The following is a 144,179-nucleotide window of genomic DNA, read 5'->3' on the forward strand; positions in this document are numbered from 1 at the left end:
TCTGTATCCATTTATCTGTCAGCGGGAGCTTGGGTTGCTTTCACGTTCTGGCTGTCATGCTTTTTTAAAAAAGAAACGAAATTTTGTTTGGATCAACTGATAAGATAAATACCTCACATAGACTTACTGTTCTGTGCTTTCTTGCTCTCATCAATAAAATGAGAATAGGGGTGCCTGGGTGGCTCAGTCAGTTAAGGGTCTCTTCATTTTTGCTCAGGTAGATCTCACCATTGTGGGATTGAGCCCCGCGTGGGGCTCTGCACCGAGTGGGGAATCTGCTTGGGATTCTCTCTACCCCTACCCCCCTCTCTTTCTCAAAATAAATAAACACTAAAAAAAAAAAGAATGGGGGGCCCCTGGGTGGCTCAGTCGGTAAGCATCTGACTTCAGCTCAGGTCACACACTCACTTTCATGAGTTCAAGCCCTGCATCAGGCTCTGTGCTGACAGCTCAAAGTCTGGAGCCTGCTCTGAATTCTGGGTCTCCCTCTCTCTTTCTGCCCCTCCCCTGCTTGCATTCTGTCTCTCTCTCTCAAAAATAAGTAAAGATTAAAAAAATTTAAAAAAAAGAATGAGAATAAGAGTGCCTTCCTCATAGAGATTAGGACTGAAGAGGGCTGGCTGAGTTAATACATGTAAAGCAGTGGAACAGAACCAGGCACACAGTAATCACTTAGTAAATGGTAACTATTATTACCATTATGATGACTGTGATTGAGAATCTACTTTAAATGTATTTGTTCTTTTCCCGGTCTACTAGTCTCATGGGACCTTGAGAGTCCAATGCACACCTTCTCTTTGTCATCACAAATCCGTTCATGAGGCTGGGGCATATCATGGTTACATATCAATATAATGACTAGCCATTTATAATGGTGTCTTGAAGAACATCAAATGACAAAGAAATGTGTTCATAATATGAATAGGAAGCTTAGTGGTGGATTAAAAGTTATACAAACAGCATAAGGTCATTCAAAAATACATTAAGTCTATACAAAGATGTTTTATAAAAGTATGTCCATTTTTGGGGCGCCTGGGTGGCTCAGTCAGTTAAGCGTCTGACTTCAGGTCAGGTCATGATCTCACAGTTGGTGGGTTCGAGCCCCATGTCAGGCTCTGTACTGACAGCTCACAGCCTGGAGCCTGCTTTGGTTTCTGTGTCTCCCTCTCTCTCTTCCCCTCTCCCACTAGTTCTCTCTCTCTCAAAACTAAACATTAAAAAGTTTTTTTTAAATAAAAATAAAAATAAATAAATAAATAAAAGTATGTCCATTTTTTCTTTCAAACACCAGAAGAACAGTGGTCCTTGCTTTCTCACCTGGGCTAATGCAATCCTCTCCTGATTTTCTCTGACCCCTCTCTGCCCTCCATTCATTCTCCATTCAGAGACCAGAATATTTCAAATACCTAAATCCAATCCCAACTCAGGGCCATAGCCTGTAAGGTCACGGTCTGCCTTTCAAGGTCTGGCCCCTCAGTACTGCTCAGCCTTCACCACTGGTTCCTTTTCCCCTCACTCAGCAATCTTCTGCCACATCAGCCTGGTCTCTGCCTTGGGGGGTCTCTGCCTGGAATGCATCATCCGCACCTCATCTGCCCATAGCTAGCAGCCCCTTGTCAGTCAGGTCATGGCTCAAATGTCCCCTCCTGGGGGAGGCCTTCCTCACTTCCAGACCACAGCTGTCACCCAGTCCATCACTATCACGGCACACCGATTGTCTGCACAGGATTGTGCATCCCTGAAAGTTTTCTTCTTTGTCCAGTCTGTGGACTGTGAGTTCCATGACAGCAGGGACCTTCTCTGGTTCACTGGTGTGTCCCCGGAATGGTGTGTGGAACAAGGCACAGACACAGTGGGTGCTCGCTGTGTGTGCTGGAGGAGGGAGAGGGGGAGCGACAAAGACCACACCACACACAGCAGTAGAATCTCTGAGACACAGAATTAGGCTACATGTGATTTCGGGGGGCCTTGCTTGTATTTTCTCACCTTTCCTACAATATGTGGAAAAGGTGTTTGTGTAACGTAACTCTTTTTGTATCCGGCAATCAGAAGGAGGTAGTTTGCACGAATAAGGGCTTCTGTGGCATAATGAAACCAGCGCAAGAATAAAATTTGGAGGAAATCATGCAAAGAGGGCTCACCCACATGCTTGGTTCCCTTGCTTGGTATCTATGTCTCCTCTCACATCCTCAGCCTCCTTGAGGCACAAACGGGGACTTCTCCCTCATTCCAGGGCTCAGAACATCAGCAGGTGCCATGTCAACAGTTACTCGTTCTTGCAGAAATCTGAACCGAGCATCATCAAGGAGCAAGACACAGAGCCAGGCACTGACTCTGTCCGGGGGGACGACATCCCTGCCGTCATTCGACAAAGAGGCATCGAGCGTGAGGATGAAGACTCGTTCGGGGCATTTTGATTTCTGGCGAGTATAATACAAAGCAACACCGCCAGGAAATGGCTCTGGCCAAAAAGGTCGGGAGTCATTTGAGAAGACCCTTATGGGATGAGTTAAATTTCAATACTGGAGATGTTCCCTGATAGACAATTTTATCTAGCCAGATTCAGAGGGAGATCGGAGAATCATTTTCCTCTGGTCATACTCAGCACATTCTGAATACGGAGAATGGTGGGTATGAAGGTGTTTTAGGGAAAGGACTAGAGGCAGAAGGAGAGAAGTGACACATTCAGTCATCAGAGGAAGAACAGAAGTGTCTGTTCCCTCATCACGATGGCCCCGGCGCCTTATCAGGAATCCAATCTGAACTCCCATCTGTAAGATTTTAATAAATCTGCCACAGCAGTGTATATGAGTGTGCATATGTGTGTATACATTCACACACACACACACACACACACACATTGACTTGGTGCCCTTGTACTAAGTAGGAAGATGAACTCGGAAAGTAAGGGTAAAACATTTAATATTTAATACACACATTAATCTTGAGTAATTAATACACACATTAAGCGTATTGAGTCATAATACACACATTAATCTTGAGTAATGTGTGTATTAAATATTAAACAACACCAAGCAATTACAGAGGTGGAACCTATTCTGATTTTTAGGATAATAACTCAGTAACTGTAAGACGTAAAGGCAGAGGACAAACCACAGCCCTGAGCCAGGAGGCAACTTGCAGTGTAAGTGAGGCTGCCTCAAGAACTGCATAATAACTCCAGGAAAGCAGGAAGAAGATGGCTTATAAACAGAAAAAGTTAAAGTTATCAAAGTTACCACCACCTCTTGCATTTTTAAATTTGCGTGAAGAGTCAGAGTCTCTTTGGCTCGTGTTGTAGGATTGGCAATTCCAGAATTCACGGTGAGAAGATGTGGGGGTGCGTGAGTGTGGAGGTAACGGGAGTGGGAGTGTGGAGATAATAGAGGTGAGTGTGGGGGAAGTGGATGTGGAGACAACAGGGGTGAGTGTGGAGATAATAAGGGCGGTGTAAGACACAGACCAGACTTCCTCTCTTGTGCCTCACTTCTATGGCCAGCACCATGACTCCATCCCCCAAGAGACAAAGAATCTTTGGGATTATTGCCTCAGGAGAGAAAATCAATGCCTTTTTCATTAATCTCCCTCGCTCTTCTTTATCAAAGCAGTCCTTCTGGAGGAACCTAAGTGCCTTGCTACCAGGACAAGATTGACCTGGGTAACAACTATGTGCAAATAGATAAATACATGTACAGAAAATCAACCCTGATAAGCTGTGTTAGGCATGACAGTGTCTGCTTTTAGTTCTGGATTTTCGTGCAGCCATCTGAGATCAGCACATGACAGTATTTTCCTAGCACGGGTCAGATACTCACTCAGGAACAAGATAAAGCTGGGATGAGGACCCAAGCACTCAGAGGCCCGCTGGGAGCGAGCGTTCACAGGACAGAGGGTGGAAAGCCCCTGCCCCGCCCATGGGCAGTATCATCTCTGAGAATAGAGAGGCCTTGGAAGAGCATCCACGTCTGAATGGAATTAAAACCACTGGCTGAAGGTATTGTGAGGGGAAAGACATGCCTGTACCCTTTGCCCACGGCAAGAAAGGAAAGGGGTCCTGGCCACAGACTGACCTGTAGCTTTAGCTTTAGGAATGTGGATTTCACACACCTCAGAGGAGCAAATGTTACTGCAACATGGAATTGAGAGAGTTTTTAAATGACTACAAATCAAGACACAAGGGAAGTTCTAAAAGTGAAATTGTCATAGCCCCTGCTGCTGGGGTGTGGCTCTTGTGAAGGCTCCATGGGAAAATCTTCTGTCCCCTTCTGCCCCTTTCACTCCTCTTGGGGACATGCCGGGCTGATGGGTGAGCTTGGGAGGAGGAGCTGGGGATTCCCCGCCTGCACAAGGCTGGTGTCTGCTGCACAGGAACAGGGCCTGACGGAGGGGTGTGCATTTGCCCAGCTGTGCGGACAGCTGGGGGTGGGATGCCATCGGGGTCCCCCATACTTCAGCTGTGTTTTCTTAGAGTATCAGCATTAATAAAGCCAACATTACTGTTCCATCTGGCCCCTCTGTCCATCCTGTTCTGAATTTGGGTGGAGAGCAGAGGGATCCTAAATCATACCAATTATGAAACAATGGATGGCCAGTGTTTCTATGGAAACAGAAAGCAAGTTAGTGGACGCCAGGGGTCGGGGGCAGGGAGAAAGGAATGCGGAGTACTACATGGACTGAATAGTGTTCCCCCAAAATTCGTAGATGGAAGCTAACTCCCGGTGTGACTATATTTGAAGATTAGGACTGGGATGGGGGTAACTAAGATTAAATGGGGCCATGAGAGCGGGACCCTGATACAATAGGATTAGGGCCCTCCTATGAAGAGATACCAGGAAGCTTGCTCTCTTTCTCTCTGAGCGTGCACAAACAGGTCACATGAGCACACAGGGAGAAAAAAGTATGCACAAACAGGTCACATGAGCACACAGGCAGTGCCTACAAGCCCAGAGAAGAAACCTCAGAATGAAATCTACTTTGCCAGCACCTTGATCTTGGGACTTCTCAGTCTCCAGAACTGTGAGAAATAAATTTCTATTTTTTTTTAATTTTTTTAATGTTTTTTATTTATTTTGAGACAGAGAGAGAGCATGAGCAGGGAAGAGGCAGAGAGAGGGAGACACAGAATCCCAAGCGGGCTCCAGGCTCTGAGCTGTCAGCACAGAGACCAATTGGGGGCTCGAACCCACGGACTGTGAGATCATGACCTGAGCCAAAGTCGGACGCTCAACCAACTGAACCACCCAGGCACCCCCATAAATTTGTATTTTTAAGCCACTCGGTCTGTGGTATTTTGTTAGGACAGCCCAAGCTGTGAGTGACCACCAATGGGTACAGGGGTTTCTTTTCAGGGTAATAAAAATATTCAAAAACTGTGGTGACGTACGCACAGCTCTGTGAATATACCAAAAACCATCAAACTGTGCATTCTAAATGGGAGAATTATATATGGTATGTAAATTGTAGCAATAAAGCTGTTTTTTTAAGCAGTGATAACATTAAAAAATTTTTTAATGTTTATTTATGTTTGAGAGAGAGAGAGAGAGCATGAGCAGGGGAGGGACAGAGAGAGGTGGAGACAGAATCTGAAGCAGGTTCAGGCTCTGAGCTATCAGCACAGAGCCCGACACGAGGCTCGAACCCACAAGCTGTGAGATCATGACTTGAGCTGAAGTTGGATGTTTAACGAACTGAGCCGCCCGAGAGCAGTGATAACATTTTATGCACAGATTTCTTCTAGAACTTACAAATAGTGAAACAGAGTTAAAGTCCACACATGGCAGATTCCACCTGTAAAATGTCAAGTGATAGGAGTAGGCACACCAGATAGTAGGCTTGGGGATGCAAGTGACAATGACTTAAAAACAATGACACTGTATCTCGATTACTGAGAAGTCCAGATGCAGGGCTCTTCCAGGATTGGTTCATTCTGAGTCTCAACACTGTCACCAAGAACCAAAGCTTTCACCACACTGCAGCCTTCAGTATGTGGGTCCATCCTCTTATGTCCCAAGCATCATGCTTCACACAGCCATGTGCTGAGGTACAAAAGTGAGTGCTTTTTCTAACATATCACTTTTTAAGAGCAAGAAAAGCCTTCCCCAGGAGGCCCCCAGGAAATGGCCTCTTATGTGACACTGGCCAGGACAGAGTCACATGACCACTCCTAAATCAATGGGGGAAGGTGTTAGGTCACATGACTAGCTTAGACCAAGGAGCCAGGGAGTCCCTTCCCTGAGCACATGGGCTCTGTAAGCAGGAAAGCAAGGGTGAGGAATGGACTTAGGGATGCAACCAGTGATGTCTGCTAGTGAGCCGAATGATCCCTAAGGGTCTTTGCAGCTCAAATATCTGGTCACTATGTGAAACACCAACATGTAACCCCAGCTAAATAGTGCCCCTTGTTTCTAACATGCACACGTCATAACATTTGCCTCTTTGTTCTTTTACATCAGCTCAGATCTTCCACCAAGAATCTCACGATTCATTCAAGAGCCCAACCCAGGACAGGTATTCAGAGCCATGCTAAAAAAGTACGTACCCAAAGCCACTACATTAGTTAGGATAACCTAGGGTGTGCTATGGTAACAAATTAATCCTGAACTATTAGTAGCTTCATATAACAAGGATTTATTTCTTCCTCATTTGCACATCCCACGTGCTGTAGTCACTCAGCAATCCGGGCTGCCAGACGATCTGCGTCTCATGATGCCACCATAGTAACATTGCTTCAGAGTCTGACGTGACATGGAGCATTCACACCTGCTCATTAAGTGCCTTCTGGTTCAAAGAGACACTTGTTCCTTCTGCTCATAACCCATTGGCCAAAACTACTCATATGGTCCTAACATCACCGTTAAACATCTGGCAAATCTTCTCACGTGCCCAGGAAGTAGAGAAAAATCGAGTTTGATGAACACATCTAGTCTCTATCACAGACACTTTCCTTCTCAAATCATCAGAACCTGGACTCTTTCTCCAAACACTTCTATCTTCTAGTTCTACACTGACATCTACCATCTGAATTATCAATTAATAATTTTGCATTTATACCTGAGGACTTATGCATTATTTTTTTAAGCCAAAAAAAAATTTTTTTAAAGCACTCCCTCAGTTTTATTTGTTTATTCCTTTCTAAGTCATGAACATACTATGTAAGAAGATGACCAAAATAAATGAACATAAACTAAAGGCTGGGTATCCATGAACAGAGTCTAGGACTGTAATCAAATAATTTTATATTAAATATATAAATTATCATATGCAGTTACAAATACAGTCATTATTTGGCTCTACTGAAATAAAGCACAAAGTGGAAAGTCCATATAAAATATTATAATTCATGTTAATTCTAGGCAAACTGACACCAACTCTCCAACACCAAGTGGGTGTCTTGCAACACAATTTTGATACTAACTACCTGCAGTTAATATCACACTAACACAGGTTTAAAGGCTCCATGCTCCACAAGACTGCCCTCACTTCAGATGCCAGCCACAAGGTGGGTTCCCAGGCCACATGCATTTCTGATTACAGTTTAGCATATAGGGTGCAACTCAAAAACAGCCAAATGAAGGGACGCATAGGGCAAGGTCTGGGGGCAGGAAGACAGACAAGACAGGACAGGGCACAGAACTTCCATGCCTTCTCCTCATGGAATGTAGCCACGCCACTTTCCCAGGACACCAACATGTTCACCAACTGGGAAGCTCTACTGAATCTCAATGTCCAGAGTCTTTATAGGGGGCTTCATTATTATACGTGATTGATTAAATCATTGGCCACATGACTGAGCTCAATCTTCAGTTCCCTTCCCGTCCAGTGGAGGACAGGCTGGCCCAAAGTTCCAACTCTTAAGTGGTGGGTTTTTCGGGTGACCAGATCCTGTCCTGAAGCTACCTTGGGACCCACCAGGAACTGTCTCCTTAGCATAACAAAGACACTCCTGTCACTCTGGAAGTTCCCAGGGGTTTGAAGCTCTATGCCACGAAGTGGGGACAAAAACCAGATGTATTCTTTATTATACCTTGCAAACAAATCATGTTTTCAGTATTTCTTTTCATGCTCTATTAATCCTACAGTATTTCTGATCAGTGATGATAATGGCCGTTTTCCTAATAGGATAATAGACCTAAACTAATATCATCAGGAAGGATCTTAGAGATTCCCCTTTTAACAGATAAGGAAAGTAAGACTCATAGAAGTCATACTGTTTGCCTAAAGCCAAGCTAGTTGGTAAAAGAATTGGAATTAAATCCTAATCTTCTGTTTGGCCTTCATACTTTATAGAAAACCACAGTATCTCTCTCTCTTCCTCTCTCTCTTTTTTTAATGTTTATTTTTGAGAGAGAGAGTATGAGCAGGGGAGGGGCAGAGAGAGAGGGAGACACAGAATCCAAAGCAGGCTCCAGGCTCTGAGCTGTCAGCACAGAGCCGGACACGGGGCTTGAACCCACGAACTGTGAGATCATGACATGAGCCAAAAGTCGGACGCTTAACTGACTGAGCCACTCAGGTGCCCCCAAAACTACAGTGTCTCTTAATGCCATGTGGCTAATACATATTTTTGGAGAGGCCCAACGCCTCCAATCCAGAGTTCCCTACAAACCTACCCCACAGCCAAAGGTAAATTGCTCTTGGTCACAGCTGGTACCAGCCCTAACTGGCTTCTACTTCCTGATGCTCCAGCAGCCAAGTCTGTCCCCTACTTCTATCCTGGTCCTTTCACAGAAGCAGAGAGATGACAGACAGAAGAAACCAGTTCCCCCTACATACCTCAGAATGACCAGAGCAGGCTTAGAGCCAGCCTAAGCAAGGGTAGTATGATTACTATGCTATCAGAACCCACTCCAACACCATCATCTGCATTCTGAAACCTAAGACCTTTAAGGTAAGCAAATCCTTTCATTTTATGATGAGGGATATGTTCCAAAATTTCAAAACCCAGCAGAGAGAATACATTTATGCAAACTCTCTCTAGAGTGTGATTGAATGCTATCTGATTATGAGTTTTGCTTTACATTTCATTTTAAAGCCAGAGAGCATTAACAACCACAAAGACACTGATTATATTAAGTGCATCCTGAAATTATACCCTAAGCTGAGCACAGCAACACTGAATGTGCTTGTATTTCATTTCTAATCCCTTGCCACTGCTTATGATGGAGATGTTGATGGGGGTGAAGTACACTATGGGAGTAGAAGCAGGAAATGTATATCAACTACAAATTGACTAGTAAAATCTTGAACTGTCTAATAATGAAAAAGCATTGCCCAATTGCCCCGTAATCAAGAATCATTGCCCAATTGCTTAATAATCAAGAATAATCAAGAATCCTCATGAATTGTTGCCTTCTTCCCTGGAAGACCAATGAATAGAGACAGATATGAGCTACTAACATGAAAGTAAAACTCAAAATTATTAAAGAAAACTTTTTAAATGTTTATTTATTTTTGAGAGACAGAGCACAAGTGGGAGAGGGGCAGAGAGAGAGGGAGACACAAAATCCAAAGCAGCTCCAGGCTCTGAGCTGTCAGCACAAGAGCCCGATGTAGGGCTCAAACTCACAGACTGTGAGATCATGACCTGAGCCAAAGTCAGAGGCTTAACCAACTGAGCCACCCAGGCACACCAAAACTCAAAATTATTTAAAAATTCACTCATCTAAACATATGTTTGTTAAAAGCATAAACATACCATGTTTATTCATCTGGGTCCCTTATGAAGAGAAATCTTCTCTACTTTTTATACATCCCTTCCCCTCTAAGGAATAATTGAAACAAGCTGTTTTTTTCTAGATAATTCTTTCTCCCTCTTCCCCCAACCTCTAATCAAACAATTGCCTCAAAGATCATAATTTTTTTTAAGATTTTATTTATTTTTTCAAATTATTTTTAAACATTTACTCATTTTTGAGAGACAGAGACAGAGCACAAGCAGGGAAGAGCAGAGAGAATGGGAGACACAGAATCTGAAACAGGCTCCACACTCTGAGCTATCAGCACAGAGCCCAACGCGGGGCTCAAACTCACAAACTGTGAGATCATGACCTGAGCCGAAGTCGGACGCTTAACCAACTGAGCCACCCAGGCGCCCCTAAAGATTTTATTTTTTTAAGTAATCTCCACAGGCTATGTGGGGCTCAAACTCACAACCCTGAGATCAAGGGTTGCACGTTCCACTACCTGAGCCAGACAGGTGCCCCTCAAAGATCACAATTTTTAAGACCCCTGAAGAAGGATGAACTGTATTAAAACATGATCCCTTTAAGCCAATGGATCGATGAATCAGGCAGTGGTTCTCCAAGGCTGGCCAGTGAACAACTATCAGACCTTTTCATCAGAATTGCCTGGGAAGCTGTGTGACAATGAGATTCTGAGAGCTTATTATATGAATGTGTAAATGTGCTATGCTCCTGCTGTAGGCACTTAGTTTGATCTCTAATACATCAAAGTTGTTATTAAAAAACAGTTGTCCTTCAAGTTATGCATAGTTCATTTCATCAAAAGTAACTTGTTTTTTAAAACTTCTGCATTTTTTTCTCAAAACAGTAAAGTCGTGTATCACTTGATCATTATTAAATGGAAAGACCATAAAAAGAAACATTTATTAATTATCTGTAATATGGCTAAACTCTGCACCAAGAGGAAAATTCATAACTTTTGATGATGTTAGTCTTTAATTCCCAAACGAATGCCTTGATTCATTGCCAAATAAATATTAAAGAATGTTAGTAAATCAAAAGAGTGATTATTTTAAAATGCTAATACTGGGAGTGGAAATAAAAGAGCAAAGACAAGTGTAATTTATCTCCCTTTTTATGTGCTATAACATTCTCTAATTTGGACAAATAGCTCTTTATATTCAATAAAACCACTAGGCTATGAGTCATAAGAACAGAGCAGCTACATAATTTGCAGGGCCATGGGAAAAATAAAAATGCAGAGCCCTTGTTCAAAAAGCAGGCAAACCAAAAAGATCTTTCCTGTCTTTCATGATCTCTTTCTTGACCCGTCATAATGGGTTTTATTTGTTTTCAGTCATGAGGATGGTCACTGTTCAACTGTTGACTCCCATAGGAACACTGGGGTGAAGGCGCCCAAGCTCTCATGGGGCCAAGGTTGGGAATGAGGGGCTGTCTCAGTGAGGTGGGAGGTGAGAGTGAACCAGGGCTCTAAGCCCCAGTGTCCCATAGGACTACTCTAACAAGACACAAATTCAATGATAAAAGCTATTAAGAATTTCAGAACGACAATGGCAGAGCATTGAACCCCAAGCACAGATTCTCTTCCTGAGCACGGGGCTCAATGTAACATCTACGAGGTTAGCCCCACAAAAGCATTGGGGTTATAGGGATATGCTACATGGACATCCAGAAAGGACACCCAGAAAATTGTCAGAATAAAAGCTGGAAGACGCTGTTACTTATTTTAAAACACACACACACACACACACACACACACACACACATAATTAGTCATTCTTTTAGAAACAAAACCCAACCTTTTTGATCAGGGGTGGGCAAACTTTCTCCAAAAAGGGGCAGATGATAAGTATTTTAGGCTTTGGAGGGCACACTATCTTGGTTGCAAGTACTCATCTCTGCTTTTACAGCTCCCATATGGCCATAGACAATATATAAACAGTTAGGTACAATGGTGTTCCAAGAAATAGTCATTATGGACACTGAAATTTGAATTTTATAGGATTTTCATGTCATGAAATATTATTTTTCTTTTGACTTTTTCCCCAACCATTTAAAAATGTAAAAACCATTATTAGCTCACAAACAGCAGATGTCTAGCTGGATTTGGACTGTGGGGAGTGGCTTGCCAACCCCTGCTTTGCAACAAAGTAGATTCAGTATGGATGATTAAAGAAGCCTATACTAACTCCGTCAAATCTACAAGGGTGCCATTTCGATAGTGTGATCAAGAGAAGTAACATTTATGAGTATTCAGAAGAGAGTGAGACTTCAAGTTAGGAAACTTGGATTATAGGCCTGGTCCTGTTCCACACCAGCTGGATGCTAGGGACTGAATAATGTCTTCCAAAATCTAAATGTTGACGCCTTGACCCTCAATGTGACTACATTTGGAGTTAGGGCCTGTGAGGAGGTAATTACAGTTCAATGAGGTCATAAGAGTGGGGCCCTGATCTGATAGGATTCGTACACTTGTAGGAAGAGACACCAGAGTTCACTCCCTCTGACTTGTGAGGCCACAGTGAGAAGGCGCCTGTCAACAAGCCAGGAAGAGGGCTCCTACCAGGAACCGCATAGCCAAACCTTGATCTTGGACTCCCTGGCCTCCAGAACTGTGCAAACATAAATTTCTGTCGTTGAAGTCTGTGTGTCGGCATTAGGAGAGACTAATATGTGAGGCAACCTCAGTTTCCTCACCTATAAAATGAGGGGGGAAAAATGATCAGATAAATTCCAAAGGCTTTTCTAGCCCTAAACATTCTAAGATATGAAAAAGTCTTTTAAAAAGTCTTTTAAGGGACGCCTGGGTGGCTCGGTCGGTTGGGCGTCTGACCTCGGCTCAGGTCATGATCTCGCAGCCTGTGAGTTCGAGCCCCGTGTCAGGCTTGGTGCTGACAGCTCAGAGCCTGGAGCCTGGTTCGGATTCTGTGTCTCCCTCTCTGTCTGTCTCTCCCCTGCTCACACTCTATCTCTCTCTCAAAAATAAAGATTTAAAAAAATTTAAGTCTTTTAAAACTTTTTTTTTTTTTTAAGTACTCATTTCATCCATCCTTTCCAAGAAAAATACCTGAGGGTTAAGCCCAGGGCAAGGTCCTATGTTTCCACCTGCAAAAAGCAAACCCAAGACCTCTTCTTGTTCATCAGAAAGTTTTCCCTCCTTAAATCGTATTCATTTGGTACACATTGTATGTGAAGGGGGTAGGGAGGTGTGTGAACCACAGCTTTAGTAGGCAGTGCTTTTGAAAGATGGAGTTTATCTAAGAATTTGCATTCAGTCCCTTCAGAGTCAGTGAACTTTAATTAAACAACACCAACAAAAGCACACAAGCAGTGTGGCTGACACCATAAAATTGTGCTTCTCTTTTTCCTTTCTGTCGGCAAACCTCTAACATAGAGTCAAGAAAAATCATCATAATCTACAGACGCCCTCCTACCAATCTTTAATTAGCCACTTTTGTTCTCTCTGCTTTCTCAATCCAGTTAGTTGATAAGTTTAACTGACATCAGAAGTATCTGGGAAATTTGCTTAAAATATAGATTCCAAGGTCCCATCCCAGACTTTATGTAAATTGTGATCTTCAGAGATGGAGCCCCCAGATCTGTATTTTTTATTAGCCCCCATTATGATCTTGATATAGCCAGCCCAGTTCAGGTTCCCCGGCCAACGTTTGGAAAGTGGCACCAAATCACAAAGGTCCAGTGTTCAGTGACCAGGACCCTAAGGCCACACTGGCTTTCTTGTACACTAAAATCCTGGGTCACAAAAACATAATGACCAAAGGTCGTTCACCCAGTATTTACTAATGACCCACAGTAGGATCAGAACTATGATAGCCAGGCACTTCCAGCCCCTTGTAGGGAATCCTGGTTCTACCCAGAGATCTCAGACATGATGAGACATAGGCAGAATTGTGGCTCTTCACCTTGATTTTCTCATCAATGAAGTAGAGATTATAAATAGATGTGTACCCCATTCCTGCATGCATCCCCCGAGGGGTGAGGCCTGCCACCCCACCACCTTGCAGGTGATGGCCCTGCTCTGAAGAGGTTGTTGCCAGGGGTCGAGGAGAAAGGCTGTGTGGTGGGCAGGTCACAGAGGGCAGTGGCAGATGAGCACAGCCGGTCAGTGGATTGAGGTCCCAGAGCAAAATGAGTTAACTCTCACAGGCCCTGTGGGGAAATGAAAGCCAGATGCAGAATTGTCTCAATAGTCCTGAGCAACAGATGGATGTTCCTGCATCACACAGCCCCCAGCTGTGCAGTGGACATGCTCAGCACCTCCCCGGGAACCCGCAGAGGCAGCCAGGCAGGGGAGACAGATGTATTCACGCGCGCACCAAAGTTTGACTTTGTTCAGTCCAACAGGAAAGAAGTGACTTTTGGGTGTGATAAATGGCGGCAGGGGCATCACATGACCAGCCCCATCGCCCACTACCTGACATCATGCTGCTGGCCCAACGAAGGAGCAGACGATAGGCCACAGGGCAAGGGCTCCACAACGACCTTAGCACTAACCAGCCTCCTTTCTTTGAGGTTTCTCAAGATCTCCATCCACAACCATGAGACAGCAGCTACACCTGAAGTCTGTCACTGGCTGTACCTTACCTGCAATAGTGTCCCCGCTTCAGACACCAGGGAAGACCTCACGGTCTATGGGGAAAGGTCAGGCCAGGTCAAGGTCAGGTCTCACCTAAGACCACAAGGGAGGTGCAGCAGGGCCAGGCCAGCCCAGCTGAGGACACAGTAGGCACGCCTGTTAGGGCAAAGAGTAAGCCGAGCTCAGCTGTAAGTCTGCAGGTGCAGGAGGATGGGAATGCGGCCAACAGCTGACGCTGTGAAGCCCCTGAGCCCTCTTGGGCCCACCAGGAAAATGTATCGCATTTGAAAGGGCTCAGGGCCTAGAGTCACCCCTGGGGGACATGCCACACTGGAGAGTCCTAGGGGTTCTCCAGAGCATGACACGAAGCTGCATTTCCCAACGTTGTAATCCCCTCCACAACACCCTGGTCATCCGTGCTCTTCTGGAACACTTCCTGCCCCGACGCAGACGGTCTCAGCGGTTGTGAGACATTTTAACCAGGAGAAAGTCCTTGGTTTGTCTGAGCTGCAGTCTGTCTCCCCATGACTGCCCTACACTGCATACCAGCACAACGTGTGTGTGGGGGGGGGGGGGGGCGGGGGGGGCACCTGTAACGTGTGCATGAGCACGCCCCCTGACCAGCAGTCTCACTTGTAGGAATCGGTTCTACAGACACAAGCACAATGTGCAAAACAGAACAGTGAACGATTTTCACGGGGAACTTTCACGCTCTCCTGCTGAACAAGCAGAACCTTCCGTCTTGCTCTCCTGCTGTCCAAGATTGCCCCTCGGGCGTGCCGCAGAAAGGAGCCCTCCCCGAACTCCCCAGGACAACGGACTCAACAGCCTCGAAGGGTCTTCCCTTATATGCTCTCCATCTGAGATGCTCTGGCCTCACTGTCTTCTCGACCTCATTTCTTTCTCCTCCTCTCAGGATAAGCCGAGGGCTCCATGGAGAGGAGACGAAGGTAAAGTTGAATTCCACATGCTCCCTGAGCTGTCCGAGGCCACCTCTTCTGGCTAGGCTGGAAGGGGACAGTCGGGAGAAGGGAGGGAATCCACGTGTCCCCACACAGACTCTGCTCATGGGACGCCCAGCGCGACCACCCCTCCCGCAGTCACCAAGTGCACAGCTGTGGTGGAGGGTCCGCTGTGAGGAGCAGCAGGAGCGGCCACAGGCCCCACAGCCAGGCCGTGAGCACAGAGGCCCCCGCATCTGCAGGCCCAGGACAGAGCAGCCGCCCAGGCCCGGGAAGCGGGGAGGCAGAACGGCCTTGGGAGCAGCAGCACAGGCCCCTGGGGGTCCTAAAGGGCTGCAGGGGCGGCGTGACCCTCCACAGGGGCTGCACGATGGGACTGCAAGAGGGGCAGAGACGCCAGCAGGTGGTTGGCCAGATGGGAGCCTCATGTCACCTTCACAGAGGGAGGCGACAGGAGCAGCTGAGGGGGAAGCCAGGTCTCAGCGCGGAGTCGAGGCCAAGGAGGGAAGATGGGGGAGAAAGGGATCCCAGGAGGGGGAGCTCCCCTCACCCACGCGACCACGGAAGCCATCCTCCGGCTGCCCCACCAGCCACGACAAAGGGAGAGACTAGAGCAGCCCAGGGGCAGCTCCCAGGGCTCTTCTGCTCACAGCGCCCCCCCTCCCAGTCTGGCCCTTCCCTAGATGGAGGGTGGGGGGTTGGGGGGGGCCCTGACATCACCCATCCGGGCCCTGCTGGTGACAGGCCAGCAGCACCGGCTCCTCCTCCAGGAAGGTCAAAGCCAGCCCTGGGCAAAGGGGTCACGGGACAACCGTGGGCTTGAGGGCTGGGCGAGTGTCTAAGGCTGCGGGGGAGCACACAGGCCAGGGAGGTGACTGCAGAGGGTGGCCGGGGCTGACATCCGGGGACAGACTTCCGACGACCTTGGACCTTGCAGCAGGAGCCAGAGCAGCACGCAGTAGCAGCCAGGCTTTGGACAACGCCCCCAGAGCCACACGGTTTTGCTTACTGTGTGTGGGTCCACGAAGGAACCGAGGCCAAAGGGCCTCCGAATATAACATCCTCTAGTGTCCCACAGCCCAGCAGTGACCACGCAGTGGATTCTGTGATGTCGCCATGCTGCAGCCTGAGGCCCCGGTCTCCAGGTCCCCGGAGAGCAGGTGCCAGGGCACTGCCCTGCTAGGCTGTCCCTGCTTTGCCTCCCTGGGCTGCCAGCAGGAAGTACCGTCCACACTTCCTCTCCTCCTCCTCTCCTCCTTCCCCAGGGCACCTGACCACAGACATTCAGGCCACAAGCAAGGCCTTCTGTCCCCTCAGGATGGTCAGAGACGGGGTGCAGATGCATCTAAATTGCCAGCAAACAGAACTGGGAAGAATCACGCAGACCCAGCGGTTCCAGAGGTCTGTGCTCTGGAGAAGTGCTCACCTGTGTTCCAGGAGATGAGCAGGGAATACTCGCAGGAAAGTGTTTGCAGCAGCAAGCACCAGGAGTGCCAAACGTGCCCAAACAGGAGGAAGTGTGGACGCACACACAGCGGGACACAGACCAGAGTGACCGTGAGCACACTCCGCACAGGAGCGAGGCTGCACCCCACATACCGTTGAGCGAAGAAGCAAGTGGTGGAAGAAGACACGCAGAACAGCTCAAAGCCAAGACTGAAAATGTCTGAGGGCACATGTTTGGAACAACAGTAGAGAAACGAGGGCATGGAAACCACAGAAGGCAGGAGTGTGGATGTCTGCAGGGTAGGAGGAGGGAGACGTGATCAGGGAGGCTTCCACAGGGTTGACACATGACAAAAACCCACTCACCCCCTTCCAGTAAGATTCAAAATTCCAAGTGACAAGGTCACAAGACGACATCCACTGTGCAGTGCTATGAGGAGGAGAGGTCATGCCCATCAAGTGCTTGGCACAAATAGGTGCCCTACAGTGATGCTAATATTATTACTGTTATATTAGTGCAATTGTTCCTGTTTTCAAAGGGTTTATGATCTAGGAAAGAACCCTGAAAATATACACTAAATGATTAATGAGATGATAGAGGTGCTGTTTTCATGTTTCAGTGAAGAGAGTGGGAAGCCTTTTGGGTGGGACTCAGGGAATGAGCCCGATTCTGTTAAAAGGAAAGACAAGAAATGTAATTGCAGTCAGGAGGAAATGAGTATCATACATTTGTGGAGAAGCTTATAGCAGAAAACTAAGAAATTTCATTTCAAAGATACTTTTCGAATAACAACACAAAATGAAGTACTCTGCAGGAGGCGCCTGGGTGGCTCATTCGGTTAAGGGTCCGACTTCGGCTCAGGTCATGATCTCGTGGTCCGTGAGTTTGAGCCCTGCATCCGGCTCTGTGCTGACCGGTCGGAGCCTGGAGCCTGCTTGGGATTCTAGGTCTCCCTCTCTCTCTGACCCTCTCCCATTCATGCTCTATCTCTCTCTGTCTCAAAAATAAATAAACATTAAAAAAAAAATTTTTTTTTTAATGAAGTACTTTGGAAGATGAGTTTGCTGTCATTTTTCTCTCGCAAATATGTTATACCAGAAACAGGATAAGCAAATACCAGGTGACCACGTAGTCCATGCAAGGCGGGATGGGATGACGCAGTAAGGAGGGAATGTACCTGGGCTTGCAACCGGCATTCCCACTGACAAGTCATTCCAGCCATGTGAGTTCTGTTTCTTCAGCTGTGAAACTGGGACCAGCCAGTACCTGTCTCCTGGGGTAGTTACAAAGGTCAAATACAACCGTGCCTCAGCTGCTGTTCGGCACCCCACAGAAGAAACTCTGCTCCTAGGGAACCTAACCCAACACATCTATGCAAAGTGCCTCATTAGTAGAAAGCACTCAAGAAACAGAAGCTACCATATTTCAAGTCTAAGAGGCATCAATCATAAGATGCATGCTAAAGACAACATTTGTGTCTGCCACAAAATGTATATGTTGAAACCTCATCCCCAGTTTGTGATAATTGCATTGGGGCCTTTGGGAGGTGATCAGGTCACAAGGGTGGAGCCCTCGTGAATGGGGTTAGTGCCCTTATAAAAAAGACCCCAGAGAGTCCTTGCCCCTCCTACCATGTGAGGACACAGCGAGCCAGGTCTCACCAGACATGAATGTGCTGGCACTGTGATCTTGTTCCTCCCAGCCTCCAGAACTGTGAGAACTAAATGTTATTTCAGTCAGCCAGTCTATGGCATTCTGTTACAGCAACCTGAATGGCCTAAGACAGTGCATGCTATTAATTAAGAGGTTAGGTGCTTACAAAACTACTGAAAAAGGCTGGAGGAACAGGCCCCAGGCTGGCTTTTCAGGAATAAATCCCAGAACAACACCTGAGAACTGGCCCACCAAGAGAATTGCCACCTCGGCCACAACCAGGAGCTGGGGAATCAGGAAGCTGCTGAGTGACAAAGATCCAGGATCACACGGCTTAGCAGAGATTCAATGATAAGGAAGCCACTGCTACTGTGGCTTTCTCCAGAGAGAAATGCCCTTGGTTCAAAAAACACCAGGAAATCTCCCCAAGAACCAAACCTGCAGAACACAGGCCCTGCTTTCTGCCTGGGATGCCAGCTTATGCTGCATTCACTCCTACCTGCAGATGGCCCACAGGCCCATCTGACTGGAAGCCCAAAATCTCATCATTAACCCTTGCTGCAAACCAGAGGCATGGCTTTTAGCCTCTACAGTGCAGGAAGACAAATGAGAAGGAGGGTAGAATGAGCCCCAATCCCCCACACCCAACCCAGGGAGCTTAGGTAAAGAACCCATCACTGGCCTGTAACCAGCTAGAGCAAACAATGAAAACTGATACCTGTTTTCCCTCTTGGCATAGGGAAGAATCAAATAAAAGGGAACAGCTAACCTGTTTCTTTTCTTCTAGGTGACTTTTGTCCCCAAACAGGAATGTCTCCCACTGTTATCTACCCAGCAATAACACAGATGGCTTTTTGAAGTAGCTGGTTTGCAAAGCAGCTGAGGAAGTGAAATTCCTACATAAAGTAAAAGAACGCTCCTTTCAACTAAAAGAGTTGTCTTTTATGGCTCTCACATCAGATTCATTGAAATTTTTTCCTCCCTGCAAATACACTGCTCCTTCTTAATGATTAAGCAAGCCAACAGAGCCCTAGAAATTTCAGAAATTCTCTGAAATGCTTTACTTCTTGCTTCCCATGGACAATTTCAAGACTGGTGACATTGGTTTCTCCAAGCAGGTGAGGAGACAAAAGTTTCATCTAACCATCATCTGCCCTGCTCACCTCAAAGGTGAAGGGGACAACATCTCACCCTCCCGTTAAGAAGCCTCCACTGGTGGGGGTGCCTGGCTGGCTCAGTGGGTGGAGCATGACCTCAGGGTTGTAAATTCAAGTCCCACATTGGGTATAGAGATTACTTAAAAAAATCTTTCTTGGGTACCTGGGTGGTTCAGTCAGTTGAGCATCCAACTCTTGATTTCAGCTCAGGTCATGATCCCAGGGTGGTGGGATCAAGCCCTGTGTTGGGGTCTGCGCTGAGTGTGGGGCCTGCTTAGTGATTCAGTCTATCTCTCTGCCCCTCTCCCCTGCTCGCTCTTTCTCAAAAAAAAAAAAAAAAATAGATAAATATATAGAAAAAAAATAGAATATTTGGGGGGAAAAAAAGAACCCTCCACTGGGATACACATGGGGAGCACAGGGACAAGGTGACACATCTGTGCCCTTGTCATCAAGTCACCCCTTCGAATGATTCTGGGCAAACTACCATCTTCTCTGGCCTTAATGATTTCACTTCTAAAGTGTGGACTAAGCTACTTTCTCTAGCACCTTCCATGAATATGAGGGCAGGAGATAAAACATCGCCATAGACTGGGGCACCTGGGTGGCTCAGTAGGTTAAGCGTCCGACTTCGGCTCAGGTCATGATCTCGCAGTTTGTGAGTTCGAGCCCCGCGTCGGGCTCTGAGCTGTCAGCTCAGAGCCTGGAGCCTGCTTCGGATTCTGCGTCTCCCTCTCTCTCTGCCCCTCCCCCACTTGTGCTCTGTCTCTATCAGAAATAAATAAATGTAAAAAAAAAAAATTAAAAAACATAGGCATAGACTGCATGGAGTGTAGAGCAATAAGCTAGTCTGGCTGCCCACCCACCCCTGCCCCCATTCATCACCATAGTGAGTCCCTGCTACCTCCTGTGCACTTCTGTGTAAAACCTAGCCTTACTGTTTTTTTCATTCCAACAGAGAAATTCTTACTATGGCCAGACATGCACATTTCCCTCCTTTTTTTCTACCAATGAATGTACTATGAGATGCCAAGAGTGCAGCCCTCAAGCTTCATGGTCAAGAGCTGAGTCTTAATGTCAGAACCAGATATGAATCTTCTGCAACTTACATTAGCTGCTCAATCTCTCCAAGCCTCAGTGTCCTCATCTGCATACTGGATATTGACGATGACAGTAATTCCCATAGGGTGAAGAGTGAATGAGATGATATACGTGCTGCTGGCTGTGGTGTGCCACCCAGATCTCCCCTATGAATGGAGGCAGTTTTCCCCAGCCACCAGATGATAGCCACTATCTGACATACTCCCCAAAATTGCCTTTGGTCCAAGGGAGACCGCGTCCAAAGTTACAGACCATCCAGGGTGTTGGGTAGAAGGTGGAGCTTGCACCCAGTGAATGGTGGATGTGGGAGTATAAAGGTCTGCGTGCTGCTTGCCCCAGCTAGAGACAGCTCTGAAGGATCACCCCAGTCTCAGAATCCCTACTCCCTCTAGGATCAGGTAAGGCCTTTGTCCTGACTGCATTGGAGTTAAATTTCCCCTTCTGGCCAGTCAGGCTTCCTTCCCCATCTCACAGGTGCAGATCCTGAGAGCATGCTCAGCATCAAATCTCAGTCTCAGACACTGTTCCCAAGGAACCTAAGACATGTATGCAAAGTGTCTCATGAATAGGAAGAATTCAGTAAAGGGAAGCTCCATCTGTCATCAAGTCTAAGAGTCATCAATCACAAGAGGCCCATTATTTTATGTACCATTAAGAAAGAAAAGTATCCCAAATGGCAAGTCTAATAATAGGTGACACCCACGTAGATAGAACTCAAACACCAACCAAAGAGTGTTCCTCCCGCAGAATAGGACAGCAAGGCTCAGCCACAGTACTGGATGAAGGAAGGGGGAAAAATCACCCTGACAGTCTGCATTGAGCTCTCTTCAAGCAAAGAATTGAATCTGAAGGACCTCAGGGTGATAGCACCTCTAGGGCACTGGCAGAAGCAGACACATATCCTCTCTAGAAAAACTCAATGTCTTTTCGTGACAACAGTGATCGCAAACCTGTTCAGGTTTCAGAGATGTTAAACAAATTTTTTTTTAACGTTTGTTTATTTTTGAGAGAGATACAGAGACAGTGCAAGCAGGGGAGGGGCAGAGAGAGAGGGAGACACAGAATCCGAAGCAGGCTCCAGACTCTGAGCTGTCAGCACAGAGCTCAACGTGGGGCACGAACTCAGAAGCCACAAGATCATGACCTGAGCTGAAGTCAGACACTTAACTGACTGAGCCACCCAGACGCTCCAGGTTTCAGAGATGTTAAAATAAGCAAGAGAGGTATTTATATTAGAATCAATGAAGTGCAGCACTATTCTGTTCAGAGAGACGTGAGCATGCTCAGCTGTCACTATGCCATGGTGGTCACTCCGAACATTGCCCATGTAGCTCACCACAATCAAAACTGGCCACAGGAAATGACCATGTTTCCTCTGAACCCTGGAGCCAGTAGACCCAAAGCAGAAATCACAGAAATAAAAGCATAACCCACTATGGGCAGAAATAACATATTCCAATGAGACTGATAATGATAGGAAAGAACTCAGAATAGGAAATGGGAAGCCAGGGCCCCAGTCTATTTCTCCTAATTAGCTATTGGAACCAAGATAATTCACTTAACTTTCCTAAGCTCAATTTCCTCACACCTTCTCAACAATGCGAGGGGCACAAAAAAATTAAAAAAGAAAAAAAGAAACTATCCTTCCTACTCAAGTATTATAGTAGATGAACGAGTACTTTGAAGAGTTAGTAATTATTATTAAACGTATATGTATTGAACACTTCCTACATGTTTTAGATCCTGGAGATACAACTTTTTACAAATAAAATCCCTGCTCACATAGAGCTTGCATTCTAGCAGACTCTAGCATCATTAATGTAAATCGTTCTTCCTTCTGTAGCAGGATTTGCCACACTCACAGATCACCAGAGAAGGCTCAGTTCCACACGGGCAAGGCTTTGAACAGGGTACAAGAGGCACAGTATGGTCATTGCCTACTTCCACACATACTATTTAAAAATGTGTAAATCAACTGCACTCTGAGTTCTGATAATGAGACATTAGACATTTATTTGCTTGCAGGTCATGCTGGGAAGATGGGAATTTGGGCAAGGCAGACACATTTGGAGATAAGAGAATACCTCTGATTTGTACATCCAGCCCACATCCATTGTCAAGGGCATTGAATCCTTCCACACTCCTGAGCCCCTCTCTCTGGTCCAGTCCCCTTGGATCAGGCACGATCTACCTTGACTCCAGACCAAAGCAAAGCAAGCGATCACTTTCAGATGACTGCAACAGTAAGTACGGCGGTTAGGGACAGATGTTCCAAAGGTAAACACTTCTGAGTTGGGGTCAGTTCTCTGATTTGTGGTGGCTGCGCAATCTTGGACATGTCCCTGGAGCTCTAAGTCTGGGTCCTTATCTGTTAAGTGGGAATGATAGCAGTTCCTATCTCGTATGGTGTTGCGGGGATTAAGTGAAGTAATGCATGTTAGGTGCACGGTACTCGGACGGAACAAGTGTCCAATGACAGCCGTCATCATTGCTGTTGTTGCTACTGCTGTTATTACCAGCCTCCACTTCCGGTCTAGATGTGTGTCTCAGTGATGTTCCTGACAGTTTCTGGAATGTTCCCATAGCTAGAGAATTTTCGGGGAACTGAAGAGGAGGCCAGAAGTCCTGACACTTTTCATTGCAGCTTCCTGGTAAAAGAACAATCGTTAACACTTCCATGACCCTCTAAGAGATGCCAAATGCGGAGGCCTGCCTGTCCCGTCTGAGCTCTGAGAGGCAGTTAGCTGCTGTCTGCTCACCTGTGCCCCACTCCCTCCATCAATTCCCTCAGGCACCCGGATGATACCCAGTGCTGCTCAACCCCTCTCGTCACACAGACAGTACAGGGGCTGGGCCACAGGCCCTACACTGACAAGTGAGACAGGTAAGGAAGGGTGAGATGGCGGGAGAGCCTCCTGGGAGCAGCTATTCCCTTCATCAGAGACCAGCTCACCAGCTTTTCCTAACTCAGAAAGCCCAATGCTCTGAAATCAAGACTTGCTCTTTCATTTTGACTTTTAATGTGCTTCAATTAAAAGAAGTGGGTCTGGAGCCAGAAAAACATGGCACACTGTTCCTTTTATGTTTATATATTACTCAGAAAACTGACCTCCAAGAAATTTTTTAAAATTTCCAAACTCAATTCTTACCCTGTCAAACAAAGCCACATTTACAAATAATTGTTTTTAAAAATAGATTTTATTTTTTAGAACACTTTTGGTTCACAACAAAATTGAGCGAAGGTAGAGCTCCCATACATCCTGACCCCCACATGCACAGCCTCCCTGTCAACATCCTCCCTAATCATTGTCTTTGATGATCACCTCTAATAAAACAATCTAAAGCTGCAGACCTTTTTTCATGAATCTCCTGGAATAACTTGCCTTGTATATACTAGTCACACTCTAACCTGGCAAAAAATTATGGGAAATGTATCTATTCTTTTTTTTTTTTTTTTAACGTTTATTTTTATTTTTGGGACAGAGAGAGACAGAGCATGAACGGGGGAGGGGCAGAGAGAGGGAGACACAGAATCGGAAACAGGCTCCAGGCTCTGAGCCATCAGCCCAGAGCCTGATGCGGGGCTCGAACTCACAGACAGCGAGATCGTGACCTGGCTGAAGTCGGATGCTTAACCGACTGCGCCACCCAGGCGCCCCTGGAAATGTATCTATTCTTGATAAAACCATGATTCAACAAAGCTATCAGTTTTGCCTCCTTGGCTCCAAATTCCACTTTTTCTCTGAAGAAATCAAACTCTTTACACCTGTAATATTTTTTAGGAGATGGGGCTATTTTCTCAAGTGGGTTGTCCACATATATCTCCTGTAACAGGGAGAAAATTCTTTCTTTTCCTTCCACCTCTTTAAGTCTCAGCATCCATATCAAATTAGATCCCTTTCTCTTTGCGGCCTCAGAGTTGGTTTCTTTCTGCTTCAGGGTTATTACTAGAACCACTAAGTTTGGTACTTCATCTCCAATAGACTGCTACTCGAAACCCATGACCCACAGGCATATGCCCACAAATACTCTTCATGTAGAATAACACCATTTTCCACATGTAGTCTGTGTCTTCACCTATACTGTTAACTTCCCAGTACTTCTCAACTGTTGGTTTCTATTCTCCCAGTGATTGTCCTAAAGTGTGTTTCTTTCAAATTCCCAGCACCAGGCTGGATACACTTGTTGAAGTGTATTCCAGTTGAAGTACAGTTGCTTCAAGGTGCCTTACCCAGGGAAGAGTCCAGAGTCCTTCCAGATTGATAAAAGTAAGACAGGCTGACTTGTTGAGAAGAAAGTCTCTTAAATTCCTTCCTCGAAGGAAGCTGGACTTGCTTCCCTCATGGCATAACTGAGCATTACTGATAACCATCCCAGGGCATGGGGTTACAGCTACCAGTCCTAGGCATGATAGAACATGTTTAACTGAACTATACCTGACTCCTAATTATTCGTTGCCTTAAGTTTCTTCCAGACTATCTTGACTCCCTACATAGACTGGGAGCTCCTGGAGGGGGGGATGCTATCATATTCTTTCTTTCCTTTTTTTTTTCTCTTCCCATTGCTGAGGCATAGCTTCAATAAAATAAAATTCACCAATTTTAAGTGTGTGATTTGGAAAGTTTTAACAAACGTATTCAGTCTTATAACCAACACCACAATAGTGACACAGAATATTTCCATCATCCTAAAAGCTTCTTTGTGCTACTTTATAGTCTCCTCCTCCTGCCAACCCCTAGCAACCACTGATTTATCACTGTTTTACCTTTTCTAGAACTGTATATAAGGGGAATCATATAGTATATATCCTCTTACGTGTGGCTTCTTTCACTTAACATGCTTCTGAGATTCATCCATTGCTGTATCAGTAGTTCACTCCTTTTTATGGCTGAGTAGTATTCTATTGAATGGACAGATAATTTGCCTATCCATTTGCCAGCGGATGGACATTTCAGTTGTTTCCACTTTGGAGCTACTGTGAATAAAGATGCTATGAATATCTGTGAACAAGTCTGAGTGTGGATATGTTTCATCCTTGGTAACACAGAAACACTCTAGGAGTAGTCTAGGAAAAAGACTGCTGGACTGTATGGTAAATGTACATTTAACTTTTAAAAAGAAGAAAAAAACACTCTAAGTTTTCTAAAATGACTGTACAATTATACAGTCCTGCCAGCATTAAACGAGAATTGTAATTGTTCCACATTCTCAGCAACACTTGATATTATCAGTCTTTTAATTTCAGCCATTCTTGGGTGTGTAGTGTTATTTTATTGTGGTTTTAGTTTGCATTTCCCTTAGTAATGACGTTCAGCATCTTTTCATGTGCTTATTTTTCATGTATCTTCCTTTGTCAAGGGTCTACTCAAATCTTTTGTCCATTTTTGGGAGGTTGTTTCAAAAGAGTTCTTTACATAATTCTAGCTATGTCCTTTGTCTGCTACATGTTTTGTGAATGCTTAGTCCCATTCTACAGTTTGCCTTTTCAAGTGCAAACGTTTAATTTGATGAAATCCAACTTAATGGCTTTCTCTGTCTTCTTTTATGTGTCCTATTTAAGAAATCTTTGCCTAACCCGAGGTCACAAATAACTTCTGCTATGTTTCCTTTTAGAAGTTTTATATTTCAGCTCTTATATGTAAGTTTATGATAAACTTCAGGTTGATGTGGTATGAGATAAAAATTGAGGTTCATTACATTTCATATGGATATCATGTTGTTCCAGCATATTTTGGTGAAAGTATTATCCTTTCCTCACTGAATCTCAGTAGGTTATGAAAAATCAACTGGTCACATCTCTGTGCATCTAATTCTGGATTTGCTCTTCTGTTCTACTCATGTCTATCCTTATGCCAATACCACTCTGTCTTAGTTACTGTAACTTCATAATAAATCTTGAAACTGGGTAGTATAAGTCTTCCAACTTTATCCTTTTTCCTTCTAAAATGTTGATTCTTTTAAGTCCACTGCATTTCCATACACACACACACATTTGGTTTTTTTTTTTTTAAGAGAGAGTGAACAGGGGGAGAGTCAGAGAGAGAGGGAGAGAGAATCCCAAGCAGGCTCCATGCTGTCAGCACACAGCCCAATGCAGGGCTCGATCTCACAAACTGTGAGATCATGACCTGGGCTGAAATCAAGAGCTGAATGCTTAATCGACTGAGTCACCCATGAACCCCTTCCGTATAATTTTTAAATCAGTCTTTCAATGAAAGAATGGAAAGAACCCCTTCCATGTAATTTTTAAATCAGTCTTTCAATGAAAGAATGGAAAGAAAGAATGGAAAGAAAGAATGGAGGGAAAGGAAGAAAGAAAGGAAGAATGAGAAAAGGAAAGGAACAAAGAAACAAAGCAGGCCAGCCAGTCTGCTAGCATGCTACAACATAGGTGAACATTCAGGGCATTATGCTAAGTGCAATAAGCCAAACACAAAAGGACAAATATTCCATGATTCTACATAAATGAGATTCCTATAGTAGCAAAGTCAGAGACATAAAGTGAAATGGTGGTTGCCAGAGGCTGGGGGAGGGGAATTAGGGAGCTATTTAATGGTACAAGAATTTTGGTGTGGGAAAATGAAAAAGTTCTGGAGACGTTTGGCGATAATGGTGGCACAGCAATGTAAATGTACTTAATGCCACTGAACTGTATATTTAAAAGTGGTTTGGGGTGACTGGGTGGCTCAGCTGGTTATGTGTCTGACTCATGATTTCGGCTCAGGTCATGATCTCACAGGTTCCTGAGATGGAACCCCACTTTGGGCTTGGCGCTCACAGGGCGAAGCCTACTTGAGGTTCTCTCTCTGCCCCTCTCCTGCTTGCATGTGCATGTGCTCTCTCTCAAATAAACATATAAAATAAAAATGGCTAGAATGGCAAATGTTATGTATACTTTATAATAAAAAATACATTATGCTTTTTCTAAAAAGGGCCTGCTGGGAATTCATTGCACTTGCATTGAATCTATTGTTCAATCTAATGAGAACTGGTATGTTACATTTAGAGTGTTCTGGTTTATGAGCATGGCATCTCTCTTCATTTATTTAAATTTTCTTTAATTTCTCTAAGCAAGATTTATAGTTTTCAGTGTACAGGTCTTACACACATTTTACCTCTCTACATATATTTTATGTTTTTTTATGCTATTTCTAATTTTCATTACTAGCATACAAAAATTATAAGATTTTTGTATATTGACTATTTAGCCTTGCTAAATAAGCTCTAGATTTTTTTTAATAAATTCCTTACAGGACTCTACATAGAGGATTATGTCACCTGTGAATAAATACAACATTACTTCATCTTTTCTAATCTATACACTTTCTTTCTTTTTACTGCATTATTGCACCAATTAGGACCTTGGTACAACATTGAGCAGAAAGGGCAGAGCAGATGCCTTTGTCTCGCTCCCAATCTTAAGAGATTATTCATTCTTTAACCATTAATTATGATGTTAAATCCAGGGTTTTTGTAGATGTCCCTTATCAGGTTGAGGAGGTTCTCCTCTATTTCTAGTTTGCTGACAATGTTTTGTTTTGTTTTTTAAAACCATGAACAGGTACTGAATTTTATCATCTGCTTTTCCTGCATCTAGAGAGGATAATAGGATTTTCCTTTTTTAGTCTGTCAATATAGTGAATTACCTTTATGTTCAATGATGTTCAATATATCATCCTTAAATTCCTGGGATAAAACTCACTTGATCATACATTGTTGCTTTTTTTTTGTTTTGTTTTTTGTTTGAATCCAGTGTTGCTGGATTCATTTGTTTGCAAAACTTTGCCAACTTTTTGTTAAGGTGTCTAAGCTCATGAGATCTGTTGGTCAACAGTTTACCTGTAAGATCTTTGTCTGATTTTGCTATCAGGGGGACAGCTGGGAGTTTCCTTCTTCAATTATCTAGGTTTATGAAGAACTGATATTATTCCTCCTCAGATATTTGGTAGGATTTACCAGTGAAGCCACCTGGGACTGAAGTTTTCTTTGTTGGAAAGTTGGGACTAAAGTTTTCTTTGTTGGAAAGTTTTTAACTGAATTCAATGTAGTTACTGAATAGATATAAGATGATTTCAAATGATGTTTCTTCTCAAGTGGGCCTAAGTGATTTGTATATTTCAAGGAATTTATCCATTTCATCTAAGGTATTGAATTTATTGCATATTATTCATAATACTTTTATCATTTTTTAAGTGTTTATTTTCAGAGAGAGTTCAAGTGGGGGAGAAGTAGAGAGAGAGGGAAGGAGAAAATCCCAAGCAGGCTCTGTGCTGTCAGAGCAAAGCACAACACAGGGCTTGATCTCATAAACCAAACTGTGAGATCATGACCTGAGCGGAGATCAAGAGTCGGACACTTAACCAACTGAGCCACCCAGGTACCCCTTCCTTTTTATCATTTTAAAGTCTATAGAATCTATAGCAACATTTCCATGTTCACTCTTGGTATCAGTAATTTGTGTCTTTTTTTTTTCCTCTTGGCTAGAATCTGGTTAGATCCATCTGTCTAGAGGCTTGTCGATTTTTTTCAACATTTTCTTGAAATCTGCTTTTGGTTTCATTTACTTTCCTTACTGCTTTTCAGTTTTCTAGTTCATTGACATCTGTTCTTTATTGTCTCCTTCCTTCTGTTTAATTTGATCTTTTTCTACTATTTCCGGGTGGAAGTTTAGATCATTAATGTGAGATTTCATCTTTTCTGAGTTAAGCATTTAATGCCATAAATGTCCTTCCCACAAACTTCGATGTTGTTTTTATTCTGATTCAGTTTAAAATACATTCTGATTTGCCTTATAATTTTTGACCCATTAGTTACTTAGAAGTAGGCTGTTTCATTTCTAGATGTTTGAGGATTCTTCAGATATCTGTTATGGATTTCTAGTTTAATTCTGTTGTGGTCATATGTGAGCACACATTTTGTATGATTTCAATCCTTTCAAATGTACTGAGAGTTGTTTTATGGCCCAGAATGTAATCTTGGTCACTATCACAAGTGTGTCTGAAAAGAATATTCTGCTGGTTGTCCAGATGGAGTGTTCTACAAATGTCAGGTCAGGTTGGTTGACAGTGTTGTGCAACTCTTCTCTTCTGCTCTTCACTCATGTGCTGTCTGCCCGTGCTATGAATTACTGAGGGAGGAGAGTCGAAAACTCCACTGTAATTGTGAATTTGCCTGGTTCTCCCTCAGGACTGCCAATCTTTTTTGCACGTATTTTGAAACTCTCTTATGAGGTGCACATATATTTAGGATTGTGACATACTCTTGATGAGCTGAATTCTTTGACATTTTGAAATGTTCCTTTTCATCTCTGGTAGCATTCATTATTCTGAGTCTACTTTGATTGTAATATACTTTCTTTTGATTAGTGTTAGCAGGACACATTTTCCCTATCTTTTTATTTTTAACCTACTTGTATCCTTATATTTAAAATGGGTTTCTTATAGACAACATATAGCTAGGTCTTGCCTTTTTATCTAACCTGACAATCTCTGTCTTTTGAGTATTTAGAATATTTACACTTAATGTTTAATAAGGTCAGTATGAGTGGGTTTAAATCTACCCTCTTGCTATTTGTTTTCTATTTGTCTTATTTTTTCTCTTCTTCTTCCTTGTATCTTCTTTTAGATTGTTTTTAATGATTCTGTTTCCTCCCTACTATGGCTTATTAGCTATTCCTCTGTGTTTTATTTATTTAGCAGCTTCTCTGGGGTTTATTATACATATTTACTTACCACAGTCTGTATTCAAATACTATTATACATGTACAGTGTGAAACCCTTACAACAATATACTTCCAATACCCCCTTCCACACTTGTGCTACTGTTGTCTACAGACAGCTGTGGCTGATTTAAGTATGTGTAACCATGTCCACGATTGGTATTCCCCCCATACCACAACCTACATACAGAGCATACTATATAGGGAAAAGTGAGAAATGGAATAATACATTCCATGCTAACAATGGTATCTCTATTTGGGGAAGAGGCTGACTGCATAGTCACCAATTAATCAGAACAGCCACCAACCAGCTTTAGCTCTGGAGCAGGGTACACTGAAGCCGACAGCTGTGTTAGACATCAGCCCTTATTTGTTGGATCATGGCGGTGCCTAGGAGAGAGTCAGGAAACTCTATGGCAAGAGGGCGAAATGGGAGACAGCAGTTACTTACTAGGCAGTTTAGAAGCATTTCAGTATTTTTACACTGGTCAGCCATTCAGGTGCGTACCAGCTGTATATATACCCTGGAGGTAGGTAATGTGAAGCACCTCCCTATATACACTTCTTTACAGAGTCTTCAATGATGTATTGGCTTATGTGCCAATATTATAGTCAGACAGAATTCTGAAGGTCTAAGAGAGGTTGGTCTCTAAGCCAAGCAAGACATATGAGGCAGAGCAGAAAGAAAATATTCACACGTATGCTACAAATAATAATGGCAGGTACTTAGTACTTAACATCTATCAGACACCAGGTGAAGCAAATCACATTCATTATCTTGAAACCTCTGAGCTACCCTTGAGAGCATACTGTTACTCTCAATCTACAGATGAGGAATAGGAGACATGGAAAGATTAATTCACCCAGGGTCACAGTGAAGAAAGAGGCAGACCTATACTGTATCCATCTGACTCATCACAGTGGTCCCTTTGATAGGGTATTCCTTCCATTATGTGAAGAATTTATTATTTAAAAGTGTTTCATTTATATTAGTGTCAGCAACAGCAAATAAAGCCCATCTCTCTGTATTCCCTAAATCTCCCCTTAATTAGCTTTCTCATTCTAAAAGAGGAATCATGACTTCGAGCTGGAAGAACAACTTGGGTTACCAAAGCACCATGATTATGGGAAACGAGCCTCATAAACACAGTACTCAAGCAACCCAACCCCAAATCCCTTAATTGGTGCCACAAGGTATGATCCTCAGAAGGCAGGACTCTCTGGAGCCTGCAGCCTTCCTTAATTTAATAGTGTCCAGATGTTATGTGCAGCAACTTTTTAAAGTGGAAGTGCCTCCTGCCTTTTATCACTAAACCAAAGAACTAAAAATAAGCTTAGAAGTTTAAATTCTATTTTATGGCAGCATCCTTTCTCTTAGGTGGCCATACTGGTTTTTTGAATGGAAACTGACTCAACTTACTCAGTAAAGATGAATCTAGCATGCAACCCCTTACATCCGACAAATCTTACTTTTTTCTTTCCTAAAAGACAGAAATACAAATCCTGGTCCCAATCTAAATATCCAAAAGCTGTGAGGACTTTCCATTACACCAAATTCCCAAATTTTGTGACCAGAGTAGGAAGTACAATCATTAATGTAACAAATAAGTGAGGTTTAGTTTAGTAATTAACACACCTGCTGGCTCAATTATAACAACTCAAAAGCAAGCTACATAAAATTAGCCTTATAAATATACTCAAACAACTACAAGTAGATTTTGGTGTTTTATACTCAACGCAACAAAGCTTTACATCAGACCTCTTGGACCTTTATGAACTCACTAAACATTAAAAGAAAGCATCCTCAAAGACATGGGTAAAAACCCTACACACACTTTTATAGTATTAATATTTCTGTGATAGAATATATAGGTGATTAGAAAATATTTTTCAAAGCCAATTTAAAACATCTTATGTAAAATTTACCATTTGACAACTAATTTTCACTAAAAGGCCTGAGATTATCCAATCAGCCTTACTCAAAAGTGGCCAATACCTGGAGATCATTGATCTAACTAAATTCTGAGTGATGAGTTAAGTTTCCTATTGAATGTAATCAGTGTCCTGGGCTCTGCACAGCAGCCACCTTGACAACAAGTACATTAAAGCAACCAAGACTGAATATTTGAGAAGCTTCCTTAATTTCTTTCTGCTCACAGATCCCTTCTCTTGAGTTTCAGCATTAGCACTATTATCCTATGATAGATTGAAAAACCATACCCACATCCTCCTCCTCAAGATAAGCAGGAAATGGGAAGCAGCAGACAGGGGATTAAGCAGGTCTGAGTTTTTCCTCAGTTGTTTCCAATTTCCTTATGTTGGCTAAGATTTCTCTAAGAATCTATCATTTAACTATCAAGCAGTCTTAATTTGGGGAGGTGCTGTGAGATTTTGATTTTTATGAGTTCATGTGAAATGTAAAGCTGATTGATGCAATGAACTTTGGTGCACAATTAAAGGGTATCAAGATACAAAGCAAGTTCATTTATGGATCAGCTTGAATTTAACACAATGGCAGGCGGCAAAATGTTCATTTTTTTTGGATTTTATAAAGGAGTTCAGAGAACTTGGTGGATATACAGAGACTGCTATGAAATGGCAGACATTAACATGATGGGAATCCATTAAAAAGTATCCACAGTTAATAAAAGTTTGTATAGGGGTGCCTGGCTGGCTTGGTTAATGGAACATGCAACTCTTGATCTTGGGGTTGTGAGTTCGGGTCCCATGTTGAGTGTAGAGATTACTTAAAAAATAAAAATCAAAAATAAATAAATAAATAAATAAAAGTTTGTATAGTGGTTAAGAGCAGGGGCTCTGGTTCCAGTCTTTGTTGTGTTGTTTGTATGATGTTGGGAAAATAATTAAGCATCTCTATGCCTAAATTTTCTCATCCACAAACATTTATTACTTACATTATTCAAGGAATCATACGAAGCACTTTGGGGATTCAAAGATAAGCATTATGTATTTTACTTTCAAAAAATTTTAAAACCTAGTCGGAGATGGAAGCAGTGCATGAGTAATTATGAGAGAGAAATACTGAAAGAGCACGGACCCTGGGGCAAGACTGCCTAGACTAGAACTCCAGCTCCACCACTGTCTTTGAGAATGAGAGAAAGTTACTGAGTTCCTTCAGCTTCAGTTTCCTCATTTCTAAAATGGTGATAATATCAGTATTTAGTGGTGTGTCAGAGTGTTTTCTGAGAACTAAATATGTTTAACATAAAGAGCTCATCAAAACCACAATGAAATACCACTTCACACCCATTGGAATGGCTATTACCAAAAAACAAAAAACCACCAGAAAATACCAAGTGTTGCCAAAGATGTGGAGAAACTGGATCTCTGGGGCATTGCTGGTCAGAATGTAAAATGCACAGACCCTGTGGAAAACAGTGTAGTGGTTTCGCAAAAAATTAAACAGTTACCTTATGACCCAGCAATTCTAATTCTAGGTACACATTTACAAGAAGTGAAAGCAGGGAGTCAAACAGATCTTTGTACAGCCATGTTCACAGCAGCATTATTCACAGTAGCCAAAAGTTGGAAATAACCCAAACATCCACCAACAGATGAATGACGAACAAATATGGAATATACACGCAATGGAATATTAGTTAGCCTTGAAAGAAATGAAATGCTGATACATGCTACAACATGGATGAACCCTGAAAACACTAAGTAAAATAAGCCAGACACCAAAAAAACAAATATTCTATTATTCCACTTACATGACTTCCCTAGAATAGTCAAATTCCTAGAGACAGAAAGTGGTGTGGTGGTTACCAAGGGCTGGGAGAAGGGGTAAACGGAGAGTTGCTGTTTAATGAGTAGAGATTTTCAGTTTGGGATGATGAAAACATTCTGGAAACGTATGGCAGTGACAGTTGTACAACAACATGAATGTTAATGCCACTGAACTATACACTTGAAAATGGCTAAAATGGTAGAGGAGACTGGGTGGCTTAGTTGGTTAAGCGTCAGACCTTTGATTTTGCCTCAAGTCATGGTCTCACAGTTCATGGGGTCCATTCGCACAGGCTGTCAGAGACTGCTTGGGATTCTCCCTCTGCCTCTCCTCCACTCACACACACACACACACACACACACTCTCTCTCTCTCTTTCCACTTATACACACACACACACACACACACACACACACACACTCTCTCTCTCTCAAAATAAATAAACATAAAAAATTGGCTAAAATGGTCAATTTTATGTTATGTACACCGTGTGTGTGTGTGTGTGCAAAACAGAGTCTGCTACATAGTGAGTGCTCAATAAATGTTAGCTATCCTTAGTGCTTTTAAAAGACTTCAGGAGAGAATACTTTTATAGCCAGTAGATCATAAATGTAGGCAAGAAGGTACTATCAGAAATAGGATTAAATAAACAGGTAAAATGGGTAACAGTTATAGTAATTATTAATATCAGTACTTTATGAATCAAAAATTAGATATTAAATGACAGGGGCTTGCAAATGCTTTTGTCAAAATTTAAGATAATAAATTGACAACCACTGTGGGGGGTTATATTGATAAAAATGTAAAACCTGCTCTCAAGGAGCCATAATCCAGTGAAGGAGTCTGAAACACAGGCAAGCATGGAAAATTAAAACATGCAAGGATCAAACAAAGCCTCTTATCATCTACATCTATATTTTAATGGATAGTTTGCAGTAGTTGATATTATACTTAAAAATCTGTAAAGAACCCTGGTTACATTTTACGTGTCATTCTTGCCCAGAAACCATACTAATCTTCTCTGTATTATTCTCTGTATTATTTCAATTTTAGCATATGTGCTGCTAAAACGAGCACTCTGGTTACATTTTTCCATACTATCCTACTTTTCCCCAATCCCACCACCCCACTTCTCCTTTCCACTTATTTCTCTCTTCTACCAGAAACCCAAGTATGCCTTTCAATCTTACTCTTCGGTTTCTTCCACTCAGCAAAATCAATGAAATCATATTGAAAAACAAAATGATAAATTAAGTTACAATATATAAAATTGCTGGTAATTCAAATGGTTTTGACCCACAAACGGAGCAATTTTACATGGTTCAACATTATAATGCTAAAATCCTTAAGATTTTTAAATCTGAATTTTATATATTTAGAAATTAAGTACAACAGCAGTAGTAAGACTTCAAATTGGCAAGTGAACAGTTGATTTCCAACTTATAAATCTGAGAGTTGTTTCTCATACCTGAAGCCTAACAGCCAATCTGATCTAAATCCAGTCAACCTTTGTGTCATTATCAGTCACTTATTGAAATAATTAAAGTTTCATTTCTATTTGGAACCCACCTTGGAGTCTTTATCCTGGGTATCCAAGAATCACGATGTTGCTATTAGACATGAGATGATTAACATTTAATGCTTAAGTCTCACCTGGGTGATCCATCATAACAACAGAATATACTAAGAAAAAGAAAGGGACGACTGATGCATACAACATGGATTGATCTAAAAACACGTGGAGAAGAAGGTACGTATTGTAGGATTCTGTTTATATGAATTCTAAAAAAGATACATCTAATCAACAGCAACAAGAACCAGTCTGTGGTTGCCTAGAGGGGGGACAGAGAAACTGCCTGGTAAAAGGGGCATATGGTAACTTTTGGGGATGATGGAAATGTTCTCTATCTTGATTAAGGTGATTTTGTTGGCAGGGGTAAAAGTTTGTCAAAAGTCAATGAAACTTACACTTAAAACGGATGTATTTTATTTTATAGAAGCAGTAAACCTCAATAAAAATGATTTACATGAAAGAAAATACAGTGTATTTTAAATTTTAATTAAAATCTAATTTTAATTAACAAGTGAAACATAAGCATCTGATTTTTAAAAATTAATGTATTATGGATAAAGCTAAAATCTTCTTCGACCACCTTCTCAATCCTGGTTTTCACTCCTAACCTCACCCATCTATAACTCCTCCCCCAAATAATCACTATTATGAATTTGGTATGAGTTCTTCTAAACCCTTAAAGATGTATTTACATACATATATGGTCACAGAAAATGTATAGTATTATATTGTACATAAATATAACTTGTATCTATCTTTCTTCAGCTTGTTATTTTCACTCAGCATTATATTTCTGAGATCTATCCATATTAATCTAGATAAAGTTTATTTCTTTTAGGTCCAATATAGTAATCACACGACTATTCCATATTTTATTTAACCAGGCTATTTCCCTTCTGACAGATATGTAAGTCGTCTTTCCCTATTACAATTTACCAGTATAGTGGTAAATAGTAGTTCCTGAGGTGGCCACAGGGATTATAGGTGGTGTTCCAAGGGGACATTAACCTAACTGAAAGGTTTAATTTTTTTTTTAATGCAAATGTATTTGTGTATTATTTATATAGCTTAAGTACTGACTTTAATTAAAGAATTTTCTGATACATAAACTATAACAAAGAATGAAACAAAATCAGTAATAGGAAGCAATCATCTATTAAAATATAAGTAAAACAAAATTATAGGGCATGATAGTGTACTCATGGTTAGAAACATAAGTACTTACTGAAAATCAATAATCTGAGCACTAAACAAGTCATAGAAACACATTCTTTTACTCAAAGCAATTGTAATTAAAATATTGGCATATTGGTTATCATGGCATAAGCATAATTAATACATGCACAAATACCTCATTTATATTTTTTGCTTTCTTCTTTTATGACTATGGTGTCTTTCCCCATCCCTGAAATGACAGGAGTGGAAAAAAAAATATTACAAATGATGGACATTTTAATATCAGTGCTAAAACGATAACTCACTAGTAATATACTTCAGAACAAGTTATAACATGCATTCAGAACTAAACAGTAATTGTTTTTATTAAGCTGTACACTCAACATAACTTGAACTCATGATCCTGAGATCTAGACTCACATGCTTTACCAACTGAGCCAGCAAGATGCCCCTAAACAGTTGTTTAAGAGTAAATGTAGAAAATTAAACGTTAAAACCAAGGGACAAAATTGACATGGGGACAAGCAAAATGAGATTTTTTTAAGTTGCATTTTGGAGTTCCACTTTAAAGGTTATTTTGAATATACACTCATGAGAAGGGGAGAATTCATTTCAAATAAAATATTGAAGTCAGAAATGGTCTGATATCTTTGTGCTGGCTCCTATCTCAGCTCCCTACAATTCATTCCACCTCAAGTGTGGATATCAAGGATTAGTCCTACACTACTGAGGATGTATTTCCTACTGATACTCAGTTTATATTTAAACTCTAAATATATCCTCTCTAAAGGAAAATTATTTCATGTTTATATTTGAGGCTAATGTATTTAAGTCAATAAAAACTGACCAGAGATGCCAAGAATTACTCAAATGGAAGAAACATGAACAAACCATAAGGAAGTAAAAGAATAACTCTGATAACTAAGAGTTAATTTGTGTATAATTATTATAAAATACCATTCATTATGTGAATCAAAAGGGATTACTAAGCAAATACTTCTTATTTATAAGAAAAGGATAAAATCACAGCTAGCTTGAAACCTATGAAATGAATGACAGTGAGATGAGCAAAATTATTGAACCAATAAGCATTACTAATTCCTGATCACTATTGGCCCTGAAGAGAGAAAAGATATCATTTGAGAGGCCATTATTAGACAAACACTGGGCATATGTTACTAAGTAAGACATCGACCCGCCTTCAAGGAGCTCAGTCTAGTAGGGAGAGTAATAACATAAGTTCAATAAAAAGAACATGCTAAGCAGAGTGCTGACACGATGGGAGAGATCAGCTCTGCCTCAGTGAGAATAGGTTTCACAGAAATGACTAAGCTGGGTCTTAAAGGACAAGGAAGGGCTCACCAAGCAGGCTTTAAAAATAAAAATTAGGCAGCAGAACTTGACAGAGAAAGGCACAAATGTGGCACAGTATAGATGAGGAACTCTAAGTAATTCAGGCTGGCTACAGCATAATTTTGGCATTTCATGGGGTTTTGGCAAAATACAAGGATGGGTAGGTGGAGCCCTTATCCTGGAGGGTTTAAGAGCCATTCTAAACAATGTGAATTTTGACACTGAAAAGTTTTAAGAGTGAAAGTTCACTCTGGCAGTAGAGTAGGGATGTCTCCATATGAGACAAGCTTACAAGCAGATAGAACAATTAGGAAAAACTATCATTTTCCAGATGGACAGCAGTAAGGACAGAGACAAGAAGGTGCATGTAAAGTATCTTCAGGTAAAACTGACAGCAATTAGGAACTAAATGGTAGGAATAAAATAGAAGCCACTAAAATAAATCCTTGACTTCTGCTTAGGTGAATAGATGATGGTCATCCCATTAATCAGAATATGGAATGCTGGGAAAAGAGGGGCAGAATGAGAAAAAGTATGTTCAGTTAGAGACCTGATGAAAGTGAGATCCAGGCAGATACCCAGAGGCAGCTGGACTACAGGAATAGACCACAAATGACTTACATTTATTATTTTAGTATTAGTTCATACTTTTCTAGCCATCGAATTCTATGAGAGTTATTAACAAGGGCAAAATTGACTTGACATTAAAGTTTGGATCTTTTCTCTGACCCTATATACCCTTTAACTCAAGAATTAGCAGGAGAAACAAATAATAAGAAAAAGGAGGGAGGATGGAGCAGAAAAAAGAGATCTAGGCAAACACCTTGTTGACAGTTAACCTCCTACCTAGACATTACTTCCATATGTCATGACTAGGAAACTGACTAGGAGTAAAAGAGGGAAACCCACATCCAATCAGGCATATAGAGAACTATGCCACCAGAGCTGTGGTTATTTGAACTAACGTAAGACAAATGATATGAATTCTCATCAATTACTTACTCTCTGTACTGTAATTTACTCTTATAATCCATTTTCTCAACATACTCTACAACAGACAGATCTATTTACTTTTCAAAAGTAAACAGTTCAACATCAGATGATGCAGTGTTAGACTCACCTCTCTTTCCTTCTTCTTGAGTCCCAGTTTTTATCCTTATCTTTATTTCTTTTTCTTTTATGTGGACTCCTACTCCGATCCCTTCTATGTCGTGAACACTCAGCATCCAAATAGCTTCCACCAGACTGCCGTGAATCTACTGAAGCCGATCGCCTTTCTTCATTCCTGAAAAACAGAAAGAATAGTTCAGTTTTATTCTTTAATTTTTTTTAATGTTTATTTTTGAGAGAGACAGAGACAGAGCATGAGTATGGGGGGTACAAAAGAGAGGGAGATAGAATCTGAAGCAGGCTCCAGGCTCTGAGCTGTCAACACAGAGCCTGATACGGGGCTCAAACTCACGACCCTTGGGATCATGATCTGAGCCAAAGTTGGACGCTTAACCAACTGAGCCACCTAGGTGCCCCAGAACAGTTAAACACTGGTCTCCACCAAACACACACAGACACACCAGCTAAAAGTTGAATATTCTATATCAGAACAACGATAGAATCGATATAAATAAGTATAAGCTGGGGCACCTGGATGGCTCAGTGGGTTAAGCATCCAACTTTGGCTCAAGTCATGACCTCACGGTTTGTGAGTTTGAGCCCCACATCAGGCTCTACGCTGACAGCTCAGAGCCTGGAGCCTGCTTCAGATTCTGTGCCTCCTTTGATCTCTGCCCCTCCCCTGCTCGTTCTCACTTTCTCTTTCTCTCAAATAATAAACAAACATTAAAAAAAAAAATAGGTATAACCTTATATTCCATATGAGAAGACAGTTAAAGAAATATAGCTCTTAAATATTTTACTGTTTTAATATTTCATCAATATATTTGTTTCTCCAAAACTGTCAAAGGGCAATGTCACAGAGAAACCCTGGTATAATAATCTTGAGGAAGGACAACATGGAACAATTTAAGCATATTAATTAACTACAGTGTGTTATTAATGGTCTTGGAAATGCTGAAATTTAGTCAAATGATTATAAAGTAACAGATTAAAAAGAGAATATTTTCACCAGTAAACACCATGACATACTTTTCAGCATCATCCTCTGGTCTTTCCTGCTCTTCCTGCCAATGACTACTGAGTTCTTCCATGTGCACATTTATGACATCCCGAATCACCTTAGGAGAGATAAGCACCCAGTCTCAGATAAGAAAGTTTTTTCAAAAAATTAACTAGAAAAATCACTGCTAACAATCATCCAAATATTTACTAAGAGTTATGACAGAATGAACTGTGGGATATGAGTTTAGAGAATATTAAAAATTCTGTGGCCAAATTACAACATGAATGGTCAATGAAAATACTATAGGGGCACCTGGGTGGCTCAGTCGGTTAAGCGACTGGCTTTGGCTCAGGTCACGATCTCACTGTTCGTGAGTTCAAGCCCCATATCGGGCTCTGTGCTGATAGCTCAGAGCCTAGAGCCTGCTTCAGATTCTGTGTCTCCCTGTCTCTTTGCCCTTCCCCCACTCTCTCTTCTCAAAAATAAATGTTAAAAAAGAAAAAGGAAAGTACTATAATCGCTGCTAAACTTGCTAGTTGATTGCTATCTTATGATTAAGAAAAATATCCCTATTTTTAAGAAATACATACTAAGTATTTAGTGACAAAAAAATCATGGGTTATGAAACTTAAATAGTTTAGAAAAAAAATAACGCATAGACAGAGATCAAGAGAGAGAAAAATATACAAATTAAGAGAGAGTGCAAATGACAAGCAAATGGGACAAAATGTTAACAGGTGATCAGGGTAAAGGATATTTAGGAGTTCTTTGTACTATTTTTAGTTTTGCAAATTATTTGTATGTTTGAGATTATTTACAAATAAAGCTTTTTAAAAATCTTGTAATTAAGATGAGAGACAAAATATCAAACATTATAGTCACTTCACAGATACTTTCCTATAAGATTAATATAAACCCCTTACCTGTAAGAACCATTTGGAAGTTTCTTTCTTTCCTATTTATCCATGCCATCAAGCACAGGGCTAGTGAACTGAGAAGCACAGATGAAACTAAAATAGAAGGTTACATTTCCCTCATGCCTAATTAGAAAATGTTTTAAGAAGGTACAGGGGACAAGGGGCAATCTCAAAGACAAACACTAAAAAGTTCAGTTCTGACTGAGTTTCTCCCTACTTCAAGGAAACTTTCAATGGCTCCCAAAGTAAAATGGAACAGTGTCCAAATTCCTTAATAAAGCCTTTGAAGCCTTTCATGATTTTACTACATCACATAGCAGAAACCAGCCTTATCTCCTACTGGAGGTTCAGAAACCCTAAATGCTAGCCATCTTGGACTACTAATGGGTATCTCAAAAACTATACCTCTATTTATTTTTAGGAACACTAACCCTTCCACCGGGAATATCCTCATCCACCACTTCCCCTCCTCCACCATATTCTCCTGAGAAAATCTTAGATGTGTCCAAGTACAATCCAGAGAGTGACATGAGTCATAAACACCTGAATTCCAATTCTAGCTCCAGCACTTCCCGAGTAGCCCCCCATGACTCTCTGACTAGCTCTACATGAACTCTGTGAAGCCCAAGTATTACTGGACACGGTTTCCACAGACCTAACCTTGCATAGATTCGCCATAGGAAAGAGCTGATGAACAGCATTCTTTATCCTTCCTACTTCTCCCTTTCCTTCAAATGCAATCTTCTCTATGAAGCCCATACCAATCTTATCTTTTAAAAATAATCGCTCTTTTCTCCCATATGCTTTGATCTCACTTTATTTTAGTACTGAATGCAAGCTGTATTTTGAAAGCTCTGTTCCACTTGTATAAACTATTCTAAGCTCCTTAAGGGTGGTGTCTGTGTGCCATTTATCTTTACCTCCCCAACAGCAGTGTGTTATGCACAGTAACTACAGTAGGTAACTTTTTTCTGAAATTTGACAAAGTTCAGGTTTAGTCCAAACAAAAATTATAGAGGACATGAATGAAGCTAGAAATAGATAAAATGTTGGAAAATTCATGACCAGGAATATGATAAATCACTGAAAGATTTGTAAACACTGAAGTTTTTACAGATGAAAGGTATTTAGGATCTGCTTCCAAAATTACCAATGTGGAGGAAGGAGGTAGCAAGTGAGGATATAAAGAAAATGACAAGGCCATAATGTTGATAATTGTTGAAGCTGTGACAGGGACAAAAGAGTTCATTAGACTATTCCACCCACTTTAGCATATGCTTGAATATTTCCATAATAAAAAGTTAACCACAGGGGCGCCTATCTAGCTTAGTCCCAAAAGTGTGTGGCTGGCTCTTGGTCTCTGGGTCGTAAGTTTGAGGGCCATGTTGGGTACAGAGATTACTTATATAAATAAACTTTAAACAAAACAAAAAAAAAAGGTTAACCATAAAATTTGAAGAACACTAGCAGCAACACTTACACTTGGTTACAAGGTACTGAGACCAGAGAAGAAACAACTGACGAACCACCAAGTATTTGAGGGACTGTACGAATACTTAGGTAATATGACGAGGTCCCAGACCTCTACTGGAAGAGATAAGACTGAAACATATACTTTAATTATACAAAGAACAGCATAAGATTAAATGCTAAGCTATGTGGTACAGAGAGCATTAAAACAATAAATCAACAAATGATTGAGTCAACTAGCACCTCATGGAAACAACGGACCTTAAAATTTGTATCAAGATTTAAAATAACAATAAAGAGCATTTCAGGTGAGAAAACATGTTATTTGGACAGATAGATAAGAATAAATGTGTGTAATCAGATACAGTTTAAGAGACATGCTTGACTAAAGCAAAATAAAATGCTTGGTAAAATAAGGTCAGATTATGGAAGGTCTTAGAAATCATAGAGAGAAGTTAAGAAATAATGTGGGAAGAATTTAGAGATTCAATAAGGAGATTATTTGTAGAGTCTGGGCAAGGTAATTCATGTACCAAAAAATTCATCAACTCTGACTATCCACTAAAAGACATCTGAAAATAACTTTGGATATACATCAAGAGATTAATACATAAATAATTTATACCAGACATTTCTTAAGCCCAAACATTTAGAAGAGTACATAAAAGCATGCTAAAATTTCTGTAAGGAAAAGACAACGGCTGTTTGTTGACCAACTTCTGTGTCTACATGCATTATCTCAATCAATTCTTATAACACCCCCACAAAATCTACATAAAATGTTTAAAATGAAAAAAGTTGCAACTTAAAAAGCTCAAAGAATTTGTGCAAGTCAAATAGCGAATGATAAAGAGTACAATCAACACTCAAACCCAGGTCTAAGGCCAAAATCTATGCACTTATGATACAATGCTTTCTCAAAAGTAGGTATTTTTTAAGACTGTACAACCTCTTTACATAAGATTTTTGTACCTTGAAAAGGCCTTATTTGCCTGGTACAGTGGATCTGAAAGTAATGAAGCAAATACAAATCAGGTATTTGTATTTCAAGGTGGCCACCTTGAAGCTATTTTCTTTCAAAAAACCTCTATGAACTGTGGAAATTCATAGAACAGACTTAGAAAACTATCGAAGGGACATTCTGTTCTCAACAAAGCTCTAAGAGATTATGTAAAGCTTACCTCAGTATATGATTTCTTGGTTATGTGAACATTCTTAGCTCTATAGGACTGGCGTCTTCTTTTATAATCTCTCACTTCTGCTAGGATTTCAAGGTAAGACTTTGGACTTTTTCGACTATTATCTAATAAAAGAATAAAACAAAATTATTACATCCTTGGAAGCTTTTAGATTCTTACTAATTAGCAGGAAGAAAGACCGCAATCATCCAATATTTCAACATGTTTCCATGCATACAAAAACATCCTAAAAACTCCATATTATACAAATAGACTAAGTTTTATATCATTCCTTTTCTCCATTAGTTGAACCTAAGATTGTTAAGGTACAAAGATTAAAAGACCAGCACAGCTATAAGTGACATTCTTATAGAAGGAAAATATGCTTAATACAAAGGACAGAGAGCAAAATTTCATGCCCTGAGTAAATATCTTAACATATATGTGAATATCGGATAATGCAAAATCATCCTCTTTCAACTCAAAGTGGCCTAACAACTAAATCTTTGTAACACTCAAAGAGCGAAATGACAATTAAGAAATATAAAACTATTATATTCATCTCAAACCTTGATTGACTTTGGCAGCCAAGTCTACAAAGAGATCACTGTCATTTTCAATAATTTGAGAATCCGAGCGCTTTTTCTTCGTCTCCTCCATTACAAAATCATAGAGGGCAAGACGATCAGCTTGTGTTAGATCACAAACAAACCGTTTGTGATTCAGAGGAACTTCAACAGGTAATGAAGAATAAATCCCTAGTAAAAATAAAACCACAAGAATAAACAATACATGAAGCATTGTGGACTTAAAATTTACTCTTTATCTTTAAACATGCGCTGTAATAATGCAACATTAACACAATTGTTTTCACAGTAATCCCTAAAATATAAAAAATATCCGTCTGTGTCATAAATAATAAACAGTGACTTTATCCTCAAAGCCATACCCACAGAAAGCATGTACTGTGGATGTTTGCTATTCTCTCCAACAATGTTAAGACACATCCCATGAAGGCAAGCAATAATAACCATGAGATAATTTGCTCATAAGGAAACCTTCTGGGTAACAATTTTTAAAAGGCTACCCATATGATAAAAATAGTAACTTTCTTTCTGTTTATATGCTTTTTCCCGTAAGAGTTGGGGAAAAAATGCTTTTAATAGGTAATACACGTTGTAGTCCCTCTGAAAATATATTATAGAAATATGAAAAATGTGTAAAAAATGTCTTTTTTATATGAGACATCAAGTTAGATGCTCCGTATTCAAACTATACCCCACTTTTGCAATGACTTAGAGCCAGGGACCAAAACACAATTAATTAGGTAGCAGAAATCCCAAACTTCCTCAGACCAGAGAAAGACAGGTAAAACTGAGACTAAATTTGTTTTAATTTTCGGAAGAGGAAGCATATTGACACAACCAAATTAATTTAAAAGAGTTAAGAGCACTGCCCCCCCCAACAGTCACAGAACTTTCTAAAATCTGCTCATTAATGAAAGAAAGTAAATACAATACCTTGATATGATGTATTAAACATTGAAGAAAATTTTTGTTTTGAGATTCAAATTTTCTCAAAGAAATAAAAATTTATGGTAACTGTAAATAAAGCAATTGTTTTAACACAATTCTTTCTAGCCTTCATTATTTACTGATGCAAACAATAAATAGGAGCTACTACCCTAAAGTAATAACTTTGGTTCACAGAACAAGTAAGATCAGTAGCTCTTCCCAGATACTTTTATTTGATAAAGTCTAGCCTTAACTTCCCAGGTAAAGAGGCAAAAGAATAATTCAAGTAAGAGCAAACTACCAACTAAGCACTACAACACAAAAAAAGAGATGACTTTACATTTGTCTACATTAGGAGGAGGGCTACACTGAATATGAGTCCATGAATAGATGCGGATAACAATACAGGGTCATTTGTATTAGTCGAAGGGTTTTGAATTAGTAGAGAAGGGTTTCCTTTCAAGTCAATCAATTTTACTATAATTGTGGTAGACACTATGAAAAGCTTTTTTATGAAGGCAGATGTGAAAACATTTAATTTTGTACCATAAAAATGAATTAGCTTTGATAAGCCTAATTCCTTTGAATATAGGCTTTTATAAAAATCTGGGAGAAAAATACAAAGATTAGAAAACACTGATATATTACAAACAAGATCCACATAAACCTTTGCCTATTATTTTTAGACAAAGAAATATAATTTCCTCCTTAAATTATTCTGAGTTGTCTTCATTCATCTTAAATTTCTGTATGGTGATGATGGATACTTAAATTCCTTGAAATTCAACGAAAATTCCAAAGATTCTAATACTGTGACAGTGGTTAAGATCAAGTTTAGAAATTTGAGTGATACTTTTAAAAGGATATCATTTGCAAAAAGGATACTGCATATCTTTAAATAAGGAGTACATTCAGGTTCCTAATTCCTCTTTATACTCACCCCAATTACTGAAAAAGAAAAAGTACAGGAAAAGTTAAACAACAAACTGCATTCAAATAATTCAGAACATAGATATTTCTGACAAAAAAAAAAAAAAAAGGATAAACACAAATAAGCTTACATTTCCATAAAATGTAACTTTTCAAACACAAGCTTCTACAGGATTTAGAAATACACCTAGACGTGCTGTAATCATATTAAATTCCATGATCCTCTACTTTTTTTTGTAGTAGCCTTTTAAAAGCTGTAGCAATATATATATAACATAAAATTTACCATCTAACCATTTTTAAGTGTACAGCTTAGAGGCATTAAGTATATTACATTGTTTTGCAACCATAACTTCTGTCCGTCTCCAGAATTTTTTCTTCACCCAAACTGAAACTCTAATCTACCTTTTTAGTAACTCTAATTCTTTCTTTTTAGTCACTTTTGCCATCACAGAGCACCTTAAACGTGTGACATATATAATATTAAACATTAATAGAAGGTACTGGCTCAAAGATACAAATTCAGAATTTTAGGGAAAATACAGAGTCAATTTCCAACATCAGAGATAAAGAAATTAAGGCCCATAGAGGTAAAATGACTTGCCCAAGTCACACAAGTCGTAAGAACAGATTAGGCCTAGAACCAATCTACTAGGGTCTCTCAAGGGTTTAGTATAATACACTGATCTTCAAATCATAGCCATGATTCAAATATAGTCATGAAATTGAAATACAGCAAATAATACTGAAAGAAAAAGATACACCACTAAATGTAAAATGATTGTTTATGATTAAAATTAGTATCTTGGTTATAAAATAAACATCTCATGGTTGATAATAGGTAAGTACATCTCATGGTTGCATCAAGCTTTCACAAGTTCATGAATTGAGAATTCTGTACACTGAGTGGAGACCTGGTATGACTGACAAAATGGAAACATAAATATAACTTATCAAAAACTTACAACTTAATACAAGACACACAAAATATTAATTAAATGGGAAAATGTAAATTTGCTTATGTTAGTCATTCTTCCTTCAAAGTAAATAAATCAGTAACATATTAAAAAAGATTCTTGTTCTAGGCTGTAAGATTTAAAAATGTGTAAGACATAAGTGGGTCACAAAAATAATGTCTATTGAGAAACTGCAGAGCTCTACACAAGATGAAAAAAAGTTTTAAAAAGAGGGTTACAGATCATTTAAGAAAAAATTCTTAACAGTTTAATTTAATAGAGTGTGAAAACAAAATAAAAGTTCCTCTTAACTTTTCTACTGAAAGAACTATTCAAAGTAATTCTTTGCTTCTGTAAAGAACTAAATTCAATGTCTAATCCACCTTATTACTTAGTTAATATAAATTAAAAAACTTGAGAACATTAAATTACCCACATGTATAAAATTCTCACCCATTTCATTATCTTAATATGGCTTTCTATACATTAATGTGCTTAGAAATTAAATTGCTTAGACAATAGAAATTACCATATATTAGAGCTAGTGCTAGTTTAGCATTCATTATCTCCATTGTTTTAAACAACATTGTAAGATAGTTTTATACTACAGAAAAGGAAACAAAACCTCAGGAAAACTGTCATTTGTACCAGGCCAAGCAACTAGTTTCTTTCCTTAAAATAGGCTTACAAACTAGAACAAACAATGAACACTACTAATAGCAGTGAGTAAGTACAGATTTGAAGTCTGTGATTACCTTGTACTTATTTATAATAGACATAATAAATAATGAATATATGAGCAACAGCTAGAATCTTAGTCCATAAATTTCACTAAATGAAATTTTCTAACGGAAAACAGAATAACTCGGTTCAGAGTGTGTACCAAAATTCAGAACTTGGCCCTCAATCCAGCTTTGCTATTACCAAGACTTGCTATTATCTAACGAAGGAGTGTTAACCCATTTCTGTGTGTCTCTAATTTCTTCACCTGATATGGAGGGGAAAATATTTGTCCAGATTATTTCAAGTTAGTTATGAAAGAGAAACAAAATACATAAAACAGCTTTAAAAAAGAATCCATTTAAAAAAAAATAAAATATTGAGAGCCGTCAGAACAAACACACCAGAACCTTATCATTACTCTCAGATAGAGTTTGTTTCCTTATCTGTAAATCAGATGCCAGATTAGATGATTTTCCAGTTCTCTTTCAACTCTAAAATAAATTCAGCAAATCTATCTGACTAGTTAAAGTCAAAAAGGCCTTTAACTATTAACCCCTCCAAAAAGACAATAGCAAAATCCTCTACATTTTTATTGTTTTGTTAACTAAACTGGGGGTAAGAGACAGAATCAATAATAAGGACCAAAAAAAGGCTTGATTGATCAGAGCTCAGTAATCTCTTCCAGTAAGAGTCAAATGTCTCCCTCAAAGAAAAAAAACTCTAGAATTTGGCAAAAAGTACATAAAGATGGGAGCTTTAAAACAGGAAATACAAGAAATGTGCTTCTGGCTGTTGCATGGAACCAATGTAATATACACCACCGGTAAGAGAGTTCCTCCTCCTGAAGCCACAGTGCAGCTTAAGAAAAAATCAAGTCCAGATATTGGCTTAGAACAAAGGGTAAAGACTGAACTTCAGCAAGGGAGAAACAAATCCTAACTACGGGCTAATGATATAATTGAGCTAGAAAGAAAAATGAGGGGAGGGAAAAAAAAGGTAAGATGCCCAGAGAAATCTATCTTTAGAAGGTTCAAAGACAACTCAGAAACCCTTATAAGAAGGAGCCAGTAATGCTTTGGCTACATGTTATATCTAGGTTCAGAAATCTATTAACTCTATCTACTCATTTACTTCTATGTTTTGGATGGATTTCGTTTTCTTTTCATTTCCTAAAAGCTCATACTTAAAAATTCTAACCTAGTCTCTGCTAAAGTAAGTCCCTGGAAGAAGGGACTGGGCATGAAGGGGTCCACAAACTTTCTGAACCTGTATGGAAAACCTTGTGTTTGGGCTTTATTCTCAAATTCTCTTTCAGCCTAAGCCTTGCCTATTACATTGTGTTTCAATATCCTTACATTTAACAATGGGCTAATTCTTAAGAAAGGAAAGAAATCTCAGGGTTAGACAATCTCAGTGGGATTTAGTTACCAAATAACTAGAATAAAAATGATCTACAAGATAATCTCACCTATTAGGTGATTCCAAGGCATGAAACCCTAGCTAAGACAGCAGCCCAGTGAGATTCTGCTATATTTGAGCAGAAAATATCTAACAAATGAAGCTGACACCAAACACATTGGCCTAATGTTAAGTGTAAAACTTAATTTTTCCCATGTAACTGTTTGCACAAGATTTTTCTTAAAAATTAGTAACATGTACTTAAAAAATAGTTTGAATCATTAATTAGCTCAAATTATGATGCTACTTACTTTGATTATAACAATCACCCTCTTTTCCAACTGCAGTTCTAGCTTGTTTAATTATCTGGAATTGTGAGTCCTTATCTGTCAAAAAAGCACCCATAAACACAGAATGAATCATCAGTGTCCACAACTAAATTAACTAATTGGTTTCTAATCCAAGCTCTTTGGGCACATTGACAAATCTTCCAGAATCTTAAGAACAAAACACCCACATCACTCCCCATGTAATCTGAACGCAGAATTCTTTCAGATCTAGCTAGAACCCAGTAAGTAACAAGACTTCAAGCGGTTCAGAAAACATTACCATCAGGCATACTGCAGTAGTTGTTGCAAATTTTAGCAAAACCAATAATAGCTATCATTTCTTGACTCCAGCTAAGTGTCAAGCACTCTTCTAAGCATTTTACATATATATCATTTAATCCTCACAAAGGTGCTATTATCATCATCCCCCATTTTATGAAGAAATTTAGGCAACAAAAATGTTAAATTACCTTTCTGAAAGTCACAAATCTATTAGTGAAAAAACCAGGAGTTGAATCAGGGCATTCTGATTCCACAGCCTGAAATTTTAACCTCTGCCTATGCTGTTAACACCTGGAACACACTTCCATACTCAGTCTGCAAACTGTGTTGTGTGGCCAGATTTTTGTTATAACCAAGAAAGAAAGTATCTGTCTTACTGTACAAAGCTTTCCATGACCTATTAATAAAAGCCTCATCTCTAAATTTCAGATTAAGCAAACTACTTTCACTGTACATTAATTAATCCTACATTCTCTCAAGGTACAAAATGTCCTTCTTAATCACAAGCATACTAAAAAGTCGATTCTTTTGATAATTCAAAAATGAAATATCAATGCCTATAGTAAGATATTTTTAAATTATAATTAAATTTGGGGCGCCTGGGTGGCTCAGTCGGTTAAGCGTCCGACTTCAGCTCAGGTCACGATCTCGCTGTCCGCGAGTTTGAGCCCCGCGTCAGGCTCTGGGCTGATGGCTCAGAGCCTGGAGCCTGCTTCCGATTCTGTGTCTCCCTCTCTCTCTGCCCCTCCCCCGTTCATGCTGTGTCTCTCTCTGTCTCAAAAATAAATAAACGTTAAAAAAAATTTTTTTTAATTATAATTAAATTAATACTTACTCAAAGTAATTGAAGGTATCTTCACATTCTCATAGAAAAAATCAGAATTATACATTTTATCCTAAATGGTAAAAACAAAAAAAAAGTTAGTATTCTTGAGTAACAGATAATTGACTATTTTAAGATGTGACATGAACAAAAGATTATATCATTTAAATATTTCTTAATAAAGTTTGCGAAATTAGGCAAGTACCATTCCACCCCACAAATGACTATTATTTTGACAGAAAACCTCACACTATATCTTCCGAATACTGTAAATTTATTAATGTAGGAATTACATGACATATATACATAATAAATATAGGGTACCTCTTCTTCTTTGGTATAGCCCAGTTTCCTCAATCTACAAGATACCATGTGCTTTGCTAAAGATGATTTAGGCATGTGATGATTGGAATCATAGGGGCATATCACAACGTCATCCTATAAAAAAGAAATAGAAGCAAAAAAAAGGGGTACATAATATTTAAATAAATGATTATACCATTAAAAGTTTACTACTCGATTAAGTGGTACTATCCATTCATTTCTTCTGGAGGCCTCTTTCCCAACCCCCTGTGTGATGTATGTGCCCATTAAAAACAAAAACAAAAACCTCCCTCCTTCAATCTCTCTCTCCTTTATAGCCCCCTCTCCACTCCTTCAAAGCCCAACCCTTTGAAAGATTTGTTTACAGACAAACTACCAGTCAGGAGGTTACTAACAATCATCTTACTACTATAGCCAAAGCACATGTCAGACTCTTTAAAATATGTGAACTCTTAGAAGGTTACAATCCAACTGTTCATTTCTGTCATCCTCATACAGTCTTCATGTCCTACCTCTCTGGTTCCTTCTACTTGGTCCCCTCTAAAGACGTCTTCCTTGGGGTACCTGGGTGGCTCCAGTCGGTTAAACATCCGACTTCGGCTCAGGTCAGGATCTCATAGTTCTTGGGTTTGAGCCCCGCATTGGGCTCTGTGCTGACAGCTCAGAGCCTGGAGCCTGCTTCAGATTCTATGTCTCCCTTCCTCCCTCCCTCTCTCTCTCTCAAAAATAAATAAACATTAAAATATTATAAAAAAAAAAAAAAGATGCCTTCCTTGTTCTACCTGTACCCCTATAAATGCTGATGTTTTATATAAGTCAAACCAGTGACTTTGTGCCATTTGATATACACTTACTAGAAGATCTCATGGCTTCAATTTCTACTATATAGTAAGGACTCCCAAAATCTAAATCTTTAGACCTGGATTCTCTCCTGAGTACCTTATACTAAAAACACTAACAATCCACTATAACAAAAATAAATTCATTATATTCATGGTCTCCTGACCCCCAAACCTATTCCTCTTGGGTTTCCCAGTTTCAGTGAAAGGTCCCACTTTCTCAAGTAGAAAACCGTCTCTTCTCCCTCATCACTCACATCTAATCAATCACCTAGTCCTTTTCACTAAATAACTCTGAAATCCTACCACATAATCCATCCTCTCTGCCACTTCCCCACTTCAGAACATCATCATCTTTCTTCTGGATTACAACAGCCATTGCCTAACTGCTCTGCTTCCAGATCTGTTGTCCCTTCCACTCTCCACAATGCAGCTACTTTGAATTCCAGGTCTGCTACTTACTGATTACATGAACTTGGTTCAGGTACTTAACCTTTCTTTGCCTAAGTTTCCTCATCTAAAAAATGGGTAAAATGGGACTTCTGTCACAGATCTATTGCGAAGACTAAATTAAGTTATACATGAGTTTATACACATAAAACAATTCAAACAGAGCCTGGAACATAGCAAGTGTCAATAAATGTAAGCAATTATTATTTTATTAAATGGCAAATATGATGATATAGTATGGCTTAAAATACTTCCATAGCTCATAAAAAAAAATCCAGATTCTTTACTATGGCTGACACAAGGACCTTTAAGATCTGGACCCTTGCCACCATCATCCCCCTCTTTCTCTATAGCCTATGCTTACCTATCCTTAACCATCTTAGGTTTCCTGATCTGGTCACATCCTTTTCCCCTGCTGTTGATGCTTTCCCTGTGCTTCACCCAGCTAATTTAGCATACTTTTATCAGCTGAGAATTCACCTTATCCAGGAAACCTCCACAGTCCTACGACAGCCTCCAATAACCTGTACTACAGCTAGTCATAGACTGAGTCACATTATAATGTAGGCTGATTTCTCTGCACTCCCCGTCACCACACCCAGACAGTAAGCTCTGCGACAGGACCTGTGACTACTGTTCACTGTACTTCAGCATTAAAACACTCCTGCAAAAAAGTGAGGCTTCATTAACTATCTGGACTGCACCTATTCCAGGAATGATGACTATCACGTACCAGGATTTTTAAACCAGTCACTGTCTTGAATAGCAGACCTTGGCTCGGTAAAATTTAGATGTACACTCACAGCTAATTGTCATAATTTTGGAATTTTACAAAGAAGTTTTAGAGACGCAGCATGGCAATTAAACACACAGACTCTCGGGAGCCAGAATGCCTGGGTTCAAAATCCCAATCGCCCTTTACTAGCCGTGTGTCCTAGGCAACAAATTACCACCTCTCTGGCTTTGTTTTCTCATCTATAACATGTGGCTAATAGTACCTACCTCATAGGGTAATTAGAAGCATTAAACGAGGTAACTAACCTATATAATAAATAGCATAAGCAAAGTGCTATTTAAGTGTTATTAGAAATTTCAGTGGTAAGGAAAGGCATGGTAGGATCCACTCAATGGAATTCACAGCTTCAAACACCCCTCTAAACAAACAACAAAGATCTTTTTAGGGGCACCTGGGTGGCTCAGACAGTTAAGCATCCAACTGGTTTCCGCTCAGGTCATGATCTCACAGTTGGGTGAGTTCTAACCCCACTTAGGGCTCTGCACTGGCAGAGGGGAGCTTGCTTGGGATTCTCTTTCTCCCTCTCTGCCCCTCCCCCACTCGCGCTGTCTCTGTCTCTCTCAATTATATAAACTTTAAATTTTTTTTTTTTTCAACGTTTATTTATTTTTGGGACAGAGAGAGACAGAGCATGAACGGGGGAGGGGCAGAGAGAGAGGGAGACACAGAATCGGAAACAGGCTCCAGGCTCTGAGCCATCAGCCCAGAGCCTGACGCGGGGCTCGAACTCACGGACCGCGAGATCGTGACCTGGCTGAAGTCGGACGCTTAACCGACTGCGCCACCCAGGCGCCCCTCAATTATATAAACTTTAAAAAAAAAAATCTTTTAAAAATTTCCACCAGGACTTTAAGAAACGTGAATTGTTTGTGTGTAAACTAAATATACTCTAACTGCCTTTGGGGAGTCAGTCATGTAATTTAAACCTGGGAGAAATTATTAGAGCTCGGTAAACCCAGAAAGAGTATTAGAGATCATGAATTATCCGAGTGAAGCGCTTCCGTTCCTCCCATCCCGTGAAAAATAACCAAAAATCAGGACTGTTCACTCTCATACACGTGCCTACATTTTTAAAAGCAATTTAACGTTCAAAAGAGTTGCTAGTCACCATCTCTTAGTGACATCCTCTAATAATCCTAGAATCGGTGCTGTCCCAGGCGGAAGCGTACAACTTTAAGGCAGAGACAGCTGAACTCCCAAGCTCTCTCCCGACGCCGAATCTGGTGCAACTGCGGCATCCATGTGACAGATGACAAAGCAAACGGCCAACACATCTGCTAGCAGCACTCCGACTCCCCTATTTTCTAGGTAAACCCCAGACCTGCCACCCCTCCCCACCCACCGCATTTTCACCTCCTCAAACCCAAGCTCCGCGCTAGGAGCGCCGCACAGGTGGCGGGTGCGCGTCGTTCCGGCGGCTCCCGCGCGCCCCACCCGAGGCCCGCCGGCGACGAGGCGCACCAGGCCGGGTCCCGGGCGCCCACCACGGCGCTGCAGACGGGCGGGGGCTCCCACGCGGAGTCCTCCCACGCCAGAAAAGACCGCAGGCGGAGAGCCCCCAAAAGGACCCTGCGCGCAAGCCACCCTCACCTCTGCCGCCCCCTCCTCCCCGGGGTCCAGCCGATCCAGGCTCCAGCCCAGGGACGCCGTCACCTCCTCCAGCGTCCGGCAGCAGCTCTCCACGAACTCGCCAAGCTCCTGCTGCAGCCGCCGCCGCTCCTCCACAGGAGGCGGCTCGCCCTCCATGGCCGCAACCAGCCCGCCAGAAAGAAGCGGCAGAACAGCCGGCCCCGCGCGCGGGCCTCTGGGAGGTGTGGGCGGGGCCATGCCGCCACGTGACTGGAACCGCCTATAGGAAAAGGCCCCGGAAGGAGCAGCGCTGTCATTTAGAGAGGTGTTCCCCGGTCTCTTCCCGGTGTTGCAACTTGTGTAATTGCTCCCGGATGCGTTTGCGACGGGGCTTCTCTGAACTGCATTCCAGCCTGACCCCACAATTGTAAAAAAAAAAAAAAAAAGTTTATGTCGCTCTTTGCTCAGTTGCCTCTAAGATGCTCCGTCCTTCCGACGAAGCCAGGCCATGTTGGGATGAGGCCTTCACTTAATCCGGCGACTAATACGGGCCCCTGGCAGCTCCCACTGGACACTTGCCCGAAGCTTGGCCTCTGTCTCGGAACTCGCCTGCGTCTACTCAGCCCTCATCCTGCACGACGATGAGATGGCAGTCACGGAGGATAGGATCGATGCCCTCATTAAATGTTGAACCTTTCTGGCCAGTGTCACCATCAGGAACCTCATCTCAACGTAGGGGCTGGTGTACTTGCCCCAGCGGCTGGCGCTGCACCAGCAAAAGTGCTGCCCCGTCCACCACTGCTGCCCCTCTAAGAAGAAGAAAGTGGGAGCAAATAAAAGAATCAGAGGAGTCTGATGATGGCATGCATGAGCTTTGGGTCTTTTTGACTAAACCTCTTTCAACGTGTTCAATAAAAAACTGAACTTTTTTTTTAATGGTTTATAACTACAGAAAGTTTAAAGAGTAGTACAAGGAGAATTTGCAAAGCCGTCCTCCAGCTGGTTAACATTTGCCCACGTTTGCTTTCTCTCGCTCTCTCCACACACACACAACCTCACATACTTATTTTGCAGAATTATTTAAGGGTCAGGTGCAGCTGTTTCAACCCCCAAATAGGTCTGTATGCATCTCCTAAGAATAAGGATATTGTCCTGCATAACCACCATACATGATTAAACCTCAGATAAATAATAATTTCGTAAAACCATCTAATGTTCAGTTTATATTCAAATTTCCCCAATTGTCTCCAAAATTCCTTTCACAGCCATTTGATTAGTTTTTTCAACCCATGAACTGTAATCGGCTCTTGTCTCTTTTAACCTGGAATGTCTCCCCACCCTCCTTTTTAAAAATTTTTTAACATATATTTATTTTTGAGAGAGTGAGAGGAGGGGAGAGGGGGAGAATCCAAAGCAGGCTCCAGGCTCTAAGCTGTCAGCACAGAGCCTGAGGTGGGGCTTGAAATCACAAACCACGACGTCGTGACCTGAGCCAAAGTCAGATGCTTAACTGACTGAGCCACACAGGCACACCCCACACCCTCCTTTTTAAACTAAGTCATTGAATTATGTCAGGAGCCTCAGCCAGTTATCTCATAGAATGTTCCTCTTTCTGGATTTATCAGGTTTTTCCCCCTATGATTAGATTTTTTTAATAATTTTTGCAAGGAGATGTGTATGCCTCTTTATTACATCTCATAGAGGACACCCATCTTAAATTCTTCTATTAGTAATGCTAAATTTGATCACTTGGTAAAGGTAGAGAGCTGTATCACTCCGCTGTAGGACATTTTCCTCTGTGGGATGATACTTTGAAGCCATATGAGTCTTCTTCCCCAACAAACTGATACAATACTTCAGTGAATCTGTCATTATATTAGGAGTTATAAATGATGATTCTCTAGTATTGTCATGGCTTCTGTATTTGTTAGCCGGCATTCTTAGCACACTTTCTTTTTGTTCACTATGAAATCAAGGGATTTTTAAAATTTTTAAATTTTTTTTTTTTATTTTTGAGAGAGAGCACGAGCAAGGGAGGGGTAGACAGAGAAGGAGACACAGAATCCCAAGCAGACTCCAGGCTCTGAGCTGTCAGCATGGAAACCAATACAGGGCTCCAACCATGAGATCACGACCTGAGCCCAACCAACTGAGCTACCCAGGCGCCCTGAATCAAGGGAATTTTAAAATCATTATTGATTTGAGGTTTCTTAATTCATTATTACATACTCTGTTACCATCACAATTCTTAACTGATTCTCAAATTGTCCCAACTTTGACCAGTGGAAGGTTGGTTTGATTCCTTTTCCTTGCTTTGATTAACCCAAGCTTACTTTGTACATTTCCTATCCAAGACCTGGAATCAACCCTTTTAATTTCCCCAAATGGTTTTAACTCCCAGAACCTAATCCCTCTTATATTATTTTATACTATTTTCAAGCTTAATGTCAAATCTTTGCTTCCCTTTGCACTTACTTCTATCAGATGGAGAAACTGTGGACAGAATAGCTATTTCAGATAGTACAATTCTCTCACCAAAAAAAAAAAAAAAAAAAAGTTTTGAGTATAAATAAGCAGTACCCAAAAATACGGAAATAGGCCAAGAGCTGCAAGCAGATATGAAGGGATGAATTCCAGTTTATTCATACTTTGTCCACAGCATACCTACCTTTATCAGCATTTATATGTTTAGCTCAACTAGCCTAGAAAACGTGAGACTATTTTTGAATGTGAAATGATGACTGTCATTGAAAAGTTGTATATATACTCCCCTTTTCTGTGGAGGCTCACTATAAATGAGCCAAATCAAAACTTATCCAAGGCCAAGCAAGTCCTGTCTCTAGGACACAGCCTATCTCGTCTCAGAGCTTAATAACAACTTTCACCAACAGCTTAGAGGTATACTCTTTCAACCCTAAGATCTGCTTTACATGGATACTTATTCATCTGTTTAATCACCATTTTTTCTAGAGAGATCTCCTGTTCCATTCTAGATTAGGCCTCTATGATAGGCTGAATTGTGTGTTGTCCTCACCACCACCATCACCCCCATTCATATCCTGGAGCCCTAACCTCCAATGTGACTTATTTGGAGTTATGGACTGTAAGAAGGTAATGAAGGTTAAATGAAGTCATAAAGAAGAGACTCTAATGTGATAAAACTCAAGTCCTTCTAAGACAAGCAAGACACAACAGGGCTTCCCCCGCCCCACTCCTTACTGCCTACCATTCAGAAAGAGAGCTCCCACCAGAAACCAATCTAAGGACACCTTGATCTTGGACTTCTAGCCTCTAGAACTGAGAAAATTAATTTAAGTCACATAGTCTATGGCATTTTGTTATGGCAGCCCAAGCTGACTGATACAGTCTCCTAGCTCTAGCATGAAGATCCTTCTTCATTTCACCCAACACAGCATTTACCACTTATTTTTCTCTTCCTTTTATATTACAATGTGTTAATACCAGGGGATCCATGGCTTTGGGCACAATGTGTAGCACACAGAAGTCAATTATTAGTGAATGAAATTAATTTCAGGGCGCCTGGGTGGCTCAGTCGGTTAAGCACCCAACTTCAGCTCAGGTCATGATCTTGCAGTTTGTGGGTTCATGCCCTGCATTGGACTCTGTGCTGACAGCTCAGAGCCTAGAGCCTGCTTTGGATTCTGTGTCTCCCCCTTTCTCTGCCCCTCCCCTACTCATGTTCTGTCTCTGTCTCTCAATAATAAATAAATATTTTTAAAAAATTAAAAAAAAATTAATTTCAAGTCTTCCAGATTGGGAGGGGAGCAAGGAGAAGGAGGTGAGACAAGGAAGGAAGGAATGCTGTTTTCATCCGAAGTATCAAAAGCCCCAATAATTTAAGTATTATCTTAAATATGATATTTTTTGCTCTTCACAATTAACATTTCATTTGTTTTCCTATTTTCTAGTCTGTACTGTACTGATTATATTAATACATATTGCTGATATATGAAAGTTCTTCCACTGATTGCTTTATAGGTGTCTTCTGTCCCCATCCAGACTGCAAATGTCTTGAAGTCGTATGTACTGAATATCAATGTATTGAATCCTCATAGTATCTAACCTAATACTAGACATAATAGGTATTCAGTAAGGTCATATTGATTTAATAACAAGTGTTTGAATTTCAAAAGCTTCTTTTGATACAAAGAATAGGTTTTATCTCATTGTCCTTCAACAGAGAGCCAAAAACCCTTCAGGACTCATTTTTATAGATTCAAGGACAATTCATACGTCTGAGGGGACAAAATGAAACACCATATATTTTGAGAATACCCAAAATAGAATCTTAGGCACTTCATTTTTTTTCTAATGGTATTATGGTGACTTTTGCCCATGCTACTTAGAATTCACTGTCCAGGATAAACAAGAACTGGGTATTGACATGTGGCCTGGCCTCTTTACATGGGCTTCTTTCCAAGAGCTCTGCCTGGTACATAACAGGCACTTGAGAATGTTGAAAAAAACTACAAAATACCAACTTCTAACAAGAATTCAGAACTAAGATAGTTTTTTTTTTTAATGGTCATCCTTAATAGGCACTTAGTAAACAGAAGATTTTAGACATATTAACAGAAAGATGCTGATAAATGCCTCGTATGTATAAACATATAAAATCAAAACACAGAAACTTCAAAAGTCTAAAAGTTTATTGCCAGAATCGCAAACTTCATAAAGACACCTTTTTAAAGTACATAGTAAATGACAAGCAAAATAAACAGAAAAGTTTGACCAAAGAAAAGCAAAGATTGCTGCTATCACGCACATATAGTCAAATTAATGCCGAACCAAACAGGTGCATTGAAGAGTATATAGGTTACACAATCCACAATCTAAACCTAAAGGAGACTCATTCCAAAATGTTTGGGTTTGGGGTGGAGTATTCTGGGGAGAATGGGATGGGTAATTTTCTCCTAATACAGAAAATGGAAATATTTAGATGAAAAACAGAATGATGTCTAGAATATCAATGATCAACTTAATTTCATCTCCAAGAACAGAAATCTGTATTATAGGCCAAAAGAAGTACAAGAACCGATCAAAAAAACTAAACACAGAAGGAACGAACTCTAGATTCAATTTGTGCTATCCTTACAACTGATTACCATTTCAGACACACTACATCCAGTGTATTAGATATGTTAGATGAGCTGAGAAGATAAAAAGCCAGAACAGTATTTGATTTCAACCAAGGTTATATCTTCTTAATCATTGAAACTCTATCACTATACTGCAAGCACTAGGTTTTCTTTTGTTAGTATTTGGTAAAGTGAAAATTCACATAAGTGAAGCCAAGGAAGTAGCAACTAACTGACTACTAGTGCCCAATAGAGCTACTGCTAAAGGAGTAGGAGTAAGAGTAGGAAGAATTCCCTGTTGCATCAAAGCTTCCTCTCCGGGACCCACTTCGGGAACCAGAGCGAGAGCCGGAGCGGGAACCAGAGCGGGAGCCAGAGCGGGAGCCCGATCGGGAGCCTGGGGCAGAAGACATGTTGTAAGGGCTAGGCAAGCCCTTGGAAGAAACAGAGGCGGCCTCCAGAAGGCGTAGGCCAGTGATATCTTCCACCATGGAGCGATTCATGGCATCCTTATAGGATATTTTTAATTTGGTTTTGGGGCAGGTCAGGATTTTGGCATAGCTGCTGGTGTCTTGCAGCCTCTGAGCTGCTCGGCCGTCGATGAATCCTTTCCTGATGGCTTCTTCCGTGCTTATCCTCCCATGCACTTCTGGGTCAACAAGGCCTCCGGTGAGGTATTGGAACTCTAGAAAGCGCTGACCTGCCTCATAGGGGAGCCATTTTTCTTTTACCGCCTCTGCTGCTGACATCTTCTTCTTTCCCTTCACACCTTCAAAGCCAATGAAGGCTTTCTGAGCGGGCTTCAGCCTGGTGGCCATATCTTGGTCAATCAGGCCCTGGGAGACTGCATCCTGAAGTGAGAGCTTCTGACCACTGGTTGGGTGGATGATGCCACCTGTGCAAGCCTGAGCTTCCAGAAGCCTCTGACCAGTGATGCTATCAACAATGCCCCGCTCTATTCCCTCTGTAATGGAGATCTTCTCTAGGTTTTCTGTGTCAAAGATAGCTGCAATGGGGCTTGATTCTTCCAGGGGGTCAGACAGAGAGCTGCTCCTGATGGTTATGTTCCTGACACTGGATATGGTAGAAATCTTACTTACTGACTCATGTCGGCTGTTGCTGAAAACATCGTCACTGATGCCACCACCTATGCCACTGCTGTTGCCCACGCCATTTTTCAAGGAGATCATATCAGCAAACTGAGTGAGGCTGAGGCTGCCAGATCGGTACTGATCAAAGAACTTCCTGTCAATGAGGCCCTTGTCAATAGCCTCTTGAATATCATACTGACTGCCTGTCTTCCTGTCTACCAGGACCACCCTGGTGGAGCCGTCAGATCCAGTGATGGTTATTTCTTCCCACTCGCACTCCTGCTCACACAGTTCTCTGAAGGTTTCATAATCTATAAGGCCCTTCTTGTAGGCCTCCTGAACAGACATCTCCTTGTTGGTCTCTGGGTCAACGATGACCACTCTGCGCTTCCTGAGGGTATTCTTTTGTGATGTCTGCACCTCTTTCTTCTTTTCTTTCAGGGGCAGAAGACAGAGCCCTGTTTCTTCATCCTTGATGCATCTTTCTTTTAGCTGAAGATAGGTAAGATTTTCTTCTGTGTTGGGGTCAAAGAATCCTTTTGTATCGTCACTTGGATCAGAGAGAATCTCACTGAGCTCCTCATTAAAGTAGCCCCTCTTGTACGCCATGTCAACTGGCAGGCGATGGCTCTCCTTCGGGTCGATGATCCCCCCAGTTGCAATCTGTGCTTCCAATAAACGAATGCCATGGCCCTTTTCAATGAGTTCCTTGTTCATGGCTTGGAACAAAGAGATGATGTTTCCCGTTTCAGGATCATTATATCCGGTGACAGCTCGTTCTGCAGACAGGAGCTTCTCTTTGAACTCAATACCCACCAGGCCTCTTTTGTAGGCTTCTTCCACCGGTAGCCTCAAGTTGCTAACAGGATCCACTATAAAGCCAGTAGCTGCTTGGGCTTCCAGCAACTCCAGGGCAGTACCAGGTCGGACCAAGCCAATTTTCATGGCCTCATAAATGCCAAGCTTCTGTTTCGTGGTCTCATTGTATATGCCCGCTATGCAACTTGAACCCTGAAGGAAGTCTTTAATTCTCTCGCCAACCTCATCATAAGAAATCTGACCTGATTCCAGTTCATTTACAGTGGATGGTCTCAATATACCAGAATCCACCAGCTCAGAGACGGTCACCTGTTGTCTGATTCCTTGGAAGGACATACTTCTCTTCTGCACTGACAACAGGAGCAGACCAGTGTGTGGTTCTATTCTGCACCGTTCTCTCAGCTGCATGTAACTGACCTTCTTTTTGGTGACTGGATCCACAAAGTTCTTCTGACTATCTCGGGGATCATTCAAGGACCGATACAAATCCCTGTCAATCAGCCCACGGGCCAAGGCTACGTCTTTCGGCAAAAAGACGCTATTCACAGGGTCCACCACGCCCCCTGAAGCAATCTGGGCTTCCAGCAGGCGCATTCCGGTTTCTCTATCAATCAGATTTTTCTTGATGGCTTCTGAAACAGATACGGTCTTGCCTGAAAACGGATCATCGAAACCAGTGATAGCTTTCTCTGCTGTGTATATCTGTTGACGGTCATCGAAGTCAATGAGGTCCCGAGCGATTGCATTGTCAACGGTCAGCTTCTCATTCCTATGGGGATCAATTATACCGCCTGTAGCTGCCTGGGCTTCCAGGAGCATGACTGTGGATTCCGGGGTGATTAATTTCTTTCTTTTAGCCTCTACCAGAGAGTACTTTTCCTTAGGGGAAACGGATGCTCCAGCGATAGCCCCTGCACCCCGAAGGAAAGGCTGGATTTCAGAAGCAACTTCTTCCACGGACTTTTTCCCCTTCAGCAGTTTGTCCAAGGTTGTTTTGTCAATTAGCTGGCACTCATAGAGCTGCATGGCCGTTACCTTCTTCCTCAGTCCATCGAACACCAGCTTTGAGGAGTCAACCGTCCACTCATATTCTGTCTGGGTCTCCCGATGGGACCCATAGGGGCGCTGCTTGAGTTTGTCGATTTCCCTCTGAAGTCGGGAGCGCTCTGTTTCCAGCTGTGACTGCGTCTCCCTGGTGGAGTCCTCCAACTTGCGCCTGTACCGCTCCTCAATCCTCTTGATCTCTGCCTGGAGTCTTTCGATCTCACTCCTAAGGCTGTTCTTCTCTCTCTCACTCTTTTCTCTTTCCGACTCGATCTTCCTAATCGTCTCTTCCTTGCGGGAGTACTGGGTTTTCCACTGATTGAGGTCATTCTGAATTTGCTGTTTCTCACACTCGAGGCGTTGTTTCACCCTGCTTTCCGCATCCAGCGTTGCTTTCGCGCGAGTGAGCTCATCCTCCAGCCTCTGCAGCCTGCTCTTGTCTTGCTCCAGAACTTTGATTTTCACTAGAAGGCTCTCTCTTTCCTGCACCACCTGAGTGCACTGGTTCTTTGATTCCTGAATCCGATTAGATGCCTAGAATTTAAAAAGAAAGAAATGGGAAGAAATAACGTTTTGATCGTATCATAGGGTTATAATTCCTCTTTTCCTACACTTAAAAAATAAAACTTAGTTTGAACTTCCTCTATTTTCCCTGGATATACTGCTATTTTGTTATCTTATAAATTATGAAAAAAAAAATTCTGTAGAGGTATGCTGCCACTTTGATAAATGGCATCATACTTACTTTTTTTTTAGAAGGAACTAGGAGAAGTTATAGACCTGTTTTACTCTTAACAGAAATAATGGTTTGAAAAAATATGGGGAATTTTGTCCCAGGTTATCACACCTGCTATACCTACATCTCCCCTCTTACAGCTATACTAACATGTTTAATAAAACAAAATAAATCTATGGGCATATACACACCCTACACCCAGCCCCACACAAATATTGTCTATAGAAGTCAAACGTATTAGAACTTAAAGAAGGTATTTTTAAACTAGGGGTTAAAAGAAAAGCCTAGCAAAAACAAACACATCAGGGTCGTGATCAAAAGAGAACACGTCATGCATGCAGAAAAGCCGTGTAAGCAAGCAAGAAAAAGTGATTTCAAAACTGCATAGACAATACCTTTACCATGGCTTTTATTTAGGAAAATTTTAATGAAAAAAATGCAGGTCATAGCTCGCTAAGTAAGGGCTATCTTCTAGAAAACAGACTGGAATAGTCAGAGGACAAGCTCTAGGTGTCAAACCTGATGGTGTGCTAAAGTTTGAAAAGCACGGCCAAACAGAGGTGACACACAGATTGGTATTGATGTGGGAACAGGACAGAAGGGCAAAGAGGGCAAATTGCTTTCAAGCAGTGGCCTGGGTTATGACAACTAGTAGTACAGCAATAAGGAGAAAAATTAGACTTTCTGTAAGCGGCCATCCCAGTTAGCAGGAGCACAGCTGAGATGAGATGAAAATGGAGGGAATTATTTGAAGGACAGGGAAGCTGTGATCAAATATTTGTGAATACCTCTAAAGCCTGCTTTTGGAATTTCTCAATTTCCTGTCTCAAATTTTCCCTCTCTCTCTGTAAATCATTAATCAGCCCCTGCAGTTCCAGGGTCCGGTTGTTGCTGATCTGCAGCTGGCTCCTGAGTTCAGAGATGGTTGCATTTCTATCGCTATCCGCCTCGCTCCGGCTCCTCCTGAGGTCGTCGTATTCCAGCCTCAGGTTCCGAAGCTCCTCCTCCAACATCAAGTGCTCCTTGGTCAGGTTCTCCGTGAGAGACTGCAGCCTCTCGATTTCTATCTTGCTTTCATTTAAGCTCCTGCTTTTATCCTCTATTGCCTTCTGGAAATGCTCGTTCCTCAGGTGAGCCTGTTTGACATTCTCTTGTTCCTGCAGCAGCTGGCGTCTCAGGGCCTCGACCTCCGCGGAGAGCCTTCTCAGCTCTTCCTGGGTCCTCTGCTTGTCCCTCAGGTGGCCGTCCAACACGTCCCTCTGCTGCCGGAGGTCGTCCTCGCTCCGTTTCTTAATGATGGATGCTTGCTCCAGCTGCTGGGTCAGGCTGGTGATTTTTATCGCCTGCTCCTTCAGAGACCTCCTCATGCCTTCCAGCTCCTCCTCCAGCTTCTTCCTCTTCAAGGAGTCTTCCGAGGCGGTCCTCCTCAGCCGATTCAGCTCCTCCTCCACCTTCTGCTTCTGCAGCTGCAGGTCCTTCAGAGAACTCTGGAATCTCGTGATGTCCTGGTCCTTCACAGCCCTCTCCTGGGACACCCGCTCGTAGTCGATCCTCAGGCGCGTGAGCTCTTGCTCCTGAACCTTCAGCTTGCTTATCGTCTCCGTCGCGCTATTATTTGCTTTCTGCAGATCATACTGGGCCCTCTGTAATTTAGCGTTCTCCTCTTCCAGGCGTTTCCGTTCACTGGTTTCCGTTTCTATCAGTTGTTTTAACCTCTCGATCTCCTTGTTTTTATCCTGGATGGTCTTGGCGGCATCATCGAGCGACTGCTTGTATCTCAGGCTCTCTTCCGTCCGCATCTGAGTGACCTGCCTCAGCTCAATCTCCAGCTGCTGTTTCCTCTGCGACACCTCCGAGCCCGTGGCCTTTTGCTGTTGGACGTCTTCTTCCACCCTCCTGAGGTTCTCGGTGGTCTGGGCTAACGTGTTCTTCAGTCGCTTTACTTCCTCGGATAGGCTGCGGTTTTCTCTGGTGAGGCTGTCGATCTGGGCTCGGTAGCCACTGGTGTCCTCTTCCTTCTGCATGGTGAGCTGGTGGATGGTGGTCTTGGTGATGTTGATCTCAGTCTCGAACTGGTTTTTTAAGCTGATGATTTCCTCGTCGTAATTGTTCCTTACCTTAGCCAGTTCATTTTCATATTCCCAGCGGCGCTTCGCCTCCTCCTGAAACTCAGCTTTGAGTCTCTCAATCTCCTTGTTTTTGTCCTGAATGGTCTTTGCAGCCTCTTCCAGGGACTGTTTGTGCCGAGCATTGTCCTCGGAGCGCTGCTGGAGGACCTGCTTAAGCTCCATCTCCAGATGCTGCTTCTTCTGCATCATCTCGGAGCCACAGGCTTTTTGCTGCAGGGCATCTTCTTCGGCCCGCCTCCGCTGCTCGGTGGTCTGCAGAATGCTGTCGTTGAGCCTGACGATCTCGTCCTTCAGATCTCGATTTTCCCTGGAGAGCCTATCAAGCTGGTTTCGGAGATTTTTGGAATCGTCCTCTTTTTGCATGGATATCTCCTTGATGGTGGTCTTCGTGATGTTAATCTCTGTTTCATACTTGTTCCTTAAATTACTCATCTCCTCATTATAGTGGTTTCTTACCTTTGCCAGCTCACTTTCATATTCTCTCTTCCGGGCGCCCTCCTCCTGCAGCAGAACCCTCAACCTTTCTATCTCGTACTCCTTCTCTTTGATGGCTTTCTCAGACTCCATTTTCTGCCAGCCAAGGCTCTCCTTTTCACACTGCCTTGCCTTCTGCAGCTGGTCATAGTCATTCTTCTGTTGGTCAAACCTGTCTTCCACGGCCTTCCGTCTTCGCTTCTCGTCCTCAATCTCGTAGGTCAGCCTGGTGATCTTCTCGTTGAGTTCTTTTATTTGGCCGTAGCACTTGTCCAGGTTTTGCTTGGCCGACTTGCCGTCCAGCTCTGCCTGCCTCTTCAGCTCCTCCAGGCTCACAAGCTTGGCTTTGAACTGGGAACATTCTGCCTGGTACTTCTGCAGGTTCTGGTCCAGGAATTTGTTCTTATTGCAGTTTTCAGAGTTGGCATCTCGGGCCAGTCTGAGCTCCTCTTCCAAAACTTCAATCTTGGTGTTTTTCAGCTGTGGAAGTGAAATCAGAAATTAGGATGAAAGGAAAACCTCTCACGTCCTAAAAAAAGAAACAGTCTTTTCCCCCCTCCCAGACCATTGTGTGTTCTCGTGTCTCTTCCCACACCTGCACATGTGCACACGCACACCACACACATAAGCACATAGAAAGAGTGACACAAAGCAAAAGCTACTGGACAAAACCCCACGAAATCTGTATTCTCGTCGTAATTCTTCCATCAACTGCCTGTATGATCTTAGCAAATAATACAGCGTCTTTGAGGTTCCCCTGCCTCATGTGTAAATGAGGTGATTTCTTCCAAGATCAAAAGCTTAAGATTTCCTAAGTTACGTTTCCTTTATTTCAAGGTATTAAATTTCCATACAAACTCAATGCATGTATTGGAAATGACGAATAAATTAAACAATCAGATGTTTTCAATGTTGATAAAAACATAAAAATTTGATAAAGCAAATCTGTATGTTGATAAAAAAAAATCCAAATCCAGCCAGTCCAGGATGTTCTCTTCCTTAATTTAAAAAACACACGGGGCACCTGGGTGGCCCAGTTGGTTAAGCATCCGACTTCGGCTCAGGTCATGATCTCATAGTTAGCACTGGGCTCTGTGCTGACAGCTGGGAGCCTGAAGCCTGTTTCAGATTCTATCTGTCTGTCTGTCTCTCTCTCTGCCCCTCCCCCACTTATGCTCTGTGTCTCTCTCCCAAATATAAATAAACATAAAAAAAAAAGAGAGAGAAAACACACACAAACAAAAAAAGCAAAATCCTTGACCAAACAGTGAAATGAAATTAGTGGGGGTTTTTTGGTAAGGTAAAGCAGCTAGAATTTTGTAAATATCACCTAACTCCATTCAGAGCAGTGTCCTGAGGCACAGAACTAACCCCTGACTTTTGAACAAATTCTACAACAGTGAGTATATACCAGGGAGTATGTCCAGATCCATGTTCTAATGAGGCAGTAATAATAAGGTTCTATTCCACTTTCTTTTCCAATGCTCCAAGGAAATAAATTAAGTAAATTACCTTCAGATCTTCCAAACTCTTCAGCATCTCACTTAAGAACCTATAATAGTCTCCAGACCTTGTAAGTAGTTCTATGTATCGAGCATGCATATCTGCGGCCTTGCAAAAAAGGGGTGAAAGAAAAAAAGAAAAAAAGAAAAAAACAATTATTGCATTAAAAAAATTTCCCATGCAAGCTGACCATTTTGTTTCCTAAATCAATGAAATAGTGAAATTATAATTTAAGAGTGAATTCCTGGGGTGCCTGGGTGGCTCAGTTGGTTAAGTGTCTGATTCTTGATTTCAGCTCAGGTCACGATCTCATGGTTTGGGAGTTTGAGCCCTGCATCGGGCTCTGCACTGACAGTGCGGAACCTGCTTAGGATTCTCTCTCCCTCTCCCTCTCTGCCCCTCCCCTGCTCACATACTCTCTCTCAAAAACAAATAAACACTTAAAAATTAACACAAATAAAGAGTGAACTCCCTTCCTTCATGTGTGCTAATTCCAAAATCTGGAAGCACCACAAAAGGCTAACAACATTGTATCCTATCCTTATCCCTCTAGAGTGTTTCCCCTAAACCATCTGATGGGTGATGTTCTCTGTCATCTTTGGGAAGAAGTTGTCTTTTAAAAATCGACAAGATATCTTCCACTTGTTAAAAGCTTCCCTCACTAAACCAAGAATTTAAGCCCAGTTTCTACCAAGATCCTTCTATATAAACAACAGATCCAGACTTCCACTAACTGCCTCCTAAAATCACTCCAGTATTGATGACTCCCACTAAAGGAGCATAACCTGCTATTAAACCCTTTGGGGGTGGAGACCCTATAACAAGGGGTGAATTCAGGGTCTGCAGGGAAGACAGGAAGAAGGCAGAGACAATGAAGGTGCAGGAGGGGCTGGCTCTAAGAAATACGTAATGATATACATACCTCTTGCAGAATCACCCCAGAGGGAGACTGAACCATGGTTCTCTTGATAGGTATGTTCAGTAGGGTTTCCAATCCCGAGGTGTATGATGCCAGCTGGAGTTCATAATCCTGCAGAATAAAAAGGTTTAAGACAAATATACTCAATGAACTTCACAGAGTCACTGACAGCTACAATTTCATGGTTCTAAATCATCAAGCTGTGTTTCTCATGACCAACCCCAAAGGCTACCTACCATGCATTGATAGTGTCCAAGTCACTAACATTACATTATTAAACCAAGGAGTACATCTTTATATGCTACAGGAAGATTTTTACCCATATTACCAGTGTAAAGAATGAAGACCAGGCACTTCACTGATATTGCCAATGTGCAATGAATTCAAGTAAATGGATAACAAACTTTTCACAGTATGTTCAGGAGAGAACACATAAAAGCCACAATTGCTATCCTCAAGAAGTTTATACTCTTTCGAGTAAATCAGAAAATAATGCAGTTAATAATATATACTTTTAAAATATGGAACACTTCACAAATGTGCATGTCATTCTTACACAAGAACCATGCTGATATTCTCTGTATCATTCCAGTTTTAGTAGGTGTGCTGCCAAAGCAAGCACTTACCATTATTCTTGATGAGATGACAACATTCTTTGAGAAACGAACATACCTTAATCGAATTTGCACAAAGTTCAGCGATTTTCTGTACTTCATCTGATTTGTCTCGCTTGCCACAGATTTCATTGTGCAAGTTCTAGACAAAAAGTAAAATATTTATAAGCGTTGAAGTATATAAATGTTTTTAAATAAATGCTATTTCATTGCTGAACAACTGGTTTTCCACAGTTTATGACTACGTGCAGTGAACTCGTATTCTCACAGGTCAGCCTTAGAAGATGAGCATGTTTTTCCTTCAGAAGGGTAAGCAAGATTTTCGACTTCTTACTCTCTAAGAGGAATCTTTCAAATCTGTACACTTTTCTGATCCTATCACCTCAATTTATAAAGATACTTTACTACAATGTTACATTATTTCTTTTACAATTGATTTCCACGATGATTTCCTTTCAATATCTCAACTGTTTTTCCACTGGGCCTTATGCAAGCATTTACCAAATGGACTAGTATCGGGGTATCAAGGTATCGGGTGACTCAGTCGGATAAACATCCGATTGTTGATTTGAGCTCAGGTCATGCTCTCACGGTTCATGTCAGTCTCTGCACTGACAGCATGAAGCCTGCTTGGGATTCTCTCTCCGTCTCTGTCTCTGCCCCTTCCCTGCTCACGTTCTCTCTCTCTCTCAGTAAATAAACATTTAAAAAAGTCTTTAAAAAATATATATCATTTCAAACCTAGACACTGCTATGAAAACCAGAGGAAAATACAGTGCACCCTCAATGTTATCTAAGGAAGTGACAAACTGGCTTGTACCTTCTGCTCATTCAAAAATCGCAGGACTGTGTTGGAATCACCAAACTTCATGGATTCTAAGGAATCCTGACGGCGTTTGGCATCATAGAGCCACTTGCAGAAGGCCTGATAGTTATCACGGTAATTCCTCAGTTGCTTGATTTGTTTCTCCAGGTCCCATAATCTGCAGAAGACAGATATGATAAAATCAGAAAAGCAGTGCTACTGGTCCTGAGAGTATTTAACAGAGTTATCATATGACCCAGTCATTCCACCTGCTGTGTGCTCAAGAGAATTGAAAACATGCCTCCCTACAAAAAGTTATACATGAATTTTCATAGTGACATTTTTCATGATAGCCAAAAATCATGAATGAATGAAAGTAAAAACATAAAATAAAATAAAATAAAATAAAATAAAATGTAAGTATAGCTATACGATAGAATATTATTCAGTCATAAAAAGGAATGAAGTACTAAAACATGCTACACCAAGGATGAACCCTGAAAACATTATGCTGAGTGGAAAAAACAGTCACAAAGGAGCACACAATATATGATCCCTTCATGCGAAATGTCTGGAATAGACAAATCTACAGAGACAGAGGAAAGACTGGTGGTTGTTTAGGGCTGGAGGATTGGGAGGTAATGGGAAATTAGTGATAATGGGTACGGGGCTCTTTTTTTAGCATAAAGAAAATGTTCTAGACATAGATTGCGGTGATGGTTACATAATTTTAAATATAATAAAATCTATTGGATTATACACTTTCAATGGGCAAATTGTATGAGATAGGAATTAGTTATCAATAAAGGTAAAAGCACTGTTAGTAAAATGAACTACTTGCAAGAGTGAAGAGACTTTTTAAACCCTCATTTGGAAGAAGGCATTTCTTTTGTAGAAGATTTAATTTTCTTAAATTTCAGAAGAACACTCATGCAAAACATCTACTCCTTCCAACAATCCTAGCAAGAGTTTATAGGGCCCAAAAGGGCCTGATCAATGGCTTCCACTATTTCCCTAAGAGCCTGGAGAGTACCTGGTATGGGTTGGTTCAAGCTTGTGTACCTGCTTCCCTCATTTGCAACAAAGCTGACTCCAGACAGTCCATGAACAGAGCGCCTCTTACGCCTAACTTACACAGCAAACCAAACCACTGCTTTTAGAGTGACAAATTCAAGTGACACTATCTTGGAACAACCAAATGGGAAGAAAGTAGGGAAGGAAGTTGGCACACCTGTAGTCTATCTGTTTGTCTATTTTTTGCCAGCGGTCTGTCAGCTGTGTGACTTTGTCACTGAACTTGCCCAGATCCAGGTCATAAAGTGGATATTGTTGTGAGGTTTGGGAGTGGATCTGCTGGGCTTTCTGGAGCTCTGTCTTCATGGTGGCCAACAATGACTTCTTCAAGTTCAAGTCATTTTTGATTTTCTGTCATGAGAGAAAGAAAGAGTACAAATTAATCTCTTGGAATATTTGTATCTTTAAGTGATAAGCCAGAAAAATATATTCGCTGATTGCATTTCCCATTATTTATGTCAATAAATAGCTCCTTACTTATTAAGCTACCCCCTTAATAAAGGATTCAGTGTGTATATTTGTTTGAGAAATGCTAAATACCATACTCTATTCCATTCCTGAATAATTATAGTACATATGAATATATTAAAGAAGAAGAAAAATCCTATAGTGAAGAAACCAGTTCAATTATGTTTAACTCTGCATTCCTCAAACAAATCTCACCACAAATTACATCCGCACATAGCTCCTAATAGTACGCTCTAGAAAGCAGTGTGCTAGAGATAACGACAGATATCAACCATGTGTGGCTGATGAAATCCAGTAATCCTCAAACTCATGAAAACTTAGTGAAGCCTTGGATTTGGGTACTGAGTAGTCCTGCATGATTTCCCATAATACTGTTTATAACAGTGGTTATAAACTGAATAGAACTTTCAGTTACCTTCAGTCCGCAGCGGTAAGCTTCCACTTTATCCAGATCCAGGCACACGGTTTCCTCTTCAGTGAGTCTGGCTTCGTAAACCTTTAACATGTCTTCTGTCTGCAGGATAGCTTGGAGTAGAGCTCTTACTGTGCATAAGCTGTAAAGAGCAAAGGAGGCAAATAATATTGCCAGTGACGTAATTAGCCTTTGAATATTTGGCTCTTGCCACTATTAATTAAAGAAGCCTATAAAAATTTATTTTGCCTATTTCTAAGCTGCAGGAGCCATAAACTCCTCCCCCACCCCCCTATATCATCTTTCAGACAGCCATTCTGCATTAATTGAAGAAGAATTCTAAGTCCTGACTCTTACAGCATATATCTCAGCTGTAAAACATGTTAGGTTTCACAACAGTGGAATTAACATCTCAAAATTACTATCTCAAAAGCACAGTATCTACAAAAGTACTATCTCAAAATTACTATCTCAAAAGTCTGCAATGAACAGAAAAAACTGTAAGGCAAGACTGTAATAAGTCAGGCATACAGAGCAAATGAAGTCTGACAAAGCTTGAGAAAAGCAAAACATCTGTGATAAATGTTAGGGGCATTTACCTATTTAAGTAGCCATCTGTAACGCCATTGATATTTTCCAGTTTCTGAAACAGTCCAAATACTTCATTCTGTAAATAGCAGTATTTTTCTGAACCTCTGAAGTTAGCGAGCATATCTTTAAGCTGGTTGAGAACTTCAGCGATTGCCTGGGAATCATTCTGCACACTCTGTCAAAAAAGAAGAAAAGCTCTTGACTGAACTGTGTGATTCTTATGATCATTTTTTGTCCTGAAGAAGTCCACTAAATGGAAAAGACTCAAGAGATAGAGTTGACATTCCATTTCCTTCTTTGAGGAGGCCTTATCAGCACTGTGTAAACATGGCCCTCTTACTCAGAATATATTATCTTAGATATCCCAATGCAGTGCGAAGGCATGGCCGAGCAGGAAAGATCACAGGGCTGGGAGTTGACTACACTTGGGCCGTAGTCCCAGCTCTCTCTGTAGCTTTGAGGTTTTACCTCCCCCGACAAAACAAATCTCTCCATGTCAGTTTCCTGTCTATAAACAAAAATAATTCAGGGCACCTGGGTGACTTAGTCAGCTAAGCGTCCAACTCTTGGTCATAATCTCACAGTTTGTGAGTTCGAGCCCCACACCGGGCTTTGCACTGACAGGCTGCTTGGGATTCTCTCTCTCCACTTCTCCCCCACTCACTCACGCTCTATCTGTCTCTCTCAAAATAAACAGCTAAACTGAAAAAAAAAAAAAAATCTACTTGTTTAGCCCATATCATAGGTGGTTTCAGGCAGCAACCAAATTAATGTTTATGAAAACTTTAAAAATGAACAAAGTACTATGTGGGCACAAAGGAAAAATGCTGGAGTCTGATTCAACAATCCACAAACCAACATGAAGGTGCTTTAATCCCCAGCCTGGTAACCTACAAATTCGGAAGTAAGGGAAAGAAAAAAGGAAATCCTGCTAGAAGCCTGTTTTCTTGAAGATCAGTGCTCCTTGCCTATAAGTATTTAAACCAGGAGGGTTTTCTAATTAGCTTGCAGATAAATAATATACCCGGAATCGAACAAAATATCACTGGATGCCTACCTTCAGCTCATTTATTTTCACTGTGATATGGTGTGTAGACCCTTGGTCTGCTAGCAGGATGTTCTTAAGGCTCATTCTGCCCTCACAGTGCTCCATCTGCCTGCGAATCTTCTGGAGCTCCATCAGCATCCATGTTTCCTGCTTGTCATGTTCTCTGTTGGTTTCAATCACTTTATTATGGTTGACATCTTGGCAGGAACCATGATGAGTGATTTCAGTTGTGGTTACTGTAAAAATATGTTAGGACCACAAAAGTCAGAGAATTCCTGGCTAGAAGGGTACTTGTCCTCAAAAAGCATCTGTACTGCCTAAACTGCAGCTCCTTCTTTGATTTGAGTCTGAAAATTTAGTGTATGAGTGACTTTTGATATGTTATTTTTCAAAGTTGATTCTGAAACTATTTTCTGTTAAAGCTGTGTGTGCGGTTTCGTGCAAACTACTTTCTGTTAAAGCTGTGTGTGTTGTTGATAACAAAGAGAATAGACGCTCCAAACCTGTCTGGTGCTGGGGGTAGCCGGGGAGCTGTATGACCAGGGTCTGATAGTGCTTCTGGGCATCTGTGAACTGGGACTGCATTTTCCGCTTGTCATCATCTCCAAACATCTCCGAGCCCTGGCTGTTTCTGATGAACTCTTGGTAATGCAGCTCAAGGTCAGATATTGTCTTCATGTAATCTTCCTGCCGCATGGTTTTCAGCTGGAAGTAAACCAGGCAGGAATGTTTGATTACCCCCACAGGGTGACCAAGGGGAGTGCCCAGAAACGCCCTATGCTAGAGGGGGCTTAAGGCAATCCTTGTTAAAGACCCGTTAAGATATAAAAGGTCCTGGAGAATTACGAGATTGCTCCTCAGAACCACAGCAGTGGGCTGTCAATTTATTTTTCCTACAGAATTTTATTCTTCAAAGGAAATATTACTCAGAAGTCGCAAATCTAAAGCAGATCACAGCAAAGCTGCTCTGACCGCAAAGAGAAAAGGGGGACAAAGGAGATCCCAGACTTACTCATTCTGTACCTTTCTCCTGGCCCTGTTATCCCTAGTGGAACCCCTTAAGCCGGGATTCTTCAGACCACAACTTGAAAACCACTGATCTAGAGGAAGGACTGCTTTGAGTGTTATGCCATGAATTCTGTCCCACCATTCACTTCTGTGATAACCAGTTAATAGTTTATGACCTAGCTTTCCACTGCATCAAAGGACAATAGGATCCAGGATAGTACAGGACCACGTGTCTTTTCCATGGGTACTTCTGGCTTGTCAGGTAACTTCAGTCAGTACTTCTTTTTGTACCAGAGCCAGCCGTGTGCAAATCCCTCCCATCCTACTTGGGATGAGCCTCGCAGGCAGGCTGAGCTGACTCTTCAGATGAGATACGAACAGATTAGCCGCCCTGCTAAAAGGTCAGCCTGGCAGAAGCGAGCACCACAGGGGGCAGCTTGGCGCCTCCTCCAGGCAGCCTGCGTGGTCCTCAGGATGTACCTTGGCAATAGTCATGGCCCTGATTTTCTCGATGTCGATCATGCAGTAGTGCCAGGACACCAGGCTCTTCATGTTGATGTACAGCTGGTTCCACAGAGCCAAGATGGCTTCGTAGTATTGTTCGATCCTGGAAGGCACAAGGGGAAAACACACTGGAGCCTGGCTTTCAAACTTCCACCCAAACAGAAAACCTGCTATGTTCACATACTGTGTTAAAACTAAAACAAGAGGGGCGCCTGGGTGGTGCAGTCAGTTAAGCGTCCGACTTCAGCTCGGGTCACGATCTCGCGGTCCGTGAGTTCGAGCCCCGCGTCAGGCTCTGGGCTGATGGCTCAGAGCCTGGAGCCTGTTTCCGATTCTGTGTCTCCCTCTCTCTCTGCCCCTCCCCCGTTCATGCTCTGTCTCTCTCTGTCCCAAAAATAAATAAACGTTGAAATAAATAAATAAATAAATAAACCTTAAAAAGTAAAATAAAATTAATTTAAAAAAAAAAAAAAAAACTAAAACAAGAACCAACAGAGTAATAGTTAACGTATACAGTGAATGTATACTTTCCAGACACTCATCATTTCAATGGGTCTGGACTAATTTCCTCCCCCAAAGTTCATTCTCAATGATCCACATCAGTGTAGATAATTCACTTTTGCTCAAAATACACATTTCCTTGTTACTGTGTTGTTTGTCAGCAACTTTTTAATTTACAGAGGTCTAACACCATGCAGGATGGCAGGGAGAAACCGGTGATGGAATGTGGATGGTTATGCAGCCTGGGAGTGAGTGTGTGGGCTCATTATGCTACTCTCCCTGTTCTGTGTACAGTTGAAGATTTCCATACTTAAATGTGGAAAAGAATCTGCTGTGGACAATCTGTAAAATGAATGCTCTACTTGCTTGTTGATGAGCAGGTATTCCTAAGAAGGGCATTTTATTTTTGTGGCTACCTGTAAAATTACTGATTGTCTAAGAAGGGAAGAAGAACTTTGAAACAATGCTTCAAGATACATGGTAAGAATGGTTTCCTCACAGACATCCAGGTCCAGGAGGCACAGAGAACTCCCATCAAAATCAACAAAAGCAGGCCAACACCAAGACATATTGTAATTAAATTTGCAAAATCCAGTGCTAAAAAATCTTAAAAGCAGCAAGACAAAAGAAGTCCTTCACTTACAAGGGAAACCTCATAATGCTAGCTGGAGATTTCTCAACAGAAACTTGACAAGCCAGAAGGGAGTGGCATGATGTATTCAAAATACTGAATAGGAAAAATCTGCAGCCAAGAATACTCTATCCAGCAAGGCTAACATTCTGAATAGAAGGAGACATAAAGAGTTTCCCAGGCAAACAAAAACTAAAGGAGTTCATGACCACTAAACCAGCCCTGCAAGAAATGTGAAAGGGGGCTCTTTGAGTGCAAAGGAGAGACCAAGAGTGACAAAGACAAGAAAGGATCAAAGAAAATCTCCAGGAACAATGACAAAAAAAGTAACACAGTGGGAATAAATACAGATCTATCAATAATTACTTTGAATGTAAATGGACTAAATGCTCTAATCAAAAGACATAGGGTGTCAAAAAGGATAAAAAAAAAAATGACTCATCCATATGCTCCCTACAAGAGATTCATTTTAGACCTAAAGACACCTGCAGATTGAAAGTGAAGGGGTGGGGAAATGTTTATCACACAAAAGAAAGTTGGAGTAGCAATACTTATATTGGACAAATTAGACTCTTTTGCTTTTGTATCATTTTTATCCTGCTTTGGTATCAGGGTAGTAATGGCCTAATGGAATGATTTTGAATGTATTGCCTCTATTCCATTACTTGTAAGATTTTGATAAAGATCATCATTAATTATATAGTTTTTAATGTTTGGTAGAATTCACCAGCGAAACCATATGGTCTTGGGCTTTTCTGTGCTGGGAGATTTTTGATTTCTAATTGAAGTTGAATTCTTGTTATTGGTCTAAGAAGATTTCCTATTTTTTGGATTCAAGATCTGAGATTCAATCATGGTAACTTGTGTATTTTTAGGGATTATCTGTGTTTTTTTTCTAAGTTATCTGAATTGTTAACATATAATTGTTTATACTAATCTATTATCACACTATGTATTTCTGTGGTTATATGCTGTACTATTTTCTCTTCCATTTCTCATTTTTGTTTTTGAGTCTTCTCTCTTTTTTTTTCTTAGTTAAGGTAAAGCATTGCCAATTTGTTTCTTTTTGTGGAAAAACTGGTTATTACTTTCCATGTTCTGTTATTGTTTACTCTGATTTCTATTTTATTTCTTTCTGATTTTCTTTGTTCTTTTTTCTTCCTCTACTAAATTCTAGCTACGTTTCTTCTTTTTCTAGTTCCTAGTGGTGTCATGTTGTTTATTTGAACTTTCTTAATACAAGCATTTATAACATAAATTTCATTCTAACATCCACTTTTGCTGCAACCCATACATTTTGAAATATTGTGTTTGCTTTTTCTTTGGTTTCAAGACATATTTTGATTTGCCGTTTGATTTCTCATTTGGCCCATTGCTTGGACAGTTGTGGGTTGCTTAATATTTATATATTAAATATTTAATATTTTTTTAAAAGAATGGCTTCCTCCAGTCCCCCTATACAGTCAGACATTCTTTTTTACCTTCCAATAAAAACTATAGTATCTTCAACATAAAGTTACTTGACAATGCAAGGGGACCTTTCCGAGGCTCCTTTTTTCAAAGGAGGGGATTATAGTGAAAAAGGGTGGGTCTATATTTCTTGTATAAGCATTTGCCCCCTATTTCTCCACACTTGCATTCATGCTGTGGCCACTAGCAACTTCAACAACTTACTTGCAAGAGAGGTCCACAGCCAGAGGATTCGGAGGGGGTATAATCAGACCAACAGAAGGGACGAGCATGTCCACGCCTCCCGGACCCGTCACATACCACTTGCTGCGCTCATTATTGTCCTTCAGGATACACTCGTCCCCTTTGTGCACGATTTTCTGTAAGGCAAGCGGCCCGGTGTTTTGGCTTTACTCATGAGTACACACATTCTTATCTTTTTTCTCAAAGGGAGAAATAGAGATGAAATATGCAAACTGTTTGAGCTTTTATCTTATTATTTGCCCTTAAATGAAGATGATCTTTACACATCCCATCAATACTGATGCTTTAAATAATACATGTGAGCCTAAAAGGTGTGTGTAAAATGAATTAGGTAAAGTAACTTTCCAACGACAGCCTGGGGAATCCATCAGTAAAGTGAGAAATCCTTTTGTAAAGCAAAAATTCCCCCCGTGGCTTTTCTATTTTTGTGAGTTCATATTTTATATATTAGATTTGAGTATGTGGGAGTCACCTGTCTCATTCACTTGCTCTTAAAAGTTAGAAATAAAAAGAAATTCTGAAATTCTTTCCCAGAAAATAACTTTCTAAATTAACTACAACATCTAAATAGCTTACTTTTTTTTAAGTTAATTTATTTATTTTGAGAGAGAGGAGGAGAGAGCGCACAGGCATGAACAGGGAAGGGGCAGAGAAAGAGGGAAAGAGAGAATCCCAAGCAGGCTCTGTGCTGTCAGTACAGAGCCCCACATGGGTCTTCATGTCACAAACTCTGAGATCATGACCTGAGCCAAAATCAAGAGTCATATGCTTCACTGACTGAGCCACCCAGCCCCCTGAATAGCTCACTTTCTAAATCGACTCCATAGCTTCTTGAAATGGGTACACTTCAAATAGGACAACTATTTTAACTAGTGAAATGTAATAAGCTTGATATTTATGTATTTCATATCTCTATTTCAACTTGCTTCTCTCCATGCAAGTTCTCTTTTTTTTTTTTAATGTGTATGTATTTTTAAGAGTGCGAGAGAGAGAGACAGAGTGAGATTAGGGGAGAGGCAGAGAGAGAGGGAGACACAGAATCTAAGGCAGGCTCAAGTCTCCGAGCTGTCAGCACAGAGCCCGATGTGAGGCCGGAACTCACAAACTGTGAGATCATGACCTGAGCCGAAGTCAGTCACTTAACTGACTGAGCCACCCAAGTGCCCCTTACCATGCAAGTTCTTAAAACATTTCCACCTGTTAGAATAAACTCCACCGTTTTATAACATGTATCTAAACAGCTGGTCATATATTTCTTAAATCCTCCATAGTTTTTACAGGAAAACAAAGTTGTGCGGGCACGCCTGGGTGGCTCAGTCAGTTAAGCATCCGACTTCAGCTCAGGTCATGATCTTATGGCTCATGAGTTTGAGCCCTGAGTCAGGCTCTATGTCTTTTGACTCTGTGTCTCCCTCTCTCTGCCCCTCCCCTGCTCCTGCTCTGCCTCTCTCTCTCTCAAAAATAAACATTAAAAAAAATTAGAAAAAAAAAGAAAAAAAGCTGTGAAAATCACATAAGTAATTAGTAAAAACAAGTCCTCTTTCCATATAAATGCTTGTATTTACCACAGAGCCTGCAGGATTAATACGCTCAATCAATTCATAATGTCTGTAACCACATTCACTTCAAACGCAGCATAATGCTCACATTCCCGCCTTCTTTCATGTCAGAAACTTAAAGTTCTTTACAGAAATTTTAAGATTTTAAAATTTAAGATTTAAAGTGTGGGGCATGGGGTGGCTCAGTGGGTTAAGCATCTGACTTCGGCTCACGTCATGATCTCACAGTTCATGGGTTCCAGCCCTACCCTGTGCTGACAGGGCAGAGCCTGCTTGGGATTCTCTCTCTCTCCCTCTCTCTCTCTCTCTCTCTCTCTCTCTCTCTCTCCCTCTCCCTCTCTGTCCCTTCCCCCACTCTCATACACTGTCTCTCAAAATAAATAAGCTTAAAAAAAAAAGATTTAAAGGGTAATCACAGATGAAGTTCTGCATATTAGAAGAGAAGTATTAATACTTAAAATGAAAAGTTTAAAAATAACTGTTGCCCTGGGCACCTGGATGGCTCAGTCGGTTGGGCATCCGACTCTTGATTTCGGCTCAGGTCATGATCCCAGGGTCATGAGACAGAGCCTCACGTAGAGCTCTGTTGTAACCTCAGAGCCTGCCTGGGATTCTCCCACTCCCTCTTTCTCTCTGCCACTGACCTCCACTTGCCTCTCTGTCTCTCTCAAAATAGATAAATAAACATTTAAAAAATAATCACCACTGTCCTAATTATCAAGAGCTATGATAAGAGTCAGAGTAAAGCTGCTGCAGTTCAACAGTTTGTTGCTCTGTGTATGAAAGCAAGGCATTGACTTGGCTGCCCACTGATACATGGATTAAACTCTACTCCCTCGATGGCAAAAATCTCTAAGCAAAGAAAGGGAAAACATGTGATTCATTCTGAATAAGTGAGTGCACACCTGGTCTTGTTTGTAGTCACAGAGAGCCCTGAGAATAATGGGTTTGTTGCTTCTGTAGTCTGGGTTGCGTGGTTTCAGCTGCACAATCTTCTTGGACTTGTTTACCAAGTTCTGGACCTGACGCTTGTATTCCAGGATTTTCTCTCGTTCTTTCTGCAATTGGAAATAAGATTGTACTTTAGCATAGATTCTCAGCGCATTTCAGGTAAGACCTGCAAATGACATTAATATAGCTGCTACGACGTCACAAATTAGGTATTGCTACATTTGCCTCAGCTACAAAAGGCTGCAGGTTTATCTATCTGCAGGGACGATAGGAACCTTTCATAACAAGCCACTTCAGCAGCTACAGAGCCATGAATGAAGTGGGCAGGAAAGAATATCATTGTGTGAAAAGACTTTGCCAATAGAATTTGAAGTATGCTTTCCAAAGGAATTTTCTTGGTAAGTAATCAGTATTCTGTCTTTGTTTTGCGACGATACCTCCAGCTCCTTGATCTGTTCCAGCAGGCGCTGCAGGGGCATGTTCTTGTCACAGGGGTACTTCTTCCTGATGGAGTCCTGAAGGCCCTTCAAGTAGGCTTCAGTTGACTGGGCTTCTTCAAAAAACTATTAAAGATGAGAGTGATCACATATTAAGGAAAAGGAACTCAGTAGGCAACTACTATTTCCATTTCAAGGAGTACCTTCCCGGAGTCTATTTAATAGGTGGCTAAAGGAAAAGGTTACAGCAGAAGGTATATTAACCTACGTGACAGCCAGAGACATCTGAGTGACTCATGATCAAGTTGCCAATCTGTGCTCCTTGACACGAAAAGCCAATAAATAGGATTTGTAAAATGTTTTGAAGACTGTATTCAGTGCTTCTAGGAGTACATTCAAAAGATAAAGTATTCTGGGGCACCCAGGTGGCTCAGCCGGTTAAGAATCCGACTTCAGCTCAGGTCATGAGCTCGTAGTTCACAAGTTTGAGCCCGGGGTCGGGCTCTGTGCTGACAGCTCAGAGCCTGAAGCCTGCTTCAGATTCTGTGTCTCCCTCTCTCTCTGCCCCTCCCCCACTCATACTCAGTGTCTCTCTCTCTCTCTCTCTCTCTCTCTCTCTTTCAAAAATAAATAAAACATCAAAAAAATTAGAAAAAAAGAAGATAAGGTATTAAGACCTATACGACAATTAAATTACTACTAAGCATAAAAACCTGGAAGTAGGCAGCATTTTCTTTGAGATGAACATCAATGCACTTAGTGATCTGGAGAATCCAGCTCCACTGTGTCTGAAGAGTATCCATATATGCCTGAAACAAGAAACCATCAGCTGTCACATTGCCACTCAGTGACAAGGACATCCATTCTTTGATTGACATGTGAGCTTGAATGAAAGCTATGAAATATGTTTTATCTATACCAAATCAAGCAAACACTTTTCTAAAAATTGAAAACAGAAACTTCCCAACGGGGGGGGGGGGTGCCTGGGGGACTCAGATGGTTAACTGTCTGACTCTTGGTTTTGACCTCTTGGTTTCGACTCAGGTCATGATCTCACATTTTGTGAGGTCTGTGCTGATAGCACAGAGCCTGCTTGGAATTCTCACTCTCTGTCCCTCCCCCACTTGTGCACGTGCACAGTCTTACTCTCTCTCAAAAAAAAAAAAAAAAAAAAATTTCCCAATAGGGAACTCTCGGTAAGGTAGAAATTAAAAACAGTTTTAGCAAATAGATACCACTAGGAGATTAGCCAAAATATTCACTCAAATGGCATAGTTTCTGACCAATCAGAATCAGAACAGACACTGGGTGGCACTGGGGCAGGGTCCTTCCACTGCACCCTGTTCCTATACAGCTTCTGGATGATGAGGAAGTCCAAGGAACCCATGCAGAGCGCTTGAGGGGTTTAAGGCAGTGACTCTTATCAACTGGTATGAAGAACAGTTTCTAACAACGAGTATGGCCATTACAGTGCTGCTATCAGCTAATGTTGACCTTAAGCACAGCCCACAGATGGCAGCCTAGGGCAGAGGTCAGCGGCCTGAAGGCTACACTGGACCCACTACGTGTATTTATAAATAAAGTTTTACTGGAACACAGTCATGTTCATTCACTTACATGTTGTTATGGTTACTTTCACACAACAATGTCTGCATTAAGTAATCTCAACAGAAACCAAATGGCCTGCAAGCCTAAAATATTAATTATTTGGTCCTTTCCAGAAAAGCTTATCAGCCCCGAGTCTAGGGTTTTGATCCCAAAATATGTAAAATAAACTTGTCATGGCTTTATGATACATACGAATCAATCTGTATAGTATTACTTTATAAAAAGTTCCCCTTTACTCTCTAATGAAAATATCTCTTGAAGCCTACCTCAATTTTGTCTGAAGCTGGATGCTGATTGAGGACAAGTTGGTCACTTTCTTGTTTAAGCTTATTGAGCTCTTTTTCCTTAACTTCCAGTTGGCTCATGCGTATCTGTAAATGAAAGAAAAACAAATCCATCAGAGCAAAGTCACCATTAGCCGGCCATCACTTCTACTGGTTTTAGGGAAAATTAGAATACAAAACTGCATTCTGGAAATGAACAATGTCAAACAGTCGAATTATGGTGTCCTCAAGAATCATAGCATTTTAAAGACCAGAAAGGATGTTTGGGATCATCTAGTACATGGCAGATGTCACACTGGAGACGTGTCTTGTCCCAATCCACACAGGCAAAGGGACAGCAACAACTAATGGTGAGATTTCCTAATCCTAGGTTTGAATCCACCTTCCTACTGGGCTACACACACTTTGGGATATCCAAATGCATAACTCTGACTCTTATCTACTGTCTTCCAGGATGGTAAGCAATGCATTGCCCCTCTAGAGTCACTGAGAAGTTTCCAAAAAGGAATGGCTTGTCATGACCATTTCAACTGAGGCAGAATTCCACATAGCTGATTAAATTATTGAGGCCTTTGGGGCGCCTGGGTGGCGCAGTCGGTTAAGCGTCCGACTTCAGCCAGGTCACGATCTCGTGGTCCGTGAGTTCGAGCCCTGCGTCAGGCTCTGGGCTGATGGCTCAGAGCCTGGAGCCTGTTTCTGATTCTGTGTCTCCCGCTCTCTCTGCCCCTCCCCCGTTCATGCTCTGTCTCTCTCTGTCCCAAAAATAAATAAAAACGTTGAAAAAAAAAAATTAAAAAAAAAAATTATTGAGGCCTTTGTCCCCATGTCGGGGCCCTCTCAGGCAAGAGCCTCACATCTACAACTCCGAGGGGCAAGCTTACAGAGAAGGCCTCCTGCTTCTGGGCGATGTTGGTGTTCCGGTCACTCCAGTCATAGAGCAGTTCCTCCTCCTCACAGTCATTGATCCACATAATCTCTCGGGACGTGGCCTGGATGATGTTCTGCAGCTGTCGCAGGTGATCCATCCTCTCAAAGGACGCTTTCTGCAAGGCAAGTTCAAAAGCAGCATTAGGATAACAGTATGCACCTTACTGGTGTTCTCCGCAGTTTCCATAGATAAATCTGTGTGGTCCCTTTTATTTAAAAAAAAAAAATTTTTTTTAATAGACAAATACAGGGGCGCCTGGGTGGCTCAGTCAGTTAAGCGTCTGCCTTCAGCTCAGGTCACGATCTCACGGTTCGTGAGTTCGAGCCCCGTGTCAGGCTCTGTGCTGACAGCTCAGAGCCTGGAGCCTGCTTCAGATTCTGTGTCTCCCTCTCTCTCTGCTCCTCCCCCACTCATGCTCTGTCTCTCTCACTCTCTCGAAAGTAAACATTAATTAAAAAATAAAAATATAAATAAATCACATGAATCGGTAAAATCTTCCCTGACCACATAGAATGTAAAAAAAAAAAAAAATCCATCCAAACTTATGATCAACAAGGGAGCAATTTTAGATTCAGTGGAATAGCCTAACCCAAAAGGGTCTTGATTCAGATACTGATGTTTGGTTTCGAGAATTAGTTTTAGACTACAAAGGGAAAAACGGATGCTTAGAAAGATAAGCCAAGTTTTTCCTGCCCTCTGCCGCACCCCAAAATTTCAAGGTGCCATCAGTCATGCCCCGGATCTAATAGAACAACTGTGTCCTACATTGTGTCCCACTAGCCACATTATTTTAAAAGGATCACTGCCAACAAGAAATATCGAGGACGTGAAGCCAGGGTGTCACAAGTAGGTGAAAAAAATGGCAACCGCTCTTCTTACCAGTCAAGTGAACTGATTTCACGTTTGTCATAAAATGGTGATGATGGTCTAATCACTCTCTATCTAGGGAAAACAAGTTTTATTTTTGTTTATACTTCATAAAAAGGCTGCAATTGACCAATGGAAAAGCTTTATTTCTTTAACACCAAGTATTTAATCTGTGTTATATACGTGACCCTCAACTCGCAAATAAACAGAATATCGGTGAATACTATCTTCAGAAAAAAAGTCTTCTAACTTCACTTCTGAAGGAACCCCAGCAGTGGAAATGCAGTTAGCATCTACAAGCCCCTAACTATTACTTCCGGGTACTTCCGGGTACTTATTAGGTGCTGCCGCCCAGGCTGTTCTCCACTTTTATGGAACTGAACTGAACTGAATGCAGAGATGTCAGAAATAAGTCTGCTTACCAGCAGGTTTTCATACTCCTCCTCCAACTGGTAGATCGCAGATTTCTCCCGCTAGAAAAAGACAAACAGCAAGCAAGTAGTTAATTCCCCTCGTGGGTTTGTACAAAAAGAGCAGCCCTTCTAAACCTCCTTTTTGTCAGATATTGACTTCAGATCCCTCAGTAGAAAGACATATTTGCTCTAGAAAATCTCAGAAAAATCTCTCAGTAAAAATCCCTTTTACTCATAGGGACCTTTTCCCTCACTGGCTTTTTTTTTTTTTTTTTTTTTGAGAGAGACACAGAGAGAGAGAAAGAGAGAATAAGCAGGGGAGAGACAGAGAAAGAGAGAGAGAAAGAGAGAGAGAGAATCCCAAGAAGGCTCCATGCTCCATGCAGAGCCTGATGCAGGGCTTGAACTCACAAACCATGAGATCACGAGCCAAAATCAAGAGTCAGACACTCAACCAACTGAGCCACCCAGGTGCCCCCTTACTGTGCTTTTGTTGCTATCACCACACAAGGTTGATCACTTAAAGACTCACATGTTAATTCATGTGTTAAGTTTCACAAGACAACTTAGGACTCTCTAGACCTTAGAGAAAAAAGGGAGAAATTTGGTGAGATATTCAGGTAGACAAAAGTAAGGGAGGAAAAAAGGCAGAAGTGAGGATGAGTATCTCTGGTCTAAGTAAAAAAGTGAGGGATTTAAAAGCAGGAGATCTGGTCAGGGGGATCCAAGTACTTAAAATCGAGTGATTATTTCATCTTGTATCTCTTGAGCCAGATGCAAGTCAGTCCTTTGACAAAGGAAAAGTGTCAGGAAGAGACACGATTTCCCTTATTAGAAATCCATTGAATTACCACATAGGAAAGGATTTTCCAAGCACACAAATTTTATAATTGTAGCTCTTTCTCTATTTAAGAGATGCTCTGCTTTCTAAAAACAAACAAACAAAAAACCCTACCACCCGCAAATACCCTATTCTACAAACTGTGCCCAAATGCATGTGTGTCCACCTTTCGCCTTCTGTTTACCTCTCCCTCGAGTGTTAACACAGTCTCTAGCAGGTCTATTTGAGCCCACTTCCCCATTTATGAAATGGGATTTTTAGAAATTTCCAGTCTGTTATGGAAGAAATCTTAGGCTAATGTTCAGACAAAAACGCCCGGGATCGAGAAATTCCACAATCCCTCCATATACTTTTCTAAGATTCTAAAAATGAAAACATCTCAAAGTACCAGGTCAGCCTTAATTTTGTCCAGCTGCCAGCGATAGTCCCCAATGGCGTTGTGGATGCTCCTGTGGCTGTTGATGTGCTGCTCCACAGAGGCCAGGTCCACGCCCCAGGCCACCATATCCATCTCCGCCTGCCAAGGGAAAGAGTGTGCCCTTCATTTCCAATTCTTTCCATTAGATTCACCTTAGCCCCAGCAACAGGGGTCAGAGTATCAAGGGACAGCCATAGCTTCCATTCAGATAAACATGAAGATGTAAATATTCAATGTTCTTGAAACCCCCCCCCCCGCCAAAAACTGTAAAGGCTTGGAATTCCTGAACAGCAAACAGGGCTTGCCCAATACTTCCCACAACTTGTTCAACCCCAGCTCGACACGGCTGAGGAGAGATGATGCAGGAAGGAGACCCTTGAAAGCTAGATTATGTCCTCTAAAAAAAAAAATATCTACCTGTGCACATGCAAGTGGCATGTATCTGTATAGTATGTGTATGATATATTAGAAAATACTGATAGAAGTTCCTATATTCAGTCATTTTATTTTTTTTAATATTTATTTGTTTTGAGGTGCAGGAAGGGGCAGAGAGAGAGGGAAAGACAGAATCCCAAGAAAGCACTGCGTTGTCATTGAAGTGAAGTGAAGTGAAGTGAAGCCTGACACGGGACCCGATCTCACGAACGGTGTTATCATGACTGGAGCTGAAATCGAGTCGGGCCCTCAACTGACTGAGCCACCCAGGTGCCCCTATATTCATTTTAAAATGTGCATCAGAAATAGCTCATTAAGCTCAGTCATGTACTAGTTCCCAAGCTAAACGGCTGACCTCAAAGTACTTTTCACTGTTCATTTCTTTAAATTATCGCGATTCGTGTTAATTGTTGACTCTTTAAACTTGGCATTTACCATTACCTTTCAGGATGCAAAACTCCCTATGGCCCACTTCAAAGAGAAGTTACTATAGCACATACTCAAAGTCTCATGTTAGCTCTAAGAATTAAACCTGACTTTCTAATTTGAGTCCCCACTACTTCAAATTTAAGAATGCCACATGATAAGAAACAAGCGTACTATTCCACAAGTTTCATACTGAGGCAGGTCTATTATCTCATGCTTCTTTTGCACGAGCTTATGTAAATTTTCAAGTCACCTGTGTCATCTCTTACACACGCCAAGGGCAAACATCCCAGTCTGGTATTGCAGCAAGAACATAACACACATTGTTCTAAGCCACATCCATGTTCTAATACACTTGGCAAGCCTTCAGAAAAGGGAGCCATTTCAGTCAGATTGCTGAAAGTTACCGGGGACTTTGACCTTTCTCTCCCTTGCTCTTTTCGGCTTTCGAGCAGAAACAGGTGAGTGCACTAGGAAGTTAATAGGATGACCAGGCTCCCGTGCACGCCCCTCATTACCAGCCAGGTGTATAGTATCTGAGCAGCCCATCAGCAGAAACACAAATCTGGGAAACAAGAAAAACCTGGCACAGGAGATGTGTGACTGCTTACTGATCATGTGGCTGGGGACACTGCTGCTCCCTTATCAGCTAGCTGGGCCTGTGGCCCAGTCTCCTGGGAGTGAGAAAGAATGCAGGCTGCGCTTGAGGGAAGAGGGATAAGAGGAAAAGGGCCCCGAGAGAATCCCAGAGCAAACCCTCAGTAAGTGATAAAACTACTTCTAGTTCCTTTCAAACCATGGGGGCCAGCTGATCTGAACTGCATTGCTCATCAATGGCACCTATTAAAACAACACTCCCCACCATGACAGAAAAGTGAGCCCACGGGACGATGCCATTTTCCAAACTTAAAAATGTTGAGCCTTTGCTACAAAGGATTCTTGCCAAGCTACACCCAACATGAATACAGAAAATGACCGGTGATGAGCTGTCATTTTATATAACTGTCATACTGACTAAGGAGGAATTAGGCGATGGGATGTTTTCACACCAAACAAGTAACTTGGTTCAAAGGTTGTCTCACCTAACATCACTTATGATGTAGCTCAAGCCCCACCGGCTCTGCCAAGCAAGCCTTCCTTTGAGGGCTCCATTCCACAGGGACTGGAGCACCACCCCTCCCCCAGCCCTATCTGAGCAGGATTTTATTACAGCTCAAACACAGCAATTAACCCCACACTGTTCTGGACAGAAATCTGGCATTTGGGTGTACATGTCTTGTTTTCTTCAATAACATTCATTTCCAGGACTATGAAACATAATTTTGAACACACCCTTTCTGGTATGGTGCCAATAGATATAAAAAAAGCTCAAGGAATGTGTGTTCAAAGATGAGAAGAGAATCTGAAAACATGCAAATAGGACTCTTATTTATGTTTCTGGAATTATAACTGACTTTTCTCCTCTATAAGCCCCACCTTCTATAATAGTATTATATAGTCTTTATAACAAGTAGGAGAAAAGTAAACCCTCACCACTTCGGTAAAAACATATACAAAAAATGTTAAGTGGTTGAGAAACTTTGAACCCACTGCTCAATTGGTCCAACAACAAACAACAAAACCAGTTTTCTTACAACCACAACCACATGGCATAACAAACGATGTCTGCACAACTTATCATTCTATCGTATCCACCTTCTCCAGAGAAGGGTGGGTTATTAGCATCAGGTTTTTCATTATAAAATCCCCATCTACATGATTATGATATATTTCTAATGCCACCTGTTCATTAAAGGGCCTAATGACCACATAAAACAACAAAACAATAATTAGCATTGGAAAACACTTTGTAGAAACTGCAGTTGTAGGGAAAGGCTCAGCATATACTTTGGTTGCCATTATTTTACTCCCCTCCCACACCCATGACGTAATGATTGCACAAGGCAACTGATACTTCAAAAGTATAAGGTAAGCAACCGATGAGCCCAAACCAGAATATCCAGTTTTACTGTTTCCAGCTCCTCCAATTTAACATTTTAAATAAACCTCTACAAGATTTTTTTTAAGTACCTATCAGTAACACAGATGAGGTCACTTACCACCTTACCACTGCTCAAGTAGAAAGAACAATGACCCATGAACTCCAACACATTTTCAGGTTGGGAATGGTAAGAGCTAGATATTCAAAATCTACTTATTAAATTATAACTGTTAAATGTTACCTGTATGATAAATTAGGACCATAAAACAATGAGGCTGATTCCCTAAGCCACAGAAGAGAAGAAAAAAAAAAAGCTGAAGTTTTATTTATTTCAAAAAAGAAGCATTCAATTTAAATTGTATATCAGGAAAATACGGAAAACAGCAAGTTTCTACTGCCAACTGAGGTCCCAGACCACTCTGTGGCCAGACCACTGGGGCCGACCCTGCCATGTTCTATACACCTGACACCCAGGTGTGGAACACTCCAGAACCAACCGCGTCTGGAAGTTGCTTACCCTCTGCTGCCTCATCCACCCCAGACATTCGCTGGTGAGGCGTTTGGTGAATTCATCCCACCCGGAGCCACTCTGACAGGTGTACCCTCCACCACCTTTGGAGCTGGCCCTTCGGACTCGAGGGACGCTAATGGCTTTATAAAGGGCTCGCATTTGCTCCTGGAGCTGAAGCAGTCTGAAAGGAAAGGAAAACAATTACACTGTGGCAGGAAAACAGCCTATGAAGACATGTTCTGGACAAAAGTCCCCCCTTCTGAGTCTCCTTTGTGTTAGCACGGAGGTCACAAATGTCTTATTTAAAGAATTCTTTTCTTTTTTTTTTTTTTAAGTTTATTTATTTTGAGAGCAAAAGAGACAGGGTGAGTAGGGGAGGGGCAGAGAGAGAGAGGGAGAGAGAGAATCCCAAGCAGGCTCTGCACTCCCAGCGCAGAACCCGATGGAGGGCTCGAACCCATGAAGGTGCAAGATCGTGACCTGAGCCGAAACCAAGAGCCAGTTTAACCAACTGAGCCACCCAGGTGCCCCTGAAGATTTCTTTTCTTTACCACATGACTGGAATCTCAATCACATACAAGAACCTCAATATTACGATGCTCAGAGTCTGAAACATCACAGAAAGTGTCGCTGGCTTTGCCTAACCCGGTAGCACCCCCTGCTTCCCCCCAAGTTTCACCCTGGGAATTTGCCTCATGCCATGGGCCCCAAGTACCATGACAGCAAAATCAAGACCACCCATCTCTGCTCTGAACTGCTTTTTCAACTCTACACGCCTCAGTTCTGTATGCATCAAACAGGGCTTGCCTTGGTATTAGACTCTTGAAAGTCAAATGCTGTGCCCAAGGTTTTCGCTGCCCCCTAAAAAATGGAGGTACACGTAACATCTCCTAACAAACTCAACCCCTCAATCAGTACAAGCCCACTCCTTTGGGCACCTCTGTTTAATTCTTTTCATGGCAGCTTTGTGATTCCACATAAGAGGAAGGTAGAATAGAATCACTATATAGCTACTGTATATAGTAGCTGCACAAACACCAAGCGTGCCCAGCCTTTCCTCCGGAATGGCTGTGGTTCCTTCAAGGGAAGACCTGGGCCACATGACTGAGTGCCAGTGGGTGCATGACATTCTTCTTCATGAGGCCTGCCGGTAAGTGTGCTCTGTGATAAAGGCAATACCTTTTCTGATAGGCATCACAGGGCTGGCCCATCTGTCGCATCTCTCTGATCAAGCTATCGGTAATTTCCATCTGATCGTTGGCCTGGGCAAAACATTCATCCAATTCTCTGCTCCGAGCCAGCTGTATCCCATCTCCATATTTCAGTTCCTAAAGGAAAGAATCCACATGAAGGCAACACACAATGCTGGAGAGGAAGACTTTCACTTGTGTTCACGGAAGCAAAAGCTTCTGCTGTAAACTTGACAAATAGTAGAAGATGCCATTTTGCATGTGACTAACTGAAAATTACCTTATTAATTTGGTGGGACAGGTAGGTAAATATGGGCGGATTCATGAAGCAAAATTTGTGGACTATATTTTAAATTTTTACTAGGCCTTTAAAGGCAAAGTTATGGAAAACTGAGTTTTCCCTTGCTTCAATATGTTAAATGCTATCTTTCATATTTACAAAGAACACCCATCCAATGGGAATTTCACTGGGGTCAGAACACTCTACTGGATAAAGTGTTTTACACACACACTGAGCTTTTCCTGCATCTTCTAGGAACACAGCTTTTCAGTTCTTAAAAGGAAGCTATCTAATTCATGGTATGGGGCTAATCAATTTCCCGCTTCTGATGATGCATCACAGTCGGGTGAGATGTCACCTCTGGGGGAAGCTGGGTGATGGGGTACTACCAGGGTGGTCTGTACCATTTTTACAACTTCTTATGAGTCTATAATTATTTCAAAATTAAAAATTGTTTTAAAAAAAAGAAAGCTTCCTCTTTTCACATGCAAGAGGCCGCTGCTTCAGGGCCATAGATTAGCTTTCCCTCGAATTTTACAATTGCTGTTTTCATTTGACTTCAGCCAAATGAAGCAAGTATGCTACCTATTCCTGACATTATTACACTTCAATGCATGTAAGTCAAAATACACTGAGAATATGATGCCAGGTACATTTTTACAACCACATGTAAAACGTTTCCACAGCCACTACAAATCGTGTCCAGGACTGTGGTGTGTATGTATTCAATATTAAATCACTGGAGCCTCCCGTTTTTGTTTTTAATTTTTTTAATGTTTATTTTTGAGAGAGAGAGAGACAGAGTGCAAGCAGGGGACGGGCACAGAGAGAGGGAGACACAGAATCTGAAGCATGGAGCCTCCTATTTTGCTTTATGTAAAGGAATCACAGCTCTGTGATGAAGAATGTGTTTTAAATGAGAGACTTGGCAGGGGGGCAGGGTAGCACATGGGAGGCTCAGTCGGTTAAGCGTCCAACTTTGGCTCAGGTCATGATCTCGAGGTTCGTGGGTTTGAGCCCCGCATCGGGTTGTGTGCTGACAGCTCAGAGCCTGGAGCCTGTTTCAGATTCTGTGTCTCCCTCTCCTTGCCCCTCCCCCACTCACGCTCTGTCTCAAAAATAAACATTAAAAAAATAAGTCAATAAAAAATAAAAAAAATAAACCAGGGACTTGGAACAACCAGAACTAGAGTCAAGCTAGTTTGCTGAGCCCCAAATATCCTTTTATACTGATTAAAGTGAAGTCATTTTTTAACTGGGTAAAATAAACTAGAACCCACACAGATCTCTAAAATTGAGAAATTAGAACATTAAGATATTCTCCAGGCAGAACACATAAATTTACTTGGTTAAAATCCCTCTTTGTATTTCACAGGGGGAACTTTGTGATGGGCCAGATTCCAGGTGTAACCCCTACATTAATGTCAGCATAGGGAAGATTGAAACTCAATTCCTTCCCTGGAGAGATACAATAAATCAGGGGAAACAGAGAAAAGGTGTCTACAGCCCCACCATTCTGGTTTTTAGCAAAACTAGAGCAAATCTGAATGCTAGCTACAGTATTTTAAAATTAAAACTTTACAAATATAATCCATGATTGCTAAGCCTGTTTCAATGAGAACTTAAGCTAACACTCAGAAATAACATGAGGCTTTCATAAATGTTACCATTTTTCCTCAATTTTCCATTGCTCATTTTCTTCCTTCCTTCCTTCCTTCCTCCCTTCCTTCCTTCCTTCCTTCCTTCCTTCCTTCTTTCCTTCCTTCCTTCTTTCCTTCCTTTCTTCCTCCCTTCCTTCCTTCCTTTCTTTTTCTTTTCTCAAATAGAATTGTTCTCACAATACAGTAATATTTCCTGACCAAAAAAAAAAACTTATTACATTGATGGCGTACGTCACAATCCAGTGACATAAACATGTCAGGTTGCATTTCTAGGAAGAGAAAGCATGACAATAATCATCAAAATAATAAATAAATGACAGGTTGTTGCAATTCCAAAAGGGTGGCAATCCGTAAACATTTGTTGGAAACTGATGGCCGTTGTTAAACCAACAAATAGATGAAGAAGATACACCTCCCTCTCTAGTCTGTTTTGAAAAAGATAATCTCTAAACTCTAAGTATGCAGGACATCAGTGAATAAGGATGCACAGATCAGGACAAGAAGTCTAAGCTAACGGGGACAAAGGTAGAGGTGGATGGCATTCTCGAAGAAAAAGAAAGCTCACCGGCTGTACAATCAGCTCGGCCCGCATCAAACAATCCGAGCAGTTCTGCAGAAGCTCTTGGATGGTGTTCTGGTTCTGGTGCCTGGACATCGTCCCGGTTTGACTGACAAAGCAAACACAAAGAAAGCAGATGTGAAATTTATTTTTTTCCCCATTTCGAAATAATCTAAAACTTTCAGAAAAGCTGCAAAAATGAAACAAAAACACGCCTGTAGACCTTTTGTGCAGATTCCCTCATTGTTAACGTTTTGCATGTTTGTTTTATCGCTCTTCCCCTCTCTGCAGGTGTATTTATTGCCGTATATACACATTTGTCTGGGGACGCCTGGGTGGCTCAGTCGCTTGAGCATCTGACTTCGGCTCAGGTCATGATCTCTCAGTTTATGCATTTGAGCCCCACATCAGGCTCTGTGCAGACAGCTTGGAGCCTGGAGCCTGCTTCGGATTCTGTGTCTCCCTCTGTCTGCCCCTCTCCCTCTCGCTCTCACTCTCTCTCTCACAAATAAATAAACATTAATAAAAATTAAAAATAAACATTAAGAAAAAAACTTATATACATTTGTCTGAAGCATTTAAAAATATTCATAAACTCTTTACCCCAAAATATTTCAGCATGTTTCCTAAGAATAAACATTCAATTATATAACCACAGTACAGTTACCAAAATCAAGACATTCAAAATTGAACATTATTTTCTAATCTATAGAACTTTTTCCAATTTTACTAATTAGCCCAATAATGTTCTTCACAAAGCTTCCTCCCCACCCCCAGGTCTAAGATCCAACCCAGAAATATTCCCTTGAGTTATAAAAACACATTTCCAGCAGCTTATCCATCACCTTTCCTGCTTCATCCCATAATAATTGATAATGCGGATTATCCATGCAAGGCCCTCCAAGGGAAGACCTCAAGGGATCAGACCCAGAACAGGAAAGTTTCACAGTCAAGTCAGGCTGAGGAAAACAGTAGGAGGTGTGAGAAGAGTTTATTCTACAAAAAATATTGATAAAGAAATATGTGTCAGGAAAGCAACGGGAAATTTAAACATCTTGAATGCAAAAACAAGCTGCTTTTCCTTTCAAGATGACCCTACGGAATATTTTTCTCTACAATGATAACCACCCAAATGCACATCTCACATTAAACATTTTCCTGGCAGATGCATGGCAGAAACCTTAAACAAACAAACAAAAAAGGCGGGGGGCACCACCCAGGTGAAGCGTCTGACTTCGGCTCAGGTCACTATCTTGCAGTTCGTGAGTTCGAACCCCACGTCGGGCTCTGTACTGACAGCTCAGAGTCTGGAGCCTGCTTCAGATTCTGTCTCCCTCTCTCTCTGTTCCTCCCCCACTTGTGCTCTGTCTCTCTCTCTCTCTCTCTCTCTCTCAAAAATAAACATTAAAAAAATTTTTTTAAAGGTGTTGTTGTAGATGTTCCATATTTTTTTAAAGTTTATTTATTTATTTTGAGAAAGAGAGCACAAGCAGGGAGAGAGAGAATCCCAAGCACGCTCCACGCTCAGGGCGGAGCCCCACATGGGGCTCGACCCATGAACCATGAGGTCATGACCTGAGTAGAAACCAAGAGTTGTACACTTAACCGACTGAGCCACCTAGGCACCCCTGTAGATGTTCTATATTTTAAAGAAAGAGATTACGAGACTATACTGTGCTCCAGATATACATAAAAAGAGCAACGTAGAATAAAAGTATTATTTTTTAATTTGCCAAGATACATTCATTATGCTACAGCATAGCCTCCTAAGGCTTAGTGGAAAGAGATTTAAAGCATATTAAATTATTGCTGAATGTTTGGGAAAAGGCCTCCTGAGTTCCTCACAGGGCTTCAGAGCCACCAGGGCTTCAGCCAGGACTGGTCTACACCTGCAGATAAAACTGATGCCTGTTGGACGCACTGGACTTTCTCTTATGTGTATATGTGCCTGCATGTGGGGGGTGGGTGTGTCTGCGTGTGCTGTAAAGAAAGAATGTCACTTTGAGAAAAAGGAGGGATTTGTAAAACACAGGCTATCCCATGGGTAGATGGGATGAGATCGCAAGAAACTTCTCCCACAGCACCTGATTCTGCGTCTTTTCACATTGGGGAAGCAACTGACTTTCTCTGCCACCTATTTCGGTCCCTTTCTCCAAGGAAGGCTTCTCAACAAGCCAGCACTAGCTGATGTACGTGGGTGAGGAAGCTCTCCCTGGGAACCACTCCCGGATGATGACACGGCTTCTCCAGGCAGGCCCAGGCACAATGCTGCCTGAACTGCCCACCTACCAAAACCCACACACCCCGCCCCTCACCCCCCATGAGCACAGCCTTCTCTTTCTTCCACTCAGAATGATACAAGAAACCTGGCACACTTCTCATATCGCTGAGATGTAAACAGGACTGCATCAGTTGTCAAAACTTGTGCAAAATTCCAATGGACTTAAGAATCACAGGAAAGAAATTCAAGAGACAAAGGAAAAAATTAGGAAATACAGAAACCTCATTTAGAACCCGAGGATGGATAAGGAATTTAGGAAGGTCCTGTGTAATTATACTTATTTTCTTTATTGAAAGGCGATGAGAGTGCCTTTGTTCTGAAACGTTTTGTGATTGCTTCCAGCAATCTGGTCCAGAGAGTGATTCCCACAAAGCAAGCCAGTCCCCGGTATATGAACGAAAGGGCTATCTCTTAGTGCAATCCAAAGTCAGAGTTCCTCAAATGATTTAATAGCATGGGCTACTGTAAAAAGTATCACAAACTGAGCTGCAAGACAGAGGCTGATAGGAGAAACTGAGTGAAGCGCATATGAAAACTCTAATGGATCTGCAACTTTTCTATAAATCTAAAATTATCCTAAAATAAAAATGTATAAAAAAAAAAAAAAAAAAAAAAAAGAGGCAGGGAGGCCAAACTCAGCTGTGGATGAATGGACCAAAGTGTACATACGAGTCTTTTTAAGAGGGAGGTGATGACACTAAATTACTTGATGATAAAACAGAAAACTCACCAGCTGCTTTTAAACCAACTATTAGAGTAGTTCCATGACATAGGAATGAACTGTATCCAGCAAAAAGGGAGGTGAGGGAATTCGATGTTGGCTTAAAAATACATGGACTTTTGGGGCACCTGGGTGGCTCAGTCAGTTGAGCTACCAACTTCAGCTCAGGTCTGAGTTCGAGCCCTGCATTGGGCTCTGTGCTGACAGCTCGGAGCCTGGAGCCTGCTTCAGATTCTGTGGCTCCCTCTCTCTCTCTCTCTCTCTGCCCCTCCCCCACTCACATTCTGTCTCTGTCTCTCTCAAAAATAAACATTAAAAAAAATTTTTTTTAAATACATGGACTTTCTACATGTTTTTTGTTCCCTCCTGCTTTTAGAAGACATTTTTACTGGGGCGCCTGGGTGGCTCAGTCGGTTAAGCATCCGAGTTCAGCTCAGGTCACGATCTCGCGGTCCGTGAATTCGAGCCCCGCTTCGGGCTCTGGGCTGATGGCTCAGAACCTGGAGCCTGCTTCCAATTCTGTGTCTCCCTCTCTCTCTGCCCCTCCCCCGTTCATGCTCTGCCTCTCTCTGTCTCAAAAATAAATAAACGTTAAAAAAAAAATTAAAAAAAAAAAGAAGACATTTTTACTCGAGAGAGCAGTTGACATCTATATAAAGATAAGTCATCTGCTTCCTTTCCCCTACAAAGATCTGAGCTTAATCAAAAAAACAGGTAACCCCATATGTTGCTAATAATTCTGAAAAAAAATCTTCATGCTTCACTAAAGGACTTGCATGCCTTAGACATCCACTAAAACCCGCTATGTGTTGCTTGGCAATTAGGCGAATAGATTAACCACTGTACAGGAAAGAGAAATGTACAAAAATTGAATTTTTTTAAGGGTTAAAAAAAAGGGGGAAAGCTAAGTGTTAGAAAAACATAATGAAGAATTTTCCATCTTGCTATATGTCCATAGGAAAATATGACCTAATTAACCAAATTTCAACTTACGACTTTTCAAGACTTGATCTGGTTCCTTTTTTTGTTTTTAAGTTTATTTACTGAGAGAGAGAGAGAGAGCACGCACGCACACACGCATGTACGCATGTCACAGGGAGGGGCAGAGACAGGGAGAGAGAATCTCAAGCAGGCTCCACCCTCATCGTGAAGCTGGACTCGGGGCTTGATCTCATGAACGATGAGACGGTAACCTGAGCAGAAATCAAGAGTCAGACGCTCAACTGCTCACCCGACTGAGCCACCCACGCGCCCCAAAACTTCCTCTGATTCTCAAAGCGAAATCTACCCATCTTGTCTCTCATCTGTAAAAATCCCACTTCAGCCTGCAGTGTGGCCAGGAACACCCTTTGGGCACAGAGCTAGGTGAGAGAGGGAGCCAGGTGTAGGCTCTTCTAATAGGTGGGTCCAGCAAAATCAGACAGGGGCAGGGAGGCTCAAGCTGACTGAGGTTTAGTGACTGGGGAAAAGAGAATCGACTTTCACGTTCCATTTGCTTGTCTGCGGCCCTAGGAAAACTCCACGTAGAAATGGCTGTCCTTCAATCAGGGAGAAAGTGCAGGCGAATGGACTGTGACTCATCAAGTCAGTCCGCCATCAGACGCTCAACACTGTGCAGGACCCGTCAGCATGACAGCCAGGAGAAAAATCAGAAAAGAGTGAATATTGCTCCCTGAGAGCTTGCTCAGGGAGCACGTGCCTTTTTGTTACAGCTGTGTGCCACTCAAAACTTTTTAAGTCAAGTCATTATTTTTAATTGACCACATCACAATGTCAGAACTTTTTTTTTTACATCAGAAATTTCTGGACCTCAGTTTTCTCATCTGTTAGGCTAGATAGGATATCTAAGATTTCTTTAGCTCACTCCTCTGTAACTGTTTTATGAAACCACCAAACTCACTCCTACTGATCATAATACAAAAGTCTCTTCTAATGGTAGGGAATGAAGTTTCCTCTTCAGTTCACAGGGTGACTGGAAAAATGCAAAATTCTACCACAGATGAAGAAATAATTTTTAAGTAAAAGTACTTATTTAGCAAGCATATAGAGATTTTAAAAATCCCTGGCCTCAAAAAAAATTGTCAATACTGGTATGTATAGGTGTTGGGGTGTGATTTTAAACCATGTTGGGAATTGAACTAACAAAGCTCAAAGTTCAATTTTTTAATTCCACATCAGTGGCATGGGAGATGAAAGATGTCATGTAAAAAAAAATGTTTTAAAAAAGCCCACAAGAAGACAAAACTTACTTGGGTGAAATCAATCAAAAATACTGACTTCTTGGGGCGCCTGGGTGGCGCAGTCGGTTAAGCGTCCGACTTCAGCCAGGTCACGATCTCGCGGTCCGTGAGTTCGAGCCCCGCGTCAGGCTCTGGGCTGATGGCTCGGAGCCTGGAGCCTGTTTCCGATTCTGTGTCTCCCTCTCTCTCTGCCCCTCCCCCGTTCGTGCTCTGTCTCTCTCTGTCCCAAAAATAAATAAACGTTGAAAAAAAAATTTAAAAAAAAAAAAAAATACTGACTTCTAAACTAAAATTAATTACTGTCCTTGAAAAAATAACATTTGTCCTTCGAAGTTTTTAACTTCTCAGAAATTCTGTTTTATCGTCAAACATACAAAGGCAAGTGGTTCATACTATAAAGAACCTGCCTGAACAAAAACAAACATTAAAAAAAAAAAAATTCATTCTAAAACTTGTTTAAACAAGTAATGGTTCTAACTGTTTACATAAAGTTCCCTTCATCAATGGCTAAAAGGAAAACCCATTCTGGATCTTAATCCAAATTTTAAGGACAGACCACATGATTATGTGAACAATATTAGAGAGCTTTTCATGTTTTATTTTCCTACTGCCAAATAACATTCTTTTCTTTAAAAATAAGACTTCAACATTAGCTGTATTGAGACATTAAGTTTAATGCCTATTGCCGAGAATATAAGCAAAAAACACAAGACAAATATTTTGAGTGCATGCAGCATTACAAGGTAAAAGAAAAAAATTTAATATTTACTCTTTCTGATTTTCAAAGTCATTTTATAATAATCAGTACTGCTCATTGCGCACGTGGTCCGTGCCAACTAATTCTGTATTGCTTTTGTGTATACACTTTCTCTATTGGATTCCTTCTTTTCTTCCTTCCTCTCTCTCTCTCCCTCTCTGTCTAGCTCTACCACCATCTTTATCTCTTGCCTTTCTTTTGTTCAGTCCATCAACACAGGGTCCTTATGTCTCTTTGTATTCAGGTTCACAGAATAATGGCTTTAGAAAAGCTCAATAAATATTTGTTGGAAATTATAATTATGTAATGCATGAATATGGATCTTAAAGCCTATTTACTTAGCTCTTTCTAATTTTAAACAAATTTTGTAATGTTTATTTAATTTTGAGAGAGAGAGAGAGAGAGACAGAGCAGGAGTGAGAAAGGGGCAGAGAGAGAGGAAGACACAGAATCTGAAACAGGCTCCAGGCCCTGAGCTGTCAGCACAGAGCCCGACGTGAGGCTCGAACCCACGAACTGTGAGATCATGACCTGAGCCGAAGTCAGCCGCTTAACCAACTGAGCCACCCAGGAGCCCCAGCTCTTTCTAATTTTCAAAGCATTTTCACGTAAACTATTCTGAGTTTCTTTAGAGGATCTTAAGTAAAAAGGGGGGGAGGAAGGTGATGTTTGTAAAAAGAAAACATCTTTACTTCTTCTTTTCAGGGCAATATCCTACCTCCAAGACACACTAAACACACTACGTATCCGTCGAAATGTCACTGAACAAGCTCAAAGTCCTTCAGAACTTACAGACCAAACTGCTGCCTCTTCCACTAGGCTCTCAGGTTCACACCTCTGCCCTCATTCTGCACTAGTTATTTACACACCTGTCCGTCCTACTCCTGTCGAGCAAAGTCTCACATCTTAGTCATCCTTGACTCACACACGCACCTAACAACACAGTTTTGCACACAGAAGGTACTTAATGTGTATTTGTTTGGTTTCGTAAAGGAGAAGCAAAACGACGGTAAATAAAAAGGCTGATCTGAGGATACTACCACTCTCTCATTACCCAGATTTCCAAAGCCAAGTCAGGTGGTGCATCTATTCTGCCCCCTACCCCCATTCCCACCCCAACAATGTACAAAGAGAGTTTTTTTCTATAAATTTTAGAAAGGGGTCTCCTCTGAGCCTTCCTTTTGTCCCCACCCATGAACTTTGGAAGCAGTCTCTAATAAAAGTTCCACATCCTTGGGGCGCCTGGGTGGCGCAGTCGGTTAAGCGTCCGACTTCAGCCAGGTCACGATCTCGCGGTCCGTGAGTTTGAGCCCCGCGTCAGGCTCTGGGGCTGATGGCTCAGAGCCTGGAGCCTGTTTCCGATTCTGTGTCTCCCTCTCTCTCTGCCCCTCCCCCGTTCATGCTCTGTCTCTCTCTGTCCCAAAAATAAATAAACGTTGAAAAAAAAATTTTTTTTAAAGTTCCACATCCTTTCCATGTTCATTATCTTCACACGGTTTTCCGTGGATTGGAGCATCACGGGGCAAACGAATCACATACCATTAACTTCATATAAACACTTTCGAGGTCGGGGAGACAGATTCCTCTCTCTGCTCAGCTACTTCCACTTGTACAGCCTGGGACTTTGAGCAAATAAATGACTTGGACTCCCGGTGCCTGGAGTTTCTGCGTCTGCAACATGTAGGAACACACCCACCTCCTGGGGTTGACAAGACACTCAGAGGAGCCAGTAAAGGCCCACAAAGCCCAGAAGAAATTCAATCCTCACTGCTGCTGCTTGCTAGGCTAGGCTTCTCAGATTTGTTTTATTTTTCATTTTTCGTCTCTGTCTCAATGCATAATTTTGAACTTTTCCCAAAGATGTTTTGCATCAAACCGGGGTGAGGTGGGAAGAAAGAAAGAAAGAGAAAGAAAGAAAGAAAGAAAGAAAGAAAGAAAGAAAGAAAGAAAGAAAGAAAGAAAGAAAGAAAGAAAAAGAAGAAATGGATTAGGCAGTAAATATGAGGCATTTCAGAGGTTATTACAAGACCTAAAAGGGGCACCTGGGTGGCTCAGTAGGTGAAGCGTCCGACTCTTGATTTCAGCTCGGGTCATGATCTCACAATTCGTGGGATCGAACCCTATGTGGGGCTCTACACTGACATGGCAGGGCATGCTTGAAATTCTCTCTCTCTGCCCCTCCCCTGCTCTCTTTCTCAAAATAAATAAATAAACATTTAAAAAAAAAAAAAGACGTGAAAATAACACCTTGAGAGGATTCAAAGAAAGTGATACATTTTAACAACATGAAAGAAATTTCCTAAAGAGATGAGAAAATTCAGAAAAAGATGTCCTCTTATCCTTCATGAAGCAGAAATGACTTATGAATATTTGGTCCTTACAAACTCGATACCACAATAAGGATTTCTATTTTGAATTATTCCCCTATGAGAAAACTTACATTCATTCTGAAGCCTAAAAAAAAATCATTGACAGGTTATCTGCTTATCCATCAAGAAGTCATCTCCTTTTTAATTTTTTTCAGGTGCCAGATGAAGTCAGGGATGTTATGTTTGCATGTAAAAAATTTAGTTGCAAGGGCACCTCGCTGGCTCAGTTGGAAAAGCATGCGGCTCTTGACATTGGGATCCCGAGTCTGAGCTCCACGTTGGGGGCAGATATTACTAAAAAAATAAATAAATAAACTTTCAAAAGTAATTAAAATGTTTTTTAAAAATGTAATTCCAAGCAAGAACTTAGACCTATTTGCAAAAGCGTCATCATTTTCACGAAATGTAGATTTCACATCCATGAGGTCCTTGCAGGTTCTGGACCCGACCAGGTCCAAGCTGTTGGTGGTAAGATGTAAATGGCTGGGCGGCACTAACATTTTACAGGATGTTGCCTCAAAGGAGAGGCTCGCTGAGTCTTAGGGTCTGTGGGGCGGTGCCTTCAACATCAGAACCACACCTGACCATCTCCCACCAAGTGCAGGAGGGAGAAAGAATAGCAAAGGGTGGGGCAGTGCCCTAAGCACCTGGGCCTCCAGACTGAAGCACTCCTTCTAGAACCTCCTCATCTGGAAAGACAGGTTGGCTGAGGGTTGAGTTAGACTCCCCAGGTCACACCCAAGCCCTCCTTTGCTCCACCCTAAGCAGTCAGCACTGAGGCATCAGGGGCATCAGCAGTTTTTTTTCTTCCCCAAGACATTTCAATCACCTGAACAACAATGAAATTATGCCCATATTTAGAGAAAAAAATTAACTGCTGTTGAAAGCTGCTTTGTAGGTCTGACCAACATGAGTTGGCTTAATACAGCATCATGCTGTGTTTTTCCCTTGGCAGATGGAAACCCTACTGGAGTATTAACAAAAGAATACATTGGTTATGAAATAAATATTTCACAGGAGTGCAACAGGTTAAAAAGAAGCAAACACTCGGTTTAGGTAGAAGAGTTTACCAGGACAAAAGATGAATTCTTTTTTTTTTTTTCATGTTTATTTATTTTTGAGAAAGAGACAGAGCATGAACGGGGGAGGGTCAGAGAGAGAGAGGGAGACACAGAATCTGAAGCAGGCTCCAGGCTCTGAGCTGTGAGTACAGAGCCCGATGAGGGGCTCGAACTCACAGACTGTGAGATCATGACCTGAGCCGAAGTCAGAAGCTCAACCGACTGAGCCACCCAGGCGCCCCCAAAAGATGAATTCTAATAACTAGGATTTGATCTTTTCTTGATCCATTGTAGTATACTGGATTCAAGTGCAGCTCAACCACTAACCAGTTGTGTGACGCAGGCCAAATCATAAACTACTTTAACCTCAGTTTTGTATCTGTAAAATGGGAAGTTTGTCAGGAGGCTTAAGAAAACATATATAATACACCTGGCACACTGTAGGTGTTTGCCAGGTGATGGTAGCTATTATTAACCACTCATCTGATATTTTTATAAAATATGTAACTTACTCAAAGATAATAACCATGGAAGTGTTATCAGCCACAGATTGAGCTAAACTGAATCGTACTTTGCAATCGCTTCCCAGAAAAATATTTAGAAGATCCATTCTGTGAGTCACCCGACTCCAGGCCTGTTTTCTCAGGCTCTCCCCGGCCTCTCACATCCAGTTCTCAGCCGAAGCTGCCACTCCACCCGCCACATCTACTTTCCTATCCTGCGGCCAGGCCCCCACCCTCAGTCAGGCTTTCATCACCTCTCCACCCTGCTCACTGCTACCACAGAAACAGTGCTACAGCTCTCGAGGATAGTCTTATGTCCCTGTTCCTTCCACGTAGGAGACCATCACTGGCTTGGAAGAAAACCTGCCGTGGCTCCCCTCTACATTGTATCCACATTCCCCACCACGGAGTCAACGTCTCCCAGGCTCTGGCCACAACCTACCCTTCTTCTGAGTCTTACTGCTTCCCACTTGTTCAAAAAGCAGACCTGCTGCTTTTTCACCTCCCAGACTTTCCTTCCCCTGGAATGCTCTCTCTGCCCACCCATCTTTATCAGCTGAAACTGTTCAACATCTAATTCAGCACAACTTTCTTTATAAAATCTCACTAGTACCTCCAGTACAGTATGAGCCTCTCGGTCATTTATACCTTTACTATCCTTTTGTATTATAGTACTTATTTTTCTTTAAAAAGCTATGTTCCGGGGCGCCTGGGTGGCGCAGTCGGTTAAGCGTCCGACTTCAGCCAGGTCACGATCTCGCGGTCCGGGAGTTCGAGCCCCGCGTCAGGCTCTGGGCTGATGGCTCAGAGCCTGGAGCCTGTTTCCGATTCTGTGTCTCCCTCTCTCTCTGCCCCTCCCCCGTTCATGCTCTGTCTCTCTCTGTCCCAAAAATAAATAAACGTTGAAAAAAAAAAAATTAAAAAAAAAAAAAAAAAGCTATGTTCCTTTTAGGAAGTCTTTGGGGGTGCCTGGGTGGCTCAGTCAGGTGAGCATCCGACTTTGGCTCAGGTCATGATCTCGAAGTCCGTGAGTTGGAACCCCGCATCGGGCTCTGTGTTGACAGCTCGGGGCCTGGAGCCTGCTTCGGATTCTGTGTCTCCCTCTCTCTCTCTGCCCCTCCCCCACTCATGCTCTGTCTCTCTGTCAAAAATAAATTTAAAAAAAAATTTAAAAAAAGAAGTCTTTGTATTTTCACCTTTGACACTCCTTTACACCTAATACACAGCAGATGTTCAGTATTCACTGAATGAATGAATGACTGGAATTGAGACTCTTTCATTGTTTAAGTACAGGACTGTCCAGTCTAATACCCAAGGTACACATGGTCTAAAGGCACAGAATGACAGGAGGGCAAAGGTGAGAAGCCTTGGGTTCTCATGCCAACTTAGCCATGAGCGGACACCTCGGCCCTCTCTCCAGCTCTAAAATTCAATGCAAATGGACCTGTTTATCTCCTGCTAAGGAAGACACTTAGTTTAAAACAAACTTTAAAATATATATCAAATATTAAAATATAGATCACATGTATTTTGGTTTGGAAATCATGAGTTCTGGAGAGAAGTAAGCATTAACTTTATAACCACATAGTTCTGAAGCTTAATGACTGTATTTGGCTTTTAATCCTCCTACAATATCCACACTTTGATCAGTGAGAGATCTAACTGTGAGGCTTTGTCTACCAAACTGAATTTTGCTACCAAATTTCACTACAGATTTATCATTTCTTTTAACTGTAGGAACAAGGCGACAGTAAGTTGGCTTTCATTGAAAGCAATATTAATGTAACATCCTATAAGAAAATCCACAGTTTAAATTTTCAAAAATATATCTCTTACATCATCAAGCACGTAACATTTACCAAACTTTATCAAGTAGAGCAAAAAAAAGTTAAAGTAGTGTGATTCCATTCAGCCTAAAATAAAGAAAACACAAAAGGTGGGTGGGCACTGAAGGAAAACCACAAATGAAATAAAATACTGTCTTAAGAACTGACAAGTGTTATCAATGCAAAGCACAGACACAGGACAGTGTTTTAAAGTCATTTTAAAAAGAAAAATAAGATTGAGGCTCCTTACACACTCAAATTAGTTTATTTAGGGGAAGGTTAAATACAAACACGGATTGTTTAAAAAATCAGCAATCTAATTCTGCCAATAAAGTGGCAGTGTTTTAAAGAAACAAGTTTAAATTCAACCAGTAGTTTCATACCGGTTTTGGTGCTCTAAAAACAAACAAAAAACCTTCATTTAGAAAAACTTTTGGTCAGAAAGCACTTATTAAATTCTTAATCCTTATTCATTTGGCAGAGGGCAGTCAGGGTCATACATGGCATCCTACTTCTAGAAAGTACGTGCCAGGGGACAACAAATCCCTGGGCACAAAACCATTAAAAAAAAGGACCACACGGAACTGTGTGCGTGAAAGCCTCAAGTCTCCTAAGTCAGTCGCCATTATTTTTTTAAATGCAGAAGTCAGCAGTTGCAGGCAATTTTTTTCGTGTGCTAATTCTTGAATCCAGCAAGGGTGAGCGGCACCACTGGGGGGGGGGGGGGGGGGGGGCGGGCGGCCAGGCTGGGAGAATCTCCATTACTGGATCACGAAAGAATGGCCCCACACTGACTCAGGCCTCCAAGCAAGACACCCCGCTGCCCTAGCAGATCGACCTCAAAGTGCAGAAAAACACCCCTCCCCAAAAGTAATTCTAAACTCCAGTCTGTTTCCCCTTCTCAGAGAGACTTAAAACTTGACATGTTTATAAACAGCGCTTAGGTTGGCAAATAATGCTATGAGAAAACATTGAGCCCCCTCAAAATGTAGTGTTTCCATGAAGAATCCTTATAAATCATGTACCTTTATGCAGTTCGTTAACCAATATAGTAATTCATTACAAATTTACTTCTACAAGGAGCCAAGAGAGTGAAAAGGTCAATTAACAGTAATGTTTATTGTCAATTTAAAATATAAGGACTCTAGATTAACAGGTTCATATTTTTTAAAAATATAAAATGAAAATAAAACACTTGGTTCGTAAAATGCCAGAAACCACTGCTGCTCAAGAATCCTTGCAAAATTCTGACTTGGATTTAAATGGGTAGATGAAAAGATCGTCCTTCCCAAATAGAGGAAGGCTGAGAGGGGAAAGTGGAGTTTCGGATTTAAATGCTTGGCCAAGTTTTAAAACAAGGTTAAAAATCAAAGTGATAACTAGTAAAATTTTCTCCCCATTCTTCCTACTACTTGGCACATTTTTCCTGGAAATCCCCAGGCGCATTTTGTTCAGAAAACAAGAGCGCCAAGGCTAAGACAAGTCTTCGCTAACTCTAAAAAGAGAAAATAAAATGTCAAGATGCTCGGGGAAAATAAATATATAAATAAATCGAAGCAGAAAACAGGTCGCAACTCGACTGGTCCTGTCTTCAAAACTGCTGGTAAAACAAAAACCCCCTGGAGTGTATTCAGGTTGCTCCTCCCCAGCCTAAGGCCACAAGGCAGGGTAAATAATCTTCTGGAACGCCGGCCTGTTTCCCAAAAGCCCTACTGGGGAAGGGCTTGCGGGGGGCGGGGGGAGGGCGCGGACCGCAGAATTCTCACGGCTGCAGTGGGCATCCCAAGTCCAGCTCTAGGGACCGAGTCAATGCAGCCTCATGATCTTCCCCCACCCTCCCAAATGACCCCCGCGATCAGTTTCCGCGATGTTTCTGAGAAGACCCTGCCCCCATCCCGCAGGGCCCCCGACTAGGCCCCCTGACCAGGACAGGCTCCCAGCGTCGCGGGCTCGCGCTGTGAGAAGCGGCGCCCTCCGCGCCACAGGTCCCCGCTCCCGCTCGCCGGCTCCAAAAGCCAACCCTGCGCCCGCACTCTGCTAGCAATACACCGAGGTCGTTCCTCCGAGTTTTAAAAGGAGGAGACAAAGGGCGCAGGCGCGGGGCCACAGGTACGCTCGCCGGCTGGGACTGCGGCGCAGCGGGGCCAGGGCGACCGGAGCGTCCCGGGTGAGCTGGGACCTGGGGTCGGCCCGCTGCCCCTGCGGGGAAGCTCCATTGGGTAGCAGGGGAGGCCCAGGCGGGGCCTTCTCGGGACCAGACCCCGCGCGGCCGGACGCACGGCCTCTACACAAAAGCCCTTGGCTGGCGCAGCAGCCCTGGCGCCGGAGCTGGGGTGGTCTCGGGGTGACCAAGAATTTGGAATAAGCCACTGGAGCCCAAGGAGCCCCGAATCCGACCCTGGCTAGCCGGAGCCCCCGCTGCTTTACTATTCTACTTTTGGTTACAGTTGGAGAGATTGGGTTTTGTCGTTGCAGCCCCGCCCGCCCGACCTCCCACCTGCCGGCGGGGACAAAAGGGATGCCAGCCGGACCCGGCGGCGCAGGGGGCAATCCAGGAGGCAGAGACCCCCACGGCCCGGCCGGCCTGCGGCGTCTTCCTGCACGCCTCGCTGGCCAGCCTCCAGCCCCGGCTGGCAGGAAGGGAGAAGGGCGGGACCGAGAACCCGTTTGCAGGGAAGGAGCCGCTCCGCTCCCCGCTCGCACACACACCCACCCGGGTGTGCGCAGCGCACAGGGCGGCAGGACACCTGGCTCTGCCCCGGCGCGAACAAGCAATGCTTTCATGAACTCGAGCAAAACGGCTTTCCTTTTTCTGGACCTGGCTTTTCTCGTCGGTCAGAAGAGGGAGGGCTCAGTGCCTCGCTTTCCTAACATGCTGGGGTTCGGCAAGGAGAATACGGAGACACCCCCCCCCCTCCCCGGTCCCAGGCTCCCGGTGCTTGCCCGCCGGCCGGTACCCACCAGTAGCCGTCCGAGTTCTGGTCGGTGACCGTGCAGCGCCGGGAGTAGTACATCCTGCTGGTGCCCCCGCCGCCGCCGCCGCCCCCGCCGCCACCGCAGGTCACCTCGTAGCGCAGGTCCGGGCCGGACTCGGCGCGGGTCATGCGACCCAGCGTGTTGATCCGCGGGTGGGAGCCTCCGTTGCAGCTCATGTTGGCGAGCACTCAGAGAGCCGCTCAGCGCCGAGGCATAAGCGAGGGCTGGCCGGCTCGGAGAAGGTGGAGGGGTTCAAAAGAGAGGCCCCAAGCCGGGAACTTGGGGGGGGGGGGCGCAGAAGGGTCGCGGGGACGCTCCTCGCCACCAGGGCCGTCCCGGCCGCTGCGAGCGCGGCGCGGCGGGCGGAGGTCGGTCGCGGGGACGACGACGGGCAGGGACCAGGCGCGGGAGGAAGAGCTGTGGCTCGGAGGGCGGCGAGGGCTCAGAGGAGCTGGGTCGCGGTTGGGTGTTGGTGTTGGTCGGTGGAGGCGCGAGTCTCCTCCCCGCTGGCACCCGGCACCGAGGCCACACCTGGCCGGTTTCTTCCCAGGGCGGGGTGCGACCGCCGCGCCTCCCCGCCCCCCGCGGGTGTCACCGACGCGCTCGGGCCGCCCCTCCCCACCTGTGCCCGCCGGCCCGCGGCTCCGCCCTGCGCCTCCGAGGCCCGAGGAACGCGAGCAGGGGCTGGGTCCCCGAGACCCGAGCGCCCCGGGTGCGGCCACCGAGGGGAGGACTTGGGCTGGCGGGGGCCGCTCTCTCAGCGCTTCGGCTGCAACCGCCGGGAAAGCGCGGCCCCTGCTTTTCAGGATTTCCTCGGTCCCCGGGCGGAAGTAAGCCGAAAAATGAAGGCCATTCGATTGGACGGTTACTTATTAAACATTTACTTTTGCCAATCCCTTGAAACCGTGCCAGCCAAGCTTTGAATAGAAACATAATTGAGAAGAGCATGCTTAGATGATGAGATTTTGTTTGGGGAGTTTTTATGAATTTTTGTATTCCAGTAATCCAGAAAAATTGTCTCGGAAGTTCGATTTCCGACGTGTAAAACGATTTTTACACGGAGCCATCACTTTCTGGAGAAGTTTTCACCATTAGTAATGCATTTCCTTGCTATGAAGATAGAGAAGAAAACACTACCCACTTTCTACGAAGTAATGGGAAAATCTAAGTTGTAGTTTATTTTGTTTTGCCTGTTGATGGTCATTTGGAACAAGAATTGCAAAGGACTTCCACCTTTAGACTCACTTTTCAGATTTTGTGAAAGAGCCTTAGGAATGCTTATCTCGCGCCCCCGAGCACCTTCTCTCAAGACCCATCCCTTGCGAAAGTCAACTTTGGCCACAAGTCAGTGGCGGACGCCTTCCTGGGACTTTAGTCTAAATGAAAGCAGCGAAGAGCCCTGGACAGACATCATCCACTTTGTACAGACGAGTAACTCTGAGCCAGAACATTCCAGCAACTTACTTACTCCGGGGCCCCTCCCAGTTAGTGGCCAGGTGCAAACCACACTGCAGTCTCTGTGACCATGATTGAGACACAGGCTCAGTCACACTATACACAAAGAGCTGTTTTTATAATTTGGAAAACTGTTAAAATTACTCTTTAATAAACACCATTTAAAGGTCCTGATAATAAATATTTGTCATCTTCCCTCGCAACATCCGTTAACTTAACTTCTTATACAATATACTGAAATGTTTAGAACTGAAAACAAAAATGGACATGTGTAAGTTGTGACGGCAGCCGGGGAGTTTTCTCATATTGTAGTTCCCCTAGTTATATATATATATATAATATATATATATTATATATATATATATATATAAGTTCCCATATTATAGCACCCCTAATTACAGCTCACTTTTTAGGCGCAAATTTTTTTTAAATTTTTCTTTACGTTTATTTACTTTTGAGATAGAAAGAGACCGAGCGTGAGTGGGGGAGGCGCAGAGAGAGAGGGAGACACAGAATCCGAATTAGGCTCCAGGCTCTGAGCTGTCAGCACAGAGCCGGACTTGGGACTGGAACTCACAAACTGCGAGATCACGACCTGAACTGAAGTCTGTGGGTCGCCCAACCGACTGAGCCACCCAAGTGCCCCTAGGCACAAATCTTTAACAAATGAATTGCCCTGTTCTTTTTCTTCGCAATCCACCAGAGTTGAGTTGACCAGCTTAAGCACAATGAGATAAAAGCTTACCACTGTTAGCACACTCAGTAATTTCCATCATTGTGTCACTTTCCACTTTTTTTAGTAAATGTGAATGTGATAAAGTTTAAATTCAGATGATCACACGAACACTGATGTACAGGCAGGAACAGTATTTCCTCTGAAAATTGAATATTCAGTGGCTGGATGTTAGTATCAGCACAAATAGCTCATAATATCCATTGGTTGGAGCGGAGAAAAGCCATTTGGGATGCCAGGGCATAATGCACATAATTTCCTTTAGGATGCTTTGCCCCTATGCATCTCACTTGTTCAGCAAATAATTATATAACCTATTATATGGGAGGGCCAATGTTAGACTTTGGAAAATACAAAGATGAATAAGGCACAATCACTGCCATTAAATATACAGTAAAACTTGAATTAAAAAGATTCAGGGATTCCTTTATTCTAATAATGTGTAATAAGAAGGTCATGCGATTGCACGGAATTCTCCTTAAAAACAAGACACATCTGTGAACCACATCCCAGTGACGACCAAAGCTCCACCTAACTCACCAGCTACACATAGACCCAACGCCACCCAGACTCACAGCGCTGTTCAATCTGTTTACAAAACAGGAAAAGAGGTGAAAAGTACAATCCACCAATTACACACCTCTGGCTGCCATTACTTTGCAGCCTATCTTCTGACTTCCTGAACTCCTTTAGGTATTCCCAGGAAGGCAAATAGCTTCCAGCTAACCAAACATTCCAGGTTTGGGAAGACAATGGCTTCCATTTATCTTTCTCTAAGGATGATAAAGGAAGAGAAAAGGATGAAATAGAAGATTGACATGAGAGATGGAATCCAGATGTACACACATTAGTTGTCCAAATTGGCTCATCTCATGGAAGGTTCCACGGTGAAGTTGGGGATCAGAAGACCATAGTTCTGATCTTTGTGTCACAATTTACTTGGGCAAGAGCTCAATTTCTTCACGTGCAGGAGGGAAACAATAATACATACCCTGCCAACTTTATAATATGTGAACATTCTTGAAAATAGAAATGTTGTATAAAGCTAAGGCATCACCCATGAAACCAAAAGCTCTTTGCTAGCTGTGAAATTTTAACCTTTAGTGTTTTTGTCTTTAATCCCCCATGAATCAATAAAACTCCCTTTGGGAGACATTTAACGTTCATTCATTTTAAAAACAATTATTAAGCATCTACTATGTGCTACACAATAAGCTCAGCACTGATCACATGAAGGTGAATAAGGCAGGGCTCCTGTTCTGTGGGATATCACATCTGTAATAGGAAAAATAAATCACTGCAATATGTTACATACATTATTACAAAGGTATGTTTATAGAACTGTGGGAGCACAGCAGAAGGTTTAGCTTGTTTCTTACCACCAAGTTCTAAAAGGTCCCAATCCAAAATCTGGCAAAGTCCTCACGAGCTGACCTGACTAAGGTCAGCTATTTTTTTCCCTGCCACTTGTAGATACCTCCCCTTGTACTGTTAGAGACAGATCACTGACATGTAACTTTCTCTCGGGCTGCCCTTAGAGATGACCTTGTGGTTAGGTAAGAGGCATCAGTCATATCTTGAGCATATTTTTGAAACTAAACAGAGCACCTTGATTTCAATGAGATTAGGAGGGATCATTTACTTGCTCAAAATCCCATGGGAACTCTCATATCTCTATGTTGGTTAAATGATATCCCTTGGCCACAGAGAAGATTTACAACCCATGGGTTAAAATGGCTATTCTGCCTGCCAGGGGAACAGTATTTTAACAAATGAGAACCACAGAAGCTAGGATTGGAACTGTAATGCCAGTAAAATGCCTATTAAAATAGCAGATAATTTAATTCTTGGTTATTGCATATACCTTTGCCTTTTCTTTCTTACTCTTCCATTTGTATGAATAAATTAGAATCCTCCACAAATAATTAAATCTGGGTTCTCAATATCCCCAAAATAAGATTGATCTCTCCTTCTTCAAGTTGAAACTACTCATTGCAGAAAGCAATTTCATAAACCATATAAATTTCATTTCAGAAATAGGAAAACGTTGGCAAAACATATACATTAGCCCCATTCTACTTTTATTATCCTTGGTTCAAATGTCCTTCAGGAACACGAAGGTGTTTCTGTTTGTAGTGGTTTTCCGTTTTTACCAGGAGAAGGTGGTTAACTTTTTAAAAATTTTAAAAGCTGAGAGAAACATCTCAAATCCATTTTCTGCCACTGTAGTGAAAAGATTTTGTTGTTGATGCCACTTGTTTGGGTTTTCGCACAGGTGATATCTAATAAATGGTACTATCCTTTTTTTTTTTTTTTAAGTTTGTTTATTTATTTATTTTGAGAAGACAGAGATAGCGTGAATGGGGGAGGGACAAAGAGAAGGGGAGACAGAGAATCTCAAGCAGGCTCCTCACTGTCAGCACAGAGCCCAACACAGGGCTCGAACTCATGAAACCATGAGATCATGACCTGAGCCAAAACCAAGAGTCAGACGCTTAGCAGACTGAGCCACCAACGTGTCCCTATCATTTAGGTTTTAAGAGTATGTTTTTTGACTGCCTCTAATTGGATAGCATGGATACTGGGGATTCATCCATGCTGTCCTGCCTGATCCTCTTTTTCATTAAGAGCCCAAGTTGCAAGGTAGGGCGTCTTGAGGTTAAGGGTATGGATGATGGTGAGCACAGCTATGGACCACCTAGAGGCCACCCTACCTTTGGCCAAGTGACTTCTGACCCACCAACCTAAACAATAACTCACATTAATTTTTAGTAGGTAAGCCACACAGTCAATAAATATAATACACGAGCCAATTAAGTTAGCCTTTTCAATATGCTCTCAAAGTAATTTTTTAAGCTTGCCATGATTGTTAGGAACCATCGATCTGTCATGTTGGGACTGGAACACTTACTCAGACTTCTATAAATATAAAACCAGGATGCAGATTATTGCTGGTAAAGCCAGTTATCAGCAAATGGCACATCAGTATACAATGTGCTAATAGCCACATGAAGAAAATTGTGACTAGCTACTTAGCCTTTACAGGAGGAATTCAAAATTTATGTTCCATAGAGAATTTCTGAAACAAAAGCTGCCTTAAAGAACTTTTATACCTATTCTTCTCAAAACTTTTAGAGCTTTGGAACTCTCTTTATAAAAGAAACCCTATGAGAACAGCCAGCAATCGAAATAGATCATGATAGTGCCAGACTAGTCGTAGTTTGGTGGAACCCAGTGTCCACCCATGGGACCTGCCCCATGCCTTCTGATGCTCTGGCCCCAGAAAGATTTCCCCAACGAAAGCACCATATAAACTAAAATCCACATTTTATTTTCTTTTGTTTTTAGTTTTTTAATGTTTCTTTTTGAGGGAGAGACACAGAGTGTGAGCAGGGGAGGGAGACACAGAATCCAAAGCAGGCTCCAGGCTCTGAGCTGTCAGCACAGAGCCTGATGTGGGGCTTGAACTCACAGACCATGAAATCATGACCTGAGCTGAAGTTGGGCGCTTCACCAACTGAGCCACCCAGGCGCCCCCAAAACACACATTTTAATGAAAGAAAATAGTCCTCGAGAGGTTAAGAACGTTTCCTGAGTTATTTAATAAATAAAATATTAGAATTCTGTCTGTTTCTGGCCTCATGCCCTTTCCACTATGTCAAAATTCCTGTACAATCAGACATGAAAGCATATTATTTCTGAGCAGTGATTTGTTATCAGTTTAAACCCAACAAACTATCCTGTTGATTGTTATCCTCCTACACTAGACATATAGGATGTCTGGAAATGCAGTAGAAGTAATCAGCCTGCTCTACAGAAGTCACACCAAAAAAACGTGTTCATTATTTTTAGTCCTGTTCTTATAGCATAGGTGAGGTGATTGTTTTTCCTTGTGTCTTTAAATCACAGTGCATATTTTTGTTTAGTTTTAGTTTTTTTTTTTTTAACGTTTATTCATTTTTGAGAGACAGGGAGAGACACAGCGCAAGCGGGGGAGTTGCAGAGAGAGAGGGAGATACAGAATCCGAAGCAGGTTCCAGGCTCTGAGCTGTCAGCACAGAGCCAATGCAGGACTCAAACTCACTGACTGTAAGATCATGACCTGAGCTGAAGTCGGATGCCAGCCAACTGAGCCACCCAGGCACCCCTAGTTGTTTTTTTTTTTTTTAATACAGCTTTCATCATTTAGAAAAAGTGAAATTAGATATTCATATACAAACAATGTAAAATCAGGATGGAAACAAAGCCATAGATGATCTGACATCTAACTTTGGGTAGAGTGTAATGGAAAGGAAATGTCACCTAATCTCTGAAGTGACCATCTTTCAAAATTAGAGACATTTGTAGGCAAAATAGCAAGTTCCTGCAACCATTATCATTTTATCATCAGGAAGGATTTATTGAATGTATATTGTTTCCCTGCTGCAAAGAGAAATATCCACATAAGGGAATTTAAAGAGTAAGTTCCTATCTTTAATTATCTTGACATCTAAAGTATCTAAAGCAGGAGACAAAATATGAAACATAAACCAACTGCTAGTATTCACAAAGACACAAGAAGTGAGCATCTAAACAGAGCGGCAGCTGGAGAGAAAAATTCTCAGCTTCAGTAGACTCTCCTGATCTAGGGTTGAAATAGTTTCATTTTGTCGGAGACTTGTAAGATTACAGATCTCAGGGGAAAAACTCTATGCAGATTCTTCCACGGCACCCAGAAAAAAACTGAGGTGACAAGAATTTACGTTCCTTATCAAGTTCGCAGCCTATGAGGGGCAAAATCTAGATTAGACCTAAGAGTTTGCTAACAAATCAAGTAAAAGACTTGCTTAGAAGGGTGAATCCAAAGTTGGGGTTTCCCCCCCATCATTGTAAAAGTATGTTTGTTTGGTGTAAAACAAAAACTCACAAATGGTAGAAAGGAATGCAGAGAGGCTAAGAAAATTTTGTCTATAATTATACCACCCAGATGAAGTGATCACACTATGCATTTTTGGTAGATTTCCTTCCAGTTTTCTTTTCCACTGAATTTCTTACCTGATGTCAGATTATATAAATTTGTTTCCAGCATTAATTTAGCATTATACCATGAACATTTCCCAGCCTCATTTAAAATGTCTTATTAGCATTATTTTAAAAGGTGCATACTATTTTGTTGTTTTTAAAGGTTCTTTTACAGTGGCTATGTGCAGATCCTGGAATGTTCTATACGAGAGATCCTCCCCATTCTAGAATTTTTCACATCAGTGTCAAATAGTATCCACTGCGGATGGAAAATGAGACAGGGTGAGGCAGAAATGAAGCAGTGAGCCATCACTTCATGGAAGACAGTCACAACAACATCAAACATGTTTAGGACAACAATCCTGCCCTGTCATAGCCCAGCAAGTCCTTGCTGGGTCTTCCGGCAATCCTTCTGTAGCCCTCAGTATAAGCGTTACAGACGTCAGAAACCAGAGGTTTGTTTCCTGAAACCTTGAGTAATCCATGGAAATGGGTGCTGTGGAAGCTCTAAGAGACTGGGCCAATTCTGGTTTCTTTAATGAGCTCCTCAGGATTTAGTGAACTGAACACTCATCTCCAAATGAGAAACCTTCCCTTTAGCAAGCTTTGGATTCAAGAAAAAGTCATGCACATCAGGAGGAGAGCCCACAGGATTGTTTCTTCTGCCATCAATTAATGCCCATTGCAACAAATTCAACTGGATCTGATTTGTGTGTTTTTTACTGATTGGCAGAAGTTTCACCTGGAACGTGCAAACCATGCTGACATCAGACAGAAACGTTTCACATTTGGGAAAGAGAGAGCAGATCTGCAGCAGTTTCAGCAAACCTGCGAAGCAGTTCTGTCTTGCAAAGGTGGGTGTGGAGAGCGACGCGCCATTCTGCCATTCTCGTTAAACCTGTCTGGTAGCTCCCTGAAGTTTTAACTGCTTAGCAACTTGGCTGCGGGTGGAATCAAGCAAAGCATCTGGAGTCCTTTCCCACCAAGGTACTGAGGAGACATGTCACCTGTCATCTCCAAACAATTTTTTATTTTGCTTTACTGAGTAAGGGAAAAGTAACCTCCTGATTCAAAATTAGAATTACTGCATCCTAAGACAAAAAATCAATATTTCTGTTGGTTTTGCAGCCTTGAGAAAATATGTAATATACAAAAAGGGTTTTTTAAAACCTTTTTAACTACAAAGGGAGTTGTCTTTGTAAGAGGGACTTATATTAATAGGAAAAACATCTTCATCCCAGTATTATCAATACAAATAAATGTTAAGAAAATGAATGTGTTTATATAATCAGGGATGTAGAAAGAAGGCAAATGTATTTGAAAGTAAAACAAACAAACAAACAAACAAACAAACAAAACGATGGGGGCCCCTGTTTGGCTTAGTCCATAGAGCATTTGACTCTTGATCTCAGAGTCATGAGTTCAAACCCCATGTTGGGTGTGGAGCCTATTTGAAAAGAATAAATAAATTTTAAAAAATTAAAATTCATTTTTTTGAGAATTCACCTAGATTTGTTTTTTTCAATTTATTCATTTATATTCAAGTTAGTTAGTATATTTGAAAAGAATAAATAAATTTTAAAAAATTAAAATTCATTTTTTTGAGAATTCACCTAAATTTGTTTTTTTCAATTTATTAATTTATATTCAAGTTAGTATACAATGTATTATTGGTTTCAAGAGTAGAACTTAGTGATTCATCACTTCTTTATAATACCCAGTGCTCATCCCAACAAGTGCCCTCCTTATGCCCATCACCCATTTAGTCCATCCTGCCACCCACTTCCCCTCCAGCAACCCTTGGTTTGTTTGTCTAAGAGTCTTTTATGGTTTGCCTCCTTCTCTGTTTTTATCTTATTTTATTTTTCCTTCTCTTCCCCTGTGTTCATATGTTTTGTTTCTTAAACTCTACATAAAAAGTGATTCATTTCTTTAAAAAGGCAATTTTTAAGCCACATATACAGTGTGGTCAGATTGTTTACATTAAAAAGTATGTGTTAGAAAAGACATATGAAGTTGATCTTAAGGTGTAGAGGTTATTGATGGGAAGTGGCTACATAGAACACTTATTTGTTGGAGTATACATTTCTAATAATAGATGGTTAAAATAAAGGTATGCAATTTTGTAGGAAAATGGTAGCTTCCATATCTAGTTTTGAAAATGAAGGGGAGATTCCCCAATACTTGAGTCATAAAAATTTGGTGTTCATCAATGTGAGAATAAAAATTATAAATTCATTTATTTCTACAACACCTTGCAGGGTTTTTTAAAAAATGTTTTAATTGTAATAAAATAAATATAATTTAAAATTTACCCTTTTAATCGTTTTTGAACATACAATTCAGTGGGATTAAGTATATTCACAATGTATGCAACAACCACCACCCATTGCTAGAACTTTTTCATCATCTGGAACAGAAACTCTGTACCCATTAAACACTAACACCCTTATCCCCTCCCCTAACCCAGCCCCTGGGAACGTCTGTTCTATTTTCTGTCTCTATAAATTTGACTATTCTAGACTCCTCATATAAGTGAATCATACAATATTTGTTATTTTTTGTCTGGCTCATTTCACTGAGAATGATGTCTTCAAGGTCCAACCACGTTGTAGCCTGTGTCAGAACTCCCTGCTTTTTAAGGGCTAAATAATATTCTATTGTATGTATAGACCACATTTTTTTTATCCATTCTTCCGTCAGTGGACATTTAGGTTGCTTCTACATTTTGGCTATTACAAATAATGCTACTATGTTGTTTTTTAAGTAGTAAAATAATTATAAACTTACTCTTCCCTTTATAACTTCCCCTCTTCCCAGAATTAATAACTGTCCTATTTATTTATTTATTTATTTATTTATTTATTTATTTATTTTTGCTTCACTATCTGTTATTACTAATTTATTCCCAAACTCTCCCCTAGTTGAGTAAATATTTTCTCAACACAAACATCCACAACAGGTATTCTGTTAATTTCATCTTCTTAAAGAAATCCTTCCTGGTTGGGGGCGAGGGGGTAGTGGTGGGAGATGGGTGAACCGAGAGAAAGAAGTCAAAAGACAAACTTCCAGTCACAAGGGCACCCGGGTGGCTCAGTTGGTTAAGCGTCCAACTCTTGGGTTTCGGTTCAGGATCTCATGGTTTGTGAGTTCAAGCCCCCCATTGCACTGTGCTGACAGTGCAGAGCCTGTTTGGGATTCTCTCTCTCCTCTCTGCCCTTCCCCTGCTTATGTTCTCTCTCTCTCATTCTCAAAATAAATAAGCATTTGAAAAAAAAAAAACTTCCAGTTACAAAATAAATAAGTCATGCGGATGTAATGTACAGCATGGTGACTATAGGGTTTTTTAAATGTTTGTTTGTTTGTTTGTTTATTTATTTATTTATTTTTAGAGAAAGAGAGCTGAGGAGAGGCAGAGGGAGAGATAGAGAATCCCAAGCAGGCTCCGAACTACCAGAGCAGAGCCTGATGCATGGCTTGACATCATGAACTGTGAAATCCTGACCTGAGCTGAAATCAAGAGTCAAACACTTAACTGACTGAACCACCCAGGTGCCCCAACATGGTGACTATAGTTAATAGTACTGTGTTGCATATTTGAAAGAGACTAGGTCTTATAAGTTCCCATCACAAGAAAAACATTTTTTATTGTAACCATATGTGGTGATGGATGTTAAACTAGCTTGTGATTAAAAAAAAAATCCTTCCTGGAATCTTACGGCTTGCTCTAATCTGAGCTGGCTGCTTCTCAGACCCGCTTCTCCACAGTTGACCTGGGAGATCCTTCACTGTCACGCTTCCTTTGCCTGCTGTGTGTTGGTTATACCTTCTGTTTTCTGGATCCTATGTCTTTCATTCTCTTGGTTTATTCCCTCATTTTGATGGCACTTGACTTCCACCAACCTTACTGAGAAAAACTGCATGGGAGATACCTTTTTTTGAGAACTCGTGTGTCTGAAAGTGTCCTTATTCCACCACATACTTGACTGATAATTTGAATGAGTACAGAATTCTAGATTGGAAATCATTTTCCCTCAGATTGTCAGAAGCATTGGCTCTATTGACTTCTGTTTGCAGAGTTGCTGCAACCACTCTGAGCTCTGAACCACTCTGGTTCTCTGTACATTTTATAAAACTTTCAGTAATCAGGATGTTCTACTATTTTTAGATAATAAAATTTGGGGAGTTCCACCTAAACACCATTCTTGTTTGGTCCCCAATGCAGGAGAAAAAGAGTATATTACGGTTCTCAGAGACAGGAACAAAGTCAGCAGTCATTAAACATGGCAGTTATTGGAAGAAGAGGAAAGTGGATATTTTTTTTAATTTAACACATACGGTAAATAAATGAGTGAATCTTCTTTATGAGTAGGAGAAAAGAGGGCCCTTTTTTCCTCTCTTATCCTTCCTCCTTCCTTCCTTCCTTCCTTCCTTTCTTCCTTCCTTCCTTCCTTCCTTCCTTCCTTCCTTCCTTCCTTCCCATCTCTCTTTCTCTTTATTTCTTTCCAGAGATGGTTTCTTTATCTGGGAAAAATCATTTCTTCCACGGAGACAGACCTCTCTCCTGGAAATGTAACAAGAGCAAGCAGCCTGCTCTAACTCTACTTCCTAGGCTCCACCTACTTGCTCCTGGTCAAATTAAAATGGAGTGGCAAGAGAGGTCCACAAGGCCACCCCAGTGACAGGAGAAGGAGGAGTGACCTCACCAGGCTTCACCTGTGCTCTTTATCACCAGGGGAGCCATCGAGCACCTGCTGTCCATCCCTTCTCAGCAGGTCAGCCCCACCCCCCACCCCTCACCTGGCTCTCACTCTACCTCATCTAATTCACCTTTTTCCATTCAAGTGAATCTCTCCTGCTGGCAATTGAGCTGCCTCAGTTCAGTTTCACATTCCATAGATTAATCCATTCCATAGAGTAATCCATTTCCTAACCCTAACCACTGTGTATCTCCCAAAATCCCTAAGAAAACAAAACCCAGCCTGGTCCCTAAGTCACCTTTACTTCTTGACTAAGTTAATGCCACATGCTCCATACATCTCATCAATGTAACCTTCTGGTTTAAGCTGGTCTCCTCTCCAGCTAAACACTCACCTACAATGAAAATGAAAATGTCATTGTGTATATTTCAAGTGTCACTATGCATGTTAGTAAATGGTTTCAATGGCCATATTAAAAATTCATAAAGGATAGAGAAGACACAGGGACTACAGCCCTTCCCTTACTCTGTCCTTTGTCTCTCTTTGTTCCCATAGTGGTCACAATGGACAGGGACTTGATCATGTCCTATTCAGAGTGGATTGCCTCATTCCCTTCCCCACTCCATACCACACACCAGCACCAGACTAACCTTATGGAAAGTTCTCCTCACGTTCTTCTCCTCCTCAAAACCTTCCTGGACTCCCCACTGTCAGCAGATAAGAGACACACTCCCCAGCCTGCCATTCCAAGCCCTCCACAACTGTATTCCAATCTACCCTCTACACACACTGTGTTTCGCTGCCTCCATACCTTGGTTCGTACCCATCTCCCACTGCAGTGCCCTCCTACCTTTTCCACACATTCTGTTAGGTTCACGTCAAGTCTTCCTCCTTTATGAGATCCTCCCAGGTCACCAAAGTTTGTGGTTCATTTTCAAAGTTCATCTAATCATCTATCTGTCTATCCATCCATTCCTTCATTTAGAAAAAAAAAAAAAAATTTTTTTTTTGAGTACTTAGCCAGGCATTGTACTAAATTTTGGGGAAGCAAAAATAAATAAGTCATCCTTCCAATGCTGGCAGGATTGACAACATAATAGAACAGATAGTAGCTACCATTTACTGTGAACATACTATATACCAGGTGTAGTACAAAGCATTTAAAACATTTTGCCATAGTTATCTTCAGAATAACACTGTGAGGGAGGTATTGAGATTCTGATTTTATTGATGATAAAATGGAGTCTCAGCAGTGTCAGGTTACCTGTCCATGGTCATTCACATGGTAATTAGCAGAGCCAAGAGAAAGAGTCTATAAAAACCCGTCCTAAGGTCTTGACTCCTACGTGACACATTCTCTCTCACCACACTACCCACTTCTTTCTCTTTCTCTCTCCCCATTCCTCCCTCCCACTCTTTCCTCTGAGCTCAAAGCATTTGACAATTTTGATCACGTACTACACATTTTCTCTTCACATTTCCTTGACTGGTTATTTGGTATTTTGTATACTTATACCATATTTCCCCAATTAGAGTTGCAAATGCCAAGAGACAGAGGGAATTAGGAGAGGATGGGGTAAAAAATATGACTTTTACAGAGTAGGATTAATATATTTGTTCCACTTGTAACAGCTTTGTAATGTCAACACCTCAATACTTTATTGAACTAGGAGGAGACTATCCATACATTAAATACAAACCACTAACACTTGCAAACAATGACTCCCAAACTTTTAAATTATGAGGACCATTTTATTGTTAAAAATTGCAAACCTGCACGTAAGCAAAGTTATACTTCTGACTGCAACTGACGGAGCAAATACAATTGTGTATCTCAATACTGTTGAGAAATAATACACGTAGGTATAAAATATTATTTATGCAGTTATATTTAATGCTTGCAAACCCATGACAAACGCTTCTGGTCTCTTCAGGCATCCACATTGCAGAGACTAGAAACCACTGATATGAGTTTGCTGACCCTGAGCTGAGAGTAGACAGGATGATGTCACCTTGTAAAGTAGCATTCTTCCCTTCTGAGTCCAGAATTCTTTTATGAAGAGGAATCTTAATTTAGGGCAGAGCTCTGACTTGTATGTGTCTTCTGTATTCAACAAGAATACAAAAAGGGGTTGGGTCCCAGCTCACTGATTACGCAATGCAATTAGTACAGGTGTTAATGGGATTAACAGTAGTGGATTCACTGGAACAAATTTATACCCAATTCAGCAAATTCATTTTAACTGGCACTTACCTCTCCATAATACAGATCTCACAAAAGTTTGAGCTAACAGATATGGGTTCGGTCAAAGCTGAAAATGTACTAATTGTCAATTGATAACAGAATGGATGCCATGGGAAGAAGAGAATCACCCTCTCACCTCTCTTGCCTTCTGTAGAAACTTTTATCATAAATCTTTGCATTTTATCTAAAGGCAAGGCACGCCTGGATGGCTCAGTCGGTTAAGCGGCCAACTTCGGCTCAGGTCATGATCTCGCGGTCCATGAGTTCGAGCCCCACGTCGGGCTCTGTGCTGACAGCTCAGAGCCTGGAGCCTGTTTCGGATTCTGTGTCTCCCTCTCTCTGACCCTCCCCCATTCATGCTCTTCTCTCTCTGTCTCAAAAATAAATAAACGTTAAAAAAAAATTTTTTTTTAAATAAAGGCAAGGCTATATTATCTGGTTAGAGAGTGTTTGTGAATGTGCCTGAAAGAAATCATTGGAAGCACCAAATATATGACTTACTGCATAACAGGAAAACACTATTCAGTATTTTTTTCATACATCTACCTAATGCTTCCTTAAGGAGGCCTAAAGATCCTCCTGACGTGAGACTTTAAACCATAGGCAACACACAAGTGTAGGCTGTGACTCTCACCAGAGTAGTAGAGCTGAAAGGAGAGAGGGCAGCCTAAAATCCAGTAAGCAATTACCCCACGAAGAAACAGGCCCACTCATTACGGGGCTGCAATCCATTGTTGTTGCCTAATTGACAAAGTGATTAGGTTTAATTTAAAAAGTAATAATGATCTGGATTTATTTTAATCTAACCCATCCAAAGTTTATACTTATTTATTATAGAGAAACATGCACAAAACTATTATCTTCATCCCAAAATGTATGTAGAGCTGTCATTATGTGCATGCCATAATTAAAAGCAACAACTGTCTATTTTAAGAGGTGAGATGTCTCTTGTACTGTAAAGGTCAGATCTATAAATATTCTATTTGAGCTCCTAAGTCTCTGTCCTATATGAAGAACAGAACTTTTCCTTGGAAAGTCCAGCCTTCACACAATGCTTAGCACATAATAGGGCTCAGAAAATGAATTCATGAATGAGTTAGTGAATGGGATGTCTGTGGTTTCAGCAAACAGATGTCTAAACCCAGACACTCCACCCTTATTCAAGGAAAACAGAGGCTCAGGCTCAGGCTGATAACTAAAAAGCCATACATTCTAACAGTTGGGTTTCTACTCATTTCCCCCTTCCAGGTCTAAATTTCTTATCGTTATTTGTGTATTTATAGTTTATTTATTTATTTTGAGAGAGTGTGAGTAAGGGAGGGGCAGAGAGAGAGGGAGAGAGAGAATCACAAGCAGATTCTGTGCTGTCAGCACAGAGTCTGATGAGGGGCTTGAACCCACAAACCATTAGATCATGACCTGAGCTGAAACCAAGAGTTGGATGCTTAACCCACCAAGCCACCCAAGGGCCCCTCTTATAGTCTTTAAAAAAAAAAATCTTTAGGCTACCTGGGTAGCTCTGTCAGTTGAGCATCCAACTCGGGTCGTGATCTCATGGTTCATGAGTTCAAGCTCCATATTGGGCTCTGTGATGATAGCTTGGAGCCTGGAACCTGCTTCTGATTCTGTATCTCCCTCTCTCTACCCCTCCCCACTTTCAGTCTCTGTCTCTTTCAAAAATAAATAAACATTAAAAATTTTTTTTTAATCTTTAGGGGTGGAGCGCCTAGATACCTCAGTTGGTTGGGTACCCAACTTTGGCTTAGGTCATGATCTCACCAGTTCATGAGTTCAATCCCCACATCAGGCGTGCTACTGTTGGTGCAGAACCCACTTCTGGCCTTCTGGTCCTCTCTATCTGCCCCTCCTCTGCTCACTGTCTCTCTTTCTCCCCAAAATAAACAAACGTTAAAAAAAAAAAAGTTTTTAGTGGTTCCTGGTTCAGTTGGTGGAGCATGTGATTTGATCTTGGGGTTGTGAGTTCAAGCCCCACTGTTGGGTATAGAGATTACTTAAAAATAAAATCTTGGCGGGGGGCACCTGGGTGACTCAGTCAGTTAAGCATCTGATTCTTGATTTCTGCTCAAGTCATGATCTCATGGCTCATGAGATCAAGCCCCACATTGGGCTCTGAGGCTCAGCATGGAACCTGCTTGGGATTCTCTCTCTTCCTCTTTCTCTGTCCCTCCCCCCTCCCCCCCCCCCGTCTCTCTTTTTCTCTCTCAAAATAAATAAATAAACTTAAAATAAAATGTTGGAGTGCTTGGGTGGCTCAGCCAGTTCAGTGTCTGACTTCGGGCTTGGGTCATGGTCTTGCAGTTGGTGAGTGTGAGCCCTGCATCGGGCTTGCTGCTGGCAGTACAGAGCCCACTTTGGATCCTCTGTCTCCCTCTCTCTCTGCCCCTCCTCCGCTGACATTCTCACTTACAAAAATAAAAATTAAACATTAAAAAAAATAAAATCTTTAAATAAACAATTTTTAACATATGCTTATTTCTCTTGTATGAAAATATGTCTATAATTAATATTAAAATGACACCACGGAATATTGAATTCACTGACTAAATTTATTTATTTATTTATTTAGAAGAACGAGTGGGAGACAGGGAAAAGGGAGAGAGAGAGAATCTTAAGCAGACAGCACAGAGCCCACTGCAGGGCTCAGTCTCACAAACCGTGAGATCATGATCTGAGCCAAAATCAAGAGTCAGATGCTTAGCTGACTGAGCTACCCTGGAGCCCCCGCTGACTAGTTTTAATAATAGGGATTTAGATGATTCAAAGGTTGTCATTTTAATCAGAAAACTTAATTGATGGTGACGTAATGGGTTTTCATAACATGGAAGATAGTTTTTATTGAAGTATAATTGACATACAATATCCTATTAGTTCGGGTGTCCATCCTAGGGTTTGATATTTGTACACACTATGAAATGCTCCCCATGATAATTCTAGTTACCGCGTGTCACCAAAGTTATTGAAATATTATTGATTATATTCCCTATGCTGGACTTTTCATCCCTGCAACTTCTTTCTTTTATAACTGGAAGTTTGTACCTCTTAATGCCCTTCACTTATTTTGCCCCACCCCCACCCCCCTCCCAGCTCTGGTAGTCAACAGCTTGTTTCCTGTATCTATGAGTCTGTTTCTGTTCTGTTTTTGTTCATTTGTTTTGTTTTTTATAGTCCACACGTAAGTGAAATCGTACAGTATTTGTCTTTCTGTCTGACTTGCTTCAGTTAGCATAATGCCCTCTAGGTGCATCTGCATTGTTGCAAATGACGAGATTTCGTTCTTTTTTATGGCTGAGTAATACTCCACTGTGTGTACATACCACCTCTTTGTCCATTCATCTATCAATAGACACTTGGGTTGCTCTCATATTTTTGCTGTTGTAAATAATGCTGCCATGAAAATAGGGGTACATATATCCTTCAGATGGGTGTTTTCTTTGGATAAATATCCAGAACTGGAATTGCTGGATTTTTTTGAGAAATCTCCATACCATTTTCCATTGTGGCTACACCAATTTACATTCTGACTAACAGTGCATGAGGGTTCCCCTTTCTCTGCATCCTTGCCAACACTTTTTCTTTTTTTGCCTTTTTTGATAATAACCTATCTGACAGTGAGGCACTATCTTATTGTGGTTTTGCTTTGCATTTCCCTGATGGTGAGTGATGTTGAGCATCTTTTCACTGCCTGTTTGTCACCTTCAAGTCTTCTACCCATTTTTAAAAACAGGATTGTCTGGGTTTTTTGTTTTTATGTTGTATAAATTCTTTACACATTTTGGATACTAACTCCTTTTGGATGTATGATATGCAAACATCTTCTCACATTTAGTCAGTTGCCTTTTTGTTTTGTTGGTTTCCCTTACTGTGCAGGAGCTTTTTAATTTGATGTAATTTCATTTGTTTACTTTAGTTCGAGTTGCCCTTGCCAAAGCAGATGTAGGGGGGTGGTGCCTGGGTGGCTCAGTCAGTAAAGCATCTGACTTTGGCTCAGGTCATGATCTCACAGTTCGTGGGTTCAAGCCTCACAGCAGGCTCTGTGCTGACAGTTAGGAGCCTAGAGCCTACTTCTGATTCTGTGTCTCCCTCTCTTACTGCCCCTTCCCCGCTCATGCTCTGTCTCTGTCTCAAAAATAAATAAAACATTAAAAAAGAAAAGAAAAGAAAAGAGCAGAAGTAGGGGGCGCCTGACTAGCTCAGAAGGTGAGGCATGGGACTCTTGATCTCAGGGTTGTGGGTTCAAGTCCCATGTTGGGTGTAGAGATTACTTAAGAATAAATCTTTTTTTAATTATTTTTTAAAGTTTACTGGGGTGACTGGGTGGCTCAGTCAGTTAAGCGTCCGACTTCAGCTCAGGTCATGATCTTATGGTTCGTGAGTTCGAGCCCCACGTCGGGCTCTGTGCTGACAGCTCAGAGCCTGGAGCCTGCTTTGGATTCTGTGTCTCCCTCTCTCTCTGAACCTCCCCCGTTCATGCTCTGTCTCTCTCTGTCTTAAAAATAAATAAACATTAAAAAAAAATTTTTTTTTTAAATAAAGTTTACTTATTTATTTGGAGAGAGAGAGAAAGAGAGAGAAAGTGCACGGGAGGAGGGGCAGAGAGAGAGGAGAGAGAGAATTCCAAACAGGCTTTGAGTGCTGTCAGCGCAAAGCCTGATGTGGCGCTCGATCCCACGTACCAGGAGAACATGACCTGAGCTGAAATGAAGAGTCAGATGCTTAACTGACTGAGCCACCCAGGTCCCCTCAAAATAAAATCTTTCTAGAAAAAGCAGAAGTAAAAAAAGGGATTCTCTGAGGTTTTGTGTGCCTATTGTGGATAAACAATAAAATCAATTCGAGGCAGTGTGTGCAGTGGTGATTCATTCTGGAGAGCAGGATTTGTTGAGGAAAGTTTGTATGCAAGGGAAGCACAGGGTAGAGAAGGCTGTCCACTGAGGACATAAAAAGAAAAAAGAGAATGGGGCACCTGGGTGGCTCAGTTGGTTGAGCGTCTGACTTCCGCTCAGGTCACGATTCAGCAGTTCGTGAGTTCGAGCCCCGCGTCGGGCTCTGTGCTGACAGCTCAGAGGCTGGAGTCTGCTTCAGATTCTGTGTCTCCCTCTCTCTCTGCCCCTTCCTGGTCATGCTCTGTCTCTCAAAAGTGAATAAACGTTAAAAAAATTTAAAAAGGGGGGGCGCCTGGGTGGCGCAGTCGGTTAAGCGTCCGACTTCAGCCAGGTCACGATCTCGCGGTCCGTGAGTTCGAGCCCCGCGTCAGGCTCTGGGCTGATGGCTCAGAGCCTGGAGCCTGTTTCCGATTCTGTGTCTCCCTCTCTCTCTGCCCCTCCCCCGTTCATGCTCTGTCTCTCTCTGTCCCAAAAATAAATAAACGTTGAAAAAAAAATTTTTTTTTTAATTTAAAAAGGAAAAAAGAGAAGTTGGGGCAGAAAAAAATAGGAAGGTGCATACACATGCACATCTGGCTTCCTCAGGGGCCAAATGATTAAACAAAAAAGGCTGATCCCATTTGTAGGAAAGACTTTTTAGCCTTTGAGTTTATGGCTTTATATCAAGCTGGTCCAACTTACAAGACACAAAGGAAAAGGCGAAATAACAATCATTCTTTAGAATCGAGATTGCTGAGGTAAAAATATTACCAAGGAAGGTCTCTGTCCATTGAAGCAGATTTAAACAGGTTAACTGTCAAAATGGAAAAGTTCAAAGGCGGAAATATTAGTGTATGGTGTTAGAATTAGGGTAGTGGTTACCTTGGGGAGTAGCTGGGGGGAGGGTACCAAAGAAGGGCTTTCTGGGGTGACGGCAGGGTTCTATTTCCCAACCTGGAGACTCCGTGTGTACGTAGGTGTGAAACTTCATCCAACTGTACTCTTATGATTTGTATATATTTATGTATGTATGTTATACTTCAACAAAAAATTTACTCAAAATGCCTACTTCAAGGCGTTTCATTGCCTTGGTAATTCATTGGTAATTGAATCTATATAAAAGAAGAAGCAATTTCAAAGCTATCCCTATTTTTCTTTAAAGAAGGTGCCTTTAGCTCCTTCTATTAGCATCTATTAGTATAGATACTAATAATTAAGAGAAAGAGTGCCTATTCATGAATCAAGTGTTTTGAGCTTCCCAAGAGATGAGAAACTAGCCTCACATAATTAAAGGAAGTATGGGGTTACCCTTACTCTAGTTGGCCAAAGCCAACTGGGTAGAGACAAGTCTAGTCCTCTGCAGGTCAAGGGGTCAGCTAGCCTGTACTTTCCTAATTGTTTTCTTCTCTGGTATTATTAAAGGCCTAATTGGGCTGCTGGTAAACAATGAATACAGATTAGTGGTCATTAACCAGGGAGGTGGATCGCCTCAGCAGGTAGTTTCTGCTGGTTTTACTTGCAGTTGATTGATCATCAGGGATGACCGGAGTATGACTGTAGCTGCCCTACAGCCATGTTCTCACTGTAAGGGAAATACTCTTCCCTCTACCCCCACCCCCACCCCCACTCCCACTTGCGGGATGAAGATGGCAAACACAACACAGGGACACAGAGGCCCCACAGTACTGCACAGGCCTCCAGATGTGACTGCGGCCCTCTTCCCTTAGCTCTTCCATCCAGGGCCCTCCTCCACTGACCTAAGTGGCAGTGCTAGGGCAGCTATTAGCTCCTAAAGCCTTCCCTGTCAGGCGTACCCCTTTACTTTGTTTTCTCCAATCTTTTTTTTTTTTTAATGTTTGTTTATTTTTGAGACAGAGACAGAGTGCGGGCAGGGGAGGGGCAGAGAGAAAGGGAGACACAGAATCCGAAGCAAGCTCCAGGCTCTGAGCTGTCAGCGCAGAGGCTGATGATGCAGGGCTCGAACTCACGAACCGTGAGATCATGACCTGAGCCAAAGTTGGACGCCTAACTGACTGAGCCATCCAGGCGCCCCATTCCAGTCTTAAAAGTTGACAGAAGTGACAAGTAACTCCTCTTTATGGAAAAAAAAAAAAAAAAAAAGAAAAGAAACTCTAAAAGGATTTTTATTATTTTCATACTGAAAATATGTTGCAGCATTACATGGGGTGGGACTTTCCAGGGAAGTTTATCAGCATTCCGTAAAAACACACACCCACTTCGACACGGCAGATGCCCCTCTGTCCCCATGAAACGGCGATTCTGTGCAAGATTCCATGAGTAAGAAGGAGCTCTGATGGTCTTACAAAGTTTGAAAACAGAGGCTCCAGCAGCTCAGGGGTGGTGAGAGTGGCAATGTCCAGCTGGTCCCGCTCGGCGAAGGCTGCGCTGTCCCCACAAACGCCCAGGTGCTCCCCAGCACAGCCTCTGCTGAGATGCCCAGAGGAAAAGGCTGTGCAGCTCTAGAAGCAGTAAAGGGAGAGTTCGAGGCCAGATAGGCCAGACGTCGTCCGAACGTTCTCATGTACAGACTAAAGGGACTAAGTACGGACTAAAAGGGAAAAGGGGAGCAAAAGGGAAATAAGTCAAAGTAACCAACCAAGAAATTAAAGACCCCCAGGCAGTAAACAGAGAAGCTAAAGTCAGGACAGGTCAGCCTCTGATGAAGCAGGAGAGAAAGCCGCCAAATCTGCTTGACATGATCCCAGTCTCATCAATTGCCCTTTTTGCACAATCCAGAGGAATTGTATTTTATAAATGAAACTACTTTATAAAAAAATTTTTGTTAATGTTTATTTATTTTTGAGAGAGACAGAGACAGAGTGTGAGCAGGGGAGGGGCAGAGAGAGAGGGAGACACGAATCCGAAGCAGGCTCCATGCTCTGAGCTGTCAGCACAGAGCCCGACGCCAGGTTCGAGCTCACGAACTGCGAGATCATGACCTGAGCCGAAGTGCAACACTCAACCGACTGAGCCACCCAGGCACTCCTAAATGAAGCTACTTTATAAATGAAAGATGTTAATAGTACTACAAATACACTTTGAAGAAGTAGAAAACACGGGGCGCCTGGGTGGCTCAGTCGGTTAAGTGTCCCACCTCTTGATTTGGGCTCAGGTCATGATCTCATAGTTCATGAGTTCGAGCCCCATATTGGGCTCTGTGCTGAGCATGCAGCCTGCTTGAGATTGAGATTCTCTCTCTCTCTCTCTACCTATTTCTCTCTCTGCTCCACCCCTGCTCTCTCTCTCTCTCTCTCTCTCTCCCAAAATAAATAAACTTAAAAAAAAAAAAAAGAAGTAGGGGGCACCTGGGTGGCTCAGACGGTTGAGCGACCGACTTCGGCTCAGGTCATGATCTCACAGCTCGTGGGTTCGAGCCCCGCATTGGGCTCTGTGCTGACAGCTCAGAGCCTGGAGCCTGCTTCAGATTCTGTGTCTCCCTCTCTCTGCCCCTAACCCACTCGCATTCTGTTTCTGTCTCTCTCAAAAATAAATAAACATTAAAAAAAAAAAAAAGTAGAAAATTCATTCTATGCCTTAAAAAACATTTTTTTTTTGATAAGTATAAATACTTTTTTTAAGAAGTGAGTTCATGGGCTCATTGTTTCTTTTTCAGTACAACTAGAAATCAATAAAATATCAAATTCAGGGAGGCTTTGACCATAGGCTGGGAAGGGGAGGAGTGTGTTAGCAGCTTTTTAATCCTGTAACAAGAAACATAACCAAATGGCAATTTGAAGTCATAATCATGCATTTAACTTGTTATAAACATGTGATACTACCTAACTTTTTATCTTCTAGTGGAATTATGTATAAAAATGCTTCCTGATCTGGGCTTCTCTTGACAGACTTAGGTGTTCTCGGTGACATCTTTGTTCTCAGGTAGCTCGGCTTTTCCTAATAACTTTGTTAATGTGTTGGGAAAGATTGGAAATTTTTGAAAATTTAATGTAAATGATAGGAAGTCATGAATTCGTAGGATTTTAGACCTAACAGATTATCAATGCTTTTTTTTTTTTACGTTTATTTATTTACTTTGAAAGAGACAGAGAACACTTGAGTGGGAGAGGGACAGAGGGAGAGGGAAAGAGGGAGAATCCCAAGCAGACTCTGCACTCAGTCAGTGTACAGAGCCTGATGCCTGGCTCAAATTCACAAAACTGTGAAATCATGACCTGAACCGAAATCAAGAGTCGGACACTCAACCAACTGAGCCACCAAGCGGCCCCAATGCTTTTTTTATTTTTTTAAGTTTATTTATTTTGAAAGAGAGAGAGAGAGAGAGGGGAGGGGCAGAGAGAGAGAGAGAGGGAGAGAGAATCCCAAGCAGGCTCTACGCTGTGAGTGGGTCATGATCCCACAATGGTGAAATCATGACCTGAGCAAAAATCAAGAGTCAGATGGTTAAACAGCTGAGCAACCCAGGTGCCTCGAGATTATCAACGCTTTAAGATAATGATATTTGAGAGCCTCTATTTTTTTCCAAATTTACTGAAATATAACCAACGTACAACATTCTGTCAGTTTAAGGTATACAGTGCAGTGATTTGATACACATATATATTGTGAAATGATTACCATGATAGGGTTAGCTAACACCTCCATCACCTCCCATAATTACCTTTGTGTGTGTGTGTGTGTGTGTGTGTGTGGTGAGAATATTTAATATCTGCTCTTAGTAGATTTAAAGTATATAACATAGTATCTTAGTAACTTTAGTAACTTAGTAACTTTAGTATTTTATTTAGTAACTTTTAGTAACTTAGTAACTCTTAGTAACTTTAAAGTATATAACATAGTATCTCAAACTGTGGCCACCAGGCTGTACATTAGAGCTCCAAAACCTATTCATCTTATAACTGGAAGTTTGTGCCCTTTGACTTACATTTCCCTCACCCCCAGGCCCTGGGCAATCACCATTCTATTCTCTGTTTCTATGAGTTCAGCTTTTTATATACCACATATAGGTGAGATCACATAGTATTTGTCCTTTTCTGACTCATTTTACTTAGCATAATGCCCTCAAGGGATTTTAAGAGCCTCTTCTTAAGAACAATTTGTCCCCAAATTTTAAGCTGGAAAGTCAATTGAATCACTATCTGGGGGGAAAAAAACTGCAATTACATAGCTTTTTGTATATTTTTGGAAAGATTTTATTTTTTAAGTAATCTCTACACCCAACATGAGTTTGAACTTACAACCCCAAGACCAAGATTCACATGCTCTACTGACTGAGCCAGCCAGGCATCTCTACCTTTTTCTAGTTTCAGTACTTATGCTAAGAACTATATGCAAGTTGATCATCAGGTTTATGCACTGATTACCAAATAAAAACCAGTAAAACATCAATTGAGAAGAAAGAAAGTCTGAAAAAACTAGAGTGGTAGCCATCATCAGCAGGTGGACAGGGGCTCCTGACCCGGAAAGGTTATGTGAGTTGTCTGATGTTGTGTTGCTAATGTTTTATAGCAAACCAAGACCTGAACTAGGCCTTAAGTTTCCTTCATGCCTTAGCTCAGTGCTGTGTCCAAACCCCACATGGCCTCCTGAAGGCAACTCATTGTCCTAGGGCCACACCCAGCTTGCAAAGCAAAAACAGCCAGAAAGGGGTCCAAATCTAGATTATTCCAACTCACTAGTTTGCTTATAGTTACAATTTTTTTTTTTTTTTTGCGTTTATTTTTGAGACAAAGAGAGACAGCATGAGTGGGGAGGGGCAGAGAGTGAGGGAGACAGAATCTGAAGTAGGCTCCAGGCTCCGAGCTGTCAGCACAGAGCCTGACGTGGGGCTCGAACCCACGAACCGCAAGATCATGACCTGAGCAAAGTTGGACACTTAACCGACTGAGCCATCCAGGCGCCCCTATAGTTAGGATTCTTAACACTCACTGGGTATCAGTCCATCTGAAAGAGCTTTGAAAAAAATACAGTTGCCAGATTCCTTTCCCAGAGATTCTGACTCATGTGCTTTGGGGTGGGGCCCAGGCATTTTACTTTTTAAAAACTCCCCCCAGGTGGTTCTAATGTGTAGCCAGTTAGATGAAAATCACTGCTTTGTGGCACTGGTTCCCACCCCTGGTACACATCAGAATCATCCGGTGGAGCTCTGAAAGCCACCTGCCTGAACTCCACCTTCAGAGATGCTGGTGCACCTGGTCTGGGGTGCAGCCTCGCACAAAAGCTTCCCGGGTGATTCTAACATGTAGCCAGGGACGAGACCCATCCCTCGTGGGCTCCCCAGCCATTCATCACTGGCCTAAGTTGTCTTCCAGGGAGGATTTTAGGGCCCTGATTATTGCCATTCTTAAAATTCCAGCGCTATCAATGTTCAATAAATGCTTGTTGATAGAATTGCCTAATGAGGATCAGAGCTAATGGACCAGTTAGAAGAAAAGGGCAAGCTTATGAAATAATGAGCATTTAGTATGCTAATGTCCTGAGGGTAGCTTATGCAGTCAGATAGGCAAATATTATGAGAATATGCAGATTATCCTACAAATGCATAGTAGAGGCTACTATCCTAAGCCTGGAATATCCTTATCCCCAAGGATATTTCAAGAATGGGAACAAGTAAATTATACCTACCTTAATGAATTCCTACCACAGACAGAATCACTCTTTACTGAGTCTAAAAGCAATCTTGGCACAAGCCTCTGCAGAGCAGGCTAATTCTGTTACCAAATGTTGTGCCTAGATGAGAACCCAGATGTGTTTTCATGGAGGATAAGACCCATCGGTGTGAATTCATACCAGTAAGAAGAGCTCTTTTCCTGAATGGATTTGAGGACCCTAAGAGAGAAAAATGATTTTCACTCTGAACATGATTTAACAAGAATGTTAAGTGAACACGTAGGGATAGCAAAGCTGTCTATTCGGCATAATCCCACATTTGTAATAAACATAGCTAGGAAGAAATTTAACCAAATAGTAACATTGTCTTTGGGTAGTGGGATTACAGTGGCTTTTCCTTTATCCTTTATACTGTTCTATGTTTTCTAAATTTTCATCAGGTGCATGTATTCCTTTTTTTTTTTTTTTTTTTTTTGGGACAGAGAGAGACAGAGCATGAACGGGGGAGGGGCAGAGAGAGAGGGAGACACAGAATCGGAAACAGGCTCCAGGCTCTGAGCCATCAGCCCAGAGCCTGACGCGGGGCTCGAACTCACGGACCGCGAGATTGTGACCTGGCTGAAGTCGGACGCTTAACCGACTGCGCCACCCAGGCGCCCCATATTCCTTTTTGAACAAAGGAATCAGTCGCTGGTCTATGGCCCTGGTTCCCATCCTGGGGACACACTAGAATCAGTGTGTGGGGGAACTTTAAAAATTATCATGGGGCGCCTGGGTGGCTCAGTTGGTTGGGCAACTGACTTCGGCTCAGGTCATGATCTCACAGATCATGAGTTCGAGCCCCACGTTGGGCTCTGTGCTGACAGCTCAGAGCCTGGAGCCTGCGTCAGTTTCTGTGCCTCCCTTTCTCTACCCCTCCCCTGCTCACACTCTGTGTCTCTCTGTCTCTCAATAATAAATAAAGGTTAAAAAAAATTTAAAAATTATCTGCCTGAGTTCCATCTTTTTAAGAATTTAAAAGACTTGAGACCCATATTAAGAATCTGACTGTGTTCTCAGGGGTGCCTGGGGAGGGGTGCAGTTAAGCGTCCAACTTCGGATCAGGTCATGATCTCACAGTCCGTGAGTTCGAGCCCCACATTGGGCTCCGTGCTGACAGCCCAGAGCATGGAGCCTGTTTCCAATTCTCTCTGCCTCTGTCTCCCTCTCTCTCTGCTCCTCCCCTGTTAGCACTGTCTCTGTCTCTCTCAGAAATAAATAAACATTAAAACTAATAAAAAATAAAAGAATAATCCAATTGTGTTCAAGCTTGGGAATGATCATTGAAGGGTTTTCTAAACCTGTCAGTACGTAGGTGAGGAGGAACAGGTTTGTCCTGCAATTTGAAAATTCATCAGGTCTGGCTGGGCTTTCCTAAGCAGTTGGAGATTTTGCAATCTCGGTGATGTGCTGGCCAGGCTCAGCAAAGTTGGTATCAGACAGGGGAATAACGAAGATGAAGTTCCCAATAACCAGGCAGTCTATCCATTCGTTGCCAATTCTGACAAGCTAGGAATGCGCTAAACACTCCAGATTGGATTGCTACTGCTGATTGATAATGTGAAGCACACAGAGATATAAGACCATGCTCACAAAGACTTGTGGACTAGTATCCCTAGATATTGACACTTGGCTACGACAGTTGGAAATCAGATGCAAATAACATATGGTTTGCAAATCAGAAGATGCAAAATGAGATGTGGATGAGCCTTTCAGAGAAATTTGAGCCCTGAGTTTATGTGCCTGGTTTATCTATCTGCTTGCTAAGTGCAGTGAATAAAATGGGCAACAAAACCTCAAATCCAGAGCGAGTTTCTCTTACCTTCGGGAACAAGGTTCTCTTTCCTCAGAAACCTCTCATAGCAGCCATCTATAGACTACTTTTTAAAAACCCTGATGCTCAGTTTCCTTTTTCCTGTCCGTTTCTTTCACCTCTTTTCAGGCTACTCTGTTGCTTCACACAAATATTCTTCATTCGGTACTTTCCCAAAACAAAACTCTTTCTCTTGATGTCTTCCACCCTAAATACCCCTCAGTACCCATCCCATTTCACCGCCATCGGGAAACCTTACAGTCAGAAAGTTTTATTTTCTGCCTAACTGGATGCCATCAATTACAAATTGAATTGTAAACAACTTGAGGGAAGGAATGTACTTATTCGTCTGTATGCCTCCAAAAGCACATAGCTCCAGGAGGCTGTTGCGCATTTGTTGAACAGGTGAATTTCAAAGAAATGATATTATAATGATATCATATGTTTATTTATATGGAGCCATTTTGATTTTTTAAACATTTTATTTATTTTTGAGAGAGAGAGAGTGCGAGTGGACAGATGCAGAGAGGAGAGAGAGAGAGAGAGAAAGAGAATCCACAAAGCAGGCTCCAGGCTCTGAGCTGTCAGCACAGAGCCCGACATGGGGCTTGAACCTGTGAACCACGAGATCATGACCTGAGATGAAGTCAGACGCTTATCCGACTGAGCCACCCAGGCTCCCGTTATATGAAGCCATTTTAAAAGTACATGGAATTTGGCAGCTCAAATGGGGGCATCCCCAGAATTGTGAAATTGACATCTCTTGGGAATTTCTGAGAAATGCAGTATCTTAGCCTCCTGATTCTTCTCTCTCCTCTCTCCCCGCTACCCACACCCTACCAAATCAGAATTTGAGTTTTAATAATAATCTCCAGACAATTCCTATAACATTTGAGTCTAAGAAACATTGGTCACTCAACCTTGGCCACACATTGGAATCTATGCAGACTCTAAAAATGCAAGATGTTGGGGCACCTAGGTGGCTCAGTTGGTTAAGCATTGGACTTCGGCTCAGGTCGTGATCTCGTGGTTCATGAGTTTGAGACTCGCATTGGGATCTCTGCTGTCAGCACAGAGCCTGCTTCAGATCCTTTGTCCCCCTCTCTCTACCCCTCCCCTGCTCTTTCTCTCAAAAATAAATAAACATTAAAAATATTTTTAAAAAATAAAAATAGGGGCGCCTGGGTGGCTCAGTCGGTTAAGGGACTGACTTTGGCTCAGGTCATGATCTCATGGTTCATTGGTTCGAGCCCCCCGTGCAAACATGCAGCAGAGAGCCTGGAGCCTGCTTCGGATTCTGTGTCTCCTTCTCTTTCCACCCCTCCCCCACTCGCGCTCTGTCTCACTGTCTCTCAAAAATAAATAAATGTAATAAATTAAAAAAAATTTAAATAAAAATACATGATGTCTGGCCACTTAACCTCCAGGATCCCTAAGATCCTGATTCAATTAATCTAGGGTGGAGCTGGGAATTAGGATTCTTAAGAGTGCCTCCGGTGTCCAGCCAGAGACAAGAACCATCGTGAGTGCCCTTGCTGGAGCTTTCCCAAACTCCTGCAATATTTTGTAAGCCCAGACCCTCACCTACATGGTGATTTCTCTCTTTACAACTCAACCTTCCCATCAGATGGTATTGCTTTTCATCTTGCAAAACATACCTTGTGGTTTCATTTGTTAATAAATGTCTATTGTGCCCCTAGAATTTGTCAGCACAAAGCCTAATCTCAAACTTGCTATCACAGTGAATTATCCAAATTCTCTTTCTTGCGTTCTTTCTTTACTATCCTATTTTCTAATTTTGTAAGCATTCTCAGTGCTACTGTAAGTATGGCTTATCATTTCCAGAGTGGAGGAAAAGAAAACTACCCTTGCCCAGTTTTAAAGCAACCTAGAGATTATTTTGAGTCACAGAGACACCATCAAAGGCTGATTATATTTAAAAGGAAATATAATGTTTATAATATTTAACCTTTATAATAAACATGCCAACGTTCCACTTTGTCATCCTCACTGTAACTGATAGCACCTCTAGAGGGCTTACGATGCCCCAGGGAACTGTGCTTTTCCTGTATTAACTATCTCAGTTAATCCACCCGACAACCCTACAAGGATTATTTCTGGGGTGAGAAAATAGCGGCACCAAGAAGTTCATAAAGTTGCCCAAGGTCACACAGTTTGTCATGACCTGAAGACAGGTCCTGAAGACAGGACTGAAATGCAGGCAGGCGACACAGAACCTGCTTATACCCGTGCTGCGTGTTCTCTTGAGGCTGGTGTTTCGGGAACATACGATGATGATGATGTGGTTTCAGATTCCAGAGCATGGGAGAGCCTTTTATTCTGTCGTGCTTTTCTGCAGATCATTTAGCACCTTTTTCCAAACCCTTTTCCCACTTTAATCTGTGGCCCATAAAGCTGTTTCCCACGTACAACGCACTGGGAGGTTTAAAAGGATTTCATGTTTAGACAAATTCCTTCCGAATGTTGAGCAAGAAAAGAAACAGGTTCTGACTAATATAGTGAAGTCCTAAGTAAAGAAGTCTTGATGGTTTATGATGAAAATTTCCCCTCCTAACCAAGTCCACTTTTATTTTTTTATTTTATTTTATTTTTTTTAACACTTATTTATTCTCGAGACAGAGAGAGACAGAGCATGAACGGGGGAGGGGCAGAGAGAGAGGGAGATACAGAATCGGAAGCAGGCACCAGGCTCTGAGCCATCAGCCCAGAGCCCGACGCGGGGCTCGAACTCACGGACCGCGAGATCGTGACCTGAGCTGAAGTCGGACGCTCAACCGACTGAGCCACCCAGGCGCCCCCCAAGTCCACTTTTAAATGTTAATACCTCACTGAAGAAAAGAAGGTAAATGTAATACGTATAGTGTCAGCTAGGAGATGATTTCTTTTCATCTTCTCTCGTTGTTCTTTTTTTATTTATTTAAATTCAAGTGAGTTAACATACAGTGTAGTGTTGGCTTCAGGAATAGAACCCATTGATTCTTCTCTTACATATGACACCCAGTGCTCATCCCGAAAAGTGCCCTCCTTCATGCCCAACACCCATTTAACCCATTTCCCCACACCCCTGCCCTCCAGCAACCCTCAGTTTGTTCTCTGTATTTACAAGTCTCTTATGATTTGCCTCCTCTTCTGTTTTTATATTATTTTTCCTTCCCTTCCCCTATGTTCATCTGTTGTGTTGCTCAAATTCCACATATGAGTAAAATTATATATTTGTCTTTCTCAGACTGACTTATTTCACTTAGTATAATACACTCTAGTTCTATCCACATTGTTGCAAATGGCAAGATTGCATTCTTTTTCATTGCCGAGTAGTATTCCGTTGTATATATACATCACACCTTTATCCATTCATAGGTCAATGGACATTTGGGCTCTTTCCATAATTTGTCTATTGTTGATAGCACTGTTATAAACATTGGGGTGTTCTAAAGCTAGATTTCTCAACCCCAGCACTTTTGACATTTTAGGTCAGATAATCCTTTGTTGTGGGGGCTGCTCTGAACATTATTAAGATGTTTAGCAGTATCCCTGGCCTCTACCCACTAGATGCCAGCAGCACTCTCCCCAGCCTGTAAATTGTGACAACCCAAGGTCTTCAGACACTGCTATGTGCCCCCTGGAGGTAGTGAGTAGGGGGGTAAATCCTCCCCCCACCCCAGCTGAGAACCATTGTTCTGAAAATATTCAGGGGCACCTAGGTGGCTCAGTTGGTTGGGCAGCTGACTTTGGCTCAGGTCATGATCTCACACTCTGTGAGTTCGAGCCCCGTGTTGGGCTCTGTGCTGGCAGAGCCTGGAGCCTGCTTCAGATTGTGTGTCTCCTTCTCTCTGTCTGCCCCGGCACCTCTTGCACTCTCTCTCTCTCTTTCAAAAATAAATAAACATTAAAAAAATTTTTTTAATGAAAATATTCATTGGAATTCAATACTACATATAATTCATATTTTGCATATTTTGTTCCTAAATATTGTCTCAAAGATTTCATGTCTTCTTAATAGGTCTCCCTTGTTTTTTCTGCTCTTCTCCTGTCCTTGGCTTCCTGAGCCTTCATCAGATAAACTTTCCAGGCAATTTCCAGAAGGCCTGGAAGGCCTAGCAGGGAGCATGGAGATGGAAGGTCCATGAGCATGATTCTAGGTGGGTGGGGGTACAAGTGGGATCTGCCATTGTTGCTGCCTTAACTACAGCCCTGGCTTGATCTCTGTGGGTGTCCCACCGAAGCTTATGTGGACGTCATAACAGCTCAGACATTATTCCAGCAGTTCCTTGTAGAAAACAAATGCCTAGGGGCACCTGGATGGCTCAGTTGGTTGAGCGTCCGACTTCGGCTCAGGTCATGATCTCATGGTTCTTGAGTTTGAGCCCCGCATCGGGCTCTGTGCTGACAGCTGGGAGCCTGGAGCCTGCTTCAGATTTGTGTCTCCCTCTCTCTCTGCCCCTCCCCTGCTCACTCTCTGTCTCTCAAAAATAAATAAAGATTTTTAAAAAAATTAAAAAAGAAAAAAGAAAACAAATGCCTAATCTTTAATGGTATTGACAAACATAAAACATCTCAGCCCTAAATGCAATTTGCCTAAGGGCAAAGCAAGACTCTGATATATTAGCAGAAAAGACAAATTTAGAACACATGAAATAAGTATGCCGACTGGAGATGTTAGTCATCTTTACTCCATATGTATGTGGGACTTCATGGTGCATATATTTATGAATATGAATATATGTGGTAAGAAAATATTGTTTCGCTTCCTTGGATCAAGTTTAAGAGGACAAGTTGCACAAGATTGCCCATGGCCAGCTTCTAGTTGACCCTCAACCATGATGCCTAAGAACTCTACCACTGATCACTTACTATGTACCAAATGCTGTCCTACGTGCTTTACTTGTGGTGTCTCATTTAAGCCTTGCAAGAGCCCTAAGAAGTGAGTATCACTGTCCTCTCCATGGGACAGATGACAAAGGCTCAAGTTGGTCAAGTAATTTGACCAAGCTCATATTTCTAGCAAGCCATGAAACAGGATTTCAAACTCAAACAGTTTGTCCCCAAGGGGTGTGTGTGTGTGTGTGCGTGTGGATTTTTTTTAATTGTGGTAAAATATACATAGTATAACATTTACCATTTTAGCCATTTAAAGTGTGATAGTTCTGTGGGATTAAGTACATTTACATCATCGTGCAAACATCCCCGTTATCCATCCATGGTACTTTTTCCATCTTTCCAAATGGAATCATTTTACCTATTAAGCACTAACTTCCCATCACTCTCTACCCCCAGCCCCTGACAACTACCGTTCTACTTTCTATCTCTGTGAATTTGACTACTCCCTGTAAGTGGAGCCATACAACGTCTGTCTTTTCATAACTGCCTCATTTCACTTAACACAATGCCTTCAGGGTTCACCTAAGTTATAGCTTGTGTCAAGATTTCGTTCCTTTTTTTAAAAAAAAATTTTTTTTTATTTTATTTTGAGAGAGACAGAGAGGGAGTGAGTGCACAGGCTGGGGAGAGGGGCAGAGGGAGAGACAGAGAATCTCAAGAGTGGAGAATCTCCACTGAACGTGGAGTCTGACGCGGGCTAGATCCCATGACTGTGAAATCACGACCTGAGCTGAAATCAAGAGTCTGGCGCCCAGCCAACTGAGCCAGCATCCCTAGGGTTTCTGTCCTTTTTAAGGCTGAATAGAAGTGTATGCGGGGCGCCTGGGTGGCGCAGTCGGTTATGCGTCCGACTTCAGCCAGGTCATGATCTCGCGGTCCGTGAGTTCGAGCCCCGCGTCGGGCTCTGGGCTGATGGCTCAGAGCCTGGAGCCTGTTTCCGATTCTGTGTCTCCCTCTCTCTCTGCCCCTCCCCCGTTCATGCTCTGTCTCTCTCTGTCCCCAAAAAAATGAATAAACGTTGAAAAAAAATTTTTTTTTAAAAAAAAAGAAAAAAAAAAAGAACTGTATGCATGGACCACATTTTGTTTATCCATTCATCTGCTGATAGATACTTGGGCGCTTCCACTTTTTGCCTATAAAAAGTGAATAATGCTGCTATGAACACGGGCATACAAATATCTCTTTGAGGTCCTGCTTTCAATTCTTTTAGATATATATCCAGCAGTGGACTTGCTGTGGTCATATGGTAATTCTATGTTTAGTTTTTTCAGGACTCATCATACTAATTATGCAGTGGTTGCACCATATTCTTACATCCCCATCAGCAGTGCACCCTGGTTCCAATTTCTTCACATCCTCTCCAACATTTGTTTTTGTTTTTGATGGTAGCATCCTGATGGATGTGAGGTGTGACCTTAAGGGTTTGAAAGTTAGTTATATGCCAAGTCTTTCCCTTCTAGAACTTTTCTTCTTCTTCTTCTTTTTTTTAATTTTTAAAGTTTGTTGGGGTGCCTGGGTGGCGCAGTCGGTTAAGCGCCCGACTTCAGCCAGGTCATGATCTCGCGGTCTGTGAGTTCGAGCCCCGCGTCAGGCTCTGGGCTGATGGCTCAGAGCCTGGAGCCTGTTTCCGATTCTGTGTCTCCCTCTCTCTCTGCCCCTCCCCCGTTCATGCTCTGTCTCTCTCTGTCCCAAAAAAAATAAATAAACGTTGAAAAAAAAATTAAATTTTTAAAGTTTGTTGATTTATTTAGAGAGAGAGTACAAATGGGAGACAGGCAGAGAGAGAAATGGAAAGAGAGAGAGAGAGGGAGAGAAAGAGAATACCAAGCAGGCTCCACACTGTCAGCACAGAGCCTGATGTGGGTCTTGAACTCAGGAACTGTGAGATCGTGACCTGAGCCATAGTTGGCGCTTAACCAACTGAGCCACCCAGGTGCCCCTAGACCTTTTTTCCTTAATTCAATAGTAGTTGCACGCATGTGTGCGTGTGTGCGTGCACACACACACACACACACACACAGTGGAAAGATCTTGATCATAATACTACCAGTAACTCATGAAGATTCTTGGCCATTACACCCCTCACTGCACTCAGCTTGGTTTCTTTAGCAAGCTGTTTAGGAGGATGGGAGGGCAGGAATGGATAATATAACCACCACCCCCCAGCCTCCAGCCTCCTGGCTGTTAAAGTATGCTTCTTCCTCTTTTCTCTCTTCTACACTCTCAGGGTCCTCTGTAAGCACTTAGGAAACAGAAAAGAAATACGTAAATCACATTTCAAGAGACATCAGCTTATTTTGATTCCATTAATTTAATGGGAATGACTGCTCAGGAAACCTGTTCTGACTTGATCAAGGGAGCTTGGTGTAGGCAAATTCTCCACCTGGCATACAGAACTTAGGCAAAAGGTGTGGCTGCCAAGGGAGACAGGAGTGACTCACACCTGCTTACGACTCAGCAGGAGCCCTACCCTAGACACGTCCCTTTCTCCTCCTCCCTGTTTTTCCTCTGTCTGTTCCATGCTTCCAGGCCTTCCTTGCTTCCAGGCATCCTGGGAAACAGTGGCTGAAATCACATGGTGATGAATCATAACCCATCTGACCACTCAAGTGAAGGCAGTAACAATGACTCCTGAAGTTTCAAGACCCAAGGTCCCAACTCCCATGATAGTTTCAGAGCACCTCTAGTTCAAAGGCCTCTGGCCAGAGCTGCTTGCTCAAAAGGGAGGATATAGCTCTGAATCTGGACCAAAGCCAAGTTCATTCAGGATGCCAAAGAACTTACACAGTGAGTGAGGTCTGTGAATCAGGCTTTGGGTGTATCCTGGCAATTAAAAAAAAAAAAAATCATCCAGTGTTGGAATCACAGAGTTGTAGCATTTGAAGTCTGAAGGGACTTTTAGATCTATCATATCAAAGAATTTCAGGATTAAAACAATGTGTATTATTGATCTTATCCAAAATTGTATTGCAACTGGCTGGTACTATCTCACCAGAACCCATTGCTAAATTTTCAGGAAATTTATGAACCAGTTGACTTTGGTGGGATATTTACACCAGAGAAATTAACAAGTAGTACAAATCAGGGCTTCCTTTTTCCCCCTTTCCTCTTCCACCAAGAGTTGATTGTTAAAGATTTACTGGCACATCCTCGATCCTTTTATTTATGGATGAATTGAGCCCAGAGAGGGGAAATGACTTACCTAGGATCATACTGTTAATTAGTGTCAGAATTTAGACTCCAAATCTTTTGCATCCTATTTCCGTCGATGGCTATCGAAAGCATAGCTCTGTCACCCAAGATCCAGCATCCTGCCCAAAAATAGAGCCATGAAGATGTTACCGCCATAACCACAGGGAGTAAGAGACAAATAGTTATCTTGAAAATAAGTTGTCAGGGGAAAGAGACTGCCTGCTATTTAGACCCATCCTGGAACTTTCTCTAGGGGTGGAGGCTAAGTAATGAGCACCGTTCTTGTCATACGTATGTGGAATGCAACAGGGAGACTGGACACAGTCCCTTCTTTGTAACAACCTCAACAAGAAGAGGCTTGGTAGTCCTGGAAGAAAAAGTGGAATGTTTGGTAGATTGGGGGTAAACAGCCTGACTATAAATAAGAAGGGATTCAGAACTGTAGCCTGAAAATCTATCACTGAGTACGCGTTCTCAGATTTGCTCTACTGTCTCTTGTGATGACTGTGGTTCCAAAGCAGAAACAAACGAACATCAATGCTTGCACCTGTTTCCCTGGTGTG

General features: G+C 41.9%; 3 protein-coding genes, 1 non-coding gene and 1 pseudogene across 11 annotated transcripts; all 5 read right to left on the bottom strand.

Moving 5' to 3' along the window:
• Positions 1 to 12,648: 12,648 nt before the first annotated feature.
• On the bottom strand, positions 12,649 to 15,848 carry LOC123608064 (keratin, ultra high-sulfur matrix protein-like). Of its 2 annotated transcripts, none has more exons than XR_006717069.1 (2): positions 14,307 to 15,848; positions 12,649 to 13,871 (listed from the first exon to the last, which is right to left on the bottom strand). XR_006717069.1 is itself a non-coding variant. In XM_045497456.1 (2 exons), exons 1-2 carry the CDS (start codon positions 15,686 to 15,688, stop codon positions 13,863 to 13,865), a joined length of 573 nt encoding a protein of 190 aa, XP_045353412.1. In that variant the 5' UTR covers positions 15,689 to 15,848; the 3' UTR covers positions 12,649 to 13,862. The 2 variants fall into 2 exon arrangements, 1 of the variants encoding a protein (XP_045353412.1); XM_045497456.1 differs by having other exon boundaries at positions 15,125 to 15,848.
• A 6,757-nt stretch (positions 15,849 to 22,605) lies between these two features.
• On the bottom strand, positions 22,606 to 55,312 carry SNRNP48 (small nuclear ribonucleoprotein U11/U12 subunit 48). Of its 6 annotated transcripts, XM_045497461.1 has the most exons (11): positions 54,824 to 55,308; positions 51,149 to 51,262; positions 50,837 to 50,897; positions 49,702 to 49,776; positions 44,439 to 44,627; positions 43,873 to 43,994; positions 40,331 to 40,419; positions 39,309 to 39,473; positions 37,011 to 37,064; positions 35,656 to 35,696; positions 34,750 to 34,929 (listed from the first exon to the last, which is right to left on the bottom strand). In XM_045497461.1, exons 1-9 carry the CDS (start codon positions 55,058 to 55,060, stop codon positions 37,016 to 37,018), a joined length of 1,101 nt encoding a protein of 366 aa, XP_045353417.1. In that variant the 5' UTR covers positions 55,061 to 55,308; the 3' UTR covers positions 34,750 to 34,929; positions 35,656 to 35,696; positions 37,011 to 37,015. The 6 variants fall into 6 exon arrangements, with proteins under 6 accessions (XP_045353418.1, XP_045353415.1, XP_045353417.1 ...); XM_045497462.1 differs by lacking the exons at positions 34,750 to 34,929; positions 35,656 to 35,696 and adding an exon at positions 22,606 to 22,986; XM_045497459.1 differs by lacking the exons at positions 34,750 to 34,929; positions 35,656 to 35,696 and adding an exon at positions 22,606 to 23,266.
• Positions 35,040 to 35,163, bottom strand: LOC123610035 (annotated as a pseudogene).
• A 4,142-nt stretch (positions 55,313 to 59,454) lies between the features above and the next one.
• On the bottom strand, positions 59,455 to 108,373 carry LOC123608066 (desmoplakin). Of its 2 annotated transcripts, none has more exons than XM_045497465.1 (24): positions 108,054 to 108,373; positions 93,341 to 93,443; positions 90,824 to 90,972; positions 89,651 to 89,825; positions 86,262 to 86,390; positions 85,042 to 85,092; positions 83,706 to 83,867; positions 82,807 to 82,911; positions 81,646 to 81,741; positions 80,933 to 81,058; positions 80,450 to 80,602; positions 77,947 to 78,101; positions 75,117 to 75,243; positions 74,132 to 74,333; positions 73,638 to 73,864; positions 72,589 to 72,755; positions 71,993 to 72,131; positions 71,267 to 71,460; positions 70,051 to 70,213; positions 69,289 to 69,372; positions 68,620 to 68,727; positions 67,707 to 67,805; positions 66,177 to 66,674; positions 59,455 to 63,389 (listed from the first exon to the last, which is right to left on the bottom strand). In XM_045497465.1, exons 1-24 carry the CDS (start codon positions 108,242 to 108,244, stop codon positions 60,141 to 60,143), a joined length of 6,852 nt encoding a protein of 2,283 aa, XP_045353421.1. In that variant the 5' UTR covers positions 108,245 to 108,373; the 3' UTR covers positions 59,455 to 60,140. The 2 variants fall into 2 exon arrangements, with proteins under 2 accessions (XP_045353421.1, XP_045353420.1); XM_045497464.1 differs by having other exon boundaries at positions 64,380 to 66,674.
• On the bottom strand, positions 69,132 to 69,238 carry LOC123610005. The gene has a single exon (XR_006718045.1). It is a non-coding gene; the product is annotated as a U6 spliceosomal RNA (small nuclear RNA).
• Positions 108,374 to 144,179: the final 35,806 nt, after the last annotated feature.

This window comes from Leopardus geoffroyi, chromosome B2 (genome assembly GCF_018350155.1).
Source record: "Leopardus geoffroyi isolate Oge1 chromosome B2, O.geoffroyi_Oge1_pat1.0, whole genome shotgun sequence".
In the NCBI taxonomy this organism is placed as follows: domain Eukaryota; kingdom Metazoa; phylum Chordata; class Mammalia; order Carnivora; family Felidae; genus Leopardus; species Leopardus geoffroyi.

Excerpts from the sequence above, each read along its gene's own strand:
- LOC123608064 (XM_045497456.1), bottom strand. The coding sequence starts at position 15,688 with ATGAGGCTCCCATCTGGCCAACCACCTGCTGGCGTCTCTGCCCCTCTT.
- SNRNP48 (XM_045497462.1), bottom strand. The coding sequence starts at position 55,060 with ATGGCCCCGCCCACACCTCCCAGAGGCCCGCGCGCGGGGCCGGCTGTT. Across the intron at positions 51,263-54,823 it reads GGGAGGAGGGGGCGGCAGAG|GATGACGTTGTGATATGCCC; the intron begins GTGAGGGTGGCT and ends TCTTTTTTATAG. Across the intron at positions 39,474-40,330 it reads CCAGAGGATGATGCTGAAAA|GAATGAAGAAAGGCGATCGG; the intron begins GTATGTCATGGT and ends TCTGTTTTTCAG.
- LOC123608066 (XM_045497464.1), bottom strand. The coding sequence starts at position 108,244 with ATGAGCTGCAACGGAGGCTCCCACCCGCGGATCAACACGCTGGGTCGC. Across the intron at positions 93,444-108,053 it reads CAGAACTCGGACGGCTACTG|TCAAACCGGGACGATGTCCA; the intron begins GTGGGTACCGGC and ends TTGCTTTGTCAG. Across the intron at positions 74,334-75,116 it reads GGGCCATGACTATTGCCAAG|CTGAAAACCATGCGGCAGGA; the intron begins GTACATCCTGAG and ends GTTTACTTCCAG.